General features: G+C 40.1%; 7 protein-coding genes and 1 long non-coding RNA gene across 12 annotated transcripts; 5 read left to right on the top strand and 3 right to left on the bottom strand.

Annotated features, from left to right (window-relative positions):
• Window positions 1-18,578: 18,578 nt before the first annotated feature.
• Window positions 18,579-32,581, bottom strand: tsr1 (TSR1 ribosome maturation factor). Its single transcript, XM_061719594.1, has 15 exons — window positions 32,417-32,581; window positions 30,086-30,189; window positions 29,773-30,001; window positions 29,231-29,365; window positions 28,661-29,115; window positions 27,998-28,142; window positions 25,497-25,681; window positions 20,614-20,831; window positions 20,364-20,523; window positions 20,171-20,281; window positions 19,938-20,070; window positions 19,422-19,538; window positions 19,104-19,244; window positions 18,939-19,013; window positions 18,579-18,853 (listed from the first exon to the last, which is right to left on the bottom strand). Exons 1-15 carry the CDS (start codon window positions 32,541-32,543, stop codon window positions 18,675-18,677), a joined length of 2,514 nt encoding a protein of 837 aa, XP_061575578.1. The 5' UTR covers window positions 32,544-32,581; the 3' UTR covers window positions 18,579-18,674.
• Window positions 32,582-35,701: 3,120 nt separating this feature from the next.
• On the top strand, window positions 35,702-57,629 carry taok1a (TAO kinase 1a). Of its 3 annotated transcripts, none has more exons than XM_061719592.1 (20): window positions 35,702-35,916; window positions 39,240-39,488; window positions 39,626-39,697; window positions 41,353-41,454; window positions 41,559-41,604; window positions 41,731-41,827; window positions 41,931-42,044; window positions 42,146-42,237; window positions 44,381-44,474; window positions 44,577-44,658; window positions 44,805-44,972; window positions 45,082-45,282; window positions 45,486-45,614; window positions 45,965-46,201; window positions 48,936-49,064; window positions 49,185-49,388; window positions 49,513-49,752; window positions 51,872-52,084; window positions 52,230-52,412; window positions 53,690-57,629. In XM_061719592.1, exons 2-20 carry the CDS (start codon window positions 39,357-39,359, stop codon window positions 54,230-54,232), a joined length of 3,078 nt encoding a protein of 1,025 aa, XP_061575576.1. In that variant the 5' UTR covers window positions 35,702-35,916; window positions 39,240-39,356; the 3' UTR covers window positions 54,233-57,629. The 3 variants fall into 3 exon arrangements, with proteins under 3 accessions (XP_061575576.1, XP_061575575.1, XP_061575577.1); XM_061719591.1 differs by having other exon boundaries at window positions 35,702-36,092; XM_061719593.1 differs by lacking the exon at window positions 35,702-35,916 and adding an exon at window positions 38,172-38,771.
• Window positions 57,630-59,193: 1,564 nt separating this feature from the next.
• Window positions 59,194-61,282, bottom strand: LOC133442547 (alpha-N-acetylgalactosaminide alpha-2,6-sialyltransferase 3-like). Its single transcript, XM_061720555.1, has 4 exons — window positions 61,132-61,282; window positions 60,973-61,074; window positions 59,915-59,976; window positions 59,194-59,832 (listed from the first exon to the last, which is right to left on the bottom strand). The coding sequence occupies exons 1-4, from the start codon at window positions 61,280-61,282 to the stop codon at window positions 59,194-59,196; spliced, it is 954 nt and encodes a 317-aa protein (XP_061576539.1).
• Window positions 61,283-65,261: 3,979 nt separating this feature from the next.
• LOC133441864 (uncharacterized) lies at window positions 65,262-70,501 on the top strand. The gene is made up of 4 exons (XR_009782502.1): window positions 65,262-65,365; window positions 69,201-69,337; window positions 69,510-69,554; window positions 69,662-70,501. It is a non-coding gene; the product is annotated as an uncharacterized LOC133441864 (long non-coding RNA).
• A 1,919-nt stretch (window positions 70,502-72,420) lies between these two features.
• paf1 (PAF1 homolog, Paf1/RNA polymerase II complex component) lies at window positions 72,421-79,237 on the top strand. Of its 2 annotated transcripts, none has more exons than XM_061719587.1 (14): window positions 72,421-72,658; window positions 74,369-74,398; window positions 74,529-74,621; window positions 75,752-75,873; window positions 75,991-76,057; window positions 76,137-76,238; window positions 76,323-76,428; window positions 76,691-76,759; window positions 76,998-77,101; window positions 77,185-77,301; window positions 77,412-77,540; window positions 77,715-77,820; window positions 78,193-78,271; window positions 78,408-79,237. In XM_061719587.1, exons 1-14 carry the CDS (start codon window positions 72,612-72,614, stop codon window positions 78,860-78,862), a joined length of 1,626 nt encoding a protein of 541 aa, XP_061575571.1. In that variant the 5' UTR covers window positions 72,421-72,611; the 3' UTR covers window positions 78,863-79,237. The 2 variants fall into 2 exon arrangements, with proteins under 2 accessions (XP_061575571.1, XP_061575570.1); XM_061719586.1 differs by having other exon boundaries at window positions 74,366-74,398.
• Window positions 79,035-82,516, bottom strand: gmfg (glia maturation factor, gamma). The gene is made up of 7 exons (XM_061719589.1): window positions 82,394-82,516; window positions 81,871-81,967; window positions 81,692-81,741; window positions 81,403-81,452; window positions 80,958-81,040; window positions 80,001-80,074; window positions 79,035-79,440 (listed from the first exon to the last, which is right to left on the bottom strand). The coding sequence occupies exons 1-7, from the start codon at window positions 82,394-82,396 to the stop codon at window positions 79,369-79,371; spliced, it is 429 nt and encodes a 142-aa protein (XP_061575573.1). The 5' UTR covers window positions 82,397-82,516; the 3' UTR covers window positions 79,035-79,368.
• Window positions 82,517-93,751: 11,235 nt separating this feature from the next.
• Window positions 93,752-108,205, top strand: LOC133441860 (protein Smaug homolog 2). Of its 2 annotated transcripts, XM_061719585.1 has the most exons (13): window positions 93,752-94,042; window positions 95,579-96,007; window positions 96,113-96,583; window positions 96,780-97,019; window positions 97,100-97,209; window positions 97,538-97,624; window positions 97,958-98,219; window positions 98,393-98,478; window positions 99,165-99,280; window positions 99,537-99,729; window positions 102,121-102,247; window positions 103,521-103,604; window positions 105,014-108,205. In XM_061719585.1, exons 2-13 carry the CDS (start codon window positions 95,812-95,814, stop codon window positions 105,040-105,042), a joined length of 2,001 nt encoding a protein of 666 aa, XP_061575569.1. In that variant the 5' UTR covers window positions 93,752-94,042; window positions 95,579-95,811; the 3' UTR covers window positions 105,043-108,205. The 2 variants fall into 2 exon arrangements, 1 of the variants encoding a protein (XP_061575569.1); XR_009782501.1 differs by lacking the exon at window positions 105,014-108,205 and having other exon boundaries at window positions 99,537-99,721.
• Window positions 108,206-108,908: 703 nt separating this feature from the next.
• socs9 (suppressor of cytokine signaling 9) lies at window positions 108,909-112,444 on the top strand. Its single transcript, XM_061719590.1, has 2 exons — window positions 108,909-109,203; window positions 109,798-112,444. The coding sequence occupies exon 2, from the start codon at window positions 109,960-109,962 to the stop codon at window positions 111,586-111,588; it is 1,629 nt and encodes a 542-aa protein (XP_061575574.1). The 5' UTR covers window positions 108,909-109,203; window positions 109,798-109,959; the 3' UTR covers window positions 111,589-112,444.
• The last annotated feature ends 19,160 nt before the right edge of the window (window positions 112,445-131,604 follow it).

Below are 131,604 nucleotides of genomic sequence, written 5' to 3'. Positions count from 1 at the left end.
TGTTTTTGTAAGCTATCACATCAGGTTTGCTTTTTATATAATTCACAATGTTGAAGTCATTGATACAATATGTCCAGAATAATGTATTGCGCTACTAATCAGTTTCAGTGTCTCTGAAAAAGCTAATTTTATATCTGTCTGTACACTGTGAACACGAGCCATCAGCTCGCTGTAAACATTGCCTCTAACTCATATTTAATCTGTATTTAGATGGATTGTATTAGTCAGGCCTTCAGCTCTAGTTTTTCCATAGCTGGATAGATAGAGGTGCGTTTGAAAGGTCGCGAATTGAGACTGATGAAACTAATTATTTTACCATCACTGTAGGAGACAGACGGCTGATGTGATCCAGAGAAACACTTGCCCCACTGTGGCCTATTCATGTTTGTTTTGAGCACAACAGCAGCTGACAATCTCATAAAGCATGCAGGGTAGCTTCCTCTGCAAATTACGCATGTTCAAGGTGCTGGTGTTTCATTGAAATGATGCGATCCACCCCAAGAGTCTGGTGAAGTCGAGGAAGGTATTGTCTCTCACTTCCATGTTCCCTTGATGAACTGAAGATAACCTCACCGGCAGAGGTAGGCAAAGTTGTGGAGGAAAATAGATCTTCTATCAAGGATGTGACTGTTTCAATTCATGTTCAAAAATAGTTTTCACCTGCAGGAACACATGGTGACGTATTATGCCGCAATCAGGTCTTTGACATACAGTTATGTAAAAAATAAAGTGCACCTTCTTCAATTTTAAGACTTTATTTTTCAAAACATTAAAAATAAATCACCTGGTCCTTGTTGCTCTTAAAATCAGGAAAATAACACCTCGGATAAGCATGACATTGTGTCATTATTTATTCAAAGGAGAACTTAGAAGCAAGAACCAGAGGTAAACATTTTCTGTATGAAGTTATCTTTCACATTACATTTTTTTCAGGGTCTCACAGCATTTTATTCAATTTAAGGACTGGGTGTAAGATTAAACTCTGCTATTACCAAACCTTGAACAGCTTTTCTGTGGCAGATTCCTGTGTCCTTGAGAATATTGTCCAGCAGCATGATCCAGTTTTGACCAAATTATATGTGTTAAACAGATGGCGTCATGATTGACTGTAGTAGAGGAATTTAATTTACTAAACAATTCATGGTCAATTTAATTACTTTAAGGTGCCCAGGAGATGCATCTGTTACATAATAATAATAATAATGATAATAATAATAATAATAATAAATGAATAAAAATAAAAGATTCCACATCATTACCCTTCCACTGCCATGCTTGACAGTTGATATGGGCAATTTTTTGATATGATGAGTATGATTTTCAGCAGATGTGGACCTGTGCATTATGGCCTGACAACATCACTTTGCAACTTGCAAACTTTGCAAACTTTGCAAAATTATAACAAACCTAAACTGTGCTGCCTTATTCTTGTTATAGAAAAGAAGCTTTCTCAAAAGAAAAAAATATATATTATTATTATTTTCTCTGAGCATTGCATGATTTGATGTTGGGGTGAAGTAGCAGGGAATATGTTTTCCCCTTGTAAATCATTTCCCTTACTGCTTTTTTTTTTTGGCCATCTCAGATAGATGGGTTATAATATGTGTTTCTCTAAGAGCGTTGTTGATGTCTTTCCTCACTGGCATTGTGTTAACACACACTAGAAGGTTCTACAACTTACATAGGGATGTTTGCACTTCTCATTGATGAGTATTTGATTAGCAGAACCTGGCCTTATTGCTATGGTAGCAGTAAGGGCTTAGTTACTTAATTGTTCACACACATAGTGCTTCTGCATTTTGTCTTAGTTTTTGTGAAATAATAATAATAATAGCATGATAAAACATGGGATTATGCATTGTTTGTGTTATTTTGAGGTTGCAGCTAAAAAATTCAAAGCACCAGATGTTTTGTATTACGTCCTGATATATGAAAAACCTTTGAAATGCATTTGATTTCGACAGATTGATATGATGCAATTGTTAAATGATCTTCTATTTGTTTTTTATCATTTAATATAAATAGTTGCCTTCAAAATTCAGGATTATACATATTTAGATTAGAGTTCAGTTATAAATTGTAATTTATCTGCATCCTAATGCAACAATGATCAGTAAAGTGCACGTGTAATGGCCTCATACTGGGCTCTGGTGAAATAACAATAGTTTCAGACTGACTAACAGTTCCATAAAAATCTCATACCATTGCAGTGCTAGTGTCACAAGTTATTCTCATGTCAAGATTTAAAGCATGCGATTTGAAGAGTTCACTAAAGTATCATAAACAACAAATTAAGTTGACGTATGACATATGCCGCTGGGAGCTTTATGGCAGCGTATACATGCAAACATCATCTCTTATTTTGCTTGACCACAGGCTCAGTGATAAGATGTCTTATTGCCAGGGCACAGCCATGGGCAAATATGATTAAAGGCAAATAAAATGGTTTAGATGTGATTGACAGTGCACGCACGTTGTTTATTGGATAATTGAAGTGTCGCCACAGACTCATAAAGTTCCTGGTTATATTCCAGCTGGACGGGTGTGTTGCATGTCATGCCCCCCTTTTCGAATCCCCATGTTTCCATCAGCCTCCTCAATGTTCAGTGTTCACTAAAGGCAAACATTTTCCAATAATAATATTATTTTTTTTGTAAGTATAATTCTACAGTCATATCGCTTCATTTGTGTTGTCTTGTGTGTCTCTGGGTACACTCGTTGTCTTCCCAGTCTGACTTTATCTCACTAATCAATCAGCCTCCTGAGACCTGTGCTGGACATTAAATTTCAGTCTGTCAAAACACAGTTTAACATACCATAATCTGGAGCCCAGCAAACCTGAATTGCTGAACTTTTGATGAACCAAAAATGGCTCCAAATTGTTGATTATAAGCATTGATTCAATTAAAGGTCCAAGAGTTGAGTCCCAAATGCAGCACGGGGGGGGCGGGTGGCGTTGCACTGCCTGTGTGTTTCTACACACCTTTCCCACCATATGCGCACATGTGAGAATCGCAGGTTTTACATGTGGCATGTATCTTGCTGAATCTTGCCGGACTTGGAAACACAATGAAAGGCTAAGTAGTGTGAACAACTGTAGCCAACTTTTTCAGACACTTGTGATTAGACATGTAGAATGGTCACCGTGTCTGTAAGGTCCAAATGATCTCATTCCAGGCTTTTAGTGATGAATATTGCAATCACCTTATGTTTTGCTCTATTTCTGTCTGCCAACAGCACGATAGAATAGAACTGTACAATAGAGAGGATATTCTAAAAGTAATTTTATCACCTCAAAACAGACCTTCCACACTTTTCCCAACCTCTAACAACAGGGCTTTTGTGCTCTCTTCTTTCCTGCATTCTCATCAATCATCCCCGTTTTACTTTCTCTCTTTCCAGGGGACAAGGCCACACATATCTCCAGATGATTGCTGCGACCGCACCACAATACCAGGCACACACCCCTCAAGCTTCAGATTCCCTTCACTACCAAAAATTGAACGGTAGGCTTAGCATTTACACACAAACCTCTCTTAATTCATGGTAATGAGCAGTTTTGCGACAGCTTTAGTGCACAGGCGTGCAAGGCATGTCATTTGAACCAGCAGTCTTGTTTTGTGCATTGGGTCACCATCATAGTTTGCCCAGTTGGTGGTGATGGACAATTATCTTGCCATGATTAATGCCAAATAAGAAATGCTTGAACCATTTTGATTCACAAAGGGAAATACGTATAGATACAACAAAAGTTTTTGGTTTTTGGACATTGATGCGTTCCAGAGCCCCTTGTCTTTCCAGTAGGAATGAAAGACAGAACAAAAAGAAGATGAATAACATGTTTTACTTTCCTTAATTGGTCATACCTTCATCACAGTGAAATGTATCGGTATTGCTGCCATCAAATCGAAGTCCCACCAGTAGCTATTCAAATGTACATGATAGAAATAAATTACACATAACAGAAAACATAAAAAATATTGGAACCAGTGTTACAATATTTGTCATTTTGAGAAAAATATTCCTTTTCCATTTTTTAAGGATTGAAAATCAATTTCATGTCTGTAAAAAACACTAAAAGCTACAGCCTGTATCTAGCTCAGCATAATATCTTGTGTGATGGTTGTTTAGGTCCACTTGTCTCCTTTGAGGAAGGTTTTACTGAAAATGAATACGGAATATTTCTGAATTATCACATGTGTTCAATTATTATAGATTTCCAGATGTTAGTCCTGCTTTCATACAGTACCAAGACCCCAGAATGTTCTGATGACAATGATGCGACTCATATGCTCAGACTTTGTGGTCACCAGATCCCCAGCTAACAAAACAATAGTCCCCAGAATCACCAGGGCTTTAAAGCTAGGCTAAGTGATTTCTGGATAGTGTTGTATCTGTTGATATTTGAGCAAAACATCAACAAAACAGGGAGGGGCCTTTTAATGTGCATATCCAAAGCTAAACTGAATGCACAGGGACAGATCCTTCCCCTGGCAATGACTGACTTGCGCAATGATTGATTTTGCTCATTGATTGGGGGGCAGGCTGCCAGGAATGTGTATGGAAGCCTTCTTTTCTACAGTTTACTCACAAGATGGGCAGCTATTCAAAGGTGAGGACATAATAGCTGAATGTAACCAAAATGTGTTCTAGGTTAGAAATCACACAAAATTACATACCCTACCTTTAAATAAGGGACTTTTCCAAAAATGATATTCTATCAATCCAGTAGGATTCAATGTCATTGAGTGCTGAAGCTGCTCTGGTGGGACATGGTCACCTGACACCAAACTAGGACACACAATGCTGGCCTTTTCTCTGGTTTGACACCTGTCAGCACTATTTTGTTAACCAAATTGTTACGAACGTTTCTTTTTTGTACATTTACAGTCTGCAGTCAGTTTACAAGACTTCTGCCTGAAAACAGATGCCCCTGTCATTCAAAATGATACTAATGAGAGACCAATATTGCAGCAAAGCAGTAAATTTGTGGGCACGAAAATCAAAGCTATAAGATGCTGATGCCAAATATATGTATTATTACTAGGGCTGAACATAAAAGCACAATCAAAAGTCAGAAACAGTTGGGATGATGTAGAAAAGAAAAAGAAAAAATATATTTTTTGCTGGTTTTAGAATGTCAACTTCATTTCAACTTCATTAATTCCTGCTTTTTAAAAAAGAAAAACTGAGATTGCTGGGGTTTGTTGAAATGTTGCGCTAGTAGTGAGAAGAAAGTTCAAAGGGGGGATGTTTGTAGATGATTGTTACAATGTGGTACAAAAATCACTTCAATGAAAGGAGCAAAGATGGCTAGAGGATTTCCATGTTGTCAAACAAGTCTTCAATAAAGTCATTAAAAAGTCTCAAGATAATGTAAATTGGCAAATTAGTTTCTCTATAGGGCAACATTTAGACAATAGATTTTTAGATGTATTGTATTTGTCCCGTAGGGAGATTTCTCTTTACTTGCAGTATATTTCATCATCACCAACAATAAATAAATGACATAACAAAGACAATTTAAATGACAGCACAAAAGCAGACGGACAGACCAGCGGGGCCTGCTGTTTAGGGCAGGTATGGCTGCAGGGATCAGGATCTTTCCCCAGCCAAGCCCTCCTACACATAAGAGTTGTGCACCTGTGCCCTGAGGGTAGTGGGGTTATATGTTGGTTCAGTGGGTGAGTGATAGATAGATAGATATACTTTATTTATCCCAAGCTTGGAAATTGATGTCGTGTGCTATGGTGTTGGCTAGGCGTGAGATGGATTTTTTATTTAGTTCTGTGAGGTACTGTGAGGTAATAAAGTCATTCAGTGAATGCGGAAGACTTTTAAGGGCAAGGTTGCACGTCCACGCTGTACACCTGACACATTCGATACCTCAGACAGCATCACTCAGGAACTGTCTTTCATTAATAAATGGTATAACCACATGGATCACTTTAGGAAACCTGTGTCAATCACATTTTTTAGAGTTGGCAACAATGTCTCTGGGCTCAGAGGCATCTGGGATGGACCATCATGTGCTGTGTTCAGATAAACCAGTATTCCAGATCTTTTTTTTTTTTTTAATAAATGGGCACTATGTGCTCCAAACCAAAGATAAAAGACACTGTTCAGTCTGTCATCAATTCCAAAACCAAAGCTATGTGATGGTATGAGGTTGTATCAATGCCCTTGGCAAAAATAGTTTAGATTGCTGTACTGGCAGCATTAATGCAGAATAGCACACCAAGTTGTCAGAATGGCATGTGCTGTCTTCAAGATGACATGGACACGCATGCATTTTTCAACAAGACAATGCAAAACCACATTCTGCACACTGGATCAAGTGTTTTATGTATCAAATCCAAGAATAAATGAGAAAATGAAGTGAAGTTGACAAGACAAAGCATGAAATATCTTGGATTTGTACTTTCTGCAACGAAAAAAGAAGTCAAAGTAAATTTAAAAATGGTTTTCCTCGTTATTTTGCATTTTTCATGCTGAACAAACTTTCCGATTTAAGTTTATCATTCTGTGAGTCAGTGTTTTCACGAAACCATTAGTTATAGCTGCATTAGACACCGATTGCAACTCCATTGCCTCTAATCATGAAAGAGAAGAAAGAGAATTTATTGACACTGAAACAAAGGAACCAACTTTTTCTTGGCAATTTGAGGCTTTTTAGTAGTTTATGAATCTGTAAACATGTTAAAATGTGTATCTCCATGAATGTGTGTTTGTGTGTCTGCCAATCGGAGGGTGTCTGTGCAGCACATGGCTGTCCGATGCATGGACTCTGCTCCCAGGTCTCTCCTCATTAGCCTCACACAGCGCGAGCTCTCCCCTCTCCTCACTTCCTCCTCTTCCACCTCTCTTCTTCCCCCGTGTCTTCCACTTACAGTGGACACAAGGGAAGAACAAGCCTTTTGTGTGTGTGTGTGTGTGTGTGTGTGTGTGTGTGTGTGTGTGTGTGTGTGTGTGTGTGTGTGTGTGTGTGTGTGTGTGTGTGTGTGTGTGTGTGTGTGTGTGTGTGTGTGTGTGTGTGTGTGTGTGTGTGTGTGTGTGTGTGTGTGTGTGTGTGTGTGTGTGTGTGTACCTCATTCCAACCCTCCTCCTTTTCTCCCCTTCTCTCGCTGACTAAATCGCTTTTCCGGCTTGATACTGCTGAAAACCATATGGTGTGTGACATCATCAGGGCAGGAAGCTGGGAGAGGGGAATGATAGAGGAGCAGAGAGATTGCCTTGCCAGGCCTCTGTGAAGTGATGTTAAAAAAAAAAAAATTAAAAAAAGACTCTGGGAGGCCCAGAGCAGGTTGGATTTTTTTTTTTAAAGATTTCACTCCCACCTGAATAATCAGAGAAGGGAAAGTAGAAAGGCAGCTACACCTTGAAGAGAATCTTGATGTAATTTGTTAACATAGCGGGTCATGGACCGTGCGTCCGTAGGGAGGCTGTTACACGTTTCTATGCAGGTGCAGTTTCAGTGCTTTTGTCCAAAACTGTCAAGAGACTCACAAGCCGAAGGGTTTGACATACGTGTTGCAAACACAGTTTAAGCCATCTGAAGACTTCTTGATCTCATTCTGTGATGCTAAAAACGTCTGCAGATCATCTTCCTTCTTGTCGCTGGCAGCTCCAATCTGCTCGCCAGGCTTAAAGTCTGTCATTCTCCATCCCACCCCCTTTTGTTCTCTGGGTGAACTCTCCGGCTTTGTTGTGAGATCCTGGTCTCCATACCATCATACCGACCCATCCAGCTCTCTTTCAACACACACACACACACACACACACAGTTACTCAGTCGTACACTCAGCATCTCCTTCTTTCACTCAAAAACACACATGCTCTAAAATACCCTTTCTCCTCTCAATATTGTTAGAATAGAGGAGAGGTTTGGTTTTACACCAAGCCCCCCCAACAGACCATCTATTCACAAACGCTTCCAGGTCACCCACTATTTTGTAATGAGAGTAGTCCACTCAAAACTTCAAGTAGATCCACACTACTAGAACCTAAAAACCAGTCCTTCCTGGTCAGCCAGTTTAGCTGAACCACACAAAAAATGAATAAGCGTGAGGATAGTCTTTTCTTTTGCGCTGTACTTAGGACCAAAGAGAAACAAATAAAAAGAAAACACTACACCAACACAGCGAAACTGTCTCTACAAGACCAGCAAGACGGGACGCTGGACAAATAAATGTGCCAGTGTCTCAATCCCTGAACAAAATGAGAAGGCCTCCTCCAAACGAGGTTCCAGGTGTGCTCTGTATCTGTTCGTAGCTATACCCCCAAGTACAATCCTCCACTGGAGGTCTGTTCTGCACTCCTCCATGGGCAGCTCGTTCATGGACCACCGACTGCCGCCCGGGGAAATGCCTGGGCCAAAAAACTCAGCCCACCTCGACTCCCAGTTTGACAGATGTGATGATCAAATACTGCCTTAACAACTCCATTGGTGAAGCAGACATCTTCAGCAGATGACCACGGTTTGTGCGTCTGGCCTCCCCGAAGCAAACTGGCAGACTGGAGGACTCCAGCATCGGACAGAGAAGGAAGTTGTTGAAAGGACAATGGCTCCTCAAACAACCACATGCCCTGAGTCTCAACAAGGAACTGTGTCAATGTCCACCATCAATGAAACCATGTCAACGGGCCGATAGAGTCCTGCCGCCCACATCTAGTCCCAACTGGACCAGAACAAGTCAAAGAGAGCCATCTGTACCTCCTCTAACCAGACCTCTGGGCGGTGATAAAGCAATAAGTCTGTGCCAGAAAGTTGAGGCAACCAAGTTATTAGCAACCAAACCCCATCTCATATAAGACGGCTGAGGGACCGGCCGTTTCCACCTAGACACACCTTCTCCTTAATCCCCTAACTCACAGGTGTCAAACTGAATCCCAGAAGGGCCGGTGTCCTGCATGTTTTAGATGTCTCCTTGCATCAACACACCTGATTCTAATTAATCATCGTCACCAGCTTGTCATCAAAGTCTGGATAGATCTGTTGATGACACAGTCACTTGTATCATGGTGCAATGAACCTGGGAAACATCTAAAACCTGCAGGGACACCGGCCCTCGAGGACTGGAGTCCGACACCCCTGCCCTAACTGTTCTCTTTTGAAAACCATCAGAACCCAAAAACAGAACCTCACTTTTGTCCCATGATGTAAAAAAGATGTTTACATCATCTGCATAAGCGGATGCAAATAAACAAGGACAAAAACTGGGCAGTGGAAGATTTTAGCCTACACAGCAAGTGCTCAATAGCAAGGCTGAAAAGTTGCCCTGAAATAGGGCATCCCTGCCTGATCCCCCGCTGCACAGGAATGTGTTCCCAATACCAAAGGCTCTCAGTGTAGAAAACAAATGTGAGTGATCCACTCTACCAAAAGCCTTCTCTTGATCCAAAGTACCGCAATTCAAACCATAAACTTCACACAAATCAAACGCATCCTGCAAGAGAAAAATATTGTCCAGAATTGTTCTTTCAGGCACACACTAATATTGATCCATATGCACAAGTTTATGCAAATACTCTTTAAGTCTGTTTGACAAGGCTCTAGAAAGAATCTTGTAGTTTGTGCAAACAAAGGCCACTGGTCTCCAGTTCTTAAGCAAGACCAGGTCCCCCTTTTTTGGCAGCGAAGATAAAACTCCCCGTTGACAGGGAATGGGAAGACATCCCATCCTATAGCTGTCCAACAGAAATTCATAAAAATTTGAACCAATAATGCTCCAAAAGTGCTTATAAAAGTCAGTCAAGAGACTGTCAATTCCTGGTGCTTGTCCAAGCCATCTGATTGATAGCCAAAGTCAATTCCTCCAGAGTCAGATCACCATCTCAAAGCAGCTCTCTGCTGTGGATGACCATTGAGGAAATCTGTCCCGCTCTCCGTGCAACATGGCTGTTTCCCAAAGAGGGCAGAGTAGAAATCTGCGGCATGGCTCAGCATCTCATTCTGATAGGTAACCTCAAACGAGCACGAGTTCTTTCTGAGCAACAAACTTTTCAAAGTTAAAAAAGAAAGAAGTCAGAGCAGCCGTGTCTTTAAGTTGGAGGAATCGAGATCTAACCAGCTGTCCTTTCATGTGTTCATGCAGAAATAAGCTCAGCGCAGATCTCTTCTCCTGTAATAGACGACCAGCACCAGGATCAGAGTTTCTCAGCAACCCCTCTTCAATAGTTTTAACAGAGTTTTCCAGTTCGCAAACAGTGGTTTTTAATGCAGGAGTGGAATGTGAAGTACTGTATATTGTTGACAAAAAAATACAAATTTGAGCGTTGCCAGCTTCCCACCAGTGTTTTATGGAGCCAAAAGAACTCTTACAGGCCCTCCACTGCTCCCAGAAGCCCTCGAATCTCCTGCAAAAAACATTATCTGGGAGAAGTCTGTTATTGAAATGCCAGAATTACTTAATTCCTGCACCTGGTAAGATTACTAAGCTCACAGTGATGATGGTCCATAAATCCAGTAACATTTGAACCCACCTCGCATCATCCCTAACTTGAACCCATGTACACTGTTTGACCTGTGGAAAATTAACCCTCCACGTGTCCAATAAATCCCACTGCGTAATAACAGTCGTATGGCTCAGAGAAGAATGTGGATGTGGTTCCTGGTGTGTTGCATCCCAGAGTCATGATTTGGAGCATAGATATTTACAAAACAAATCACTGAACCAGCCGTCTCTGCCCTAACGAATACTAGTCTGCCCTCGAACAACCTCAATCGATGAACGGATGCTGACAGCTGGACTCTACCTATAGTAAAGTTTAAGCAAAGGCTGAGAAGAAACTCCCCGTCCCACCACAAGCCCCAGTCTACCTCATCAGCTGGGGTAGGATGAGATTCCTGCAGAAAAAAAAATACAAATTTGTTTTTGGATTGCAATTTCACTAATCAATCCTCTCTTATCCCTGTCCCTCCCACCATTCACGGTCAAGGTCCCCTTGCATATAAGGAGGTCAGAGAAAAGAGAAACAGGAGAAAGCAGCAAAGAAAGAAGCCCGTGTGATGCATCATCATGTAAACGACTTCACTTGTCTAGTCCACGTGCTCATTTCACCTGTTGTGGCTTTTTTCAGTCATCATAAGGTTTTTGAGACAGAACCGTTTCATCCAGACTCTTCAGCACGCTAACAGATCAAATGAATTCATCAGTATCACTGAAGTAATCATTGACTTTAACTGACTTTTTATAAGTCTCATCAAAAAGCTATTAATTTTCTCCAAGGAATACAGATCCTTGGTCCTAGTGCAAGTATCCATAACAGATGCAGCATGTGATTCAGAGTCATAATCCATTTCACCCTCATCCGCGCATGAACTCTCCTCAATATTCAGCACCATCTGCGGAAACCTCTTCATGGGATTGTTCAGGAAGTTCAGCAGAACTCCAGCTGCATGAAATTCCAACCACCTCAGGGTCTTGACATGGAACACCATGAAACGTGGCCACATTAGTAGAAGTATTGGAATCCGACTGTGAAAAGTCATTATTCACTGGTGACACGCTCCTAGACGCTGTGCCAGCATCACAACAGGACCGGCAGCGGGGTTGCCAGCAGAGCCAGCAGCATCGCCAATCCCAGCACCAGCAGAAGCAAAATCATCAGCGGGGCCAGCAGAGGGGGCCTGACAACAGAGCAGGGGCCTCATGTATAAAGGGTGCGTACGCACAAAATAGTGGCGTACGCCCTTTTCCACGCAAACGTTCAGATGAATCAAGAGTGAAATGACCGTGGAAATTTAGTGGTGACGCTGAGAAACTGTTAATAATGTGAAAACAATTAGCCCTCAGAGTGATGTGCACATCAGAGACACACTGATGAACAATTAACACATTCAACTGTCTGCAATTACACGAGTGAATATAAAAGCAAAGTGGTGCAGAAATACCGTTAACAACAATGGCAGCTTTGGCAGTGTTAGAAGATATCGCAAATGGCGCAGTAAGAAGAGAAATAATATTTAGCAGGTTTTCCTAATGTAATCGGAGCTATCGACTGCACACACATTGCTATAAAAGCACCATCACTGGATGAATATGTGTACGTTAACAGGAAGCATTTTCATTCCATTAATGTACAGATTATACGATTAATTTATGTTATTTGTGAAGTTATTTCTTGGAAAAAGGGGCAGATCAGATAAGATTCTTCTTCTTTCTGCTTGCTTTTCATTCACGAGTTAAGAACATTTGTATTGGTATTTAATTATTTTATTTTTTTGAATGAAATAAAGAATATTAAAAAAAAATAAAAAAATATGTCACAGGTGTCAAACTGAATCCCAGAAGGACCGGTGTCCTGCATGTTTTAGATGTTCCACTGCTTTAACACACCTGATTCTAATTAATGATCGTCACCAGCTTGTCATCAAAGTCTGGATAGTTCTGTTGATGACACAGCTCCTTGTATCATGGTGCAATTAAACAGGGAAACCGGCCCTCGGGGGCCTATTTAAATACATTTGCATATTTAAATGGAGGCGTGGACAGGGAGGAGTCTGGTACTCCTACATGTGCGCTCAATTCCACGTTGATTGGGATGTACAAAGGAAATGTGCTTGGATTCATGCCTACGCACAGTTTCATACATCTGGATTTTTTTGTGCGTAGGACGTTTTCTGGATTTAAGCGTACGCCATGTTTCAGTGGGAAATACACGCAAGTCTTTGTACATGAGGCCCCAGGTCTCAACGCCACTGCTGGGACCAGCGACGACATCAACACCCGCCCCACCTGCCCGCAAAACAAAAAGCGTTTGTGTCCCACGTCACAAAACATTTAATCTGACCCAAACTCGCATAGACCATTTAAGAACTGTCCCCATGTTTAAGTCTAAACCACACCTCTGAAGTTTGCTCCAAGGACACGAATACCTGCCTCAAAGACTGCATGTGTTTGAGCTTAGGATCCTTACACCCCAAACTACACTTTTAAACTTGCTGGAAAACTTTCTAAATCTGCAACAGTCTTTCTCAAGCTGCTCTTTAGAAATAAACAGGGGGTTTTTGGAATGAAGTTTTCCACACTCTCTCGAAAATTCGGAAGCGTAAACTGGTTCCAAATCCTATGACTGCTTTGTTCGGTCCTTCTAGTGATGATGACCCCCGGATGACTTCTACTGAGCGTCATATGGTCTCTTTCTCCTTGCTCCTGGCCAGGCGGGCCATTCTGCTTAGATGGAAGGGGGCGGCCTCACCCACACACACTCAGTGGCTACGAGACATTATGCACTGTTTTACTCTAGAGAAAATAAGATTTTCAATTAGAGGCTCGGAGGATAAATTTTATAAGACCTGGCAACCCTTTTTAACTTATTTTCATGATTCTCATACAATATAGATTTTACGATGAGAGAGTGAACACGGTGGACTCTTGACATTTGATAAGCTCAAAGCTTAGATATTAATATGCCTGCCAATTTTGTTTCCCTCCTTGTGTGCCTTTTTAATTAACATTTTTAGGGGTTTGGGTGGGGGGGTGGGCTGGTGGGCTCAATGTACTACCTCAGGATTGCAAGATTTCCTTTTATTTTTATTTTTTCTGTATATGTTTTGTAAGACAACTATTTTGATACTACCTGGACCTGCACCAGCAAGACCTTCAGTGGGGTTTTTTTTTATTTTTTATTTTTTTTTGTTGTTGTTTTTGGTCAGGATATACATTCTCAATGTAACATTGTATTTTTATATTCTTTGTGAAAAATAATAAAAAAGATTTGAAACAGAAATAAACAAGGGGGACACTGGACACGGTTATATGTGTCAAAGGGACAGACTGCGGTGACACCTGCCCAAACTCCCAATAAGTTGTGAACATGAAGTTTATTGTTCATGAATGCAACAGCCTTGTTTGTTCGTGTAGCAAAAGAAATATTATCCTGTCTTACCTGCTCACCTACACAATTTCATCCATGAAAACGCCACTGTCTGACATAGGGCTGGGCGATATATCGAGATTTGAATATATATCGATATATTTTCAAACACGATATGGTACGAGACAATATCGTTTATATCGATTTAAAAAAAAAATCTTTTTTTTTACATTTTTTTTTTAATGATTTTGATATAGCTTATTTTGTAACAAATTGACTTGAATGTTTTATTTGAGATTTGCACAAATGTTTTGTTATTTGCACAACTGTCAACCTCAGTGAAAAAGTCTGCCTGTTACTGTCTACATTGTATTAATTGCACAGTGTATTTTAATTTAATTGTTATGCAGGAAAGGGATATTTGTTTTATTTTATTCAAGAAGCCTTTTTATTCTATATATGCAGGCAGTTTATTTTTATTTCATTTGTTTTATACATTTTGATATTGTGCAGACCTCTGTTAATAAATGTACCTGTGTGACATTTGGCACGAGGCTTTGTATTAAAACTGTTTTTTTAAGGGTTTGCCTCAGAAAAAAATGAAACTAACAGAGATGCTATAATGCTTTGGGGGAAACCACGATTATGGCACAGAAAAAATATCGATATATATTGAGTATCAACATTCAGCTAGAAAATATCGAGATATGACTTTTGGTCCATATCGCCCAGCCCTAGTCTGACGGGACTATCATGACTCCATGTCGGATGGATGGAGCAGAGATGGCAGAGGCCACTAATTAGACCGATACAACAAAGACAACCACAAGTACGCTTACCTGATCAAGCACAGAAAAAAAGAGGAGAAGATGAAAAATCCCCAAAGATACATGAAACCAAATTAAACTCCGCGCCACTCACACGCACTGCACCTACGACTCACACACTCACGCCCACTGGAAACGGAGGAGAGGAGAGGAGAGGAGAGGAGTTGATGCAGCTGTGGTTTTGGAGTCAGTTTCCGCACCCCCTTGCTGCCCTCTCTCCAACTCCTCTGTGGCTCCTCCAGGGACGCAGGCCTTGGCTAAGACCCAGGAACCAGGGAGTCAGGACCAGGGTAAGAGGGAGAAAAGGGGGAACAACAGAGGCAAGGAAGGATATCACAAAGGAAAGAGAAAAACAGAGCTGACCTCATGTGCAAGTATTGTCAGGCACCTACATAAACAGGAGAGCTCATGAGACGTCCCTTAGAGGATTTTTAAGGCAGCAAAGTTTCAAACACACTGATCAAGTATTCGGTGCTTGGTGTCTCTTTTTCTTTAATAGCAATAGTACTTTTTATTCCTATCTTACATACACGTGGAGCATTGTCCTGCAATTTTAATACACAAAACAGGCCACGATCAATTCTTTTAAAAACAGTGACCTTCCATTTTAGTTTTACTCACTCTTAGAACGTTCAATTCCTCTCTGACACTGAATCACTGGCCACGTTTTATAAGACAGGTGAAGACTGTTTCTCCTGCGTTTCACACGTGTTCTGGGCTGCACTTTTTCGAAAGGTATCCTCCTTGTATATTGACAGATTTGTAAAAGTGAATAATTACAAGATTTACTGATGCACCTTGTTCTGAAAGCCCCGTGCTTTGTTGTTCAATGTTACGCAACCAACTCAGCGTTTATTCACTTTTGCTTCATGCTGCTTCTCATCGCTTTAGCCAGCAGTCCATTAGAGATTTATGCCTCCCTATTTTGTGCCAATGTGTCAGTTGATTTCACAACACTGCAGCAGTTTTTTTTCACTTTGAACGCACCGTGGCAGATGTTTAATACTGCATTCCCTACACTCACAATTTAACCCCGAGGATGAAAATATTGTAAACTCTACTTAAGAGGGAAGCGCTTTTCTCTGGGAAAAGAGCGATTGTGTACACGGCTCTAAATGTACAGTAGGTCATGTAAAGATGACCTACTGCACTGCTGTGCCAGATGAACCAGAGCTTTAATGAGCCTGGACATTGACTTTACACATTTCTGAAACCCTACTGGACGAACAGAGCAAACCTTTCCCTAATTTGATATTTTGATAAGCTTAAGTGACCGTGAAACCCCTCGTGCTCGCTGGGAGAGTCCTTCTGCTTGTTGTCATCTTGGAGGAGACGGAAAATATTTCCTTGGATGGTGAATCTAAAAAATGTCTCGTATTGATTTGTGGTGCAGCTTCCTTCTGACATGACACCTGGAACCAGACGTTGCCAGTGGAGGTTAAGGGTTCAGGATTTTCCTAGACATTTTCTCTTGTTTGTGCAGATAAACACAGCAGGTATTTGAACCCATTTGTGCACAGATGTGAGCCCCACTCTTAACTATGTCAACATCCTAATACTCGTGGTGAACTGCTGCCGTGGTTGTATTCATGCTTGGGATACTGTACATGACATAAAGCTATTTTTTTTTCCTATGGTTTGCTCCAGTAACACTGTTCCACCATCCAGGGAAGACAAAAGTAGGTGAACGTCAGCTCGTAAGTGGTGCGCTCCGTGTTCTGCGTTAAAGCGACATTACTGTTGGCCTGACTCAACTCAGGGGAAGTTTAAATCTGTTTGTGCGATCAAACCCAAAGTGTTATCTGCTCACTCCTTCTGTCCTGCGGTGTTGGGTTAAGAGGTCTATTCTCTCTCTCTCTCTCTTTCTCCCCCACCACTCAGGGTTTTATGGGCTGTGTGCTGCGGTGCAGTGACCTCCCTCTCACCCCGGTGCCACCCAGCCGGTGCAGGATTCAGGCACACACGGCCCCTGCCAAAACCCCAATGCGCCACATCTGCAATCCATAAACGCCAGCCACTCTCACTCTCCTACTCCCTCGCCCACACTGCCTCCAACTCTCACACTCTTCCATTTCACTCTCCGCTCTTCTCTTACCCATTAGCGTTTTATTTTTACTTCCCAATTCGATGCATCCCTCTCTTCTTCATGCATTCCTCTGACTCCATCATCCCTCCACTTCTGGTTTTATTCACGCTGAACATCAACGTGCTCTTCCCTTATCTCTCACTCCCTCCCTGCCCTTTTTTTTCCTTCCGTTTCTTCATCCACATCCAACGGAAAAAATTTCTCACCCATAATATCTTCAAGGAGAGCCAAGGAAGTGCGGTGGCAATGAAGCACACTGGTCCAAACAGCACTAAGTCACCAGCATAGATGATAACATGTGCCAAACACACACTTCACTTATGGGCGGTATTCGGTCCCATCATGTTGCTTTTCGTCCCCCAAGAAGTCAAATGTTTATCTGTTTCAAATTAATAGTGTCAAGAGGGGGGAAAAAATGTATAGCTCACATCTAACTTGACCTCCACCATGTTAGTGTTACTGTAAGAGTGTTCTCAATCATTGGGGCACTGAACTTGTCCCTTTCCTACCACATCTTAACAAGATGTGTCCAACACATTAGTTATTGCGGCTTCGCTTTAATACATGAAAAACTAGCAAAGTAGGAAATAAATTGAGCGTTACTGCAAAACTGCCCCGAGCTCCCAGCTTGCACCCCCTATGGGCGATGGAGACATTTGTCTTTCTCATTTCTATTCTTTTTTCTTATTCTTCCCCTTTTTTCCAGTGTAATCGCATTTTTACAAAAAGCCCAGAGTGAACTTCAGCTCCCCTCCATTTTTTTTTTGGATCATGTTCGTTTCTCCATCCCAAAGTCTTCACCTTCTGCTTTCCCAGACATACTGGCATGCCTCTGTGGTGCAGTCCCGCTTCACTCCAGGGATGAATCATGTTGCTGCAAGCATGCAAAGGCTTAACATTTTTTATGATAAATATTACATGTCATAAATCTCTGTTTTCCCAAGCAAGAGTATGAGGCAAGGGAAGGGAAGGATGCAGAACTGGGAAGCATCTCGGCTTGTGGATCATAACAGCAGAAAGATCACGATCCGAGTGTTTGAGTTGAAGGTCAGTACAGGACAACCACAAAGAGTGACAGAGCTGTGCGTGTGTGTTTAAGACTGCTAATATAGGAAGCAACGGATTGTGCTTCTAGGGGATCATACGCATTTCAATAGATAAGGAGTCATGGCAGACTCTGAGCATGTGTTTACGAAACAAACACTTACAGTTTTTATATGTTCTCTAGCCTGCTAACTGATTTAACGTTGCTGCAGTGTGTTTTGAAATAACTATTCCTAGATTAGTATTACATTGTGAAAGCCTCTTATTTTTCCAGTCAAGTCTACTGAAGCATGCTTGTGATAAAAGATAAATAAATTAACCTGACAGCTGCCATTTGTCCAAATTTTTAAAGTAATTAATTGAGATTGCTGACAAAAATTGAGCTCAAAAGTACAACTTGGGAGTTCTTTTTCCGTGATTACACATCCTTGAATATCGCATCATCTAAATAATTACCATGTCCTCATTCCTGCAGCCTAATGCAGCCGCAGGCATTTCGCCACACATGCGTGACTTCAAAGAGTTCCCATCGTAATGATCTTGATACATGAATGAAAGTTAGAATTATTACAAGTTGTTGTGGAAACAATCGTTGGATTTGTTTAATCATCAAATGTTTAACACACCCAGCTATTTGTTCAGTAGTCGCAGTCATTTGTTTTTCTTTACTCTTCTAAAGTGAAGGTGAACTGCTGAAATGGTGAGGAAGTGCTATTAATACTGATTCATGGCCGCCATCTAGTGGCCAAATCAAGTAGCAACAAGTTAAAGAGCTTCAAAGCAAACCAGTGTGAAGAACAACAATTGAAGAGAAAAATGCATGAAAATTGTTTTATTAAACACATAATGCACTTTTTTTTAAAGTGTCATTTGCTGATGTTTATATTAATACCTATCCTCTATTCCATGTCCAAGTCATGCATGTCCACTGTAACTTCGCTCTTGAACCAAGGTAACGGTGCCGGTACGTAGGGATCAAATGTCCAATGAGGATACACCCTTTTGTACAAATTCATCAGGACAGTGTCTTGGGAGCGCATCTGATTATCGAAGACGCACTTCATGTGACCGTGTGTTCCTGAAAAACGTAACAGAGAACATGAGAACTTGCAGGAGATGACGGGCATCAATTAAAGCCGTAGCGAGTTTGGAAATGATCTCACCTAGAGCCTCCTTAATGTGCCCCCTTCGACCCCATTTGGTCCGCAGCTCCACTGGTTTGAACCACATGATGTCATCTGTCAAAGCAACACACAGCGAGCATTAAACTTATACAGAAGCCGGACGCTATTCTGCAGTCATATCAAAGCATGAAGACATCCTCTTACCCCTGTTGAAGAACATGTAACGGACAACGGCTGAGCGCTTGTTGATTTTGAACGGATGTCCGCTCAGTACGATCCTCTTCAGCACAACACGCTGGGGGTCGCAACTGAGCAGGCTGCCCGTAGCCACCAGGTCCTGCACGCCTGCAAACACGCAGGGAGGACGACAATTCAAAGGCCACTGCTGAACCCGTTTTAAGTGGATAATCAAATACAACAAACCAAACGACGGGACAGACGGTCAAAAGTTGAAACTGAAGGCAGCCAATCCAATAACAGAATCTACTTATGTTCGAGTACAAGCGGGACTTGTCGTCTCACCGTCATCCCTTTGTTTGAAGAGCAGGACTCCTGCCGGGGGAAAGGTGATGGGTGCGTACACCGAAACCACAGCGGGGACATCTGGCTTGAGGAAGCGCTCCATCTTATGCTTGTCAGCTGAAAAACAGAGCTCACTGTCCTAAGTGATAGATCTTTGACACAATTCCTGCAGCCCATCAACAAATAAGTGGCTGCGCATGCAGATTTGGAGTCATACCCTAAATTGAATGAAGTTTTAACTCCAAATTTGTGAGAGGCTTCACACTGGATGCAAAAGCAATTACAGTTTATTTTAGTGCCTTTATCGGATCTGTTCCTTGCACAGGCTTTGATCAAACACATGGGCGTTGGTGTGAGGGACTCCTCACTTTGTGGAAGGGGAGTAATTTATAGCTCTTTGGTCCTCTCAGCTGCATTGATTTGGGTGATTTTTAAAATCAGTGTTTGATTTAAAGGTAGATTAGGGTGGAAATAGGGTTGCGCTTCCGACTGTATTTGCCTGAACAGATTTTCTACCTGATGTGTGCTGGGAGAATATAGGGGAGGCGCGGAATCTCCGAAATCCACAGTGGAACACGAGCTCCTCTTTAGATTTGATTGGCTCGGTGTTGCTGGGGTGTCTCCGCACCAACACGTGCATGACTGACATCTGCACACAGACGGAAAGAAAATAACGAGACCAGGAAAAGTCTGGAAAAAGCACCGTGAAAAGTGTGTGAATTAAAACAGAGGCCTTTGGATGGCATTACCTTCTGCTCATGAGGCAGGAGGGACGTCAACACCAGAGGTTTGCCAGACTGGACGCTCTCCATCACAGAGGAGGGAACATCGATGACATGCAGCGTGACATACCAGCCATCCTGAAATAAGATTGGTAACATTAGATAGAAGCCACAATTCAAATAGTTGAGAACTTCAAGGCAACTACTTCTTTGTTTTTACCATGGCTCCCTCTTCCTCGGCTGCAGCTTCAGCCAAAATGCGGCGGCGAGTGCGCTCAAAGCTCTGGAACTGGAAGATGCGTGAATAGTCAAGAGGCAAGTTCTCCATGGGGTCCCAGGGGGACGAGCGGAAACTTTTTAGGCCCCTGTACCGCTGGAACCTGGGAGTACAACACAGCCAAAGGAATGATCTCTTTCAGCATGAGCTCATTTGAAAATGCATCGCACACTCAACATGAAAGAGCACCGACCGCATTCTCGCGGGAGTGTCAAGGGGTGTATCCACTTCGTCAGGAAACATCTCGTGGGACCGGGCCTCTCGGTAGCGTTTCAGGCCTTCTTCCTCTGCTGCTTCATCCATGTGTTCGTCATACCGCTGATCAGCTCCAACTCTCTCTGTAGAGCACACCTCCTCTTCCTCCTCCTCCTCATCTTCTTCCCCTTCTGAAGCACAGCCAGAACCGAGCTCCTAAGCAGGGAGGACACGGGACAGGCCTGGGTCATGCTAATTGAAGGACTAAAGCAAATCTGACCTCAAAAGTAACGGGATGGCACTTAGTTTCACAGAATCCACAAATATTCTCTGGCATGCTGAGAGATACTGTATGGAGTACTATCATGCAACTAGTGTCCGACCGATCAGCCTTTTTTTCGATTATTTCGATCACCGATTAGGGGGAAATCAAAAAGACCGATAGCCGATATCAGCCGATACGATTATTACCCTTTTTTAACTTTTTGGGAGAAAACAAATTTCAATACAAGAATTCATTTAAATGAATGGTGAGCAATTTATTGCTTTAACTAGGAAGGACAGCAATATTCACTTTGCACGGCTCACACATCAATAGTGCAAATTATGGAACATCAAACAAAACAAGCAGCATTTCAGTTATTAAAAATAAAATTAAGTGAATTTCCTCTTTCAAAAATAACAAATTAAGAGGAATAACAGCCTCAATTTTAGAACAGTCAGGCACAATACTCCCAATTCCCAGACCCAAACCACAGCAAGTGCCTACTTGGAGGTAGTAACAGTAAGCTAACTAGTACACATGACAAACAACCAAACAGTACAGGTTGTGAAAATGGCTACACAGGTTGTTTTTTTAAGTGCAAATATTTACTTAAGTTTACTTAAGTTTGAGCATGTTGAACATTCTTAATACAAAAAGAAAATGCAGTATTTCAGTAAATTTCTTAATTTTTCTTTAAAAAAAAAAAAAAAATCGAAATGATTTATTTTCGATTTTTTATTGGGGGGGGCCAATACCGATTATTAATGAAAATTATGAATATCGAATTCGATAATCGGCCACGGCCGATTATCGGTCGCCCACTACATGTAACTGGGTGAAATTCGTTGTATTCCATCATTTTCCACAAACAGGTTACACTAGTATTACCGTAAGTACTGATTTTGCACTTCTACCTTCTAAACTGTAGCCTAAATGTTTGAGAAAGACACAAGTATAAAGAAACTTTAGTTGCATTAGAACCATAAGCAACCAAGACCAACTAGGCAAACCACTTGGATGTGTGAAGGTGATGTGACGCTCCCGTCTTTCAAACTATGGGCATTTTTGCTTTGCATGCATTTGAATTTGGTGCGTTGCCAAGCGTGTATAGCAAGGACGGGTCAGGCCATGCTCTTGTGCCAACATCTAAAATTTCAACTTCAGTGTGCACTACATTTGTAAAAGGAAATTAACCATCAAAGACGACATGCTTCACAGTGGTCGCTCGACGGGCAAATTGCTGGAGAAGCCAGACACTTGAGCGGAAAGCCATCAGCATGGGGTTGATTCACAACCTCTCCGACATCCTCGCCGCAGTAATAATAATCATTATCATTTGAAGTACCCCTTTGCCCATTGTTACGCTCTCCGACATGCGTATTCCTGTGTGCTAACCTCAACATCAAATGCATGCTAATAACAATTACAGATCCTAATGAACCCGTTGCATAAGGAGAGTTTCCCCCCTCTTCTTTTCAAACAGAGCTGGAAATAAATAAATGGTCCACCCCTCCCTCCGTCCAGACAGGAAGTTCTGTTCACAAGACAGGAAGACAGGAGGCTTCTCTCGGGACTCCTGCTCCAAACACTATTGTTGTTGTGTGGTGAGCAGCCTGGCACTGCAGCCCAGAGACAGACGCTGAGAAAACAAACAGTGCCTCTCAGCAACGAGGTGCACAGACGGCGGGTCACGTATGCACCGCTCCGGCCCCGGAACCACCGGCGCGTCGCCGCTTCTCCACACATTAGCATCCTCATCATGCAACATATGATAAAGCTGTCTCCGGCTGCACTGTTGCTATGACAACAAGGTGAAAATGAACAAAGTGGGCCACTCACTCCGTTGTAGGTATAGCTGAGGGTTAAGGGCATTTAATCTGGTTTTAAACGCATATCTCATGTAAAATCTCGTGCAACCTCTTGAATCCTTTTACTGTCGTTAGCTCCTATGGTTTCATCTACGGGCGATTGATCTCAAATAACATGTTTTCAAACAATTATTACATCAGCCCCTATTTATCTTTTTCCCCTCACATTTGCAGCACAAAGCAGCACAAAAGGGTTTCTCAAATACAACGTCTTTATCGATTCTGTCATCACTTTCTTGATCAGTCGCTTCTGCCATGATGTTCACTGTAGCTCTGTCAGCTAGTTTCATCGTTGTTGATAGATGACATAGTACCGTAAGCAATGTGCAGTTGTCCCACCAGGACGGGGGCTGGAACTTCTCTGGTCTGGTTTTTACTAATAGCAGGCATGAAAGATGGCTGCACAGAGACGACGCTTCATTAAACTAAGCCACTATTCTTTCAGGCAAAGTTAAACCTGAAGTTTTAATGTGAATAAAAGTCCTTCGTGCTGCTTTTAACAGAATACATGCAGGTTTGACCAAACATCCTTTGAAAGAGACACGCCTCGCCCTACACACACATTTTGCCAATATTTGCCTAAACGGCCCTTAAAATCTCACTGCATGTCAATATTCCTAATCTAAATACAATCTAAACATAATACTTGATGTAAAATTAGCCACCTTGACACCAGAATTCAATCCCTGTACTTCTTGCAGTAAATAAATTATTCTTTGTGTTGTGAAGTTAGTTTTATATGAAAAACAGCAGTTGTTACAGTTGTTGTTACAACATTGTCATTATATCATACTGATCTCCTGCTTTTAGAGACTCTGCAAATATTGTCAACATCAAGGGCCAATCCCAATACACCCCCTACTTTCTACCACTAACCTTCCCTCTCTACCACTACCCCTAAAAATTAAGCCACAGATTTTAGGGCCCTTGTAATCTTCCCAGGGCCCTGTCCCAATACACCCACTACCCCTACTTTTCAGCACCACCCCTAAATTTTGCTTGCTACGTCACTGCGTGGTTTACGTTCGGGTACGTAAGCGACTGCGTAGTTACGTTTGCACATACGTCACACCATATCAGGAAGCCAGAGCTAGAAGCTGTTTTACTTTCCCCTGTAGCGCTGTTAATATGCCACTTTATTAAGTTTTAATATTTTTTCAGGCGTAAAAGTAACCGTTAAGATCCCCAACCTGGGCTCAGTTTATCCAAATAACGCCTGTTAAGAAATTTCGGGATGAGAACTCGGGAGCTGATTTATGGTTCTGCGTTAAATCGACGCAGAGCTTACGGCATACGGCGCGCGTCGTCGCGTAACCTACGCCGTAGGCTCTGCATTGGTGTAACGCGGAACCATAAATCAGCCTTTATTCTGGCGAGGTTTGAAAAAGACTTTGCAACAACGAGCAAGCGAGTGATTATATGCATTCACTGAGTGAATATTATGAAAGTAAAATATATAATTCTCGCTAGAAATGTAATCAAAACGCATTTTTATGCAGAAACTAACTCAAAATATTGATTTTATTCACTAAAAAATAAGAAATGTCCGCCATGTTTTTTTCTTATTCAGTCTGCAAATGACGACGAAAAGCATTCTGGGAAATTTTTCTGGCCCTCGGTCAGCTAGTGTGCATCTGAAAACCCTCGCTCTGAAGAGCTAGATTGATGCCCCCTAACACTCGTTTTCCCCACTCCCCCTAGGTGAAAAGAGGAATTGGGACACCACTACCACGGGAACGCGTAAAATTTAGGGGTAGGGCTGAAAAGTAGGGGTAGTGGGGGGATTGGGACTGGGCCCAAGTGTAGCTGAAGGTCGAACTACGGGTCTTCCAGTTGGGTGGTATCCCGTAGATGAGTGCAGACAACTTTATCCCCCGGTAACGGACGGCGCACCGCTATAGCTGATCACCATCTCTTTCTGGATCAGTCACAAGGTCCAAACATCTGGCTCTATACGACCTAACCACGGATACGGCCACCAATTAAATTGTGCTGATAGGGATTTGTGCGTGTGATTGTGGTATGCTGAAGAACTCTCGTTCTGCCGTATCCTACATTTGAATGGTTCAGAAAAGTGAGCAACATTAGTAGAGTGAGGATGTTGAAGGTAGAGATGCTGCACAATCTAGTTTTGTTTTTTTTTGGAGTCACAATAAACATTACACACGTAATCTACAGTACTTCACTATTATAAATAGACTTCCAAGAAGTATTACACAGGACAGTTAAAATACATTTAATAAATATGATCACATCACTAGAACCTAAATCAATGATTTTCTTTTACTATAATCAAAAGAAAATAACAATTTGGAGTTCTGAAAACAAGCAAGGATTTGTGTCTAATAAAGCCACAGATGTGCTCCTGAGAGAAGGGCTGAATGATTTGGGGACAATATTTAATTCAGTGTTTGTGACAAGTACTGGAGTTTCAATTTGATTGAGGATAAAACATTTTCAAGTCAAGCTTCAGCTCACTTTTCATCATATAATACTTTTAAACAATGATTTGGAAGCAGTAGTTCTTGGGCAGGACCAGCGCACCTTTGTTTGCTGCATCTTCATTTAACTTTTGCCTGTGCATGCCTTTTGCATGTGCTTTTACAGATATGGGAACATGTTCACTGTGCTGAGCAAAATACTCATAATTGATTTTGAGCTGTTTAAATAACTGTGATTTTAGAGATTTCATATTGCTTCAGTTAAAATTCCAGTTTTAACATTAATGAATTCATCTTTCAGGCCTACCTGAGAGTTGGCCTCATCATCGTCCCCATCCATGGCTTCATCCATCATGTCGTCATTATCGTCGTCGTCACTGCTTTCTTCATCCACGTCATCATTCTCCTCGTCATTTTCATCAACGATCCACGTGGCCTGGTAGTCAGATGTTCCCTTGGGGACCTTCATTAAGCGTTTGTTCTTCCTGGCCGCTACACAGCAAAGAGAAGCATCAAAGAATCAGAGGCTTGTGTTTTAGGGGCATGTAAACCTGGAAACCTCCAGAAACTGTTTACTTCTTTCACGTTGGTGTAGTACTGCATTATATAGCTTCATTTAGCTGAATGTAGGTCAGGGGAAGACATCTGTGTGTGTGTGTTCAATCAAACCTGTTTTTCACATTGCGGTGATGTAGAAAACGGTAATCTGGGGAAATGTGGCAAACCTTTTGTACTTCGGTTCAATTATTTCCAGCCACCACAGAGCTTTGCAAGGCGACATCTCAAATTGATTAAATGATTAAAATTAAACCAGCTGTGACTGCTCTGACTCAAGTCAGGTCCCATTTAGGCTCCCCGTGATCTTTCCTCACATGCATCACATTCAAGGCGGGACTTTTGGACTGCTGGAGGAGGATTGGCTGGGAGTTTTTGTCGTGGCTCTGTTAAACCCATACAAGAAGCTGGAAGAAGACCAGATTTCAGAGTTGGAAGGTACCAACCGTGGCGAAAACGAGGAGAGATGAGATCTGACAAATTCTTCTGATCCCTGGACTCTAAACAAACGTAGAAATCCTGCCAGTGAAACGGGAGTCTAATGACTCAAACTACAAATAAGTACATCTGAGCTTGATAGCTAACAATTATGCAGAGAAGAGAGTGTAACGAAGCCTCATGTCACTGTTTTAAGGAGCTTGTTTAGATGAAGGGATTTAATCCCTTAGTGCCTGATAAATGACAATTTCTCAATATTATTTAATATATTTTCATTTGGGTGTTCATTATATATTGAAAATAAAAATGCCCCCAATTTCAACTTTTAGTTTACTTTAGTTTCCTAATTTATATATTTATTTACATTTATGTGAATATATTGGGGGTCATTTTCAAATTATTGTTTTTTTTTCATGTATTGTTTTGATCTGGGGGTGTGCGGAGCTTTTAGACAGTCAAATATCAAGATGTTGATGTGATTTTGCTTTACTTTTACATGTAAATTTACAGACAGACTACTGTTTTGCAAAAATATCAAAGTTCCCTTTTTTGGTGCGTTCATCCAAGTATAACGCAGTGTGGGAGTGCACAAAAGTGAGGTGGCGAGAAATGACGGGAAGCGCATATGGGTTGAATAATCAGGGCCTGAGTGAGCCCGTGAACTCAGGTACCGACTTGTCAACCCAGATGTGTCATTCATGTGTCTGCAAAGTGTCTGGATGAGCAGGAAGCTGTATGTTTTATATGTGTTGTAATCTACGTGATACATGGAAAATACTGATTCAAACAGTGGCCCAAAGGAACCTTTCCACTAGTGGGATTTCCAGGTGGAAATTTTCGGGCAGGATCGTTGATGCGCGTCTCCATTACCGGGAACGACCCTGAAAAAAGGGGCTTCTGGAACCTGCGCAGGGTGAAAAAGGTTCCCGCACTGGGACAGGTACTCCTGCTGGCCAACAGGAACCTCCTGCTTTTGTTCAGCACTCCCACATGAACATAAATCGTTTGAACCAGAAACATTTTGCTGCGAGTGCTTTTGATGAAGTTGGAGATTACAAGAAAAAAACGATAGATGGGCCGACGAGTTGGTTCAGGCCTTGTTGCCATATTATGCCAATGCGGAGGTTCAGCGGGGGGGTTTCTTTTAATCTCAATCGCTAGTGCCACCGCTGTGTATGTTGAAAAAACACAAGTAGCATCCATTGTTTACATGTTTCTTCTTCTCTTTTGTCTTTTGCTGCATTCTCCTTTTTTGTCTCCTTTTGTGCTGCTGGCCGTTTGAGAACAACAAATAATGTGCATGACCCCCACCTCGTGGTCAGCGGTGTTATTTTGTGGCTCTACAGTGTAATGGAGACGGCCGGCCCCGTTGGAGGTTCCTGTCTGGCGGGTTTACCCGGAACTCCCACGCGTGGAAACGCGCCTTATATCAACTATCTGGACTTTCTACACCCCACTGATGTGAACAGCAGCTCTACAACAGTCGGGTTTTATTTCTTTGAGTTTAGGATTCAGCACCCCAGACAAACCAGGGCTACAGGGACTCACATCTCTGCTGTGTCCAATGGAGACTCTCTGTGGGAGGAACACACCGTTCTTCTTACCAACAAGGTTCCCGTCACTCAAAAGATCACACAGAGCTGGAACGCGTGTGTAATCAAGCACTGATGAGGTGAGGTGCCACCTCCATTCAGTCTGCGTGGTTTTATAAACAAGAATTAAGGTTTTTCTTGTGCTGATATGTCAGACCGGCTGTGTGAAAAAGACTAAAGTATCGTCTCAATAAACTAAGATGACTAGATTCTGTTTCTGCACCTTCAGCTTCCTGCAGTTCAGTTTCTGTTGGCCACGTTTGCTCTCCGTCCATGGGGTCCACCTCTGCCTCCGCCTGCAGGTTCTCCCTGGAGGACGGGTCTGCCTTCATGAGCACCCGCACTGGAGCCTCCGTTTCAGCTCCATCCTGTCAGATATGAAGATGTTAAACGTTTTTTGGTAAGATGTTTAATCATCTGCATTTAAATAAATCCCAAAACAAAGACATTTTACTATTCAAATCTATGGTTTATTAAAGGACAAAAGGAGTTTTCCAGGTTGCAGCTCAGTTACCACTCAGCATGTGATGTGTATTTTGTTGTACAATTCACAAATAAGAAGTGCATCTGTTTATAACAACTTAATCTGCAACATATCCACCACTCCAACTGTGTGAGACATTTGTGTTGGAAGGGGAGATGTTCATCTTTCAACAAGACACCACTTAATGTTTTGAACTGATACTGAAAGAGCAAACTAAGTAGCAACGGACACCAGTTCCAGTTCCTGTTCCCCTTCGCGGGCTGACAATTTAAAAAATAAAATTGACACTTAGGTCGAATGGGTGTTCCTAGCCATAAAATGTAGTCACTTTGTGACCGTTGCACAAAAGGCCACGTGCAGCTCTTTCTGGGCAGTAACTTACATTAAAAAACAAACACCTACCTGCATCTCTTCATCTCCTTCCTTGCCAGGCTTTGTTGGTCTGGCTGCTGTTAGGATGAGGGGAAGGGGATCTGAAGGAGCATCAATCTGACTGAGCTGAAAGTCTCCATGTCCACTGATGTGCACCAGTCTGTTAACGCCCAGGGGACGACCACGGACATACCCTGAGACGCAAAGGGTGCCCAGGCCAGTAGGCCCGTTGTCTGTGCCCTCAGCAGGGCTGTTGGGCGTAAAAGTGACATTCTGTGCTATTAAATGGGAGCGTCTGGAGCGGTAGCCCAACTTTCTTTGTCTCTGAGAGCCCAGGTGTCTGAGGAGGAGCGTGGCATCTTGTTCTGAGTCCAGAGGGAAGAGACGAGCATCTGGGAAACGGACCTCCGCAATCTTTGACAAAGCTCTTCTGGAGTCGACCCTCTTCTTCACTGGAATGTCAGACACACCCTGACACACCAAGGCTGGACAGGAAGGATTTGGGACACAAGGCCTTTAGAAATTGTGCATCAGTAAAAGGAGGAAATAAAAACCTGTGTCAACAGAGGAGTCCTGAACCGTACTTAAAGAAATACTCACCATGACTGGGGAGGCCCTGGGCAAAGAGGCAGGAGAGACAATATTCTCCGTATGTGTCCCAACCTTCGGTGGAGTCCAGCACAAACAAGAGGCTATCTGCAATCTTTGCTATATCCAGCAGGGAGTGCATGTCAGCTGTTCAAAGAAACAGTTATATGAGCTTCAGAATAAAGTCTCATTGCATGCACAAAAAAGGAAAACAACTTCATCCATCACTTTACAACATGTTAAAATGGAAAATTGTACTTAATATCAACACAAATAAAAATGTAATGCTACTCTACATAGTGAGACAGATATCATCTTTCAGAAGATTGTCACAGTATAGTTTCAGTGTAAACATACTCAAAGATATGCATAATGTCCAGAGGAGCTACTGTATTTATTAAACAAATACAGTAATTTTCAATTTAAAATGTTAAAAAACACGTAAATATATAGAAGCATATACAATTGATATTAGTCAAGTCAACATTACTTTTTATCCAAGGTCCAACAGTGTTTTAACTTTATTTTGAAGCTCAACACTCCCCAAATCTTACCTGTGTTTTGGTTTAGAAAGGTGAACCTTTGTTTGAAACGAGGCAGAATTATCCCAAAACTGTCACTGATACCACTGATGCACCGTTCTTGATGTACGATTCCCCCTGCACCTTCCTGCCGCAGCAGTTTGGTAACAGCGCCAGCGTCGGCTCCGGCATGCAGGGAAACCACAGCAACCAAATGAGGAGGACCGTCCCTGCTGCCCAGGCGCCGCTTTTCTGTCAGGACCTAATACAGCAAGAGACATGATACATGCAGCACCAATCACAAAAATCACCCAAATGCTTTTCTTCAAACAACACAAAAAGTTACCATGTCTTTCTTATTCCTGCGTAGCTGGTTAGCTTTGTGCCTTCTGTCCATCTTCTTTATCTCCTTCCTCTGTTTTTTGGTAAGCATCATCACTGACACTCGTCCTGTAAGACAGTGCAAATCAATGATGTATCAATACAGTACGATGGATAAGATCCTCACATGAAGAAGCAAATATCTACACAGTCTGCAGTAATAACTACTCACCTACACACACATTAGGGGTGGGACGATACGGGTAACTCACGATTCAATACTGTGGCGATATGTGGCCCACGATAACGATAATATCACGATATTTTCGATAATCGATATATTTTAAGAAATTTCATCAACGATATATGTGACTGAAAAAGAAAAAAATACCTATAAAAAGGAAAACGTCTATAGTTATGCATTTATTAAATTCCAAAACTTCATACAATGTACAAAGAAAGTGCATTTGTATAGTACCTCACTGCCTCCTAGGCTTGTAAATGTAAACACTGTACAACTGGACAAATTAAAGTGCATGAAATTTACATGTTTTATATAAACCAGGACAGTGCACTGCTTTGTTTCTAATGCTGAAAAGTCAGTAAGCAACTTAATTTTGCATAGTACCTCACTGCCTCCTAGGGCTGGGTATCTATTCAAATGTCAAGAATCGATTAGATTCCGATTCTTAAGATTCAGAATCGATTATCACCATTTGATTCGATTCGATCCGATATTGATGTGGATTAGTGTTATTAAAAATGTTTTTTGAGCTGTTGCCTGAATTATATGACTGTAAAATAACTAGTGAAATAATAATTTCACAATAATTATTGTGAAACAACTAAGAAATAAATAACTCAAATATGCTTTTCAACATCCCTTCTTTTTCAATATCCTTTTAGCTTGTCTAATTTATTCTGTCACCACACACACATATTGCCATGAAGCATCAGGCATTTTTCACTTATGTCATGACAAACTGTATCCGATAACAGAAGAAACCAAACAAGCTAGAAATCTAGATAATATGAACTTCATTGAACTAATATAACATTTTGAAATTTAAGCTGAAATATCCAAAGCACTGAACACTGGTTGTTCACGGGTGGGCGTGTGTATGAGTGTATCCGTGTCCGTGTGTAACGTGTCTGGTGATTCAATGATCTGCAAGTTTTCCCAGCACACGGTTGACTGGACACAGAAGGATCCGTGCGAGGATCACTTAGGGCCCAGTCCCAATACACCCCCTAGCCCTACTTTTCAGCCCTACCCCTAAATTTTGCGCGTTCCCGTGCATATTTTCAGAAGGATGATAGTGCTTTTTTGCACAAACCATCCCATTGATGAGCTACATAAAATAACTATTTTCAATGTTTTATTATAAGTTATTTAAAGTGTGTAAAACTGCACATATCAGTTTTTGTGCACAGGATTCCAACACAATATTTGTGTCAAAGAAATAAAATAAACTGACATATCAGTGCCCAGTTCAGGTTGTAACTGCCTGCAAAAACTGCCCTGCTGCTTAGAAATAAGCATCTATATTAAAACATCTATATTTAGTTTTCTGACCAATGGGATTTAGTAACATGTATCTGTGTTATAGCATGTCAAATTATGCAAATGTAAACTTAATATTTAGGTTATCTTTGTATGTAGAACGCCGTTCTAAGCTGTCAAATATATATAAGAAAACTAAATATATGCAAACAAGGGCTGTAGTCGTTTATGATCATATTCTGGCTGGATAACATATTAAAGCATAATAAAAGTAATTATTTACTCAAGGAAAAGTTTGCTGGTTATATATTATAAGAAAACAGTGATTTCATATCTATACTGAAATATATGAATCAATATCTTGGTTTGTTGTTGCTGAAAATTTTAGTATCACTGCATGAAGAATAAAAAAACGTGAGCCAACGTTTTGTTTGCTTTTTGAGAGTATTTGCAAGGGTCGTTTTGAAACCCGAATCAGCTTTTTGGAAATTACACCACGTTTCTATGTACAATGATGCGGTTGAATCTGTGGTTAAGAACAGTTGACACACACCAAGTATCTGTAATCAATACAAGTGCTCAGTTTTATTGGTGTATTGGTTGTCTGATTGTCTCCCCCAAGTGTTGATGGCTGGAGATCAACTGGACACGCTGCACATTCAACAACAGTGTCCCGTTAGGATCGCCACGCGACCAGACAATTTCACAAAATACCATTTGAAAAAGTGCCTTATAATATTGATTACAAGTAACACACTTTTACCCCCCACGACCGGAGTCACGTGGGTTCACCGGAGCCACGCGAGCTGCAAAAACGACAGAGGTAAAGTTTGGGAAATGAAAGTAACTTACCTTTGTTTTCTCTTTCAATTTCTCCTTTCGTCCGGTGTTTGCCATGCTTGTGTCCTTTATTTTTTTGTTTGTATATGCCAGGTCTGTGGGCCTGTTGTTTTTCCCCGTTCTCAGCCATTTTCGCCATGTGGGAAAGTCAGATCGTCAGATACTTCCGGAGTGTGTCCGGCGTCATGACCGAGAGGCGTGTCTCCCGGAAGTTTTATTTTACTTCAAAATAAAGGCCGGATTATTTTAAAATCCTTTTGCACTTTAAATCTTGATGTACTACTGAATAAAAGGAGAAAGGTCACGAGATTCAGTCTTTACGTAAGAGTAGGGCCAGGCAGGAGAAAAATAAAAATAATATTTTAGAGGAGGAAGATTTTTTTTTCATTATGCACTTGAAATGTTGAGAAAAAAGGCGAAATTTTGACTTTATTCTTGAAATTTTATTTCAACATTAATCTCGACATTTCGACTTTTTTCTCAACATTTCGACTTTTTTCTCCAAATTGTACTTCAACATTAATCTCGACATTTCGACTTTTTTCTCAACATTTCGACTTTTTTCTCCAAGTGCACAATAAAAAAAAATCTTCCCCTCTCAAATATTTTTTCTCCTGCATGGCCCTAATACTCTTCCGTATATCTTAATGTATGTTTGAGTTAGATTAGATTTCATGATCTTACAGAAACCTTTGAGTGGTGAAGGAAGATTAATCAAGCTAATTAAAAGTTCATCAATAAAAGTCTTTACCCATTATACTACACAAAATCTATATAAACATGCTCACAAATTATATTTGACATACAGTATCTATCCTTTTCATATGTTATCATAGCCACAGTTATTAAAACCCACCGTTTGTTCACCAAGATAAGCAATACTCTGACATCATCTTGTATTATTTCATCATCTTTCATCATTCAACCTATTTTTGATCCAGTTATACACTTCATGGGTTCTCCACAAAAGAAACACTTCTCTTTACATAAGAAACTCCTTGTTTTAATTGAAGGGGGTAACAGGAAAATGAGAAGTATAGCTGAGTAATGACAAGTATAGACAAAATGAAAAAAAAAAATTATCGGAAATAACAAGCGTCTAACACAAAAAACCTCAGAAGCATGTTTACCACAGTGGAGCATTACTTCTCTTTTATCAATACTCAGCAATGGTTAAGAAACATAGAGGACAATTTTTTAAGGATTAAGAACCTAAATATTCAACAGTCTTGCTTGACATAGCATCTAGACTCTAAACAAGCAAATTTAGCAAGTCAGTTATTGCTTGCTACTGAGTCATGCTGGTGTAATGTGTAGAATGTGATTTAATGTTCTCTGTCTTAAATTAAAAACCGTCCGCTATTAGACACTTCCTTGATGGGAACACATGTTGGTCTAACATATACCGGTACACTACATATTGTTCAGAATTCAATTTTTTTCTTGTCTTAGTTTGAACTTTAGAGTTTTTCATTAGGACCTGCTTGATTGTCCAACAACCAGAATCATTCAACACAGGTTGACCTTTAACATGAAGTTGATGCATATTCCATCAAATGTTTCATTTAAAATTATACTTTGTTTCCAATTCATCCCTTTTAAATGGGACATGTTTAAAATGAGATTCACTTTTTTTTCTAAATTTGCTTCACCAATGTGCTGATTTGCTGCCTTAGTTTCAGTTTCAGATTTTATATCCATATTACATCATATCTTAATGTAATACCAAAAGGATTTTGTCTAAACATTGTATGCCGCATTAGCTGAAAAGCAATTACTGCATAATGTATTAAGTGGCACATTGATAAAAGTTTCTGTCAAAACATCAGAGATATAAAAAACAAATCTCTGTGTGTTTTTTTTAATTTTGTAACTTTAAATGTAATATGGTTAGTTGGGGAAGCTTGTGGTCTTACTTGTTTAAAATCTTTAGGCAAAATACAGTTTAAGTCCTTTCTTTGACCCTTTATAAACAAGCGTGTTGAGAATCTCAAGGGGCAAAACCATATTGGTAAACACCCAACTCTGTTCCAGTGGATGCCAAAAGCCAGTGTTAAACTATTTGATTCAACATAATATCAGGTCACTTTTCAGAGAAAGTAAGCAAGTTAATTTCCTGTCTAAAGTAGTCCATTGTAATTGAGTCTAATCAAAATCAAGTTGTAAGTAATCCTGGTATTATTGATCAGATAAGGCATCATTAGGAGAAAAAATAATGTCACTTGTAAATTTTCTATATGTCAGAACAGAATCAAGAGTATGATGAAAAAAGTGACAAAGTCTGCAGACTTCTTGAGATAAAGCAGAGTCTTGTAATAAGGAGTTAAGAATCCTATTTAGGCTATCATTTTCAACATTTACATGTATATATATATATATATATATATATATATATATATATATATATATATATATATATATATATATATATATATATATATATATATATATATATATGTTTATGTTAATTATGTTAGTTGATCCAGGCGGATCAAAGGAAGGAGTTGTCTGAGAGTTTCTCATCACATTTTGATGATTGTTTCAAAGACCTTTTTTATTCTGATGAAATTGTACACTGGAGTGAAAGGAAAAAGACAAAAAAGAGATTTGAGAGACAAAACATTAAACTGAACTCACATTAAAGCTTTGGCTGAAAGTTTAAGTTTTTTTTAAGTTTAGTTTTAGCCTTTTCTTTTAATAGTAAACATTTCATATATACGATAAAAAGGTAATATAAAGGTTCCATATAAAATACATAAAAATTACAGGTCACACATTAAAATACATGCAAACATCTGTTCCAATGTTTCCATAGTCCAGATGTGTACCACTCTGTTTGATGTTAGCGCTTTTTTATATATATATATATATATATATATATATATATATATATATATATATATATATATATATATATAGCGCATATTTTATTGTAAATTAATTTTTATTCTCTATTTGTTTATTTTTTTACTCGTTCTGAACACACATAGAAATGTTTTAAATCACTGTTAAATGCCAGAAAAGCTCTTCCTCTGGATGTTTTCAGGGTTTACAGTTTACTCCAAGTGTCTGGGCGGAACTACTGTTTGTAGCATGTCGCAAAGACGGACAAACAGGCAGAGTTGATTTATGGTTCCGCGTTACACCAACGCAAAGCCTACGCCGTAGGTTACGCCGCGACACGCACCGGCACGTTGCGCGTCGCCGCGGTACCCTACGCCGTAAGCTACGCCGTAGGTTCTGCGTCGATTTAACGCGGACCCAAAATTCAGCCTTTAGACACCAATAACTTCCAAAAACTGGAAGGCCAAGGAGACCTAAGCACAAACATCCGACCTGGGTCATCGATTCTACTATTGACGCGGCTTTATTGTGGCGTTTCGGAGGGATTTAAACTTCCCTCACATTTTTTTCCCAGCGTATTTTCGACGAAGGGAGGCGCCGGCGCAGCGGCCGGCGGCCATCTTGGATCAGCCTGATCCGACTGCTGTGGCAGCTCAGCTACTTCAAGGGTGGGGATCTTAACCTTTACATACTCGCTCCTGCGCGGCGCACACTCGACTGACAACTCGAATAACGGCGAGGATTTAACGTGCACGGTAGCATGAGACGGGGAGAGTGTTTTCTGAGCCGAAACCGTGTTGATTTGTTGCGACTTTTGCGCTGCGAGCTGGCCTGTCACAGGAGGGTGAGTTCAGCCAGCTGGCTAAGCTAACGTAGCAACAACACAGCCATTGCCTTTGCGCATGTGGTGCCTTTTCTGTTAAACCCCAGCAAAAAAACAAAAAAGAAGGCGATTCGAGTGTTTATGTAGCTGTTTTTTGGTTTTGAAATCAGCGTGGAGGGTGTTCACTGCAGTAAAAAGTTAACATTAGTCAGCGTCGGTCTGCTGTGGATCCCCAGGAACCAGATTTATTTACGCACGTACGAGTGGTGGATTTAAGATTGATCCTGCTGGCTCTGTAAGTCCTGCAGGGAACGCTCCCAGCGGGGTTTACATGAGCATGACCACAGGTAACTTAGGCAGAAACGCCACAGGTAAGTAAGTAAGGCGAGGGGGGGCTTAAAGTTTCGAGGTGGGTTTAATTCTGACAGGCAAACCCTTACATGAACGGCATACGTTTGGTTTTTCCATTTCTCAGAGCAATAACAGCATCCATTTAACATTTAATACTGAGTCAGAATGTTGCGTTTGTTATGATATGGATTGGAAGGCCAAGATGAAATGGCACGATTGAATAGACCGCCTTTCCTCTTAAGTTATGGTTTTTAAAGGGGAAAAAAGTTCCCTCTTTCCTCCTTAAGTTATGGTTTTTAAAGGGGAAAAAAGTTCCCTCTTTCCTCCTTAAGTTATGGTTTTTAAAAGGAAAAAGTTGCCAATTTGTAAAAGCTGAATCATTTCAAATAGCGTGAAATATTTAAGGAGGGGGGCATTCAAAGCCTAATCAAAAAGTGTCTTGTGCAATATTACACAACACTTTTTCTATCCATATAATTCTTTTTATGGCACTGCACTTTTTATTTTTATTTTTGTTTTCATTTCTATTTTTATCTTTATTTTTAATTGTTTTATCTTTATATGGGTGCTTGATTTGTAAATGACAGTGCTGTGTGTGTGAGATGGAGATGTCAATTTCCCAGAGGGAACCTCCCAAAGGGATTAATAAAGTAATCTGAATCTGAATAATCAAGGAAGCAAAAGAGGTATTGTCTACTTAAATAGATACTCGTTTCCACAGATTTCTCTTTACGCTTTCGCCAGTTCTTATACCCTGGAAGTCTTTAATGTACTGTCTAAACTTTCGGGGTTTGATTGCCATTGCAATTATGTCAAGGAAGTAAGATAATGACTTGTCAAATTGCTCACCAGGGCCCGTTCCTACCTCCCTGTAAGCTGTGTGAACAGGAAGTGCTGGGAAATAGTGCACAGTGAAGACATACATTGGGAATTCCAGCCCTCCAGCTTTGTTGTCCTGTCCGGCTGCATTCTTGTGCATGTGTGTCTGTTGTTGGAACGCGGGTGTGCTTTTATAAAGGTATCAGTTATCATCACTAATTTTTCTCCTCACGTGGCCATGATCAAAAATGTAATTATGAAATATGACAACAAAGCTCATTGATTGGCAACAATGTTCTAAAGAACAATAGCAAAAAAGACCCACAGTCTCACATGGTAATGAGGCTTTATTTCAGGGCCGTGGCCGCATCTGTGTAGAATAGTGGGTTGTTCTGTGTTGTTGTGAGACAAAAGACGTCTGCTTGAACTGGGGGCTGTTTCTTCCAGGCTGGGAAAGAAGTCTTGTGACTCTAGCGTCAGCTCTGCATCTGTTTGCAACTGATCATCTGAGCTGCATGGACTCAGTAAATTTTACTCAGTGATCTTTTACAAGCTACATTGGTAAAGCTGTTCATACAACAGCTTAATTATGGAAATGCTTGATCTGGACAGCACTGTTGTAGATTTGTACAATGCGCTTTCAATTTCTGTAATTTTAAGAGAGTTCACCCAGTTACCTAAAAGTAAAAGACAGAAACCAATTTCCCCTCGTCCTGAGTGTTTGTACAGATAGTTTTGCTTTTATGTGGTTAACTTTTGCGGGCATGTACACCTTGTATGGATATTTTCAATGTTTTTGCATTCAGTTTTCAGTAAGGGTCTCTGCCCAGGACATGACTTTTTGATAGCCATGGTGATTGTTGCATGTGTTTTTCCATATGGGAACCACCATAAACAAAGTATCTACATTGTTTGATGGAAACCTTGTGCTGTGGATTTAAGAAAGCTTCAGCAAATAAACTCAAACAGCTGGATGGTTAGAAAAATGTTTTTCTTTTGGATTTTTATCAAGTAACCATTCATTCTTTTATTGGAAAGCTATATGTATAAAATTTGTGTTTTGTCACTGGACTGCTTTATCTCAGTTCAGGTATCATTCGCACAGTAAAACAGTTTGTTGCAACCTTAAAAAAATGTTAGAGGTAAAGATTGTCATGTGAAAGATATTCTTTGATTTTATCCTCATCTGACAATATGTATATCCCAGTTACTAAAGTTGTGAGGCCATTTAGTCGGGACATACCCCGCTGATATGAGCACTGTAGCTGCTGTTACTGTAGAAACAAGAGACTTATCTAATGATTAAATCAAGATTTCTGACTGGCCATTCTCCTTGGCACCTGACATAGTTCAGCTAAGGTTTTGCATAGCCTTCTTTCCCTTGACTCACTGAGTACTGCTGCTAATACATACACATCAGCCTGTGAGCTTTCTCACTAATCCATCCATCCATCTTGTAAACCTCCTTCATCCTGTTCATGGTTGCAGAAGACAGTTCACACTTTGGACAGCTCACCAATCCACCACAAGGTGACACAGAGACAAACAACCAAGCATTTTCATACTTGCACCTACATATAATGGAGAATCCCCATTAAACTTAGCATGCATATTTTTGGACCGTGGGGAGAAGCCCAAGTTCCTGGAGAGAAGAATTTAACTCAGTGCCTTTCACCTTTTGAAGTGACAGTGCCACAACATTGCACTTTGCTAATACAAACTAATGTTTATATGTAACATTAATACATATGAATACGCATAGTTAAAAAAAGAACTTGGTATACAGTAGTATTATGTATGACTCATTCCACAAAAAAATCCAAAATATTTTCTGTTCTGTGTTGAAAAGTATTGTATGTCACTACGGTCCAGTTTTTAATGGAGAAAAGCCCTCTGGTATATACAGCAGACAAATGAATACATTGAATTATATGACTGATGACTCTGCTGCTGTGTTTTTCATATTTTACTAATTTTTGTTTCTATTGGAATTTTCAGCTCTGAATTCCTATGAAACCGCTGTCCTGTAGATGAGCCAGCAGTGGGGGCTTTCTCGTCGCTGTCGCAGAACCAGATAGTTCCTGGCGACAGCGGCATTGCCCCCCGCTCCCCAATATGCCCAACAACAGCCGGGCGGGGAGCCTGAAGGACCCCGAAATTGCTGACCTGTTTTTCAAGGATGACCCGGAAAAGCTCTTCTCGGATCTGCGTGAAATTGGACATGGCAGCTTTGGTGCTGTTTATTTTGTAAGTATTCTCTTTAAATGTCATCAAATTATACAATTAAATATTATAGATATCTATAAATTGGAGGGAAAAATATATTTCTAGAGCATTCCATTCACCCCAAGTCAATACAAATGCATAATGTGCTTGTCTTTCAGGCACGGGATGTGCGGACAAATGATGTGGTGGCCATCAAGAAGATGTCATATAATGGGAAGCAGTCCACTGAGGTCTGATGGGATTCACTAAACTTTCTTATTTCAAACAAACAAAAAAAAAAATGAAGCTGTTTAGTGTCTACTCACTTGTCCATAGTGCCCCTCCAAAATGTTTTGCTTTACTAGGCTTAGGTCCAAAAGAATCCAGCTGTGCTTTTCCAGAACTTCCCAGTTTTTTTGCCTTTTCATTGTAAATATGTCACTTTGCTTTTACATTTTGTAATCTTGCTGGAGTGAGATTAGTATTTTCCCCAAACTGACATGTCAAGCGCATTGCAGAAGGTTTAAACTCAGTATAGGTCTGTATGTATTTATTTTTTGCATCCATCTTTCCTGACCTTTTGTTCCAGTGTCTCTTAGAAAACCATTCCTCCAATAATAATGCTGTTGTTATAATTCCTTCAGAATGATATTGTCATTGCCATTTTGACTGTAGTGATTGTGTTAATGAGGTGATGCTGAGTGTCTGCTTAATGTCATACACACGAGTTTGGAATAGTTCAGTATTTGTTTTCGAAGATCACAGGACTTGAGTCGTGCTCTGAGAGTTGTGCAGGAGCTTCTGTCTCTTATACTTTTCTGGCTTTGCTGTATGGAGCTGCCGTTCTAGGCTGTGGTCATGTCTCCCCTTGATTGCAGAAATGCCCGTCCAACAGGCCTTCCAACATGCACATTGAAACCCAAACAGATACAAGCATGTCTGGTGTCAAACAGGACATGTCATTCCAGTGCTTGTCAAACACCCCTGGCTACACATGGCTGCCAGAATCAAATTGAAGTCATTAATGTTTGCACCCAGTTACTTAAAAGTCATAGAGACTGATGCTCCTCGCATCTACTGTCTGTTTTCTAGAGATATGTTGTCTGTTACTGTGTTCATTTGTACTTCCTGGATAGTGAAACTACTAGCTACTAAATGCTATCAGAGCATGGATGTTCCTCTGTGTCTTCGCAAACCTCTTAAAAGCTGATCTCTTCCAAGAACACCTCCTCTCCTAACACCCTTACCTGCCTAACCTGGATTTACTTTGCAGTTCTGTCACTGATCCATTTGTACACTGTAATTTAAATAGATTTAGCAATTGATACATACTTGTAAACTGGCTTTAAGTCAGATAAATGACTGGCCTTTTTACCAAAAAAATAGAGGGGAAAAAAACCAACAACTCATTAGTGTCGTATTGTACTTTGAGTTGTCCTAAGGTGCCCTATTGCTCAAAAATAACTCTTGAGACTAATGGGTTCATGGTCACTTGCCTGACAGTTGGGGAGTTTGGAAGGAAGCCAGATATCGAAAGAATATTGGTGGTTCCTAACTTATTTGGTTTTTATAATCATTGAGGCTGTTGTGTATTAGGGCACTGTAAAAGTGACAGAAATGTACTTTTGTCTGTTGCCTCAGATCTGTGTTGTGAAGATATACAGGCAGTCCTTTCTATCTTGTCTTGTTTTCATACTGATAAACATGTATCTAGGAGAAGGGGAAGTATTAAAACACACTTTTAATTATAAAAGGGATGAATAGATTAATTGGAAATTTTAATTGTTTTTCTTTAAGTCTCAAGCATAACAATAATTGGAATCTTCATGAGGTCATAAATGTTTGTTGGAACTGTGGCGTTATGTCTATGGTCTTACGCTCTTTATTTCCCTTTCTTTTAAAACAGAAATGGCAAGACATAATAAAGGAGGTGAAGTTTCTGCAGAGAATACAACACCCAAACAGCATAGAGTACAAAGGATGTTACCTGCGAGAACATACTGCTTGGGTAATATTTAACATTGAATAATCAGGAGTAATTAATATGTAATTGGCCATTGTTTGAGAAAGAGGTACGAAAGGAAATTGACGGACTACTTTGTTTGATTACAGCTGGTAATGGAATATTGTTTAGGCTCGGCTTCAGATTTGTTAGAAGGTGAGTTGAAAACCATCACATTGCTGGAAGCCTGTTTTAGTTAAAGTAGCAAATCTGGTCATCATTTACATGGTCATTTTTGTAGTTTTTGTCCAGTGTAAGTCACCAATGATGCATCCTTTCCAGTTCACAAGAAACCTCTACAAGAAGTTGAAATAGCTGCAATTACTCATGGTGCTCTACAAGGTCTGGCCTATCTTCACTCCCACAACATGATTCACCGGTGAGTGTTTTCAGCATTTTGGAGCATGCTCAGGTATTGTGGCCTCGGGCATTCCTGCCTTCTGTTGTAGAACTTTAATAATTTCCTCATAAATGTTCAACAGTGACATCAAGGCAGGAAACATCTTACTGACAGAGCCAGGACTGGTAAAACTTGCAGACTTTGGCTCTGCCTCCATTGCCTGTCCTGCAAATTCCTTTGTTGGGACCCCCTATTGGTATGGAATCTTATTTGTATATTCATTGTTGATCACCAAGCACTTTTACAGATTTATCATTTGATTTTCACCAATTAAATTGTCTATTTTTGCTTTGTCAGGATGGCCCCTGAAGTAATTTTAGCTATGGATGAGGGTCAGTATGATGGAAAGGTGGATATTTGGTCTATGGGAATAACCTGCGTTGAATTAGGTAAGTTGCTATCACCCTTGGCTTTATTTGCATCAAGCAGTGGGGTCTTATTTGTTGTTATTTTCTTTGCATGTGTGTATCTCTTGTTTTTTGTATTTAAATTTCTTGGAATTCCAGTAGTTCACTGCTGGAACCACCCTATTTTTTTGTAAGATGATTATTATTTTGCTCTTCTTTTGTTGCTTTTGTTTTGTAGTTTTTTGTTTTTTGTTTTGTTCAACAAAAAAGGTTTTTGCTCATATTTTGGAAGTGATGGCTGAAATATTTTCTTACTTCCTCTGATACCAGATGTTTTATCAAAACACATGGCTTTATAATAACATTTCTATTCCATCAGTGTTTGTCACAGTTACAAGTTCATAAAAGGCAGGAAAAAAAAATCTCCATTGCACTTCCTCCAGTTGTCACAGCATTTTCCATGAACCTTCTTCAGACAGCACTGATGAAAAGTTATCTAATTTGTGATTTATGAAACTGTTTCCAAGTTTCAGGCATGTGGCAATTAATAGCCTGTCCATTGAAGCTCTAGGGCCAATATTCAAACTTTCGAGAAACTCGAAATAGTTGTTAAATCAGGCATTATTTTGATATCTGCTATATTTGTTAACGGAGCATTTTCTGAACTGAATTTCTGAGTGAGTTTTCTTCAAACATTTACTGAGCAGTCTGATGCGATTTAGCTACGCTCTATTGCTTGTTAGCTTGGATCACTTGCTGAACAAATTCATAGTGGGTTGGATTAGAACATTTTTTGAACAGTTTGAAGTGATTTTGCGCAATTGCTCAGAAAATTTAATGAAGAATATAAAAGAAGCTTCCTTTATTTCCTGTTTGCTTACCGTTGGATCTCATTGGGCAACTTCAGTAACACCAGTAACGCCTGAGTAACAGATTCCTTCCAAGTATTGCCTGCTCAGCTAGATTCATGAGATTATGGCTTGAGTTTACCCAAAGGTTTCAAGATCCTGTGAAAATGGAGCAGCAATCTGCTTATTTAACAATGATTTCACATAATATCCCGTCCTTTCTGCAATTGTACATTTAAAAAAAAAAAAAAAAGTGGCATCTAATAAAATGTAACTGCTGAAATGAAACTCTCTTCTTCTGGTTGAAATCTCCTTTGAGACCTTCTGAATTGTTCACCCACAGCTTCCCGAGCCCGTTCTTGACTTCTTATTTTGAACATTGACCCGATTGTCTGTCATTCTTCTGACTTCTTACCAGCTCGATCTGATGTTTGTGAATTGACGTGGCTTGGTGCCAAAATGGATTTGGCATGTATTTTTAGCAGAGCTGAGAGGAAGGTTTCTCCGGAATGCTTCTAAACTGCGCAGCAGCATTTCTGACTGGCTGGCCACAATTCAAAGCGGCTGGCATGGCTCCTCCATTCCAAATCAGATGTTAGTCTAGGGTCTGAACAATTTCATATTTTGTTAAATGTTTGCTTGGAACACTTTGACTTGAACAATTTGAAGTGATAGGACTCTATTCACCTGCAGCATTTTGGATCAGCTGGAGCCTATTCAGCGAATTACTTGGACATCCTGCTAATAATACATTACAGTAATCTAGCCTAGAAGATACAAATGTTTGAATTATTTTTTCCGCATCGCTCTGGGTTTCCAATCTTTGCGATATTATGAAGATGGAAAAACGCTGTTTTACAAACCTGATTAATATGCTGTTTAATCAACAAATGCTGATTGAAAATAATACCAAGGTTTCGCACAGTAGCACTGGAGGCCATCCCAACCCCATCTAATCCCTTAATAACAGCATTCATTTTTTTTTTTAAATGTTTTTATTCGTTTAATAACTACAACTTTAAAAACCTTTGGCTCATATCCCAAGTTTAGGGATAAGTTGATCTGGTCCAGTATTGTCGTACCAATAAGAGAGAGGACATTTTTGAGTAGTTGAGCAGGGGTGGGGTCTAACAGACACCTGGATGATTTAGCTCTATTGATGACCGAGGTCAGCTCAGGGAGGTCTGCAGGATCGAAACGGTCTAGAGTCAAGTCAGAGCCTAAGGAAGTTGCTCTTAGTCATTCATTGTTTTTGTGTGCTTGTTTGTTATTTTAACTTTTCACCCTCTTATCTGTGTAATATCTATCTTTAATGTCATCTGCCTCTCGGTTTATAGCTGAAAGGAAGCCTCCACTGTTCAACATGAATGCTATGAGTGCCTTATACCACATAGCACAGAACGAGAGCCCCACACTGCAGTCTAGTGAATGGTGAGTTAAGAATTACATTTGAGAAAAGATATAATATTGTTTTAAACATACTCTGTTCATTTATCATCTACATTCTATCCACATTTCATCACTCATCTGTAGGACGGATTGTTTCCGAAACTTTGTAGATTCTTGCCTTCAGAAAATTCCCCAGGATAGGCCAAACTCCGAGGAGCTCTTAAAGGTGGGAATCAAAAATTGCAGCAATGGATTTATGTGGCGCTCTGTGGACAGTCCTTAAAATATATTAGAAGTTGTGATTTTTCTAATGCTGAAAGATTTCTTTTTCATCCCCCCCCCCCCCCCCCCCCTTTTTTCCTGCCCCTTTAGCATGCATTTGTCCAGCGTGCACGACCAGAATCTGTTCTAACAGACCTGATAAATCGGACCAAGGATGCTGTGCGGGAGCTAGACAATCTGCAGTATCGTAAAATGAAGAAGATCCTGTTTCAGGAGGACCGTAATGGCCCCACAACTGAGGTGCAAGATGAAGAGGAGGTTTGTTGTGTGACTATTTTAACTGCTCCGAGGTTGCCTCACAGCATTTGGTTTTTGTGGAGGGAGCAATGAAGTGATCTTATTGCTGTCTGCTGTGTGTTATTTGTAGGAGCCAGAACACAGTGTGGGTAGGACTGGCACAGTGAACAGCGTGGGGAGCAATCAATCAATCCCCAGTATGTCAATCAGTGCCAGTTCTCAGAGCAGTTCTGTCAATAGTCTAACGGACGCAGGTGATGATAAAAGCGAGGTGGACATGGATGGAGACCACACAGTGATGTCCAACAGCTCTGTCATTCATCTCAAACCTGTAAGAGCTTAACGCTTCAATATGCAGTGGAACCGTGTTCAATATTTGACCTTCCAATGCTTAATGTTGTACCAACATCTTAACTTGCTAGAAATGTAGCAGGAGAATTTACATGGATATCTTCTGATTATAATGCAGTATCTCATTTTGTTTAAAACCTGTTTCTTTTTTCTTTCTTTTTTTTTTTTTGGTGGATATTTTAGGAAAAAGAGACAAGTAATGTGGAGTCAGAGGCTCACAACCGGCCGACAGAACCACAGTCCCCTCCTGCACACACTCCAAGGCCGAAACGAAACCGTGAACACTTTGCTACGATTCGCACAGCTTCAGTGGTAACAACCCAGATATTCTGTTTGTACATCAAATAAGATGATGGATAAAATAACCTCTTGATAACTTGTAACCACTACTTTAACTGCAGGGCATGTTTCACAATCATGACTTGTTATCAGGCAACAGTCTTATCACATATTGTCCTCATGATCAGTGAATGTTTTTGCTTTAGGGCTAGAAAATAATATTTCCATATTAAAATAAAGCATATCCGTGTTTCATCTTTGGGAGAAAAAAAAAATCATGCTTGTTATATATTAGGTATAATATTTAACTTAATACAATATATGTTGTCCCAGAAATGAGTTTCTAGCTAGTATGAATAAGATCTCTGTCCTCTGTATGTCAGCTCACTCGCCAGATAAAGGAGCACGAGCAGGACTCTGAGTTAAGGGAGCAAATACTGGGCTACAAGCGCATGAGGCGGCAGCATCAGAAGCAGCTGATGGCTCTGGAAAACAAGCTGAAGGCTGAAATGGATGAGCACAGGCTTCGCCTGGACAAGGAGCTGGAGAATCAGAGGACCAGTTTTGCCCAGGAAATGGAGAAGCTGATCAAGAAGCACCAGGCATCCATGGAAAAAGATGTATGCTTCCAACACACATGTTCATTTATACTGTGTTTCCACTGCAGTAGTTTTTCTCAGGGACTAGAAATCACTTGGGAAAATTTGCCGCTCTGAACTTTTATGATTGTCCAAGTCCATTTAAATCACCTTACAGTATATATTTGTAGCTTGTAAAATCCATTTAGTTTCTTCAAATCAAAATTGCAGGACTTTTTCGACCAGTGTTTATTTTCTATTTTTTTGATAAAATACAAATAGTCGTCAGAAAAAACAAGTCTTTGTTAGACCCTTTTTAAGAGACGTTGTTATGAATTTTGTGGCAGATTTGCAATGGCAATGCAATTACCTACAATGTAATAGCATCTTTACCCAAGGGAAGTGCTTGTGTTTAAAGCTGGCAGCATCAATGGGATTCATTAGAATCCTACATTATGAAATAATCTATATAGAGATGTCCACACATAAAGGAGCTGCTGATATTAATATCACTATATTAATATTGGTGGTTATTGGTGGTTCACAAATATTTGGCATTGGAGGTAAATGGCAGTTCTTGTTTTTATTATATGCTAGAGCAGTGTTTCTCAATCCTGGTCCTCGAGTACCACTGCCCTGCATGTTTTAGATGCTACCCTGCACCAACACACCTGATTCTAATTAAAGGTCCTAATTAGCTTGTCACCAAGGTCTGCACAGTTCTGTTGATGACACAGGTACTTGTATCACGGTGCGCTGAAGCAGGGTACCATCTAAAACATGCAGGGCAGTGGTACTCGAGGACCAGGATTGAGAAACACTGTGCTAGACTATACAAAAGGACTCCTAGATGTTATAGAAAAGACAATGAAATAATTAGTGAGTACCTACAGTCATAGGGGTTAAACATTATCAAATGAAATTACTGTTAGATCTCTACTCTTCCTGCTTTGGTGTTTTATAATGTGCAGTGTGTCCTAGCAGCCCAGAGGCAGTTGCAAGGTGTGTGGTGTGTGTGGACTGACTTCCATGAGACTTTTCTATCTCTGACACTTCAGCAGACATCCTCTCCCAGATGTTGTCAGGCGCCTAAACTAACAATCTGAGCCTGTCAGTTGTGAAGACTTTGCAGATTATTTCAATGTTAGGTTACCTGACTGCTGTTTAAAGGTTGGTGAGTCTGGGGTCCTGGGCCCTCTATTAAAGACTGTCCGGTCTCTGTATGATCGGAGTAGGAGTTTGGTTCTCATTGCCGGCAGTAGGTCAGACTTGTTCCCGGTGCATGTTGGACTCCGGCAGGGCTGCCCTTTGTCACCGGTCCTGTTCATCATTTTTATGGACAGGATTTCTAGGGGTAGCCAGGGGCCGGTGAGTCCTGTTGGCTTCATCGGACCGGGACCTTCAGCATGTGCTGGGGCGGTTTGAGGCCGAGTGCGACTGGGCAGGGATGAGAATCAGCACCTCCAAGATCGAGGCCATGGTTCTCCACCGGGAAAGGGTGGCGTGCCTTCTCCGGGTGGGTGGAGAAGTCCTGCCTCAGGTGGAGGAGTTCAAGTATCTCGGGATCTTGTTCACGAGTGAGGGAATGATGAAGAGTGAGATTGACAGACGGATCGGTGCAGCGTCCGCAGTTATGCGGTCGATGTACCGGACCGTCGTGGTGAAGAAGGAGCTGAGTCGAAAGGCGACGCTCTCGATTTACCGGTCAATCTACGCCCCTACCCTCACCTATGGTCATGAACTTTGGGTAGTGACCGAAAGGACAAGATCGCGGATACAAGCGGCCGAGATGAGTTTCCTCCGCAGGGTGGCTGGACGCTCCCTTAGAGATAGGGTGAGGAGTTCGGTCACCCGGGAGGAGCTTGGAGTCGAGCCGCTGCTCCTTCACGTTGAGAGGAGTCAGCTGAGGTGGCTTGGGCATCTGTATCGGATCCTCCTGGACGCCTCCCTAGGGAGGTGTTCCAGGCATGTCCCTCCTCCCTAGGGAGGTGTTCCAGGCATGTCCCACCGGGAGGAGACCCCGGGGAAGACCCAGGACACGCTGGAGGGACTATGTCTCTCAGCTGGCCTGGGAACGCCTCGGACTCCCCTCAGAAGAGCTGGAGGAAGAGTCTGGGGTGAAGGAAGTCTGGGCATCTCTGTTGAGACTGCTGCCCCACGACCCGGGAACGGATAGGCGGAGGAAAATGGATGGATGGATGTTTTAAAGGTTGCTTTCAGTGTTTTCTTAAAACAAATCAATTTAATTTTTATGAGCATGAACATCCTAGACTCGCATAAAGGGAAAACAATTGAGTCTTTATTTTTTAAAGTGTAGAATTACGTATGTTTTGAGTCTACTTTGCAACCACTACCTGCCTTTTTTTCCAACATTGGTGCACTGCCACATTTTGGGAACCAGTAGATTACTATACACTACTAAAAGCGGTTTGAATACATTCATGTAGACTTGTTGCAGAATTTCTTGACGATGTTTTTTTTTAAGTTATGCACTCTTTCATTGTGGTCACCTAAATAAATGGAATGTGCACGTTGTACAGTTGCATGCAAACAAGATGTCTGAAAAATCAACCAATGGTTAATACATCACCAAAGTAAATTACCAAGGGATTTTAAGACAATGGGGGAAAAGTGGACAATCAGTTGTAAGAAGAGACCTCTTTGTTTTCTCTCCCTGGGACTAACATTTCTGGATACTTGTGGTTGAAACACATCTGTTAACATTGAATGTTATTTGCATTGATCAAAAGAATAATAATGTGCATTGATTTATCAGGCAAAAACCTTTAATAATGATGAGAAGAAGTTCCAACAACATATCCAGAGTCAGCAGAAGAAGGAGCTTAGCAGCTTCCTAGAATCGCAGAAACGGGAATACAAACTTCGCAAGGAGCAACTGAAAGAGGTTGGAAGAATCATCACAGTCTCTTAAACCTTGTGTTTATTTCCATTTGCTTTCAGTAGGCTAAGAATCATCAGTCAAAACTATGAAATAAGTTCTACCTGCAGTGTTTCTTCTGTTTAGGAGCTTAATGAAAACCAGTCAACACCGAAGAAAGAAAAGCAGGAGTGGTTGTCCAAGCAGAAGGAGAACTTCCAACACTTCCAAGCAGAAGAGGAGGCCAACTTACAGCGTAGACAAAGGCAGTACCTGGAACTGGAGTGTCGCAGGTTCAAAAGGAGGATCTTGATTGCTCGCCACAATATTGAACAGAACCTGGTGCGAGAGGTCAGTATTACTTAGCTTCAGTTTGATAAATCTTGACCAAGTACTTCAAAAGCTTGATCCTTATATTTTATAATTGAGTGACTTTCTCGTCACTCGCTTGTTCATCTCTCCAATATGCCATTAGGAGTTAAACAAGCGTCAGACTCAGAAAGACTTGGAACATGCCATGCTTCTACGGCACCATGAGTCCATGCAAGAGCTGGAGTTTCGCCATCTCAACACCATCCAAAAGACCAGGGCTGAGCTGATCCGCCTGCAGCACCAGACCGAGCTCACCAATCAGCAGGAGTACAACAAGAGGAGGGAGAGGGAACTGAGACGCAAACATGGCATGGAAGTACGCCAGCAGCCCAAGAGCCTCAAGGTTAGTAAGGGCTTTCTGAACATTCATGTATGTGTAATATTCACTGTATCTCCTTTAACTAAAAATCCTCTCATAGCCACTTGTTGGATTTTTTTTACTGTGTTGTTTACTGTTTTTCAGAGCAACATACTTAGGCTGCGTCCCAATTGACCCCCTCACCCTCATTTTCTTCACTACCCCTAACTTTTGCGCGTTCCCGTGAAGGTAGTGGTGTCCCAATTCCTCTTTTCACCTAGGGGGAGGGGGCATATCGAGGGGGAGGGGCTGAGAATAGCCCCTTCACATTGAGGGATTTCACATGCTGACTTCGCGAACGAGGGGGTATGAAAATTTCCCAGAATGCTTTTCGTCGTCATTTGCGGACTGAATCAAAAAAAAAACATGGCGGACATTTCTTAGTGAATAAATCAATATTTTGAGTTAGTTTCTGCATAAAAATGCGTTTTGACTACATTTCTAGCGACAAATCTATATTTTACTTTCATAATATTCACTCAGTGAATGTACATAATCCCTTTTTTGTCCGTTGTTTGCGAAGATCGCGCCGGAGTAAAGGCTGTTAGGTTACGCCGTAGGCTACGTAACCTACGCCGTAGGCTACGTAAGCTACGCCGTAGGCTACGTAACCTACGCCGTAGGCTACGTAAGCTACGCCGTAGGCTACGTAAGCTACGCCGTAGGCTACGTAAGCTACGCCGAAGACTACGTAAGCTACGCCGTAGGCTCTGCGTCAATTTGACTCTCCGACCGAAGGCAAACAGGCAGACTCGTCTCAGACTGTGACCGAGGGAGCAAGCATTTTTTTGTGAGAAATAGAGAGAAATAATCCTGTGACTCGTCAGATTTGTTTTGGATGTTTCTGATATAATAGTTTTCAGAAACCACAAAGTAATCCAGCTGTTATCTGGGTAATTTACACACTTTCAGATAAAGTTGCCGAAGATCACGCCAGAATAAAGGGATTTATGGTTCCGCGTTACACCAACGCAGAGCCTACGGCGTAGGTTACGTAACCTACGGCGTAAGCTCTGCGTCGATGTTACGCGTCGATGTTACGCGGCGACGCGCGCCGTACGCCGTACCCTACGCCGTAGACTCGGCGTCGATTTAACGCGAAACCATCAGCTCCGGAGCCGGCAGACAGAAATCTCGAAATTTCGGAGCAAATTTCTTAACAGGCGTAGCTACAACTGTTAGATTTCATCTATTAAACCAACATTTTCCTAAATTATTTATTTCAGCCAGCGTAATTCTCAACAGAGCTGCAGGTTTCTCTCCCGGGACGACGGACCAGGTTGACCCAGCGATCACGTCTGTTCTCGGGCCGTGAGCTGCTGCTGCTCCCCGGGGCCGGGGGCTCTTCTCATCTCCGAAAACATCGGGTCAAATTTCTTAACAGGCGTTATTTGGATAAACTGAGCCGCGGTTGCGGATCTTAAGGTTACCTTTATGCCTGAAAAAATATTAAAACTTAATACAGTGCCATATTAACAGCGCTACAGCTGAAATTAAAACAGCTTTTGGCTCTCTGCTTCCTGATCAGGGTAGGGAAGAAAACGAGGGGGAGTAGGAGAAATGGGACAGGCACCTGGGCCAAGTGCCCTAGATCTCAAGTGCCCTAAAATCTCCCCCTTCTTTTTTAGGGGGTAGGGAAGAAAAGATGGGGGAGTGAAGGGGAATTGGGATTGGCCCTTAATCTTACACTGACTGTAACACCAATCCAGTCAGCAATGTACAGATTTACATCCACTTTGATTTAGCAAAGTGTCTTTTTCATCATTGCAATGGCTTCCTTTTAGATCTTGTATTGGTTTTAAAACTGGAACGCCCATCTTTGAAGATGAAACTGAATTCAGTCACACTTACTCTGTAACCACCTTTTAAAACCTTTCTTGTGAAAGCGTTTGGTGGTCTCTAATATAGGATATTTTTATTGTTGGATCATTGTGAGCTTCTGTTCAGTCTAATTCAATTTTCTTCTTGTAAATGAATAAATGTATTTCTTGTAAACTGTAACCTTTTTGTAATATCATGCAAGAATAGTTTATTACTTTTCTGAACATGTCTTCGTTAAGTTCTGCATGCATTATTCATTCTATTACCTTTCTCTGCTCCGTAGTCCAAAGAGCTACAGATCAAGAAGCAGTTCCAGGACACATGTAAGATCCAGACCAGGCAGTATAAAGCACTGAGGAACCACCTGCTGGAGACCACACCAAAGTCAGAGCACAAGGCTGTCCTTAAACGGCTGAAGCTGGAGCAGCACCGCAAGCTTGCCATTTTAGCTGAGCAATATGACCACTCCATCAATGAAATGCTTTCCACTCAAGCGGTGAGTCTAGTAACGTCAGGAGTGTTAAAGTTAACTCTTAAAGCAATATTAGTACTACAATTTGTCACCTCTACAGAAATTGGTAATGTTTGTGTATATATCACGTACCTTGGATCTTCATTTGACATTGTCTTTCTGTTGTTAGCTGCGTCTGGATGAGACTCAGGAGGCTCAGTGCCAAGCCTTACGCATGCAACTACAGCAGGAGCTTGAGCTTCTCAATGCCTACCAGAGCAAGATTAAGATGCAGACGGAAGCCCAGCACGAACGTGAGAAGAAGGACATGGAGCAAAGGGTGTCACTCCGACGGGCCCTGCTGGAGCAAAAGGTTCTCCTCTTCTTATTCTTGTGTGGAGACTTTCACTGGTTCTATGCCACAGTTGTCTGCGAGATTAAGATTTTAGTGGAGAAGTTTGAATGTGAAAGCCCAACACAGTTCCACACTGTAGTTGCTAGTGTATGTAGCACGCCTCAGTTAAAGGAGCATGAGGCAAGAATAAGAAATGAGACTCATTAGCGCCACAACGACCGTCGGGGTTCCTGCAGCCAACAGCGAAGCCGGCACGGGAGCGCCGTTCAAATCAAGCTCTAAATATGACTTACAATGTTATCTTACCTGGTCAGTAGGAAATGAGCCATGTCAGCATCTGTTTTCAGTCCCAATTCAAGTTGAAGCTGCCTCCATGACTCCAACGCGTATCCAATGTTTACTCGTGCGCCGCCGAGAAAGCAGATGCAGCGTCATTTGACGTCACATCCGCAGGACAGCGCGGGAAATTCCGGTCACAATCGCAGCAGATTTTGCAGCACACAGCCTGTTCAAGGCAACGGAGAGATACACTAGAGGGCTCTTTCTTTTTGGTTTGGAACGCTTCATCTGACATTATAACTACAAAACTTAAAACGTATACGAATTTTTTTCATAAATCCTGCCTCAATCCTGCCTCATGCTCCTTTTAAGGTTATGTTCAAATTAATATGCTTTCTTCATTATGATTATGCCTCATTTTTGACACTCAAAAATAGATTTTTTTTTTTTCTTTAATCTTTGCCAGATGCTGTTTCAGTTTGTTGCAGTTTAAATAGGATTGTAAAAGATGTAAACATTTGGAAACAGTGATGCAGTTTTACCGCTCTGCTAGGTCACAATATATCCTTCCTTGATTGACCAACCTTGTGACTATCACCAGACAGTAACGGCATATAACCAATAAAACCCATAGAAGTTCACAAAAATTGGCCTTCAAAACAATTTTGCAGAGAGAAAAGCAAGTTCTGCTAATTGTGTTCTGCTTGGTATTAGTTATTGTGCACCCAAAGGCTAGTTAAGAAATGTTGGCCTGTTGGAAAAGGACAGTAACTGTTGCTGCTTATTTAGTCAGACTGTTATATAATTATAGCCAGATGACATGATCACCCCCATAGTCTGATAGAAAGTATAAACTAAATAGGAGAAATCCAAAAATGTTTCCACGGTGATGAAAATATCTTTTTTTTTTTTTTTTTCCTTTTTTATCTTTCTAATTTGATTGCCTTGTATACTTACTAAATGTTCACGTGGCAGTATATGAACATTTTCCTTTGCTTTTTCTCATCTTTCTCTAGATTGAAGAGGAAATGCAGTCTTTGCAGAATGAACACCTTGAGCGAATTCGTAGTCTTCTGGAACGCCAAGCGCGGGAAGTTGAGGCTTTTGATTCGGAGAGTATGCGCCTGGGCTTCAGTAACATGGTGCTGTCCAACATCTCCCCAGAGGCTCTCAACAACAGCTTTCCCGGCGCCCCAGGAGGTTGGAGTCAACAGCAACACCCATCTGGGAGCTCTCAAGGGCCGCACTGGGGGAGCCGTGGATCCAGTTTGGGGTCAAGTCATCAAGGCAGCCATCACCGCTACCACTCCAGTCCAGGAGGGGGGCACTCCAGCCCTATGCAGCAAGGATGGGGGCAGGGCATGCAGGGAGGAGGGGGCCCATCACCATGGGGCTATTCGCCAGCTGGAGGCCTGGTCTCTCGGAGCAGTGGAGGTCTACAGAACAGCCCCCAGGCAATGGGGAGGACACCCTCAGGAGGGCGGAGTGAGCAGGGTATGAGCAGGAGTACCAGTGTCACCTCTCAAATTTCCAATGGGTCACACTTCTCATACACATAAACCCACTGTCAGTATCCAACAGACATAGCAGGATAGAGTATTGGCCGAGCTCTGCCGCTCTATGACACTATCCCACAATTTCTCCCATGTACAGATGTGGATGTATGATGAAATAAATATTGCTCAGGTCAAAAGTGCTGGAAAAGGCACAGCCCGTTCTTACGGCAGTTTATCAGCACGCACACAGATCCTTAATCTTCTGTTACATAAACATTTTGATTGTCAACATTTAATTCTTCTTGTTTAATATACAGTCCTCTCCTGCAGAAGTTTTTTTTTTTTTTTTTTTTTTAAGATACATTTGTGCTATTCACAGCCATTGCTCTTATTTTGCACATAAGATACTCTTAGAAACCTTTTTGACATGTGTTACTTGTCCTTCATAATTGGGTCAGACAGTCACTCCTCTCATTCATATTCAGTAATACACTGACCAATTCTGTGAAGTTGGTTTAAAAAGAAAAAAAAAGAAAAAAAAAAAGAAATCATAGCGGACCTAACTGAAGATGCTTTGCTGTTCTCCTACCAGCCTGCTGTAATGGTCATTGTGAAAGATTAGACACCATCAAAACAAGACTTTACAATGCAAAACCAAATAAATCCACCTTTAATGTTTCAGGTGTATAGTAATACTTATATTGTGCCTTTAAGCCTTGATAGTTTTTGTCAGTCTCAGCTGTTTAGAGTTAAATATTTCAATTTGATCATCCATTTTTGGTCAGTAGTAGTGTATGTTTAAGTTTAGGTTCATTTAAAACATGAGGTTTTATTTACGGACCTCCTGATATTTTTGCAGTTTCATCGTGACAGAGTATGCAGTGATGCTGGTTGCACTCTTACAGATGTTGAGAAATAGAAAATTATTGTGAGAAAATTGGAAATGTATCAACCTATACAAACAATCATAGTGCTCATCTTTTTTTTTTTTCTTTTTTTTATTAGTGCCTTTTAAACTGCTGCCTTTATCAAAGCACTTTAAACATCTAAATGCATGTAAAATGAATATGAGACTTCTTTTTGCAAAGCTCCTTATGGATGAATGTTTCATCGGTACGCATGTACAGAAGTCAAACATATCTTCTTTTTTTTTTGTTTTTTTTGAAAGAAGAGTTACCGAAGTACAGGTGAAGCCAAGTGCATATTAACATGCATTTATCTGAGTGAAAGTGTTTCCCCAGTTTAGCATCTTTTACAGCGTTTGGAGAATGGAGCTCTTAGTTACTCTTTCTGTGTGCGCGTGTGTTTGTGTCTGTGTGTATGTGTGTATGTGTGCGCCCTCACATAAATGCTTAATTTTGAATAAATAGAGTATGGGTGGATGCTTCAGTGTTTTTATACATGTTTTGGCTACAGTTTCCATTAAAGAAGCTAAACTAAATTAAATGTGGAGTCCTTAGTGTGCAGGCTGGTTACGAAAGGTAATCGTTATGACCATAACAGCAGGCTTGGCGCTAATGAACTAAAACACTGTTTAAATATGCTGGGGCCCCAATAAATAACACTTAAAAAAACTAAAAGGTGCTAAGTTTAAACTGTAATAGCATCTCATTAGAACTCAAAAACCAGAGTGACTGAATTAAGCACACACTTGCAAGTTGACATGGTAGAAATGTGTGTGTATGTATGTGTGTGTGTGTATATATATATATATATATATATATACATACACACACACAAATACATACATACATAAAACTGAGTCTGCATACACTCTGTTAAAACAAAACAAAAAATAAAATAAAAAACAGCCATATGCAAGATAAATGTAGCAAATGCACTTGGGTCTTTTGATGGCTCCAGCAGTTCCTGTCTGATGTTTTTTCTTCCTTCCCTCTCTCCACTTTGTGGTGAATTAAATATCCCTGGGCTAGTTTCTGCCCTTTTTTTAGTTGTTTTTTTTTCCCAGCATCCTCTCCTTCCAAGTGAGTTTCCATTTCTCCTCAGCAAAATTAAAACAGTTTAAAAGGCCTTTAAGGACAACTATCTGGAATTGATTGCAGTGTGTGCTTCCCTGAACCGCAAAGCTTGGGTGAAAGGTTCATATTTGTATTGTTTATGTAAGAACCAATTTCAAAAAAGCTTGTCAGTTTTTCAGAAAATAATTTCTATGCTCCATTTAATTTTACTGCCGTTAGGACATATTTTGTTTTTAGTCAATGTGCTGTTTAGTTATGTGGACATGACTAATTCAGAGATATTTCTGGTTGTGTACACAGACTAAATACCCTTGTATTTGTTGTTCTCATTTAAATGTCGCCTAAGGAGTTGAATGGCCATTCTTGAGGACTATTGTTGCAGTTTGTTCTCCCCTGCTTTGCACCTTTTTGAGCATTTGTCATCATTCCAGGCTGATTTAGGGCTACCTTTTCAGATGCTGGCTCTTTCTGAATGTCGTTCTTGGATATATCCCTGTATATTTGAGGACACAAAAATGCTGGCATATGTCTTGTTTTTAAGTCGCTTTTTAATTTTTCACACATACAGATTCCACCAGAGAAAGTATGCATTTTATCGAATTTAGCATTATATGCTCCAAAATCTCTTCTTTTGTGCTAACAGTTCCAGCCACCACAACAAAGCAGATGACATTTATTGTTTGACAAACAAGAATGTGTTTGTCATTTCTGGACTTCTTACCATAAATCAAAAGCCAAGACCAAGTGTTTCAGTGTTGGGCCAATCTAACATCATACGCATGCCAACTTTTTTAGTTTATGTGGACAGTTTTGGTTCATTTCTACGTCACAATTGCGTGTGTAGGAATATATGTAGATGTATTTGTCAATCACAAGACCTTGCCACCTGTCTTTTTTTTTTTCTTCCAAATATGACTGTTTCACTTTATCTCTGATGTCAGATTTGATCCTACTGACTGAAAGCACGTGGGATACTGAATGAGGATTGGCAACTGAAAATGATTCTTTTGATGGTCAAACACTGTGCCATACCGGAGTTGCCAAGTCCAGACACCACTGCATTTGCTTCATCTCCAAGTTTTCATATATTGTTGGGCTGATGATGGAAAAATGTATAGTTGTGGTCTAGAGGCCAAAGTAAATTGGCTTGAAAAGGAAAAAAGAAATGTTGGTGTGAGAGGCAAATGATGAGAAGTTTGCATTTCTTCGAAGATGTTAGCATTCTCTTGGCACATTACCACTACAACACATAACCTGTATTAAAATGTATAGATGATTGAGCTTGTTATTGAATGTCAGAGAGATTATGAACATACTACATAAGAGATGGTAAAGTACTAAAATTGAATTTAAATTGTGTAAAAAAGATAAAACAATAAAAATAGGATTGAATTTACTATATTGTTTGTATTGTATTTACCATTGTGTTGGCAGAGGGATATTGAAAAGAAATCAGTTGTAATAAAGTAATTTTAGAATAATTTTGCTTCTCTTTGCGTTATTTTGCTTGTCTATTCTGGTTAGTTGGTTTATTGAAACATCTGTTTAGGTATTCAGCGTGTGAGGTTTGGGACTGGCGTGTGTTTTCTTGCGTCCCAGGTGAAGTTTGGTTGGACCCTACGCCGGATTATCCATACTGAGCCGGGCGAGCGCCCAGGGGCACCAGCCAATGAGGGGGCACCAAATCAACGTACTATTAAGAGCGCACACGTCACTTCCTGCCGTTGTTATGTCATTTCATCAATGAATGTGGTATTACTGCTATTTCAACATTTAGTCATCACGAGAAAAATAACTGATTTGACAATTTTCACCTGTTTCAAGTAAATTTTCACTTGAAATAAGTAGGAAAAATCTGCCAATGGGACAAGATTTATCTTCTCATTGCAAGCAATAAAATCTTGTTCCACACGCAGATTTTTCCACTTATTTTAAGTGAAAATCTACTTGAAACAGGTGAAAATTGTTGTTTTTTTCCAGTGATGAGTCTTGTTTTAAGTGTAATGAGATTTTTTTAATAAAATGAAACATTTTAACTAGAAATAAGACAAATATTCTTGTTAAGAAAGAAAACTGTTTTTTATTGTTGTGTTTTGATGTATTAGATGTAAGCCCAGTGGATATTTAAAGCTTACAGAAGGCTGCATTTAACTGCTGCCATGTCATTTCTGCAGGTGTTTTGGTCAGTGCTATTATTTGTAATATATTATATTATTTGTAATCAGCACAAATTATCTGTCCCCATATGATAAAATCCACCATCCCCCCTGATTTTCTTTTACAACTTGAGTACTGTATATATATATATATATATATGTATATATATATATATATATATATGTATATGTATATATATATATATATATATATATATATATATATGTATATAGTATATGTATATATATATATATATATATATATATATATATATATATTGTTACAAACCTGGCTCACAGTTTGCAACAAAAGAGTCTCCACACACAATTCAAGGTACAAAAAAGATGATTTATTTAACTAAATATACTCCCAAATGAAAGTAAAGTATGTTGTCATGTTGTGAGTGTATGCAGTGAGTGTGTGTAGGTGTAGATGTGTGTAAAACAGAATACACAACCAAAGCAAACCCAAATTACACCATGTTGGCCATGTGGCTGTCAGCTGCTCAATCAAGGAGAGAGTGAGCAGGCTGACAACTGAGGCCTTTTATAATGGTGAGACAACACCCTCAGGTGTGGCCAATAAGGTTGGACGGCCGCCCTCTTCAGCCACAAGGACAGGAACTGCTGTGAAGATACACAAATTAGTAAGGCCGTCACACCCCCACCCATATAAATGAGGCCCCAAGGTGGTCTCAAAACAAAATAATACAAACAATACACCGGAACATTAATAGTTCTCTCATCTTACAAGAACATCCCAAATCCACTTCCAAACTGCTCACCCAACCCACATTCACTCAGCAACTTTGGTACCTGGAGAAGCAAATTAAGAGCAGGAGGGAGAGAAAAACAGTGCAGAGCAAAAAGGGACAACTGATAAAATGCATTATGCAGGCAACGCACGAGACAATGCATCAGCCACAACATTTTCGGAACCTTTCAATGTGGTGTAGATATGGATCTCCTTGCACATGTCGATAGAGAGAATGAGTGGGAACCAGCCGGTGCTCAGGTAGGAGCCAGATTGGATCCTGTCTTTTCCTATCTCCTTCTTGAAGACCATGTCGCAGTAGTTCATCCGGTCCTCTGTGGTGACGTAGATGCGAGCGTGAAGGTAGTTCTCCGAGGCCTGGCGCAGCATGTTGTAAACGATGCCTTTCCCGTCCTTCCTCATGTTCCGCAGCGGCCCACACACGACGTAGACGGTGTCGTTGGCCTGGCCGAAGAAGTACTGGGGCTTCTGCAGCAGCAGGGGGACGCTGGTGTGGGAGATGACCCTCAGGGTGGTGCGCTGGCCCACGTCGTCCTCGAACCCCCGCGTGGGGGCGTTGTTCATGCGCCAGACGCAGGGCGAGCTGTCCATCTCTGGGACGGCTGCCTGGCCCAACATCTGCCCGGAGCTGGACACGATGCTGCACAGGTCGCAGTGCAACTTCAGGGGCTCCTGTTTGGAGATGCTGACGTAGCCCAGGTGAGGCTTGAAGCCCTTGTACGGCTGCTTGGAGGTCTCTGCACTCAACCTGGTCTACCAAAGGAGAGCAAGTTACCACTGGTGAGGGAGAAGCCCCTGGGAATGGACCATCAACCAGATAGTTACCCAGAATTACCTGCACACCCTGAACTGGCAGGGCAGGACGCACTGCCAAAGCTACTTCCCCCTTAACCTGATCTGAAAAGAGCACCACCTTATGCAATGGTGCAGGGAACACAGACAACCCCATATCCCTGACCAAAACCGAATCACCAGTGTCAGTGGCTGATGTAAAAGACAACACAGATGCCACTATGAAGGAGTCTAAAGCACCAGAGTCTCGCAAAATTTTGACAGGAACTTTTTTATCACTTCCTACCAAAGAGACAAACCCATCACTGACGTGCTTGTGATAACCAGGATCAATTTCATCACCGTTAGCCTGACCAGAGTCTTCTGTAGAAGAAGCAACAGATTCCTCAAGAGGAAACAGAGTCTCAGACAAAGAATGAGCAGCTAATGTTGACGGCTTGGTAAGCTGCTGAACAGCAGCGATAGCCGCAGCCCTCTCCCTCAAAATGTTTTCTGTCAACCGTACTGGAACGGCTAAGGCTGCAGGTTTAACCTGGCGATTTCCTGGCTGGGACTTTTGCTTAGCTTTCAGGACAGGACAGTCAGCTTTCCAATGACCTTTGCCTAAACAGTAGTTACAAGTTTGACCTGAATCCAACTTGCTACCAGCATTTCCCATCTTGAAAGGAAGAGAATCACTCCCGGTACCTTTTTGATGACCACCAACAACATTATCCCTCCGTCCATAGTCCCAACGTACTTTATGAATCAGGGCATATTCATCAGCTATGACAGCAGCTCTAGCCAAAGTCTTAGCCTTCTTCTCACTCAAATAAATAGCCAGGCGCTCAGGAAGCGTTTCTTTAAACTGTTCTAGCAACAGTAGTTCACTCAACTGTTCAAAAGTCTGAGCATCAGAGGCCAGTCTCCAACGACCAAAAAGGGTAGACAATTCACGTGCAAACTCTATATAAGTCTCTCCCTCATGCTTTCTTGCACTCCTAAATTTCTGTCGATAAGCCTCAGGCACCAATTCATATGCTTTTAAGACTGCCATTTTAACCTTGAGATAGTTAACACTGTCTGATAAAGGCAAAGCAGAATAAGCCTCCTGGGCTTTACCAGTCAATACACACTGTAACAGGAGGGTCTGCTCAGAATCACTCCACTTCCTGTTCTTGGCCAACCTCTCAAAGAGCAAGAAGAATGTATCTGGATCCTTCTCTGAAAATTTGGGCACCAACCGCAAAGAACCAGAGACATCAAAGGTCAGAGAGGTACCTGCCACAGGTTCTCCCTTCCCAACTGCTATGGGATCAAGAATCTTCCCCTCCTTGATTAAGTCCAGCTTGTAACGCTCAAACTCCTGACGCTCTCTCGCCTGCTGCAGCTCAGCTTCACGTAACCTCATAGTATATTTGAACTTCTCCATCTCTAGAGCCTGCTCCTGTGCACGAGTAGTTTGTAATTTATTCTGCAAAGTCAACAGTTCTTTTTTCTGTTCAAAAGTTAAAGGCACCTCAATCCCAGCTATAGGCCTCACAAACTTTTGCGACAGCTCTGGCTCAACCTGAGGAGAAATGTCCCCGGCCAACTGGGTGTCACTACCTTCAATTTCAGAAGACAAAACCCCAAACTGAACCAAACCATCCTTTAGTGCACACAAAATGTTAGCTTTACGCCCCTGACTGGGGATTTCAACACCAAAATGCTCTGCCACCTTCAACAAACGATCCTTTGTGTAAGTCTCCAACAGACTTTCACTGGGATTCTGCAAAAAATCCTCAATCGCAGACATAATTGGAACAACAGCTGACCCACAAAAACCAAGTACTTACACCTGACACTCTAGGCTAACCTGACAAACTGACTACAAATGTTTACTACCAACCCGATATGACAGTCAAAATGTGGAACAACCTTCCCCCTGGCTACCTACCTAACCCGAAAACTAACTGTCTCAACCCTAGTCTTCATGCATATAGCGCTGGTGGGAGATTTAAACACTAAGCCCAATGACCCGGCCAGGCAACCATTAAAAATGGCGACCTACCTAGTCAGTCATGGATGTGTACCCGAAGCACAAGGCTGTGGCCAAACTAATGCACAAAAACAACAAACTAAAATAACAAACTAAAACAACGAATCCACGAATGGATATCGTTCTGATACCTATCGGGGAAGTAGTTCCACTGACGAAGCCGTTTTATTCACACCGGATCAGAAGCAAACAACAAAAATGAGGCAGGTTAACTATTATCTACAGGTGTAACCAACTGAGCCTGAAATCCAATTCCAATTCCAATTCCAATCCAATATATGCTTTGTTTTCGTCTGTAGTTTTGTCTGAATATAAAGTGAAGCTTCATGTTTTTTTTTTTTACTAGATAGATGAATACAGTTCTATCTATCTATCTAGTAAAAACATGAAGATTCACTTTATATTCAGACAAACAAACGTGACAGCTACAACTGTTAGATTTCATCTATTAAACCAACATTTATCTTCCTAAATGATTTATTTCATCCAGCGGTAATTCTCCACAGAGCTGAAGGTTTCTCCCCGGGACGACGACGTGGGTTGACCCGGCGATCACGTCTGTCCCCCCGGCCGTGAGCTTCTGCTGCTCCCCGGAGCCGGCGGCTCTTTTGATCCCCGAAACATCGGATCAAATTTCTTAACAGGCGTTATTTGGATAAACTGAGCCCAGGGTCGGGATCTTAACGGTTACTTTTACGCCTGAAAAGATGTTAAAACGTAATAAAGTGGCATATTAACAGCGCTACAGCTGAAATTAAAACAGTTTCTAGTCTGCTTTTAAATCTCGGCTTTCGCTGTCGTTTTGGTGCGAAATGCATTCTGGGATACACTGTAGCACACTGCTGTGTGAACGGTCTGCTGTAGCAGCGTACTGAATCGTTCATTTAGTAGGCAGTATTCAGTGCATACTTTGCAGTATGTAGCATGTAGTGCGGTAGTGTCCGAATCAGTGTTGCCAACTTAGCGACTTTGTCGCTAGATTTAGCGACTTTTCAGACCCCTATAGCGACTTTTTTTCAAAAAAGCGACTAGCGACAAATCTAGCGACTTTTTCTGGTGTTATTGGAGACTTATCTGGTGTTTTGGAGACAATGTTCCAGCGCAAACCCTGCGGCAGGCGGCCTCTCGTCGCCGCTGAGCTCCGCTCTGCGCCGAGCGCACATAAATGAATGGGTAAAGCCTGATTTATGGTTCCGCGTTAAATCGACGCAGAGACAGCGTGTGTGTGTGTGGAGGCCGAGGAACCTGTAAAAAACAATGAACCTGAATTAAGGCCAAACTAGTTATCATTTTCTTTGCCACTGACAGTTTTTTTCTGTTGTCTCTTTTTGGTCCATTTAGATTGTTAATGTTGTCAAGTTAAAACCGTCTATACAAAAAAATGTTATTGTTATTGCAAATTATGTTCATGGTTTACTGTGACTTGTTGTAGGCTCCTACAGGTAAGTGGAGTATTAAGTGGAGTATTAAGTTATAAACCAAAACTACACAAACCCCCCCCTAAAAAAAAAAAACAAATAACAAAAAACTGAAAAAAAAAACCTAAGTATCTCTGCCAGAGTGCGTCTTTTGGGTCACTTTGCCGGTCCCAAGCCCGGATAAAGGAGGAGGGTTGGTTGTAGAGCTAGCAATTTCACCCTACATAACAATCTTTTGATTAAATTTGCTGTTATAACATTTAACAATACAGGACAAAACTGATGTGTGTAATGTGGATCTAGACAAAGCATTAAAATCATTAAATGTTGTTAAGGTTGAAATTATTTTTGTACATTTGTAGTTCTAAACATATTTAGGGTGTTTTTTACTCAATTTTGTCTCTCCCACGACGTTATTCCTCTCTCCTACAGCGTCCATTACAGTTATATGCAAATTGCCAATTATGCAAATTAGGCGATGACGTCATTTAGCGACTTCTAGCGACTTTTGGGACAGCCAATAGCGACTTTCCTTACTGAGGAGTTGGCAACACTGGTCCGAATTCGGAAACAGCCCAGGTCTGACCCATGGATGTATTATAGAACTGGATGGGACACTAAAAATGGCCGCCCATTCATTTCAATGCATTTTGCTCAGCCAGCGCATACGCCGAAAAAATTTCTGACTTCCGGGTTTACTTCCGCTTTATGCGGCCCATAGAGCATGCGCAGTTGAGTCACCTCCCATGATGCTCTGGGGACTCCCATCATGCCCCGGGGCAATGACGCGAATATTAATATAATATGTATTAATATAATATATTAATTAATGTATTTTATTACATGTATAGTATTACATATACTATTAATGTATTAATATAATATAATTACATAATATATATTAATATAATACATCCGTGGAATGCACGGACACGGCTGTGATGTCACGCCCAGAAAGAGACTTTTCTTTGACTTTTCTGGCCGTTATAAAACATTTTTGACGGATATAAAGTCCATGACTTAAAAATGTATAATACAAAGATTAGTAATAGCCGGGGATTACAGCTGGAGGTTCCTGTGAACAGTTTTAGAGGCTTCTCTTTTACTATTGCGGTCTATGGGAAAAAAGCTTTCTGGGCCCCATGGGATTTTTTGGTGCAGTACCGCGGCTGGCCACTGGGAAAAATCGGCGTGCCTTCTGAGCGCGAGATTCGGGGGCTGGTCAGACCATAGACATATGTCTATGGGTCAGACCCATGGATGTATTATAGAAACTGGATTGGAGACTAAAAATGGCCGCCCATTCATTTCAATGCATTCTGCTCAGCCAGCGCATAAACCGAAAAAATTTCTGACTTCCGGGTTTACTTCCGCATACAGCGGCCCATAGAGCATGCGCAGTTGAGTCACCTCCCATGATGCTCTGGGGCCTCCCATCATGCCCCGGGGCAATGACGCAAGTATTAATATAATATGTATTAATATAATATCTTAATTAATGTATATTATTACATGTATAGCATTACATATATTATTAATGTATTAATATAATATAATTATATAATATATATTAATATAAAACATCCGTGGAATGCACGGACACGGCTGTGACGTCAGCCGTGACGTCACGCCCAGAAAGAGACTTTTCTTTTACTTTTCTGGCCGTTATAAAACATTTTTGACGGATATAAAGTCCATGACTTAAAAATATAGAATACAAAGATTAGTAATTGCCGGGGATTACAGCTGGAGGTGTCCTGTGAACAGTTTTAGAGGCTTCTCTTTTATTATTGCGGTCTATGGGAAAAAAGCTTTCTGGGCCGCATGGGATTTTTGGTTGCAGTACCGCGGTTGGCCACTGGAAAAAATCGGCGCGCCTTCTGAGTGCCAGACCCGGGGGCTGGTCAGACCTCTGAAGGTCCGCGGACCACAGGCTGGGAATCACCCAGTGACGTCACTGCTCCCCAAAGCGGAAGTGCCGGGACGTGTGATGAGCTTTGTAAACAAAAGTAAATGTGCTTTCAAAGTGATGCCGTTTACAGAGTGTTTAACCTGAGTAAGTACAAATACTAAAACACACCAATGAAAACGGCCGGGATACGTGTTCGTGTTAAACTCGCGGACGGTGGTTATGTACAGACTAACGTTAAAACTATCTTTTTCGCTCATGTTGATCACCTGACTGGACATTAAGATTGAATTATTTTTCAATGCAAAATGATAACCTGAGCTCAAATACTCTGGACGACATTGTGGAGAATCTACGCAGTTTAAACGCGTTACTGGCGCTAGCTCTGTGGCTAGGCTAGCTAGTCAACAACCTGGACTATTTTCAATAACTTTTTTAACATTTATTTACATGTTTTGCTCGTTATGATGCTTCTTTTTTGTCTCGCCGGCATGACAGTTTTATTTTTATTATTTTTATTTCTTTTATTTGTTTGTTTATTTCGATAATTTCCAAAATAAGAATTCAAATACAAAAGAAATGAAAGAAAATAAAACACCAAATAAACAGGAAGTTAATGCTGATATTGGATTAGACCAAAATATATAAACAAAACCAGACCGAAAAGGCTGAAGCTTAGCCTACCCTTTTATAATCAATATACCGATACAGAGCAGTAAATCAGTTAAAAGAAAAACATTTCATATACTTTTTGTATATTGAAAACATTCAATATACTATTTAAACCTATTATCTATTTAAGTTCTGACACTTACTTAAACACTATATACTATACAATATGACCATACTTAATGAGCATCTTGTTCTTCAATATTTTTTTTTATATTTGGTACTGTACTCTTTAATTTTCATTTCAAAACATTCCACAGATTAACCCCATAAACTGAAACACATCTATGTTTGACATCCGTCCTCTCAGTTCATACACACTTTGTCTTTGCTGAAACAGTTTCTGGATAGTGTGGTAACAGATTATTATAAGCAATAATGTTTTGAACTCCACTGCTGGGATGTTTTATATAAGTCTTATGCCATGATGTTATGTAGTGTGCGCTGTGATTAATAGTTCAAATACAGTAGTTTAGGTCGTATGTAGTATTACTGTGGACTACCATTAACCATTTACATGTTAGCTAAAATTTGATAAAATAGGAATGAGTTTAATCTATGTAAAAGTAAATTATGTACAATTTGATTTGCCACATGTACAGGACTGTCTCAGAAAATTAGAATATTGTGATAAAGTCCTTTATTTTCTGTAATGCAAAAATGTCCTACATTCTGGATCCATTACAAATCAACTGAAATATTGCAAGCCTTTTACTATTTTAATATTGCTGATCATGCCTTACAGCTTAAGAAAACTCAAATATCCTATCTCTAATCTCTAATCTATCTAAAAAACTTTAAACCATAATCAGCAATATTAAAATAAAAGGCTTGCAATATTTCAGTTGATTTGTAATGAATCCAGAAAGTATGACATTTTTGTTTTTTAATTACATTACAGAAACTAAAGAACTTTATCACAATATTCTAATTTTCTGAGACAGTCCTGTACATTGCGTTGTTTGCTGTATTTTCCCCCCAAGAGTTGAGCTATACATTAAATCAGATGGCTGAATGTTGCAAATCATTTATACCTGATATCTGATTTAAAATGGTACCAAAAACAGACATGTGGAATGTTAAATGCAAGAATTATTGTTTTTTTCTTAAATGTTGCTCTGATGAACTCTCGACACTCATAGAGTCTCAGAGTAATCAATCACTGTGCAATAATAATAATAATAATAATAATAACAATAATAATAATAATAACCACAATCATATGCTGTAACAGTGAGTGAGCATGGTTTGTGTGTTTATATGTGGCCCTGCGATGGACTGGTGATCTGTCCAGGGTGAACTCCTGCCTCTCACCTGAAATGAGCTGTGATAGGCTCCAGCAGACCCCCGTGACCCTGCAAAGGATAAAGCGGGTATAGATAATGGATGGATGGATATGCTGTAACAATGCACCTTTCAATAACCATGTCTACCTCATCCTGCTGCACCTTTCACTTTAAAAAAAAAATGGTATGTTAATAAGAGCTGTAATTTGTGTATTTACTGTACAGTGAGCGAAATAACCAGAGTCAAATTCCCTGTCTTGTTTGACCTGACTTGGCCAATGATTCTGATTCTGAAATAATTTTTTTAAATTGCTCCCAACTGCAAGTTTATATAAAGTTTGTTCAGGTACATGTTTGTTGCAGCGTTTCAATACTTCTATTTTGCTCAACACTAACCTTTTGCGAGGGAGAATTAAAAAGCATAATATAAGCATGTGATAATGTTTGTTTTTGCTTGAATTCATTTTCATTTCATTGTTGAAATACATCGATCCAGCTACCGCTTATCTAAGTCAGGGTCACGAGTGCAGTAACCCAAGCAGAGGCCCAGATCTCCCGATCCTTAGTCACCCCCTTGAAGCCCTTTTCGGGGGAATACCAAAGCATTCCCAGTCCAGCCAAGAGATGTAATCTGTCCAGTGTGCCCTGGGGCTTCCTTCCAGTTGGTCATACTCAAAACACATCTCCAGAGACGTGTCCAGGAGGCATCTTAACCAGATGCCCAAATCACCCCAACTGGGTCCTCTGTGTGAAAGAGCAACAATTCTACCCAATTTTCTCTGGATTGCAAGTAACTCCTCATCCTGTTTCTAAGTGAGGGTCTTGCCACCCTTTGGGAGAACTAATTTCAGTTGCTTGCGTCTGCAATCTTGTTTTTTTTTTTGTGCCTGCTCATAGAATGTGATTGATTAAGATATGTTTAGATATATATGTGGATATTTATGTAGTATATATTATATGTTGAGAGGGATAGTTATAATTATGCAATATATGTTATATATTTTTTATGTATGTATGTAGCATATATATATTTATAGGGATATTCATGTAGTTTATATAGTGTATATTTATATAGATTTATATAATATTTGTATTTTCTATATATTGATATATTTATGTAATATTTATATTTCCTATATACTTATATGGATAATTATGTAGTAATAGGCATGTTTACGTAGTATTAATATAGACTATATTTATAGGGATATTGTGTAGATATAATAATAGCAATAATGTAAATTCATAGAGTTATAAAGGGGTAGGAACTAGGGAAAAGTGTATACTTCTTCCTACTAATTTTTTCAAACCTATGTGCATATCAAGATGTTACTGTTTATTTTTATTTTTATTTTTTTATATACATACTCGAAATAAATTCATTCATTCAGAATCAACCTTATTTGCCAGGTTTGTGCAAACAAACAAGGAATTTGATTCCAGCAGGTTTATATAACCTTTATTACAAAACAATGTTTTTCTTAGATGTTTTGTAACAGTTTAGATATTTTACAAAATTATTCTTAATTTTGAGCCCAGATCATGCCTCAGCATCTCATTTAGGTTACAGGACTGACTTGGCCATCCAAAAATTCTTTGGTCCTTTTAACCATTTTGTTTTTGATTTACTCGACTACTGTGGATCAACATCTTGGAAGCATCAGGTTATGGATCACTGCTGTGGCGTTGTCCTATAAGGTTTCTTGACATAATTCTTGAGTCATTCTTCCCTTCATGACTTGCTAGCATACCAAACCAGCCCAAAACCATGATGCTCCCTCCACTGTGCATCACAGTAGCGATGGGAAATTAGGTGCAAAGCCTCTTCCATTAAAGTTAAGTTATTAAGTTAATGTTTTGTCTCATCAGGACAGCACTGTCCAAGATGCAGACTTGAGAGAAGATTCCAGGAAAATGTAGATACATTTATAGGAGTTTACTAGCTGTGGTGATTGATGATTGATTGATGATTGATGATTATACACCAGATGGTGTTGTTTATCTCTTCTTTGTGTTTGTTCTCACAGATCTCCATCATGCTGTGTGAAATTCTTCTGTCATCACTATGGTTCCTATTTGTTATCTTCTGGATTGAGACGATCGGTGTGTGGCTCTTTCTGTCCATGTTTTACCAGGACCGAGCATTTTACCACTGGGGAGATGGGTAAGAAATTATTTCTTTATGTTTGTTATAAATAAACAGGAAATAGAGAGAACAGAAGTAAAATTAGAATGCGCTGTAAGATATATAGTCGCTGTGAAAAAAAAGGGTTTGTCTGGAGCACCCATTTCATGCACTGAGAGAGAATCATTCAAGTATTAATTTGATGTTGCAGGGCATTTGCAGATGATCCAGGACAGATGGTATACATGCTGAGCAGGTATGAACCTTCAACTCGAAATACTTGAATTTATCACTTTTCTTTCAGAAGAATCTCATATACATGCTTTTGTGCAAGACAAGCTCACTGTTTTTGTATTTTTCCAGAGTTGAAAACCCAGTGGAGCCAGAGGTTCAGACCTGAGAGGAAATATATAAGGAAATCCACTGGAACGACTTCCAATACAGGGTTGCTACAATCATGTGACTGGAGACCAACCAATGAGAGGCAGTTGCTGTTCTTCCTTTGCACTGCCTCTCACTCAGATGCGCATAGTCCACTTTCCATAATAGCAAGTCCAGAGGTACAGCTTGATTCAAGACGCAATGAGGATTCGGAGGATGTTCCTCAATGATTTGCGTATCACTTCCACCTCTGCATGCATCTTTTTGTTTTTTCTAGATTTTGGGGGTGTGGACTTAATGTAAGAGAAAATGTTAGCTCAAGAAAGATGAGCTTGGTGCATCTGTATCTTATTTCTTTACTTCATCCTACACTCAGTTTTGCACAGATATAATGTTTTTGTCATTCTATGCAACTCCAGCTGTTCTTATTTACAGCTATATTTGTTGTTCATCCAAGTCCTTGCCCACGAGGCATGTGAATGTTCATAATGTTTATCAGATTTATGTTTGATGTAAAAACATGTTTTTCCCCACTACAATTAACTTTTTATTTTAATTGAGCAATTTATTGGATACAATGGAGCAGTTTGTTAGGTTTTAGAATAGATGTTTTATAATTTGAATAAGGATTTCTTAATTATTATTTTTTCTCACATAACATTCTCATTAGTTCAGTTCATACAATAAATGTTATTTGAGCTTGAAGCCTTGTTGGTGATCATGGAAATATTTCTTTCCTGGTACAACATTGTGTGTGGATGTGTATGTGTGTGTTGGGGGGGGTGATTTGTGCTTCCTCCTTGCTCCGCTTTGTCTTCCTCCCTCTGAACCGGAAACAATCTCAGGAGGATTTATTTTGAAGGATGTCCACAGTCTCAGTCCTTCATACACCTGGATGTGAAAACAAGAGTAGGCGGAAGCCTTCCAAAGGACCTTTCTTGAAGGAGGCATGACATTAAAAAAAATACATTATCCCCATTTCTGGGACACAAGATCAGACTTTGCATGAATGCTTTTGGACTAGCGGGGCACCTGTAGGCAACTAGGTAAAAAGACCCCTGTCGGGATTAGAACCAGTGACCTTCTTGCCATGCTGTAACAAAATGACCACTGTACAGTCAATCTATTTGTATTACTAGCCCACATAATTAAAGTGACCTACACAAATATGTACACAATTGTGTAAATGTTTTAGGGAAGTGTGAAGTGTAGAAGACATTCTGTAAAGTAGGAATTAGATTAGATTAGATAGTCCTTTATTCATCCCTCAGTGGGGAAATTTGCTTTGTACAGCAGCGGTACACACAACACACACATGCAGCGAAAGAAGGATGAAAAAAGTAGAAAATATATAATTTCAAAATATAAACAGTGGAATACAAATAAAAGTAGTGCAGTACGAGAAGAAAAAAAACAGTAGGATGTGTATGAGGTATAATACGGAAGAGTATTAGGGCCATGGAGTAGAAAAAATATTTGAGAGGGGAAGATTTTTTTTTTATTGTGCACTTCGAGAAAAAAGTCGAAATGTCGAGATTAATGTTGAAATACAATTTCAAGAATAAAGTCAAAATTTCGTGTATAAAGTCGAAATTTAGCCTTTTTTTCTCAACATTTCAACTTTATTCACAAAATTTCGACTTTTTTCTCGAAATTGTACTTCAACTTTTTTCTCAACATTTCGACTTTTTTCTCAATTGTACTTCAACATTAATCTCGACATTTCGACTTTTTTCTCAAAATTGTACTTCAACATTAATCTCGACATTTCGACTTTTTTCTCAACATTTCGACTTTTTTTTCGAAATTATACTTCAACATTAATCTCGACATTTCGACTTTTTTCTCAACATTTCGACCTTTTTTTTCTCGACATTTCAACTTTTTTCTCGAAGTGCACAATGAAAAGAAAAATCTTCCTCCTCTAAAATATGATTTTTCTCCTGCTTGGCCCTAATACTCTTCCGTAGTACAAAGATATTGCACATCTTGTTGTTATTGTCCGTTTGCTACTGTGTATTTATTTACTTGTGTGTTTATTTCCCAATTCACTAAATGCAAACTGAAGAAAATTCCAAATCAGATCGGGGCATAGCTCAATTTCGTGAGTTTTGCAACATTTCTACCGTTTAAGGCTGATTTACGGTTCCGCGTTACACCTTAAACCAGTGGTTCTCAAATGGGGGTACGTGTACCCCTGGGGGTACGTGAGATTTTAAAATATACATATATTTAAAAAGTAGCATCCATGCAAAAATCCGTTAAAAATAAATATTTCATAAATAATTGAGGAAAATATAAGTCTAAATTCATAAAATGAATTTTATCTTCAGGAGTAGGCTATTCAACTTATTATCCTAAAACCCCAGAGTTTCCCCCACATCAGGATGGTTCCACCTAACCTGTCAAATGCGTTTTATAATTGATCCATGGTCAAATGCCACCTGGCTTCACCTGTCAATCACTTGGACCAACGATGGAGTCGTGGTTGAAGCATAGCAGCAATATTTTTATGTTTAATAAATCAGTTACTGATGGCACAGTGCTGTTTTAGGTCTTTTTTTTACAACTAAAAGTATGCGCTGGTTAGGGGGTAATTGGCTGAAGAAATATTTCACAGCGGTAGGGTCTGCGTCGATTTAACGCGGAACCATAATTCAGGTTTGACGCCACTAAACATTCCGCCCCGAGCCGCCAGGGGGCGCTCGTCTCGAAGCAGAGGGTTTCCAGAGCCAAGCATGAGCCGCCGGGTCAGCATCCCGTCCTGCTGTGCGAAAATAAAAATGTGTAGTTCGTAGTTCTGCTCGGAGTTTACTCGAATTGTTATATTTTGTGTTAATTCAAGAGTTGTGATCGTCGACAGACGGATCTGCGTTGATTGTTCGTGTAAACACAGAAGCTTTGTTTTCGTTGTGGGCAGTTCTTCATAAACATGGCTCCAACGATCCAGACCCAGTCTCAGCGGGAGGACGGACACAGGTACAACTCACACTGTCTGCACGGCCAAATGGTTATGTTACAGAGTCTTTAGGGTATTTAATGCTTAGGAAAACTGCAGATGCGACTCGTTAATGTCCAAAGTCTGTTCAGCTCCTTGTTGTGTCTTCAGCGTCAGCCAACATGCAGTCTAGCTAATGTACTAATTTAGTTTTTTTTAATTTTCTTCTTTCTTAGAAAAGCCATGTATAGTGTACAAAACAAGTCAGGGAAGTAAGTTTGACAAATGTACAGTTTTCAGAAAAGACCGTGAAGTGAGAATCTTTTGTAAACAATAATAATAATAGTAATAATACAAAAATAAATTAAAGAAACCATAACTAAAAACAATGTGGCAAAGGCTAGTTATATTTAAAACAGCATGGACGTAGCAGTGTTTTGAAATATACGGAAGTTTAGAAAGACAGTCAACAATGGAGGGGTATTTTTAATGAATAAAGTATTTACTCAAAATGATCACAAGATTAATGACATAAGAAATATCAGAGTCCAAATTGCCCATGAATTAAAGAACATCCTTAAATGTGAAAGAAGGAATATTAGAGATTTTAAGTGATGCTCAACTATGAATATCAGACCAAAAAACATTAACATGTTGGCAAGTGTAGAACAGATGAACTGTTGTTTCAATTTCACAGGAACAAAAGACATGGATCAGAATGAAATGTAAATCTTCTATGCAGAAAATCTCCCACAGGGTGTATATCAGAAATAATTTTGAAGTGGGTTTCTTTTACTTTAGGTGAAATTAGGTATTTCACATAGAAAGAAAATTATTTCTTTTTAAAGGCATTATCTAGATCTTGTCTTTTAATTATGCCATTCAAATTACAAAATATTTTTGTTTGAAGGCTAGAGTGACCAATTTATTATTACATTTTCCAACTGATTGTGATACATTATCAATTGTCAGCGAGAGCAAGCAAAGGGTTAATGGATAATGAATATTGCATAGTGTTTTGGACAAGTTTAAGTAAAGGTATGGGAATGGCTTTACAGACCTTGTTATAACCATTACATGAAACCTTTAACTTATACTTTTTCATAAAGTCGTCCTATGATAACGTCATTCCATTTATATGTAACAAATCATGAATAAAACGTATACCATTATCATGCCATTCAGATTTAAACAAAGATTTCTTGTTCATAGTTATAACCCTGTTATTCCATAAGACAGAATTGTGGGGAGAAAAATTATGGGTGAAAAGTAGCTTCGGAAATCTAATGCTTGCTTATAAAAACTTGACAACTTTAAAAGTATCTTGGAAACTCTGAAATCACATTTGAGTAAAAATTCTAACCCTCAACCTTATTGAAAATTTTATTCTGGGATATGATACCACATAGATTGAGGTAGCTAATATAAATATATTACTGTTTAAATGAGGAACTTGCATTAACGTTCTGGAAGCTTAAAAGTTGAGGGGGGAGCTTCTCAGAGAACCGTTTAGTGGAAATTAAATGTGTTTTGATGCTGAAAAGTTAACCCAGATATTACGAGCCAACAACTCACTTAACGGGGTTGGTTAGATTACAATAATTGCCTGTCTTATTGAGCAAGTGGAGAGGCTTCAAAAGGAATAATCTAAAAGTTGTGTAGTCATTCCTTTACCATTTATAAAAAAAAAAAAAAAAAAAAAAATCACACACACTTGACCAATGGCTTTTTTCTCCCCCCTTTCCCAGTAGACCGTCCTCTCACAGAACTGTACCAGAGAGGTGAGCTATACTTAATATCATTATTTCATTTTTGCTTGCCTTACATCTGCATAAATTGCTACCAACTATATGTGGCATTTGTATGCAAATGTGATGTGTGTGAATATTTATTCTTTCATGGCTTTGACAGGTCAGGAATTGTCTGTCGAGTGAAGTATTGCAACAGCCTGCCCGACATCCCCTTCGATCCCAAGTTCATCACATACCCATTCGATCAACACAGGTAATTTTACTCACTCGACTGTGAAAAGTGCGATATGAATAAACTTTACTTACTTTTTTTACTGTCTCTGCACTGAATTGAAATACATGTATTTTTTAATGATACATTTTATATATATATATATATATATATATAATATATATTAAGGTCTGTGTGAATACTCGATTCTGATTGGCTGGCAGGTGTAGGTTATAAGTGATAACCTACACCTGGAAAACAAGTTCAGTCAAATTGCCTGATAACTTTAATATCATTGCGCTGGATCAACTGCCAGGTGGTAACCACGGCAACGGAGATTCAGAGAAGAAGAGCCGGCTAGGACGGTAAAGAGCAGAAGTCCAGCAAATCTTAATATATATATATATATATATATATATATATGTATCATATATGTATCATATATGTATCATATATGTAGCTTAATAAAACCCATTGATTCTTTGAAACAAATATATTTATTACTGTTTGTTACTGTACCATAGCTGAGCGGACTAGAATATCCCCCGTTGCTAAGTCGTATCTCTGGTCCGTCCTAGTTACTGGAGAAGTCAACACTGTGTCCATTGCATAAGGACCTTAGGGGACGGTAGTGATTATTCCAGGTATTAGTCGGACCCTCAGGTGTTACCAAGGAAACTGAGTTATGGCTGGTTAAAAAACTTTGTAACTTACCAGGTTGCAACGGATTAAATAGTCCGCTCAGCTGTGGCTTGTTATAAAACTAATGATTTCAACTGAAAACACATTAAAGCATGAATAACTGATTTAATATTTATGTTTTTTGGTAAGTGACCGTGGTATAAGCAGAATAATGCCCTTCAAGGAGTACATTATCATAAATATATGGACTTCGCTGAGGCAAACCTTCCTCCGCTTCGCGTCGGACGTTTCACGCCCCCACGTCGTCCACATATTTATGATAATGTACACGTCGTTGGGCATTATCTCTATATATATCTCAATCTCTATTATCTCTCTCTCTCTCTCTCTCTCTCTCTATATATATATATATATATATATATATATATATATATATATATATCCCGAAAAGACGTTAAAACATTTGCAGCGGGGAAAAGGAAAAATACATCATTTGCATAGGTGTGACATATGTAATTTTGTTGTGGCAGGTTTGTTCAGTATAAAGCCACATCTCTAGAAAAGCAACACAAACACGAGCTACTGACTGAACCGGACCTCGGGGTAACCATCGACCTTATCAATCCAGACACCTACCGCATAGACCCCAACGGTAAGTCACAAGCTGGTAGCACATCCTGTTCTTGACACACTAACATCTGATGAAAGACCATTTAGATATCAAATGCATGTGTATCCTGAACCATTATTTTATCATTTCTACTTTCAGTACTGTTGGACCCTGCTGATGAAAAACTGTTGGAAGAGGATATTCAGGCTCCATCAAGTTCAAAGAGGTAAAATTCTAAATAAATGGCTTTGTGTTTTACATTTGTCTTTAATTCAAAATAAATTCATTATTTTTCTCATCCTAAGGTCACAACAGCATGCCAAAGTGGTGCCGTGGATGAGGAAAACAGAATACATCTCCACAGAGTTTAACAGATACGGTGTTTCTAATGAGAAGGTGGAAGTCAAGTAAGTCTGAAATATGAACTTAAATTGAAATTGTGCTATCCAAAGTTATCATGCTTTTGTAAGCCGAGCCCATTTTGTTTTTAGGATTGGTGTGTCCGTCAAGCAGCAGTTTACAGAGGAGGAGATCTACAAGGACAGAGACAGTCAGATTTCTGCGATTGAGAAGACATTTGAAGATGCACAGAAACCGGTGAGTGAACATTGGTGAACTCGACCCGGACCCTGAGTATTACAACTCCTTACATGCACAACTCCAGTTTTGAGAAATCCTTGAATATTTCCGTACACTTTGCAAAACTGATGTGATAAATCATTCTCTTTATCTACAACTATAATTGAGGAACTGCTATGTGTTTTGAAATTGCCTTCTTCAGAGGTTTAATTAGCAGTCTATTGCGAGTGTGCATGGTTTGGTAATAGCTTTTAAACACGAGGTTGTTCTTCATTTACAGATCGCACAGCACTACAGCAAACCCAGAGTCACTCCTGTGGAGATACTGCCAGTGTTCCCTGACTTTAAGGTGAGTTTATCACATAAAAGAAATAGTTCATGCTAATTTTTAATTATCTTTAAGATTCTGTGTAGATTACCACAAATTGCATTCTGCAGAATTCTGAGAGGAATTTGGGAAAAACGTCACAGTAGAGTACAGAAATAGTCTCTTGGTGTGATTGTGTCATATATAGGTACTTTTCATTCCAAACATGTAGGTTTACAGATTTTAATTATGATGCTTCATACACTTTGTTTTTCCTCAGATGTGGATCAACCCATGCGCTCAGGTCATATTTGATTCTGATCCTGCACCCAAAGACATATCAGGACCAGCAGGAGTGGACATGATGTCTCAGGCCATGATCAGGTACCTACAAGAATGCCTGCCTGGGATTTCTTCCAGTAATATTATTTCTCCATTAACACTGTTTTTTTGTTTGTTTAATACAGAGGAATGATGGATGAGGAAGGAAATCAGTTCGTGGCTTACTTCCTGCCCAATGAGGAGACAATTCGCAAACGCAAGAGAGACTGTGAGGAGGAGGTGGATTACATGCCAGAGGATGTGTGAGTGAAAGAGTCACACCAGCATGGACAGCTTCTCAGAACACAAATGACACTTTACTCAGTCGCGTATAGGCACTTCATGCATTGTGATTTTTGTGTGTGTGTTTCAGGTACGATTACAAGATTGCAAGAGAGTACAACTGGAATGTTAAGAACAAAGCCAGCAAGGGTTATGAAGAGAACTACTTCTTCATCTTCAGAGATTCAGATGGTGTTTACTACAATGAGCTGGAGACAAGGCAAGTACACATTTGCTTTGTACCTTGATATGCTCAGAGAAGATTACATTTGAATGGGAATATTTTAACCCCTTTGTTAATTTAAAAAGTCTTAGTTTCTTTTGTTTGATCATTTTTCGTTTTCTTTTTTTTTTTTTTTTTTTTTTCAACAATCATTTTTTCTTTGACCTGTAGGGTGCGTTTGAGCAAGAGAAGAGCCAAGGCTGGAGCACAGTCCACCACCAACGCTGTGCTGGTGTGTAAGCACAGGGACATGAATGAGAAGGAGCTGGAAGCCCAGGTGAGGACACTGCTTTCTTGTTTGTTGCTGTGGTCACTATATCATGTGCCTGAAGGGAAATTTGAAACAAATCTGTAAAACGTTACACTTTTGAGTCTTGACTGCCGAATAATTATGTTTTCTTTTGAAACTGAGAACAAGGGTTAATGTAAAAAATCGTGCTATTTTCAATCATGCTATTAATCAAATACCAGTGGTTCCTTTTAAAGCATGTGTCCAGTCAATGTTAGGAGTTTGCATGGGGGATGTATTCTACATGATATGCATTTTCAATGATTAGAATTCTGTTACATGTGCTGTATATTTGGATTTGTATCACCCTCCTGTAGCTTTGTATTGATTATTGATGGTTTCTTTCATTGCGTTTATCAGGAGGCGCGTAAAGCTCAGTTGGAGAACCATGAGCCGGAAGATGAGGAGGAAGACATGGACAAAGACTTGCAAGATTCTGGTTGGTTTTTTTTCTCATCACTGCAGTTCTTGATATTTAATTGAATTAATTGCCTGCTACATTTAACTGATAGTGACCATAGACTATTAGTGATTTAGTATTTTATGTAATATTTTTGCTTATTGTTTTTGTCCAGGTGATGATAAAGATAAGGGCAGCGGCAGTGAGGTGGAGAACTCTGGCAGTGAATCCGAGAGAGAAGGTGAAGACCGCGAGCAAAGCGGAGAAGACAACGAAGAGGATGAGGACAGAGAGAAAAGGCGGAGGAAGGCCAGCGGTAGTGGCAGCGAGAGCGGAGGGGAGAGGACCAGAGAAATGCGGGATGAGGAAGAGATCTTCGGGAGTGACGATGACAGCGAAGACAACGAGCCCAAGAATTCAGCCAGGAGCAGCGGGGCCGAGGGCAGTGACAGTGAGGATGAAGGGCAGAACAGAAGAGGCAGTCGCAGCCGCAGTCGCAGCCGCAGCCACAGTCGCAGCGCTTCTCCGGCACACAGCAACCACAGCAGCGACCATTCAGAGACGCACGCTCAAAGCGGAAGTGGAAGTGAGAGGGCTTCAGACTCCAGTGATGCCAGTGACAGTGAATAATCTCTGCAGTCTGCAGAGCAGGGTGATGACTGTCTTACCTGTGTATTCTGCTCCAAACATGGCACTCTCAACCTGTCATTGAGACTAAGAATAGAATCTGGGGGGGTAACTTTTTGATGATGGGATATACGTGTGTCACACTTTGCATTTAAACCCGGAGACTTTTTTTTTTTTTTTTAAATTCACTTTTTATTTTTAGATTCAAATAACACACCAATACTGGTTGTACACCATTCCTTTGTGTTGTCTGTGATCAGAACATTGTGTAAAAATATCCTGTTCTCCCTGCTTTTAACCATACCATTGTGGTACACTTTTGAAACTGATAATAAATTGCAGGTGACATTTTGGTCAAAAAAGTGTTTTTCTCTGTAATTCAAATGTTTATGTAAGATCAACTCTTAATGATCCCACTTTTATTTTATTCACAGTTAATCATGGATGGCAATGTCATGGTGATTTTTCCACTGAGACAAAAGTTGGTTGTAGAAGATGAAGATGCAGAATCAGCGAAAAAATGCCAGCTGTTTCTTCAGCCATTCCTCTGTCAGGTCATCAGCGTTTCTTGTTTCAAACACCTTCCAGAGGAAAGCAGAAAATGACACAGTTTAAACTCTGCGTACTTTAACATCCAAACATAGAAACAATTTCAAAATTATCAACCAAGCAAAACTCCAAATTACTGTATCAGTTCGTATTGGCGACATATCATTTGATGTTACAAATAAACTGAGATATTTATGTTTCACTTCAGGGATTTAGAAACAAGCCCTTCAATTAGTACATGAGAAAATTGCTACTAATTTATTTTATTTTTTCCCCCCAACAAAATGAATCAAAAGTTTGAAATTAGAAATAAATTGTTGAGGGATAGAAATAAAATTGAGTGTAATAAGTGTCTGAGTATTCACTTATGAGGTTATAAATAAATCAAATGGTTTATATACAACTGTTTGGACAATAAAATGAAAGACGTTGACTGGTAAAGTTACTCCCACCAACACTAATCATAAAGCCAGTAGTGAGATGGAGAGTCTGCTTGAGCTACCGCTGTAGTAAATCAGAGAAGGCCCACATTCGATCACATTCAGTTTAACATGTTGCTGTGTAAAAGTGTAGCTCATGATGTCAACATTACCTTAGTCAGCTCTGCTGCTTGGACCAGTCGGTTCTTGCTGCCAGCATACATCATCTGCTGCTCGGGTTTACACCCTGTTAGACAAAGTGCACGTACCAGAAATTATTAGATGAATATTTCTCAAGATTTCTTAATCATAATGATCGCCAATACAGTTAATGAACAAAGCGGATCTTACAGTTATACATCACAACAAAAGGGCTTTGATTTAGTGAAATAAAGATGACGTTTTAAATGTCATGTCACATGTAATAACAATACACTAGATTTGTGTGATAAAGATGAACAATTAGTGTAACACAACGAAGATGCAGTCAGAGCAAACTCATCCCAACTATAAAGATGCCTACAACAACTGCCAACTGACTTCAACTCATTCAGGTTTTTCCAACATAGAGCTTGACGTGCTGCCACTAAGAGGAAACTCACTGAAAGAGTGTTGTTTAGGTGAGTGCTTATTGGGGAAAAAATACCATGCAAGATATTTCAAGAGCTTAAAGTTGTGGTTTCGGCCTATACCAGAAGCTGTCGGCTAAGAAGTCAGATTCTGTGAGAAAATGCTCAATAAAAGCTTGTTTCTGTAGCTTACAGTAAAACGTGGTGTAAGCTATCACTCCCTGTCATGCCGTGGAGCTTTACTGACTGGTATTAGCAGGCATTAAATGTATCTAAGGATCAATCAAATCAAGATTAGTAAGGCAATGACTGTGTTATATAGTTAACTCTAGATTTAAGGCAAAGACTCGGCTTTTTCCTCTTTGGCAAAGCTGTTTTATCACTGCATTTCAATAATTGGTCATTTTATTAATGAACTCTTTACTTACCAGGGTTCTGCTCTCAAATCTCATCTGCCCCCTGTACAGGGGGCTCTGCTAATCAACGGGTTTTAAAATATGATCATAGACCAAAGTGGCAACAAAGTTCAGCTCCAGATTTAAAAAAACTACAATCACTTACCCATTGGACTGGAGAATATGAAACAGAGGGGATAAGACACCCTTCCATCCTCATGGATATATTTGTAGCTGTAGACAATGAATGTAAGCTGTTGTCAAGGAACTTTACCTTCTTGTGGTAATGATTTTTCAAATGTAGTACAGGGTCAACGTTTAACGTTTAAATACTATGCAGCAGGTATTTCTGGTGCAGTTTTTAGCCGTATCAACAAACAGTGAACAGGTTCTGGATTTGAGCCTCAGCTGGCATATGCAATTTGATTGTTTTCGTACTCCCTCTGGGTGTTTTCTTTGGGTGGTTCAGTTTCCTTCTATGGTCATTCTCAGCTTAAACGGTGGATCTGAACTGGTCCCACTGTAAATCAGCTAGAATGTTAACTTTGTCAAACAAATATAAAGGATGGCTGGGTGGATGTTGCTCTTCATGGGGCATTTAATAAGGATATCTGGGCTGGCGCTCTGGAAGCTCCTCCTTTAAGTCATCCAGTGAAATGTCCTGAAAGACAATGTTAAGTGTAAGTTAAAAAAAAAATGTGTTGTATTTTTTAATGCCACAAACCCACAACAATTCTTAACCTTCATGAATGATTATAAGCACTGGAGCAATAAAATGATACAGCAGGTTCCCATCGGGTGGTGTCTTATCAGGTATTTCAGGCTATAGTACCCTTAATGATACAAAAACAAAATTACACACATATCCACACTCACAGAAATGCATCAAATGTAACTTACCTCATATTCCTCCTCGAGGATAACAAGTTGTTTTTCCATGTCTATTTTCACTGAAAAATAAGAATTATTTTGGCACATCTTTCTTTCTTATATTTTCTTGATTTATTTAGATTAGCTGTGGATCTTAACAAAATATGGCAATATGCAAATAATGTTAATTTTCCATATGTGATACTTACTGAGAATGGCAGCATTGTTGGTCTCTTTACGAAATCTAAACTTTTTCAGTTTTTCTTTCAGACTTTCATCCACTTCACACACAACCAAAGAGCTTGACTGTAAACATATGAAAAAGAAAAAAGTCACACAGCGTCACTCTGAATTGCTTGTTTACGTTTTTCAAAGGAATGAGTCTTAAGGCTATAGAATTTTTTAAAAAGAAAGGAAAAAAGATAGTTCAGAGGAATCTACTCCGTGTGCTCTGATGTAAGGGTCTCTCTCCACCTTGCATGGATGCATTAACATTTTGTATCAATATTCTGACATTTTGAGGGCAGGAAATGTTTTGCAGCTATCTGCAAAAAAGTAGTTTCCTGTTTGAAAGAGCAAGTGGGATGGCTGCCTTGGTTGTCGAGATGAGTGAGTAAAAATACATATCTGATATAAACTATCATTAAAACGTATTATATGTATATAAATATATAAATATATATATCCAGAAGATGTCAAGATAAAGGAAAATCTTTCATCTGTGTTACCTACCATTCTGAAAGGTTCCTCTTCTGCTTTCTGTCTTCAGTGTGATGGCGCGGCGCTGAAACAGTTTGCGACAGACTACTTTCAAGCTGTGACAAGCTCCTCCACATGACAGGGCGAGGGCGCACACACTGCTAGAGAGTGTTGTCACGGCTATTTCCTCTTTTTACCAACTCAAGACGACTCCACTATGCAAACTCAGATGTGTGTTGCATGAAACTGTCTGACAGTCTTTTAAGGTATATTTAAAACATACAGAAGAGGATATACATACAGAACGGATATATTGTAGTCAAGAAAAGTTGATATAGTTAAACTTATATCAGCAAATCAAGTATTAAACTCTAAGTAGTGAAATACTCCATGTGCTCTACATCTGCAAAATGAGATGAGACATGTTTAATTCAAATGCAGTCATAATTAGAGAGTTTCTAATGTAAATCACATTGTGCATCTTTTTTTTTTAATGTATTATTATTTGGTAGGGGGAAAAGGGGTGTTCTCTACTTTTTCCCCCAGTTGTGTACTGTATGTTTGTGTTTGAGAAGACCGTGGGCTAGGTGATGTGAGACTCTGATGATGCTGTTGGCTTTCTTCTTACAGTCTAGTCTGTAAAAAATGAGTACCATTAAATATTGGTGCACATTTAACAGACATAAACAGACATTTTGACACATTTTATGGCTTTTAAAGCATACAGAGGAAAAAGTAATCGTCTCATTGACAAAAAAGATTTCATTTTTTATTGAACAAAGACAGAAATTGTTGATTTCATATTATTATATTTTGTCGATACACAAAAGCAGTCTCCCCAGAATCATCATGAACTGAATATACCATGAATTAGCCATTTAATCCTTCATATCCGTGACAGCTTTTACTATTACAGATGCACATTTCCAAGTGGCCCACAGACGCAAAACATGTCTCTGACCCTCGGACCCTCAGCCCCGGATCCTCTCAAGGCTGCGTTCTCTCTCTGCTCTTCTCCCTGTACACAAATACAACCTGATCTCACAAAAATCCGTGAAATGCCCACGACCTCTCACCACTATTTTCCGTGGTACCAACACGGAAACTGGTAAAATTACGTGTGGGCACCACGGATATTGTACCATGCAAAGTCAATGGGATCCGTGGTCGTGATATATACACGAATTATGACATTATTATTATTTATATATTATTCTTATTTATAGTGGCTAAATTATGCGTTTTTGTCGCGCAAGGTACGGTTTTTTACTGTCAGTTTGTAAAAACATGTTTTTAACGCTGTTTTAGCAGTGTTTTAATGAGGTTTTAATCTGACCACCACGGATATAGTACTATGCAAAGTCAATGGGGTCCGTGGTCGTGATATATACACGAATTATGACATTATTATTATTTATATATTATTCTTTGTTATAGTGGCTAAATTATGCGTTTTTGGCGCGCAAGGTACTGATTTTTAATGTCAGTTTGTAAAAGCCCGTTTTTAACGCTGTTTTAGCAGTGTTTTTATGAGGTTTTAATCTGACCACCACGGATATAGTACTATGCAAAGTCAATGGGGTCCGTGGTCGTGATATATACACGAATTATGACATTATTATTATTTATATATTATTCTTTGTTATAGTGGCTAAATTATGCGTTTTTGGCGCGCAAGGTACTGATCTTTAATGTCAGTTTGTAAAAGCCCGTTTTTAACGATGTTTTAGCAGTGTTTTAATGAGGTTTTAATCTGAGCACCACGGATATAGTACTATGCAAAGTCAATGGGGTCCGTGATATATACACGAATTATGACATTATTATTATTTATATATTATTCTTTGTTATAGTGGCTAAATTATGCGTTTTTGGCGCGCAAGGTACTGATCTTTAATGTCAGTTTGTAAAAGCCCGTTTTTAACGATGTTTTAGCAGTGTTTTAATGAGGTTTTAATCTGAGCACCACGGATATAGTACTATGCAAAGTCAATGGGGTCCGTGATATATACACGAATTATGACATTATTATTATTTATATATTATTCTTTGTTATAGTGGCTAAATTATGCGTTTTTGTCGCGCAACATACTGTTTTTTACTGTCAGTTTGTAAAAGCCCGTTTTTAACGCTGTTTTAGCAATGTTTTTATGAGGTTTTAATCTGACCACCACGGATATAGTACTATGCAAAGTCAATGGGGTCTGTGGTCGTGATATATACACGTTTTATGACATTATTATTATTTATATATTATTCTTTGTTATAGTGGCTAAATTATGCGTTTTTGTCGCGCAACGTACTGTTTTTTACTGTCAGTTTGTAAAAGCCCGTTTTTAACGCTGTTTTAGCAGTGTTTTTATGAGGTTTTAATCTGACCACCACAGATATAGTAGCCTACTATGCAAAGCAACCTGATCTCACAAAAGTCTGTGAAATGCCCACGACCTATTTCCGTGGTACCAACACGGAAAGTGGTATAATTCTGTGTGACCACCACGATATAGTACAATGTCTTCAAAGTCAATGGGATCCATGGTCGTGATATACACACGGATAATGCCCACGACCTATTTTCCGTGGTACCAACACGGAAAGTGCTATAATTCCGTGTGACCAACACGGATATAGTACTGTGCAAAGTCAATGGGATCCGTGGTCGTGATATATACACGTTTTTTGACATTATTATTATTTATATATTATTCTTTGTTAAAGTGGCTAAATTATGCGTTTTTGTTGCGCAAGGTACGGTTTTTTACTGTCAGTTTGTAAAAACATGTTTTTAACGCTGTTTTAGCAGTGTTTTAATGATGTTTTAATCTGACCACCACGGATATAGTACTATGCAAAGTCAATGGGAGGCGTGGTCGTGATATATACACGAATTATGACATTATTATTATTTATATATTATTCTTTGTTATAGTGGCTAAATTATGCGTTTTTGGCGCGCAAGGTACGGTTTTTACTGCCAGTTTGTAAAAACATGTTTTTAACGCTGTTTTAAGAAGAGACAGGCGATATTTAAAGTTTCTCCCATTTCGTCAACCACAGGGGATTCCCTGGGCGTCCCCTCTACGTCATAGAGTGACGAGGGGGGATCCTGATCACGTGACGGATGCCCCCGAATGAATTTTTAATGAATGGTTCCGCGTTACACCAACGCAGAGCCTACGGCGTAGGGTACGCTCGAGTTTTTGTTTTTTTTTTGACACTGTGTACAGGTGGATGATCCGTGATCATGGGAATGACTACATGGGGGCCCTTGAGGGAGGTTTCTTACTGGCTACTGAGATGTCATTGATAAATGCCCTATGTTTGTTTAAGGAGGGAGGTGTGGTCATTGCGGTTACCACATTTTGAGATCTGTGGAGTAAAAACAGCCTTCAAAATACTTTTTTATTTCTCAATACCCCTGACAGGAAACACCTTTGTTTATAGTAATAATTAAAAAAAAAAAAAAAAAAATCTTTTTTTTTTTTTTTTTTTTTTTTTGGGGGGGGGGCCTTATGGGCCCCCCAACAACTCGGGGCCCCAAGCAGTTGCCTGCCTTGCCTGTTCACATCATCACAAAATTCAGATTTCTATGACTTCTGCAACAGTGTTTCCTCTAAAACTTTCTGGCTGGTTAGGAGGGTGTAGAAACCTCTAGCTCTGAGAGCCTCCTGACTAATGGAACAGGGCCTATTTTGTGTCTTTTTTTGCATAGTTCACTAACACCTTTAGCTAGGAGTCTGAATTTTTTATATGTTGTTTGGGGGCATCCCCTGAACAGGCAGACATTAGTTTGGTGCAGATCGGACCTGTACTTTTCGATGGGCGGGGCTTTGAAACGTCACCTTTTCCAACATTCGAACGGACAACGTTGCCACAATATTTGACCAAACCAAGTAAAACTCGACCTGTGGCCTCCATATGGGGCTTAGATTGGGCTTGCCAAGTGTCAACTCTGTGAACCCTCTGCAATGCCAACTAGCTCTGTGGAAGTCGTACAGCCACAGGACAAAAAGATCCTAGCAAAGGGCCTTCTGCATTGCAACATAGTCAAAAATCAGTCTCCCAGCTCAAAGCGTTAGTGAATTATTCAAAAAACATTTCAAAGGCCCGAAAAAGGCACCACACACGGTGACCTTTGGCACGTCCGAAGGTCGCACGGGTCTGGACCTCGGAACAGGGGATGAGAGTCACCTCCTGATACAGAGTCTAGAATTTCAGTCTCGTAGCTCAAAGCGTTAGTGAACTATGCAAAAAAAGACACGAAATAGTGTTTTCAGGCCGAAAAGCAACAGACACGGTGACCTTTGACACTTCCGAAGGTCACACAGATCTGAAAATCCGCACAGTGGATGAAAGTCACCTCCTGATACATAATCTAAAATTTCAGTGTCTTAGCTCAAAGCGTTAGGGAACTATGCAAAAAAAGACACGAAATAGTCTTTTCAGGCCGAAAAGCAACAGACGCGGTGACCTTTGACACTTCCGAAGGTCACATGATGATGATGAAGATGATCATGATGATGATGAAGATGATCATGAAGATGATGATGATGAAGATGAAGATGATGATGATGATGATGAAGCTGATCATGATGATGATGATGATGATGAAGATGAAGATGATCATAATGATGATGAAGATGAAGATGATCATGATGATGAAGATGAAGATGATCATGATGATGATGATGAAGATGATGATGATGAAGATGATCATAATGATGATGATGAAGATGATGATGATGAAGATGATCATGATATTGATGATGATGAAGATGAAGAAGATGATGATGATGATGATGATGATGATCATGATGATGATGATGATCATGATGATGAAGATGATGATCATGATGATGATGATGAAGATGATCATGATGATGAAGATGATCATGATGATGATGATGAAGATGATGATGATGAAGATGATGAAGATGATCATAATGATGATGATGAAGATGAAGATGATCATGATATTGATGATGATGAAGATGAAGAAGAAGATGATGATGATGATGAGGAAGATGATCATGATGATGATGATGATGATGATGATGATGAAGATGATGATGATGATGAAGATGATGAAGATGATCATAATGATGATGATGAAGATGAAGATGATCATGATATTGATGATGATGATGATGAAGATGATGATGATGAAGATGATGATGATGAAGATGATGAAGATGATCATAATGATGATGATGAAGATGAAGATGATCATGATATTGATGATGATGATGAAGATGATCATGATGATGATGATGAAGATGAAGATGATCATGAAGATGAAGATGATCATGATGATGAAGATGATCATGATGATGATGATGAAGATGATGATGATGATGATGATGATGATGAAGATGATCATAATGATGATGAAGATGAAGATGATCATGATGATGAAGATGAAGATGATCATGATGATGATGATGAAGATGATCATAATGATGATGATGAAGATGATGATGATCATAATGATGATGATGAAGATGATGATGATGAAGATGATGATGATGAAGATGATCATGATATTGATGATGATGAAGATGAAGAAGAAGATGATGATGATGATGATGATGATGATGAAGATGATCATGATGATGATGATGAAGATGATCATGATGATGAAGATGATCATGATGATGATGATGAAGATGATGATGATGAAGATGATGAAGATGATCATAATGATGATGATGATGAAGATGATCATGATATTGATGATGATGAAGATGAAGAAGATGATGATGATGATGATGAAGATGATCATGAAGATGAAGATGATCATGATGATGATGAAGATGATCATGATGATGATGATGAAGATGATCATGATGATGATGAAGATGATCATGATGATGATGAAGATGATCATGAAGATGAAGATGAAGATGATCATGATGATGATGAAGATGATGATGATGATGATGATGATGATGATGATGATGATGATGATGATGATGATGATGAGTCGGCCAGGAACTGCGCGGCTCTGTCGGACACACGCACCGGCAGGGGCGCAGCTTGTGAACAGGCAAGGCAGGCAACTGCTTGGGGCCCCGAGTTGTTGGGGGGCCCATAAGGCCCCCCCCCCCAAAAAAAAAAAAAAAAAAGAAATGAATTTTTTTTTTTTTTTTTAATTATTACTATAAACAAAGGTGTTTCCTGTCAGGGGTATTGAGAAATAAAAAAGTATTTTGAAGGCTGTTTTTACTCCACAGATCTCAAAATGTGGTAACCGCAATGACCACACCTCCCTCCTTAAACAAACATAGGGCATTTATCAATGACATCTCAGTAGCCAGTAAGAAACCTCCCTCAAGGGCCCCCATGTAGTCATTCCCATGATCACGGATCATCCACCTGTACACAGTGTCAAAAAAAAAAAAAAAAACTCGAGCGTACCCTACGCCGTAGGCTCTGCGTTGGTGTAACGCGGAACCATTCATTAAAAATTCATTCGGGGGCATCCGTCACGTGATCAGGATCCCCCCTCGTCACTCTATGACGTAGAGGGGACGCCCAGGGAATCCCCTGTGGTTGACGAAATGGGAGAAACTTTAAATATCGCCTGTCTCTTCTTAAAACAGCGTTAAAAACATGTTTTTACAAACTGGCAGTAAAAACCGTACCTTGCACGCCAAAAACGCATAATTTAGCCACTATAACAAAGAATAATATATAAATAATAATAATGTCATAATTCGTGTATATATCACGACCACGCCTCCCATTGACTTTGCATAGTACTATATCCGTGGTGGTCAGATTAAAACCTCATTAAAACACTGCTAAAACAGCGTTAAAAACATGTTTTTACAAACTGACAGTAAAAAACCGTACCTTGCGCAACAAAAACGCATAATTTAGCCACTTTAACAAAGAATAATATATAAATAATAATAATGTCAAAAAACGTGTATATATCACGACCACGGATCCCATTGACTTTGCACAGTACTATATCCGTGTTGGTCACACGGAATTATAGCACTTTCCGTGTTGGTACCACGGAAAATAGGTCGTGGGCATTATCCGTGTGTATATCACGACCATGGATCCCATTGACTTTGCATAGTACTATATCGTGGTGGTCACACGGAATTATACCACTTTCCGTGTTGGTACCACGGAAATAGGTCGTGGGCATTTCACAGACTTTTGTGAGATCAGGTTGCTTTGCATAGTAGGCTACTATATCTGTGGTGGTCAGATTAAAACCTCATAAAAACACTGCTAAAACAGCGTTAAAAACGGGCTTTTACAAACTGACAGTAAAAAACAGTACGTTGCGCGACAAAAACGCATAATTTAGCCACTATAACAAAGAATAATATATAAATAATAATAATGTCATAAAACGTGTATATATCACGACCACGGACCCCATTGACTTTGCATAGTACTATATCCGTGGTGGTCAGATTAAAACCTCATAAAAACATTGCTAAAACAGCGTTAAAAACGGGCTTTTACAAACTGACAGTAAAAAACAGTATGTTGCGCGACAAAAACGCATAATTTAGCCACTATAACAAAGAATAATATATAAATAATAATAATGTCATAATTCGTGTATATATCACGGACCCCATTGACTTTGCATAGTACTATATCCGTGGTGCTCAGATTAAAACCTCATTAAAACACTGCTAAAACATCGTTAAAAACGGGCTTTTACAAACTGACATTAAAGATCAGTACCTTGCGCGCCAAAAACGCATAATTTAGCCACTATAACAAAGAATAATATATAAATAATAATAATGTCATAATTCGTGTATATATCACGGACCCCATTGACTTTGCATAGTACTATATCCGTGGTGCTCAGATTAAAACCTCATTAAAACACTGCTAAAACATCGTTAAAAACGGGCTTTTACAAACTGACATTAAAGATCAGTACCTTGCGCGCCAAAAACGCATAATTTAGCCACTATAACAAAGAATAATATATAAATAATAATAATGTCATAATTCGTGTATATATCACGACCACGGACCCCATTGACTTTGCATAGTACTATATCCGTGGTGGTCAGATTAAAACCTCATAAAAACACTGCTAAAACAGCGTTAAAAACGGGCTTTTACAAACTGACATTAAAAATCAGTACCTTGCGCGCCAAAAACGCATAATTTAGCCACTATAACAAAGAATAATATATAAATAATAATAATGTCATAATTCGTGTATATATCACGACCACGGACCCCATTGACTTTGCATAGTACTATATCCGTGGTGCTCAGATTAAAACCTCATTAAAACACTGCTAAAACATCGTTAAAAACGGGCTTTTACAAACTGACATTAAAAATCAGTACCTTGCGCGCCAAAAACGCATAATTTAGCCACTATAACAAAGAATAATATATAAATAATAATAATGTCATAATTCGTGTATATATCACGACCACGGACCCCATTGACTTTGCATAGTACTATATCCGTGGTGGTCAGATTAAAACCTCATAAAAACACTGCTAAAACAGCGTTAAAAACATGTTTTTACAAACTGACAGTAAAAAACCGTACCTTGCGCGACAAAAACGCATAATTTAGCCACTATAAATAAGAATAATATATAAATAATAATAATGTCATAATTCGTGTATATATCACGACCACGGATCCCATTGACTTTGCATGGTACAATATCCGTGGTGCCCACACGTAATTTTACCAGTTTCCGTGTTGGTACCACGGAAAATAGTGGTGAGAGGTCGTGGGCATTTCACGGATTTTTGTGAGATCAGGTTGCACAAATAGCTGCACCTCCAGTCATCAGTCTGTCAAGCTCCTGAAGTTTGCGGATGACACCACCCTCATTGGACTCATCTCTGATGGTGATGAGTCCGCCTACAGGTGGGAGGTGGACCAGCTGGTGACCTGGTGTGGTCATAACAATCTAGAGCTCAACGCTCTAAAGACAGTGGAGATGATAGTGGACTACAGGAGGAACGCAGCCCCACCTGCCCCCCTCACCCTGTGTGACTCCCCAGCAGACACTGTGGAGTCTTACCGCTTCCTGGGGACCATCATATCCCAGGACCTCAAGTGGGAGCTGAACATCACCTCCCTCACCAAAAAAGCACAGCAGAGGATGTACTTCCTGCGGCAGCTGAAGAAGTTCAACCGGCCAAATAAAATGATGGTGCAGTTCTACACGGCCATCATTGAGTCCATCCTCACCTCCTCCATCACCGTCTGGTACGCTGCTGCCACTGTAAAGGACAGGAGCTGCAGCGTATCATCCGCTCTGCAGAGAAGGTGATTCGCTGCAACCTCCCATCTCTCCAGGACCTGCACGCCTCCAGGACCCTCCAGGACCCTGGAGCGTGCAGGAAAGATTGCAGCAGACCCCTCCCACCCCGGACACAAACTGTTCCAGACTCTTCCCTCTTCCTGCGGTCCATCAGGACCAAAACATCACGCCATAAAAACAGTTTTTTCCCGACTGTAGCTGTCCTCGAGAACAAGGCCCCGAACCCCCCTCTCCTCCGTCTACCACAGACTGTCCCCCCACCCCACTCTACGTTACATTAACGTAAAGACTCCACTCCTGACCTTATGCATCACATTAACACTTATCCTAGGTCACCTATGTACAAACTCATTACTCTGGCACTTTAAAACCAACATGTTGTACATTTGTTCTTTTAATATTATTTGTTCTTTTGTATTGCACCAATCACCACAACAAATTCCTTGTGTGTGTTAAACTACTTGGCAATAAACTTCTTACTGATTCTGATAAACCTGATTCTGATTCTGATTTTTTATTTAACAAAGACAGAAATTGTTGATTTGATATCATTATATTTTGTCGATACACAAAAGCAGTCTCCCCAGAATCATCATGAACTGAATATACCATGAATTAGCCATTTAATCCTTCATATTCGTGCCAGCTTTTACTATTACAGATGCACATTTCCAAGCGGCCCGCAGTCGCATCAATGTAACGTACGTGGACATTTTACAGACATGAACAGAAATTTTGATATGTTTTATGGCTTTTAAAGCATACAGAGGAAAAAGTAATTGTCTCATTGACAAAAAAGATTTCATTTTTTATTGAACAAAGACAGAAATTGGTGATATGATATTATTATATTTTGTCGATAAGCAAAAGCAGTCCATGAATTAGCCATTTAATCACACATAAAGACTCCACTTCTGACCTTATGCGTCACATTAACACACGTACTGGGTCACCTCTTTACAGACTCATTACTCTGGCACTTTAAAACCATGTTTTACATTTTTTCTTTTAATATTATTTGATCTTCATGAAATGTACTTGGACATTTTACAGACATAAACAGAAATTTGTATACGTTTTATGGCTTTTAAAGTAAACAGAGGAAAAAGTAATTGTCTCATTGACAAAAAATATTTAATTTCAAAGACAGAAATTGTTGATATGATATTATTATATTATATTATTATATTTATATTACGCAAAAGCAGTCTCCCCAGAATCATCATGAACTGAATATACCATGAATTATCCATTTAATCACACATATTTTCAGAGGTATCAAGTAACGAAGTACAAATACTTCGTTACCTTACTTAAGTAGAAATTTTGGTTATCTATACTTCACTGGAGTTCAGACGACTTTTTACTTTTACTCCTTACATTTTCACGCAATTATCTGTACTGTTTACTCCTTACATTTTAAAAACAGCCTCGTTACTCTATTTCATTTCTGCCTTTAAATAAAAACTATCCAGTTAAATTGCTCCATCCGGATAGAGTGAATTTGGTTGCGGTTGTTTCAGATGTTCTTGTCCAGTTTTGTTCTTACATCCGTTGCCCTCAGATTCCTGCAACTAAACTTGGATGTACATTCCAATAAAGGTTAGGATAAATGATAACATGCCTCTGAAGTTTGACTTTTTGCACCATTACAATACTTCAACTAGTCATCATATCTTCTGCTCTCTGAAACACATGTTAATGCTCAATAGTACACATATATGGTTCTTTAATATATTTGCATTATACTAAGATGCATTCATTTTCAATGGCTTTTGTCCTTAATGGCTTTTTCCCCCCTTACATTACTTTTACTTTTATACTTTAAGTAGTTTTGAAACCAGTACCAGTACTTTTATACTTTTACTTGAGTAAAAAACTTGAGTTGATACTTCAACTTCTCCAGGAGTATTTTTAAATTCTAGTATCTATACTTCTACCTGAGTAATGCATGTGAATACTTTTGACACCTCTGTTAATCACACATATTTTGTGCCAGCTTTTTACTATACATTTCCAAGCGGCCCACATAACAGACGCATCAATGAAACCAATGGGCGGGACCAAACATCGCCTACGTCATGACGTACGACGACGTGCCTACGTCTTTACGTCAACTCAAAATCGAAGTGGATTTCCACAGGCGTACACTCCTTATTTTCTGTATTTCCAATTCACATTTTGTACAGACCTTCCTGAACACAGTATTTTTTTGAAACAACAGAGACACACCACTGTAAAAGAATATCGTGAAAGAACACCGCCCACGGGATGGACATCTCCGCTTGTTTGAGCTGAGCAGCGGTAGCTGCATCTGTTAGCGCTAGCGCCGAGCTCTCTGTCCCGTCGAGCTAGCTATGCGTTAGCACGGCTGGCTAACAGGTGACACCCGACCAAGGTAAACACAAACCTCCTCACCCCCATGTGTGGTACACTGCGATTCACGAATATTGCTGATATGTTAAACCTTAACGCGTTGTCGATGCCCCCGTTTGGCCCCGCAGAGTGTGGATTAGGCTCGGGGGAGGGGGTTAGTAGCAACAGCGTCAACGGGAAAAACAATACAAATGTTGAATCCTCAGCAGAGAGCAGGCCGGCTCAGCTAACCCTGCTAACTGCTGCCCAGGGCTCAGACACTGTAATGTCCCCCCCCTTTCATGCAGAAATCCTCCTGAGTATTAGCAGACCAAGCAAAGTTTGTTGCCCCAAAACTTTGGGAAAGGCACACGCCTATTGCCTGGCAGGCTGTAAAGTGAGCCGTCCTGGCCGGGATGGGTTTGACATGTAACTGTAGCCAGCCTGGCCCTGCTGGGCTTTAAAAATAGTCTGTTCTTCTCCTGCTCGGTGGCAGATACACTTGGTTTTTATTGCCTGTTGTAAACACGGGATATAGGACTTCCTAAAACAGCTTCATTAAGTGTTTTGTTTTCCTTTCACAGTTTTTAATGAGACCTCTTATCTTTTGCATTGCAGCATTTGCACATCTTGTCAGAATACATGCCCTATTATTAGTTTAAATTAATCAAGATTAGTAAGATTAATCAAGCTTATTAAGACTAGACTGACTGTGTGTGTGTGTCTGTGTGTATAATATATATATATATATATATATATATATATATATATATATATATATATATTCAGTACTCGAGTTGTAAAAAAAAAAAATCAGGGGGGATGGTGGATTTTATCATATGGGGACAGATAATTTGTGCTGATTACAAATGATTTAATATATTACAAATAATAGCAGTGACCAAAACACCTGCAGAAATACTGCAGGAATGACATAGCAGCAGTTAAATGCAGCCTTCTGTAAGCTTTAAATATCCACTGGGCTTACATCAAATCAGTTTTCTGAACTTATCAATATGACTCTGTCCTTCACAGGATAAGTAAAATGGATCACTGCAAAAACTCAAAATCTTGTAATAAGAAAATAAATCTTGTTCCACTGGCAGATTTTCCTACTTATTTCAAGTGAAAATTTACCTGAAACAGGTGAAAATTGTCACATTTTTCTGGTGTTATTTTTCTGGTGATGACTCTAAATGTTGAAATAGCAGTAAAACCACATTCATTGATGAAATGACATAAGGGATAGAAAGGGGGGATGGCAATTTTACAGGGGGGATGATTTTGACCGTTTTTATTTCAGGGGGGATGCCATCCCCCCTCATCCCCCCTCAACTCGAGTACTGTATATATTGCTTACATCTCAGCTAGCAATGTGCATCATCATTGTTCCTTTCTTTCCAATTATTGGTATAATTCTTCATCTTTGTATTAGTGAAACTTTGCAAAGCTCACCAGAGGCCCACAATACACTTTCAAGTCCTTAGAATTAATGTAAATGTAATTTGTTGAGGTGTTAATGAAAAAAGATACCAGAGGACGATTCGATTTATTTTTTGTTTTTGATTACCCACTACAGTTCCCGGATATTTGAACCTCAAGACATTTTCCCAAATATCCACACAACGATAACTGCCTGTAGTTCCTCCAACACCTGAACCATGTGAGGGCCCCTCGGTCCAGTCTGAGGGGATCCCAGGACTGTTGAAAAGATAACCCTGCTGTGCAGGGCTGGACTTATCCTCTCTCTGTCTGAGAGAGCAGCCTAGCCACATCAACACATTCCTGATCTCCTTGCAAAGGAGACACGCCATGATGTTCCGAGACCAGGTAGGTATCCTCACAGATTGGTTCAAAGGCTGGAATGAGTGTGAACAGACGGTGGCACTCTTGTCCCTGCTGAAGAGGGTCTCCCGCACCCAAGCTCGCTTCCTACACATCTGCCTTGAACACTGGCTGGCAGACTGTACAGAGATTCACATCCTTGAAGCTGAGGCTAACAATGCAGGTAGCTTATGGTTTAAATTTCATCCCATCAGATTATGAAGAAAGCTATGATAAAAATACTATAGTATTTATCTCTGGTAAAATGCTGTTTGTCTTTTGTCTTTAGCAATTGTCAGCCAGTGGCATCAGGAGCCGAAAGAAAAAGTGGTGTCCCTCCTGTTGTCCCATTTGCCACTGCTTCAGCCACGTAATAGTGAGGCCAAATGTGAATATATGAAGCTGCTGCAAAAAGTGTTGAGCCACACTATTGAAAGTAGCCTCTTTGTAGAAGAAAGCAGACAACTGCTTTCCTACGCACTCATCCACCCTGCCACCACACTGGATGACCGCACCTCCCTGGCTATGTGGCTAAACCACCTGGAGGAGCACCTTTCCAGTGGCTATGCACCTCGGGCACCTTCCAGCCCATACCACCCACGCCAGGGCTCAGATGAATGGCCAAGCTCTGCTGAGGCTTTGGATCCTGGGAATGCGTGGCAAGACAAGTCTCCTTCATCTAGCACATCTCCAGCAGGGCAGAACGGACATGTGCCTTTCCCAGGCGGGATGTCCTCACCCATCAACAGCAATAGTACAGGTAATTTATATTATTCTTCTATTACTATTTTAATTGAGTGAAAAACAAGAGGATGACGTTTTATGTTGTAACATTTACATTAATTGTGGACATGCTATATATATATTTTCAGTTAAATTTCATTGTTCATTTTTCACACTAAGGTGTGTTTTTTTACTTATTTTATTTTTGTCATTCCTCTTGATACTCTTGCCAGGTTTGGTTGGGCAGATGCAACCTAGCCCTCTAAAGAAGTCCATGTCCATTACATCAAGCCCCCAGGCTTTTGGCTCTGAGTGGATATGCCAGGATGACACTGGGGGGCGACAGAACTTCCTTCCACCAGACCACGCACCCCTTTCACCCCAGAGCAGTGTAGCTTCTTCAGGCAGCGAGCAGACAGAAGAGCAGGGCTCCGCTCGCAACACCTTCCAAGAGGATGGCAGTGGCATGAAAGGTCCTACTTCATAACTTGACCAAGTCAAGGAAACTCATAACATTTCGTTTTGATAAGTCTTTTTTTTTTTTTTCCCCTAGATGTTCCAACATGGTTGAAGAGTCTCCGCCTTCACAAATATGCATCACTATTCTCACAGATGACTTATGAGGAGATGATGATTCTCACAGAACATCATCTGGAGTCTCAGGTTTTTAGTCCTCTTTGTTTACTTCATAGAGTTTTTTAAGTTCTCTACAGTTTTTCCCTTGCTGTACAACATGATAATACATCAAATGTTAATGAGGCATGACATTAAACAAAGCACCCTGCAGTTATATTGAACCTGTCACACATAATCCAAACAATTTTTATTTTTAATTTTCTGTTTTTTGTTTCTTTTTTTGACTGTGCCCCTTGGCCTATCGAAATCAGATGGGGATTAGTTTTGTTATTTAGTAATGGTATAAATTGCTTTGTGTTCCCACAAGAAATGACTTTGTCATATCATCTTATGATTTCCTCTCTCTCCATTTTAGAATGTCACGAAAGGAGCGCGACATAAGATTGCTTTGAGTATCCAGAAACTTCGAGAAAGGCAAAGCGTACTCAAGTCTTTAGAAAAGGTAGTGTGAATGGTGACCTTTAACTGAAAAACTTTCGCTTTTCCTAATGAATTTTCCTTGGTGCTGATGAGAAAGGGACTCAGATTGATTTAGCTCTTTTGGGAAATTCCCGTTCCGCTGGCTGGCAATAAAACAGACAGAGCACTGCTGGTAGGGATTCAGAGTATTCACGTTAGACGTTTCAGTGTTACAAATATTTGCTTTGCTAATGCTTTGATATAAATTTCCAAATTGGAAATCTTTCCCTGTACTCACAACATTTACATCAAACTCAATATGCTTTCATGAATAACTTGGAATATATGTTTTGCTGATTTTGTGCTCACTTGTCAGGATATTTTGGAGGGGGGAAACATGCGCAATGCCCTCCAGGAGCTTCAACAGATCATCATCACACCCATTAAGGCAAATGCAGCACAGTCTGCCATGGACAAGGCCACGTCTCCATCAGACGTCACAAAAACAGGAACAGATAAAGAGCCGGGTTCAGAAAGCTTCCCGTCTCAGAACCCACCCCCTTGTGATGGAGACTCCTCCACCACACCCATTTCAGAGGGCGACATTGCTGGACAGTTCACCCGTGTCATGGGTAAAGGTAAGTTTGGTGTTTTTTTTCCTCCCTGGATTTTATGACACATCGAATATTAAAATTGTTGGTTCTATAATCTGATTTGATTTGGCACATTGATATAATTTGAACACCTACCTAAGAAACAGTCACCAGAACAATAAAATAATAAGCAGCCTTTTTTTGTTTTATCATTTCAGTGTGCACCCAGCTGCTGGTGTCAAGGCCTGATGAGGAAAATATCAGCTGTTACCTTCAGCTCATCGAGAAAGGTCTCTCACATGAGGTAAGAAGGAACATTTTTTATCTTCAGTTTGCTAAATATATTCTATTCCTATTGGCATGCCCCTCCCCCCCCCAAAAAAAAATAGAAAATAGGTTTCTAGCTTGCGATACAATTACCTAACTTCATTCACCTCTAGTTTTGTTAGACTATCTTAGATAATAGACCTATTGAGAACTAGATGCAAAGTTATAACTTTGGCAGCATGTTAGCAACAGGAGCTAAGCGGAGTGTTTTGTGGACAATAGTATTCATGCATCTGGTCAGAGTTGAATGACACCTAGATAATTTGTTCCCAAATGTTTTGCTTGAATTCTCCCTCATTTCTAAAAGATTAAAACATTTTGAGCAATTTTTCCTTAGCAAATCAGTTAGCTGTTTGCACAGTCGTATTTTGCTATTGGCAGACTTTCTAAAATTATTGTAAAAGCTGAGGTGTTATTCAATATGTAACTATTCTTGACAATCTCCGTGAGGTCAAAGACCTCACACACCCCCCTGTGATCTGTGACACCCCGCTTAGAGGATCTTGAATCCCATTTCAGGAGCCATCCGCATAGACGTTTCTCCTGGAATGATGAATAAATAATGGAATAAAAAAATCACAAAATTCTAAAAGCATCTTCTGAAACTGAACATTAAATTTTTTTTGCCTTTTTTCCCCATCTCTTTTGTCTTGTTTCTGACAGGCTTTCACAGAAACACAGAAGAAAAGGTTGGTCTCCTGGAAGCAGCAGGTCCTCAAACTGCTGCGCCTTTTCCCTCGGAAAGCTATGTTAGACATGCCTGCATACCGACAGAAAGGGTGAGACCGCTGTCTTCAACTTACCTTTGATCTCCCTGTTAAGCAGCGTAGATGTCACATTAGCTTAAATTAGCATTCTTCTGCAGTCATCCCTACTGGCTGTGACTTTGATTCTCCTTCCCTTTTTTCGCTCGCTCTCTCTTTCTCATTAAATGTATTAATATTGTTTCATATGAAATAGCTTTAGCCGCTGACAGATAATTTCTGCTTTTGCTTTTTTAATTTCTGTTCCTTTTTTGTTATTTTGCTTTTCCAGCTGGAATTATGGGTCAAACTCCCTCCCCACAGCAGGCTCTGTGAGTGGAGGGGTCGGGCGGCGGGGCCAAAGGCAGTTCCAACTGACCCCTCGTGGACTTCCAGCCGGACGCATGTGTCTTCCTGGAGGGATCGGGGGAGCATCTCCACGCCACACACTCACTAGTCCTGCACTTGCAGCCCAGGGTAGACAAGTCAGTATTTCTGTCCATGATGTTGAAATACCACTTAATGTCATGTATGTGTAGCTTTAAACAAGCCAACAAGCCAAACTACTGCATCTACTGACACTTTGTGTACAGAGTTCTTTTTGATTTGATAATGACATCACATGGCCACCCTCGGCTCTCAGCGCTTGAATAATATTACAACTTTTGTTAGCCAGCATTTAGAGTATTAATTCAGTGCTACATGATGCTGTATTTGGTGGATGCTACAATCAAAGGAGAAAAGGGGATCTTAAGAAGGTTTTCAGACCTTTCCGCAATAACAGAAGACTTGAGGACAGTTTCCTAAAGACCAGCAGGTGTGTCCTTGCCATGTCTTCCCCGATTCTTTGTCAAGATCAACTAATAAGAAGAGCTCATGGGTGTTGTTTGCTTTGATAGGAGCCTATAACAAATTGTCATGCCTATTTCTACGTTTCACTTCATTTTTAGGTACTGTTGGATAACAAGTGCCGCTGTTTTCACACATCCGCAACACATGCATCAACACCAAACAACCTAATGCAGTGCGATTGTTTCTGTAATTCTGCTCATGGCAATATGAAGAGGAAAACATGCCAAGTGTTTTTTCTTTCACCCTCTTTTCCTTGGACATCAGTGTCATCAACCTCTGACATAATTTCTTTTTCAGTCATCAAAACTGCATGCTGTTTGTTAGAGCTTTATTTATTTCTTTATTTTTTATTTAAGTTTGGTCCATACAAACAGGAGAGGTTGCTGTTCAGTCAGTGGTTGCCTCCAAAAAGCTAATAGCATGTAGAGCTCAGAGGTGTTGCTGTATGTAGGTTGAGTGCTGATTGGCTGAAAGTGAAGCCACACACTCCAAGATAATCAAGCTGATTTAAAGTCCAGGTCGTCTTAATTATTCTACAGATTGTCTTATCAGATGTCCCCATGGAGGTGTGTTGAAAGTGAAAGAATCGAGTTTGACGAATGGTAGCTAAAATCAGAAATCCTGTTGTGTGGACGGGACCTTGAAAAAGAAAATCCTATATGAATCCTGTATAACATAATATGTAACATTCATGCCAAATTTGACTCTCCTCCCACTGTAAGGTTCTGTAACACGTTCCTGGATACGCTGCCTCCAGGATTTCATACAAGCACTTTTTTCCGGGAATTTTTAGATCAAAATCAGTCTTAACCTTTTTTGCAGTTATTTCCTCTTGCTTTAAAAAAAAACATGTTTATGTTGTTTAATTTCTTTTCTTTTGAAACAAAGTCATCTTTATAAGAGATAGTGTTAGATTTCCCATGTTTGTAGTTTGGGCCACTGGTTGGTTGTGAATGAAATCCTTTACTGTGTAGTATTCTGACTGGATAATATTGTGAAACTCACACACTATAAAAACAAAATGGTTAAATCTATTATTTTAACACTTACTTTCACTCCATCCCAAAGCAAATCTTTGTCTACTATGACAACCAAGAGTAGTCCACGCCTCAGATTGTTCCTCATTTCTGAGACTGCCTCCAAGTGGCAGCAAAACGCTTTAACATAGAAGTGCATTGGCGAGACGCCATGTTCAAGGCCTTAGACCAAATGGTATTTTAAGCCAATTAAACTTGACACTTGTGAAAAATTGAAGTGCAAACACAGAAAAAAAAACTATAATCTTATCACAAACAATTTAGTCTTAAATTTGATAGGTGTTTGCACTGAACAGCATGAAACTATGCTCAGTAAATTCCTTTTAAAATGATTTAAAAAAGAAAGGGAAAAAAAGTAATCTGGAGTCTTTTTTAAATATTTATATAGGCAACAATTTATTGGGATTCCTGTGAAAGGTTAATTCATACAAGAGCTAAATTTACATTTCCAACATACTTATAACTTGCTCAGATGTTTCTATGGCTCGGGTTGTCTTAAAAGTATTGCTGTACACAAAAACAAAAATGCTTCATATATGTGGTGTGTGCATATCTGGGTTTTGTATCATGACGTTTTCTATTATTTGAAGAGTTTTCTCTGTAGTAACTCTAGAGGAGTCATGTGCAGTTGCATGGGCCTGTTGTTGAAATCAAAGAAAATCACTGTTATCACAGCAACTATGGTCTCCCAAATGAGATCTGCTAAATGTTCTGGTTATATTTTGCTGATTAAAGCTTTACCTTGCATTAAAAATGGATGAACTGGTTCCATCTATAGTGCACTGAAACTAAAGATGGTACCCTGGTTTGAAGCCAGCCAAGGAGACAAGGGGTTAATTGAAGTACAGCTGACAATAAAAGGGGAAATTCTTCTCTTTTTTTCTTTTAAATGGCATAATTTGTATTTAGTGACTGAAAGATGTTCACCACGTCAACCTCCTGTATAAGTTGCATTCATGTAAAGAGATCTTGTCTCCTCTGTTACAGAACTTGTGGTTTGCCAACCCCGGGGGCAGTAACAGCATGCCAAGTCAGAGTCGCAGCTCAGTGCAGCGGACGCACTCACTCCCTGTCCACACATCCCCACAAACCATGCTCATGTTCCAGCAGCAAGGTATCGTACAAGGTCAAGCGTATTCCCCATTAGCATGGGTTCCTGCACTCGCCCACAGGCTATCTCCGTCCTTGTTTAGATGTGGATATATCATGTCCTTTACCGACATACAATAACATCTGTCTTGTTGGCCTTTTTTATTTTGACCATGTTTAACATTGTCCATATATGCTTATGTTGAGCCTGTATTTTAAATCTCTTATAGTTCAGTAAAAGTAAAATGGGCAATTTTTTTCTTGATAAAACTGCAGATGCTATAAAGATAATTTCAAAGAGGTGGATTTGATTCTGATGATTTCCAGGCGGTTCGTGCTGCACAACTGTTGGTAAAGAAGCTAAACTGTTCAGATGGCAGAACAGAGAGCTGCTTCATCTTTGTTCAACGTATAAAAAAAAACCTAAAAACATCCCAAGACATGACAGCAGCATTTTGCACTCAGTCCTTTCACACAATCAACATTGCCATTTACTTGGTTGGTCTTGGAGCCACACAGACAAGCAATCCAATTTTACCTTCAATTATTTCTTTCATCAGTTTTATATTGAGTATTTTCATGACTGAAAATTGTGAGAAAAAATATTTTAAAGCATGTCTCGATTCCTAAAATGCTTGTGGAGGAGTGAAGGGCGAGGAGTATTGCTGGAGGATCTAAAAGTAAGAATCCTCCACTGAATCCTTTGCAAAAGAAAATGTTATTACCCGTGAAGTTATACATTTATATTGTAAATGTAATTAGAAATCAACACCAACGCAAGTTTTATGGCTTGTTTCTGTATCGTTTAAGTTTCATTTGTGTTTTTGATGATAAGCAGTTGACTGCAACCTCTTTAAGGGGAATATCGACTATTAATTAGAAAATTACTTACCGGTAGTCTGTTTTATTTAATTGACAGTGTTTCTATATGGGATAGTAGTTGAAGAGAAGGACATTTAATGTAATTGTTTGAAGTTTGATCCTATTTTATTAGGAATTTAAAATTGTTGCATCCCTGATTGATCACAACATACTTAGATTGTTGGGCCACCAGATTTGTTTACATATCAATTCTCAACACTTACTAAGTCCTAATAAGCCATATTTGTATTGTTATACTGAAAATTGTACATCTAAAAGTTATAAAAGTGCACATGTCTTCTTTGGAAAGAGCTGTTTGCAGAATGTTGATCCAGATTCTTTGTTATATTTTTTTTGTGGGAAGACGAATGAGGTGGTGCTGGATGATGATAATCCTTTATATTCCTGATGATTCACACTGTTCTTCTTTTCTCTAGAATGCCAAGTTCCAGGTGCTGACCTGGAGATCAACCCCACGCTGGAGTCATTGTGCCTCAGTATGACGGAGCATGCCTTAGGGGGTGAGTGTGGCCTCCAGCTCGGTTATATACAGGACTCTGGTTTGCAAACTTCACACACTTCTCCATGTTGAAAACACAAACAAAGATGTTTTTCAAGAATGTACCACACCCAGTTTCCCCTGTGCATTTCAATGTAGCCCATAGAATTATATGGATCATGTTGTACTTTGTAGTCAACCCATGGATTCCACAAATTTCAATTTGAACAGCTTTGTAATATTTTAGTATGTAAATTTTACGAATATGTAACCCACGTTTCTGTGGTACTGACATATGAAGGAATCATTTTTGCTCAAATTGGGGTATTTTGCTTGGAGGTGGGTAAGGTTATCAATGCTCTTTTATTTTTATACAATCAAAACACTTGAGAACAATGAGTTTTTTTGTTTTTTTTAAGTTTTGTCATTCTCTAAGAACGACTTGTCTACCACAGAAAGCAAATGTTATGTCACTAACACAGATTTTTCTTTACTGATGTGAATGAGCTCAAATTAAAGTTGATACTTTGTATTTAGTAGGGTTGTCAAAAATGACGTTCAAATATTTCCTCTCAAAAAAACACCTGGTTGTGGATTTTGTCAATGACATGCATTACGGCAATAATAGGACAAAGTAATAGATTAGATTATCCTTTATTTCTCCCTCAATGGGAAAACTTTTTCAGTAGCAGTACACAAAGACAATACAATAAAAAGACATAACTACTTGTATAGGTTGTTTACTTAAATTTAAACATATTTGACAATGTATTACCTACATAAAAACAAATAAATCAACTAATGACCAAGACCGCAGACCACACTCCCTGCGCCTAAAACAAACAACAATAAACAAACGTTGAGCACTGATAAAGAGTTTTGTGCAGGCAATTTAAGGACGTGATTCTTGTCCCAAATACAGCAGGCTTCATTTGGTGAAACTCGCAGAGCAGGCAGCCGCGTCTCTGCTACAGCGGGCAGCGGGTTTTTCCATCTTTGAATATTAATTTTCATCTTTGAAATTCTTCTTTTGTAAAACTATTCTAATATATATTGTAATTTAAAAATAATCGTTGGCAGCCCTAGTATTTAGCACAGTATTCTTTATTCTATTTCAGATTAAGGAGGAACAAGAACAAAAACAAAAAGGAAAATGTACAAGGCAATATGTCATTTTTTTCTGTTTGTGGGATGAGTCATTAGTATCCACAAGTGTGGAAAATAAATGCAACAAATACAATGTTCAAAAGCTTTAATAGTAGAAAATACATGCAAATCATGCAGGGAATTGTAAAATGAATGGACAATAAATTCTGTTTTCTCTTCAAGAAAGAGCAAAAATGTAATATACATCTTCTTCAGAAGTTCCTTGTAACATTGAAATGTGTATTACGCAGTACATTGTCTGAGCGTGTTTTGTTTTCCTCTCAGATGGAACAGACCGGACATCAACAATATGAAAAGGACAGAGGGGAAACTACACTTGGGTCGAGGCCTGTTTGGTTCAGCACAAAGATAAATGAATGCTTCAGAAAACCAGGCAAAGCAGTCACTACAATATGACAGAAAAAAAAACTGTGTATATGTTCTCTAATATTTTTGTACTCTATTATATACAACTAAGTTTATTATAAATGGAATACAGATGATTATTATATTGTAGAACAGAAAAAAGGTGAACTGTTTCAGCTGCACCGTGTCACCTGCAGGACTGTGGCATGATGTGCAGAGACTCAGTTTACCATGATGAGAGAAAAACAGTGGATTGGTGCTGTCTTTATGGGATCTTACCCTGAATTGCTCTTCTTTTTTCCCGCTGCCTTGGAATAAGGCATTCTATCCCCATCACACTGACAGCCACAGCCCCTGCACCATGAAATTCGTAAATTCAAAAGACACCCAGCCAGAAATAAGGCACTTTTTTATTAAATTATCTCGGATATCAGGGACTAAACTATAATTGGGCTTATGGTACACTCTGAAATTCTACAGGTGTTGACTTCCCTGACCATGCTAATGTTATATGCAGTGCTAGTCAGGGCTTGTGTTGGTTTAAACCTGTATGGTTTTCCTTGGTTCATTTTGTCCTCTTGAGAATTTTCTTTTTTTTTTTTATTAGTTTTTTTTTTTTTTAGTTTTTGTGACAAAAGCAGGTCAGGGAGTTCCAAAAGAATCAACGAAAAGTTTGTTATTCAATTTCAGGCATAACTTTAGTCTTAGTTATTTTCCCCGAACACATAGTCAAAGTAGGAGTGACTGTCCTCTTCTGAACTTCTACAAAGCCAAAGACGAGGGTTGTGCGATTGTTAACTTGAGAAATATATTTCTTGTGAAATGCAGCAAGATGGTATAATTTGTAAAAAAAAAAAAAAAAAAAAGCAGTTTGAAGAATTAATGCCAGCTGCAATTTGTCTCTCTTTATTTTAATGCCCTGCTACATAAATGATGATGAATCTCATTTTGTGCCGGGGAAATCCCAGAGGGACAAGAAAGGGCTGGTGAGGTTTGTACTGTATGAGCGCTGGCTGGATGTGGAATTGATAAAAGCGAGGAGACCAGAATTTTCTCAATTTACAATCCCATTCTGGGTGAGAAAGCTAAATGAAACCCATCTCAGCACTCTGGCTCCCTTAAGATTGGCTTTGCAATGTAAAGCTCGATCATGTAATAAATGAACGCTTGCAGCGCAACGCTTCACCCTCGCGGCACCCTCTTCCTCAAATGGCCAATGTGATGATTTGATGAATCATGAATCTTTTCAAGGTGCTTGACAGTGTCCATGTTTTTTTTCTGTTTGTGTCTTGGTGTGTTTCAGTCTCAGCCCTAACATTATCATGTGGTATCAGTGTTGAATCAAAAGCTGTCTTATACTGCCTCTGTCTTTGAATGTGGCAGAGCCGGAGGTGCATGTATGTGTAATGTGGTCTTACTTTTGGATCACTTTTGGTTGCTTCATAAGGCAGGGAAACCCATTCACATATTATTTCAGCAGAGCCATAGGAGGTCTGTCTAGTAAAGGTGGTTATTTGCAGATATCTTTTCCAATTGTATTTTTTACTCTCCCTTGATATTGATAACTTATGCTTATTTTCTATATTTGCATGTTTTGACACACTAATACAGCACTGTTGTAGATGGAGAACATGATGGTTGATGGTGCCCGGTGTCGCCAACAGCTGAGAGCAGAGATACTGCAACTAATGTTGTATGTTTATATCGCCTAAATGTCACTGTTTACATCTCTCTGGGATAATGCCCAATTCATATTATGTGATGAATAATCCATTGTCTCACTATGTAACACATGAAAGAACTGAAGCCTTCTCACACATGAGGTGGCGTGGTAGAGCCTGAAAATAAGTCTGCTACAGCCCCTCCTTCACCCAAATCTGTGGACTCCATATGAGTCTCACTAGATTTTTCAAGTTGCACCTACAGTATGAGGCTTGCAACATCTGCTTTTTGGTCATGTGGTTATGAGAAAGAAAAGCTTCTTTTACCTGGTGATTAAACTGTTAGCCATCATGTCCTGATAAATCGTTCATGTGGTGCCTGAAATTCTCAGCTCCAGCATCCTCAAAATGTTTTATTTTAATAGTGGTTGTATTCTAGTCATGGATTTCTTCAGAGCAGGCTCTTGGATAGATCTGACTTAGTAAAAGCATTATACTCAAGTCCACAAAGGACTCCACATGAGTTAACGATGCTGGCTTTAAGACACGCTGTCTGGTTTTTAACTATTCACTATACTGTTGATCAACTATGTTGTTACAGATGACTCAGATCATCCTTTTCATAACGTCTGCTGCTTTGAACAACCTACCTATTGCTTCGAATAGATACAGAGGTACAATACAGAGTTCTGCCAGTGAATGTTCATAATGATGCAGCAGGGGATGAAAATGCTTATCTGTGTCACAAATTATGTGATAATGAGTAAACTGAACACTAATAACAGGCCAAGGAATATGTTTACTCCATGTTTACATTCCAGTGATGCGTGAAATGAGTTGGGAAATGCACTTCATAAATTCAGACTGATGTATTTAACATACCAAGCATCCACAATGAGGTACAAAGCTTGTGTCATATGGGGATGTCTATCACGTGGTCCTGAGGGCATGTTAATGTACCTGCCAGGCTTCTAATTGTTGAATTAATGCAGCCAGCTGTAGGTTACACTGCACATACTGTAGTTTATCTTGTACAATTTCTATCGAATTCTAATAACTCCCCTGGACATTTTCTAATATTTTATGAAATTTTTTGCATCACATGCTTACACTCTACTTTTTTACTGTCACTCATATGTGTGAATGGTCTGAAGTGCAACATCCGTCGGATCATTGACAGTCCAAATAAAGAGGTTCAGTTCTTTTGCAACTTCACTTGTGCTTTGTCCCCGTGTCTGTTTGCGGCTTAGATTTTCTTTTTAGAAAGCTGATTTTTAAGAAAGGAAAACATCTGTTTCACGGTTGCACGTGGTTACGGTTCATAGACATAAATACGTAGACACCACATCGAGTGGTTTTGCCCGCTGCTGCGATACATCAACGTCGCCGCCATGTTGGATGTGGCAAGACTGCGCTGTAAACTAATACAAGTAAATTGACTTATTTTCATAAAGCGCCTTTCTACAAAGAAATTTACGTTTTACGTCTCATTTATTCATTCACACACGCACTAATATACTTGGGAAACAGTAAGGCACCAAATATATTTTTAATTTTCTCAGATGGCAAAAATAAGAACTTTATTGATCCCACATAGGAGTAATCAGTGCCAAAAAACAATATATATCCCCCCTCACAAAATTAAGAAAAATAGAGAAACATTTTCTCATCAACTAAACAAATTTAAAATTTTTCAAATAACAAAATAACATATTTGAACCACTTTTCAGACAATAAAATAAAAATGGTTCAAATATGTTATTCAGTTACTTGAAAAATTACAAATATGTTTATGTAAAATATGCTTTGTTGATGAGAAAATATGTTTCTCTATTTTTCTTATTTTTGTGAGGGGGGGTATATATTGTTTTTCGGCACTACCTTGTTCTCTATAGCTGATATAACATGAATTACCTATATGTGGGATCAATAAAGTTCTTATTTTTGCCATCTGAGAAAATTAAATATATTATATTTGGTGCCTAACTGTTTCCCAAGTATATTAGTGATACATGAGACGTAAAACGTAAATTTCTTTGTAGAAAAGCGCTTTAGGAAAATAAGTCAATTCACTTGTATTAGTTTACAGCGCAGTCTTGCCACATCCAACATGGCGGCGACGTTGACGCATCGCAGCAGCGGGAAAGACCACTCGATGCGGCGTCTACGTATATATGTCTATGGTTGAGCACATAGACATATGTATATATGTTTACATGTCTATGGTTGAGCGAGCCATTATCTGTTTTTACTTCCGGGTCACGTGATTCCCCCTCTCTCTCTCTACCTCTCTCTCTATGTCTCTCTACCTCTCCCTCTCTCGCTCCCTACAACTCATCAGGCTAACGGGAGCTAACCCAGCTCGTCGTTCACTTCTTCACGTCTTTAGTTTATCAAAGAACAAACCAAAAGCCATTTCGTCTAGAAAGTGCCCTACAACTACTTACGGTATGTTTTCAGTTTGTGTCATGGCTGTGGAATGTGAATGTGTTTGCTTTAGACACACAACCAAACCTCTCTCTCAAGTTAGCAGAGAGCTAGCAGCCTCTAGCAGCTGCACAGCTGCTGCTGCTAGGATGATAAAACATGTTGACTGAGAAAGTTTACACTTTATTAGGGATTATCGCTATTTGGGATCGACTTCAGAGTGATCCGAGGTTAGGTTTTCCTTTTCTGATGAAAAGTTTGTGGATTTTAAGAGACTCCACAGACAAGTCTGGTGACACTATTATAAATGTTGCTGCTCCTTCACTCTTAACCAGTTTAATGGCTGGTTAAGCCACCGAAACACCATAAATGGTCAAGAGAGGTATGTTAGGAATTAGTCATTTTCCTTGTGAGATGAAAGATATGTGGATGTTGAGAAAAGACATTATTTAGATATGAAAACATCAGATACTGTAGACTTCAACAAAGTGCAATCATGTGTTGAGTTGTTATTGCATCGGTAGTACAAGGAGACATGCAATAAGTTAGCACAACTAAGTTTTACATAATCATTTAAAAAAAGTTTAGGCAGTAAACTTTTGTTTTATTTTGCAGGTAATTTAAAGTGTGCTTGATCATCATGCTCGGAGAATGATGATTTCTTTCAAGTAAAGGATGTGGATGGAAAACTTACTAAAGGAGAACTGCAGTCGTAAGTCATTCCATTGCAACTTCCTGGAGTGGAACAGCTGTTGCTGTTTCTTGGCATAATCCATTATGTCATTGCCGAAGGAGTCGGGAAACAGAGGGAAAGACAGAGAGCGGGGTGCCCGTCCAAAGGTGAGACAAAGTCGATCAGAAGAGAGACGAGACGCAAGTGGAGGCTGGAAAGGTGGCAAGGGGAAGAAAAAAGGCCTTTCTTCCCACGACAAAGCAGCGGAGCGACCGGTGAGCGATGGTTTTGAGTACGGCGAGCTGCTGGGTGAGCTGGAGGAGAGGAACCAGACGACCTCCTCCCCTCAGAAGGGTGATAGTTGGAAGTTGCAGAGCTTGGACATTGCAACGTCCTTACTCGGGGAAGAACGGGTTACAGCCAGGCCGGGCCTGGGAACCGTCAACTCTGCCGAGGAATTGCCTGCTCTCTGTGAAGCGGAGGGTAGAGGGTCGAGCAGCAGTCGCACTCTCAGGCAAAAAATCCAAGATGCAATGGGACAGTGTTTTCCTATAAAGACGCACAGTGCAGCGACGCCGCCTGCACAATCCTTTTCATCTTCTGCTACCTGTGCCTCCTCCAGACGGAAGATCCATCTCAGTGAGCTGATGCTGGATGACTGCCCTTTTCCTGTCGGATCAGAGCTGGCTCAGAAGTGGTATCTCATTAAGCAACACACTGCTCCTGTTACCCAGCCTCCTCTGCTGGACGCCGCAGTCGTGTGTAGTGCTCCGACTTCAGCCGTTGCCACGGTGGTGGAGGATGTGGATGACAGATTACGAGAGCGGAGGCGCATCAGCATAGAACAAGGTGTCGAGCCGCCGCCCAATGCGGAGATCCATACATTTGAAGTAACGGCTCAAATTAATCCTCTCTACAAACACGGCCCTAAACTGGCTCACGGTATGAATGAATTAGCCGGGACTGACAGGGCCTCTGTTCAGCAGCAACAGCAGCTTCTTCTCCAAAGTCAACAGCAACATCAACTCCTTCTCCAGAGCTGTTTGGACACACTTGACGAGGTGGTGGCCTCGGCGTCTGCCTCTGCCAACATCTGTGACCCGGCCCCTGACTCTTTGGTTGAGCCTGAGGTTGCTGTGACCAATCCAACGCCTAGAGCCACACTTCCTCAGACTGACACTCCAAAATCTCACGATGGCTATCGTATTCACACTCAGATTGATTACATTCACTGTTTAGTTCCAGACCTGCTGCAGATCACCAATCTCCCGTGTTACTGGGGAGTCATGGACCGCTATGAGGCAGAGACACTGCTGGAGGGAAAGCCTGAGGGCACCTTCCTGCTGCGGGATTCTGCACAGGAAGACTACCTCTTTTCTGTTAGCTTCCGCCGCTATGGCCGCTCGCTACACGCGCGGATCGAACAGTGGAACCACAATTTTAGCTTCGATGTCCACGACCCCAGTGTTTTCCATGCTCCCACAGTGACAGGCTTGTTGGAGCACTACAAGGACCCCAACTCCTGCATGTTCTTCGAGCCCCTTCTGTCCAACCCCATCCACCGCTCGCATCCCTTTAGCTTGCAGCGCATCTGCATCGCAGTGATAAGTAGCTCCACCACCTATGATGGCATCAACATTCTTCCCATTCCAAATGCTTTGAAAAAGAACCTGAAAGAATACCACTATAAGCAGAGGGTGCGTGTGCGCCGAATGGATATGTGGTGGGAATGACAAAAAAAAATAGCAAAATGACAAAAAAAAAACTTAACCAAATACATCTTTAAGCCTCTCTTAAATAGACAAAATAATAAGTCTTGTTCATCACTCTGTTAGGCTGTATCAACATACATTACACTGTACTTATTTATTTTATTCCTGCTGTATGTCTTAATATTTGTACTAAACCACACTGATGAGAGCAATATGTAATCTCACTGATCTTGCACACTCAGAGTTCCGTGTGCTCAAATTAAACAAACTTGGTTTAGATCTGTCGTTTTCAGAGGGCTGCATCGCGTCTGTGTTTTCAAGTGTGACTAAATCAACTTCATTATCTCATGATGGAGTTATGAATCTAGAGGACTATAATAGACTTGTTCATCAGTCACATGCTGAGAAGGTGAAACGCGTACTGGCAAGATGATGATCTTGTCACTGAGGTGTTGAAGTGCAGCATGTTTGCAGTATTACTCATTGCTTGCCACATTGAGCTCAAACCCAATAACCTTTTGAAAGTTGGCCCATGTGCTTGCTAGTCTTATTTAAGATAAGAAGGTGTGCCACATTGATGCATTGTATTCTCTCTTCTTTTTTTAAGGGTAACTGTTTAGTTATAGGGAAATATGCAAATTGAAGAACAATTAATCATCCCAAAAATGCTTGTTTTTGCTGACATCCAGTGGTTTTAATGCCTCAATTTGCTCAGCGATGTATAGTTTTACTCAAGGACCTTATGATGTCGATACCATTGTGGTTACTGGTGCAACAAAGCACACCTCTGGCCTCATCCAGTTGTAACTCGTGATGAGACGAGAGGTGAAACAGACTTGAACACATAAATTTGAGTGCAATAAAATGTTCCTTTCTAGCCCTGTGTTGTTGTTTTATTTGGTTATTTATTTTTCTATGTGTTCCACAATTACTATCCTAAATGGCTCAGATTCTACATCAGTCGCCTGCTTTGCTTTCAGCCCACGTCACACAACCATCTGTGGGTTCCCCTCTGAGGTTAAGTTGCATGCACCCTCTGCCAACTGGCTTCATTAATTTTGAAATAGAGGAACTAGTGTGGCCTGTATAAAGTTGTCGCCACTGATGCAGCTGTATCTGAAATCTGACTTTTGAACTACCCAGTTGCATTGCTTTGGCTTTTTTTTTTCTCATCTAATCACCAGTGAGAACCCTGATCCAAGAGGACGACAGCAGGATTGTTATACCTCCTGCTGTTAGGAAGAAGTGTCTTCATATTAATCTTCCATTCATGCTTAATGACAAAATTACAATATTTGAGTTTGCTCGGGTGAATCTAAGTGAAAAATGAACACATTTTGAGCTTTTTTTAGGGGATGGACACTTGAGTTGTCATGGAGACAAAAATAGTTGAGCTTTGGAAAGCTCTTCAAAAACAAACTGATGCTGCTGAAAAAAAAAACCTTCACACACTAAGCTCAAAATAGTGAAAGTAAGTTCAAGGGCAAAGTTTTATATTTGAGATATGGTGAGGAATGGTCAAAAAACTCCAAAGCCATCACCTAGAAACACACCATCTCACCTTCGGGTCATCTATTGGGAGGATAAACTCAGATTATTTCTAGATTGTTTATCTTTAGATGTATGTTCAGAGGTCTGTGTATTTATTCATTGCCATAACACAAAGAGCGATGCTTTTCATGCAGGGTGGACTTTGATTCGCCTTATGTATGGCTCGGTCGATGATTTATGTAGCTTCAGTTGGGCCAGCGTGCCTTGGGGGGGAACTGTGTACAAAAAAGCGATTGCTAATTGTTGTGTGCACTAAGACATGATCACAAGTGACAACAATCCCATTGTTATTGGTAAAGCATGGAGAATGGGTCCTCAATCATGTTCTGAACCACTGATGATGTTTTCTCCTTGAAGTGGCCAATTTGATATGCAGGATGTAAATCATCTGTGACAAGCGCTCATGCAAAAAAGGAAGCAGCTATAATTTGAACAACTCTTCCAAGCCACCGATTAAGTCTGTTCAAAATGTCAAGCCAGGACCTTTAGCCTCTGTCTTCTGAATTAAGTCACTATAAAAGCTCAACTATAAAATGAAATGTACAGTGATAAGTGACTTTTGACCTGCTATGTGTACATGTGTGGAGTATGACGTTAACCCTGCACACAAGCAATGTCTGCCCCTGGACACCTCAAGGCTTCTGGCCTTCACCACCACGATGCGTTTCTCTGCAGCCTAGTATTCCTACCAGAGATCATCTAATGAGAAGATGTTTTTGGTGTGTCTGTGTGGATCACTTTTTGTCTGTAATCTGTAACACTGTGACAGGAGTGGATAATATTTATAGAAAAGAATTTACCTGATCCCCACTCCTAAACTGAAGTATTATCCAGCCCATTTACAATTACAGAGCTCAGAGAATAACTAGCAATTTCAGCACAACGGCATATGCAAATTGCTTTTGTATGTAATTTGTGATTTATTTTAGTACAAGAAAAAAACCGACCTGTTGTATTATCAAAGCAACCCAGCAGGGGGCTCTGTAGAGCTTCAGTGTTGGAGACTGGCACCTCTCAGACCTGTGTGTTCTCTGTGTGTGGGGCATGGAGATGCTGGGATTGAGCTTGGTTGCTTCAGCTGACAGCACTGGGGCGCTCATCAGTCAGGTATTACAGGTCCTTGGGGATAAAGAGGGCCTTTTTTCTTTTCCTGGATCAAAATGACCCAAAGGAACAGGATGCTCAGGCAATGCAGAAAGCCGATTGGCTGCACATAGCGTACTCGTGCCTCTTTGGACCTTTTTTCTCTCACCCCTCTCCACTTTCTTCTATCAAAGGAGAATAATTTCCTCTGAGGCTAATCTCAACTGTTGAGATTTACGGGGGTGGAGAATACGCTTTGGATGTTCATAACACCTGGGGACAATTACTTTCCCAAATGCTGTAATCTGCCACTCTTAAGCTAACAAATGCCTTAAAAGGGGTTGACGTTGAATAGATTTGGATTATTTGTGAATAAAATCATACACAGCCAGTCAAGCTATTTTTTTTTGTTGTAGGTCTGTGCTTTTGGGGGATGGCAGTAGACCCATATAGATTTGGAGCTCAACTATTATTGCATGCAGTGCGTAACTGGGCCATTAATTCTTCAGAGGGTGTATCAAACTGATTCCTAATATCTAGAGATGCATCCAGCCAGACAGGCACTCAGACAGGAAGAATCCTTCCTGCAAAAGAAGAAACCCTGCAGATGGGAAAGTGATCATTAAATGAATGCAGCCAATTTACAACTTTATACGCAAATCAGATCATTTTTTGCATATTCTGAGACACTTTTTGATAGGAAGCCGGTTTTATCAAAACCAAGTAAGCAGCCAAAATCCTGAGCTATATCAGTTCTTGAAAGTCTCATGTTTCCACCTCCAGGAGGTACACTGTCACCGAGTGACATTGCAACGATTGATGTTTGTTTCCCTGGAAGCAAACCTTTGACAGTGCAATATTTCTATTCCCTTCCTTTTTACATCCATAGTCTTGTTTCTCTCAGGCATGAAGGGACTCGTTTGAGGCCCCCGGAACATCAGTATCCCAATTTGGAGCTGTTTTTGTTCTTAATCCCCAGTCTTTTGCAGAGTCAATTTTCACTCTCCTCTACATTGACGGATGTAGATGCTGACAGATGCTGGAATGAAAGAAAAGGCTGCTATGCTACAACTCAATCAGTTGAAAAAACTGTGTTTCCTTAGACAATTACCTATATACCTATAATCTTAGCAGAAAATAAGGAAATCTGATTATTTGTGTAAATTAGTAGATTCTGTCATTTGTCAATGACGTTCCATCATATTGTGCACAATAAAGTGCTCGTGCAAACAGACTGTAATACGAAGACATATCCTACCACAGATATAATTATGGATAAACACTGTTTGTTCTGAGAAGGCTGGTTGATCATTATAAGGCATCATAATTACTGCAAAAGAGTCCCATGAATCACTGACGAAAGGTAGGGACATTTTTTTAATTGCACAGATGATACATTGCTTTTCGTAACACCTGCTCGGTGACTAATTAGGCCCTTGCATAACCATTTCAGTGACCAGGAATGTGTAGACCTCGCCAGCATATATTACAGGAATGGCTATCAATGAGCACCTTTCAGTAAAATTTCCATGTGTTCATTTTCCATCCTTTAAACATCGTCAGAGAGTGGAGTTTAATTAACGGGGGAAAGTGTTGGAAATGGCTGCACGCTGAAACGATCTTGACTCAAGGCCAAACCAGCGCGTTGTGATCTATATGGTAAACGATAAATGCACGGCAGTTTTCTACTCTTTGTCGAGCACTTAAAGCACACATTTACCAGTCAGGCATCTGTGAGACCAGCGAAGTCGTATGGCTTAGAGACAGTGCCACTGAGGAACGGACAGGAGGCAGAGAGGCAGCAGAAATGAAAATGTTGGGGATTTCTTTGGGAGTGACACGGATGGTTAGGACCAGGAAGGAGGTCATCAGAGGGACAGCACATGTTAGATGTGTGGGGGATAAAGTCAGAGAGGCCAGACTGAGATGGTTTGGACATGTACAGAAGAGGGATAGTGATCTTATTTGGAAAAGGATGCTAAGGTGGGAACTGCCAGGCAGGAGGCCTCGAGGAAGACCAAAGAGGAGATTTATGGATGTTGTAAAGGAGGACATGAGGTTGGTTGGTGTCCGAGAAGAGGATGGAGAAGATAGAGGTAGAAAGGAAAAGAAGAAAAAGAAGAAGACAGATTCACACGCACGCACGCACGCACGCACGCACGCACGCACGCACGCACGCACGCACGCACGCACGCACGCACACACACACACACACACACACACACACACACACCTGTTTTCTCTCTGTGTCAGTAGAGATCAGCTGTATTGAGTCGCACACACCGGTGAATGGGGTAATGATAGGTTCAGTGCCTTGCTTAAAGACTCTTCATATGTGGATTGCGAGTCCAGGAATTGATCCACAGCTATAATATTCACTGAAAGGATGAAATTAATATAAAACAAGCACAATGCATAAAGCTTGACTGGTTATTGATGAGTTTATTCTTCACAAATACATTGATGATTTCATTTATACATAAATTATAGTTATCATTAACAAAAATGGCTTCTTTAGGAATTAACAGACAACTCCTGCTACCAGATCAAGCAACTAGTTTGTGGCAATTAAGCCTGTTTTCCTTTGGAGAGATGAACCATGACAAAACACATTTTTTCATGAGTAGGCAATCACATCGTTCATTTCCAGTTCTAATCATGTTTTTCAATTTCCAGATCAAATCTAAAGGAAGGTGAAGATGTGCGATATCCCTACAGGCCCAGGTTAATCACCCGGATTTGTTGAAGGAACTTGGAGTCCCAGATCCCGATGACTTTGGAGAAACTGACTCCTTGCACTGCGGCCTGGGTAGGGAAACAGAAATCATCAACACCAGCTGTTTCAACACCTACATTCTTCTCTGTTCTTGTGTTTACTGTAATTGGGCTGCTAAATTATCAGTAGCAGCTAAACCGATAAAAAAATCCCTGGATGTGTTTTGGCTTCGCCAATTTTAGTGAGGACATCCAGTGGAGACTCGTATTAGAGGACAAATTTACCAGAATGCATTTCAAATCAACAAGTGGTGGTATGGGTTGAGGGGAAAGCTCACATTTAATTAGAAAAGCTATGTTTTGTAGGTTTCATATGTTTTCATGTGATAATCTACATTTAATATATATATTTTATGGCTAATTCATCAAGCTACAGCATATATGTAAACCCCCCCCCACGGGCCCTTGCACGTACAATTTTCACCAATAAAGGTCAAGGGCCCAAAACTAAGTCAGATGAAACCACCCACGACTCTTTATGTCAAACCATTCAAAAGTTATGGCAGAAAATAGGATCTATCAAATATCGATCAATCAGAAGAAGGGGCGGGGCTAATTTGAACCAATTATGTTCAAGGACTCAAAACCGAGTCCGATGACACCACCCACGACTCTTTATGTCAAACCATTGAAAAGTTATTGCAGAAAATAGGAACTATCAAATATGGACCAATCAGGTGAAGGGGGGGGGCGCGCTTTTTGGCGTCTAGCGTCGCCACGTGGGTGCACGTTACGGTTCGGGCCGCATTAACGGCCGAAGAAATGGCATAAATTGTCTCACAACCTTCCACGTATCCAGTACAACGGCTGCCGGCTGTCACCACCTACCACTCAAAGTGATGGTATGTTATGGCCCTTTTGCACTAGTCCCACCTCAGCTCGGTTCTACCCGCCACGGCCCCGTCTTGCGCTTTTGCACTAGGGGCTGAGACGGGTAGAGCCGCTCCAAGCCGATACTATTTCTGTAACCATTCTGGCGAGGTTCTAACCGGGCTGAGCCGGGACTATTTCTGACGTCACCACCCTCAACGCCACTGATTGGTCGGGGGGCGGGGCCGGCAGACGTTTGAATCAGGAAGCGGGAGTCAGCGCGAGAGCGGCTCGCAGCGATTTTATTATAAAGCGCAAAACGTCTGTTTGGTGATCCAACTCTGAGGTGCAGATGTTCATAAACCTGGTGCTGAGGAGAGAATTAAAAAAGGGATGTAGACGGGCTGTTTTCTTCTCAGCCGCTCGCAGCTCCAGCTGATTTCTGATCAGCGCCGACATGAACAAAGCGGTTGCGCAATCGAGTACGTCACAGCAGCTTCACCCAAACCTGCCCACTTCTCCCCTGGCTGTGGAAAAACAAACGGGGACAAAACGGGTAGAGGCGTGACGAGCCGAGTCGGGCTCAGTAAGTACTAGTGCAAAAGGGCCAATAATGCGTTGTTGCACTGTGCAGATACAGGAATCAAAGCTGAACGTTTGCTTCATCTACAGAGTCGTAAAGAATCAGTCAGATTAGTTATTCCACCAAATCTGGAGGCAGGAGCATGTGAGACAGATAATTCTGGATCTTCAGCATTTTCACTATGGAGCATGTAGATCTAAATCCTCTGAAACATGATGGTACAAACCATAAGCTAACTTTGGCGTCAGCAATTTGACTTCCCAAAATGAAAGATCTGTTTATATTGTGTCTCTGCATATGTTTAGGGCAAGGATGAATCAACGACCCTCTGTGTGAAATTGCATCATTATATCGGTTTAGTTTATATTCAGTCAGAACAGATTTGATATAATAAAAACTCAGGCAGGCCTAGTCACCCTTCGTAAGAACCTGAACCACTTCCAGTCCAGTGTGGACTGCATGAATAAGACTGCCAGAAATGCCAATAATAAAAATCATTAAGGATTTATTAGGACTGGTTTGACAATTGGAATTTGGTAGCTGTAATCATGTAACCATTGAAAAGCTCATGGTGTTTTGCTTTGATGCAAATATTAAAAGCAATATGCAATATTTTCTCAAAGTAATGTATAAATAAAGATAATTTGAAACAAATTAAATGATACTGTATAGCATATTTAGGCTGTTAAAGCAACCTTTATTTGATTTTTTCGTTACTTTATAGTTTAAAAATGTTTTACAGTTTAAAAAAAAAGATGAATTTATTTAATCATCTTTTAAATTAGCTTGAAGATTAGATCAATATATTTAAACTTTTAAAATGTTCAGGCTCTTGCTTATCTGCAACACCAACCCTATAACCTGCTCAAGATCTGGAGATTTGATTTTGTTGTAGTTAATTATCTTTGTGAAAATGGGTGCTTAGCACATTAGTGTCAGGCACCACGTCAAGTGAGAGACTTGTCAAATACGATCAGACCAGTGGACCGTGAGGCTAGAAACAATATTTTTAAGGAATAGGGAAGTGAAGAGAAACAAGACTAGCACCTGTCGCTAGCCATAAGACGGATAATGACACCAGATAGTTAATATTGCAGTGTTATTAACTCCGAAAACTATGACCCAACTGTGGCAAAGAATGAAGGAAAAAAATATTTTATCCTGCAAGTTAGTTCATCCTTGAGATATAATGGACTGAACTCCAAGATAAAGCTCATACTTTTAGAGATATGAATAATGGGAACGACCAGGCGGCACCATTAATGCCTTTCAGGGAGAAACATTCAGCAAAGAGAGATGCAGACAATGCTGCACAGCTCATAATGGTCCATTTAAATAATGATGGAAGGTGTGCTACATGATGAGGCAGGCAGAAGCCCACTCAGATCATCTCCACTCTCCGTGGCAATATCGGTCTAGGACTCCCAGGAGAATGTTAGTCATTCTTTTGAAATCACACATTGCACTGCGGCTCTTGGCAGAACGCTGCTGGCCTTGGTTTGTTGATCAGCTCTAACAACTGTGTTTATTGATTGTTGAAGCATGATTACAGTTTTGCTGGGCTTGGTTTGATTATTGTTTGCGATCAGTCCTATTATGCTGAGTTACGTTGCGTGTGCCTTGTGCCTGTGTTAATGTGTTGAGCTTTTGTTACGTGTAAAGTCGCACTGCAATTCAAGTACACACAAATGCTATATGTATGTGTATATATATATATATATATATATATATATATATATATATATATATATATTTATATAAATAGCATTTGTGTGTTTATTAAATCCATTAATCTAAATCCATTAATCTATTACAAATATATTAAAAACAGCTTGACTTCAAGAATGGAATTTGGAAGATAGTCTTGCAGCACACTCCTTAGCCAAAAGAAAAGAAAAAACCCCACTGCCTCAATTTAACAAAGTCAGTAAGAACCTCCTATTGGAAGTCCTGCGGTGCTTAATATGTTTCAGCTATATAAATAAGTTATTTAACTAACTAAAGCAGTGAGTAGGTTCTTTTTTCCACAAACAGCCGTGTTGGAGGACACATCCTGCGACTGTGGAAAAGATCCGTCCCTATTTCAGAAAAGTCAACAGGTCTGCAGGCAAACAAAACAACTAAGGAGATTGTGTAACCTTCCAAAACGGGGTAAAAGCTGTCCAAATCTCGAATGATTATTATCAGATATCACTTGAACAAATTGAGTTATGATCTGGGGTTTCTTTTGTTGGTCAGGTCCGGGTTTAGCAACACCATGTTCCCAAAAATTGAGGTCAGGAGATTACAAGCATATAGTGAATGACGTTTTTCTGTCAAAAGATTGTATTTCCTCCCTGATACGAGGGGCATATTCGAGATGATAATATCAGGATTCATTGGGCTCAGACTGTGTAAAAATGTTCACACATGGATTGACACCACAGAGGTTAGACCGTAAACCCATCTTTGTGACGGGCTAGAGAATACTGAACACACCGGTCCAACTCTCGTTGTGTTTTTGGCCAAAACATTCATGCACTTTTGGGTGGAACTGAAGTTTATTATGTTTCATAAGCTTATAAAACAATACCAAAGTTAATGTATGCCATAATCGACGCTAAAGCCTGTCCAGCAAACATAATGTGTGACTTGTTTTTGGCATAGGGGTTTGAAATTCTCCTGTGCCAGTAATTTTGACCATTTCAAATCTCCATAAAAAGCCCATCTGTATCAGAACCCTACTAACATTACCAAGTAAAACAAAGGAAGCTGCCTTGGTGACAATAGTCCTGTGATACATATCTCCTTTGCAGTGAGCCTTGAAATCCTTCATACATGAATAACATCATCATCCCAGTCAGTTTTGAACCATTGTAGCCAGTACTGATAACATCGTATCCTACACGATTCAGCTTACTGGAGTCCATGTTGACTGTAAAATTGCTATGTCAGGCTGCTATTTGTGTATTACAGTATGGCATTTAACTCTGTTGCTCCCATTCAAGCTGACTGAATAATCATAATATCAGTAACAAGGAGACGGCCTACAGAGAGGAGGTTGAGCTCCTGTCACAATCGTGACTTCAACCTTTCTCTTTATGACAGTGAAACTATGGTTCTGTTTATTGGCTTCTTACACTCATCGGCCAATAGGTACTGACCTAGTGGTGAGTATAAATACACATTTACAACACACGCTGCATCAGAAAGACTGTATCACCTCTCTGGGAATGCTGCAGCAGGGGTGTCGGACTCCAGTCCTCAGGGGCCACGGTCCTGCATGTTTTAGATGTTTCTAAGTCAATGGCTCACCAGGGCCTTCACTTATTCAAGAAACTGTAAAGTGTTCCCTTGGGTAGCTAATGGGAGCTACCCTCACAAAAACACGCACACAGTCCTGGGTTATACATGCCCCCTCTGGCCAACCGGGGCGCCATATTGGGGTGGGGAGGATCCGGCCGGAATAACGTGATCCTTCCACGCGCTACGTCCGGCCGGAGAAGCCCCACCCTGTCTGGTGAAAAGATGCGGCCTGCTCACTCCTCAGGATAAGGAGGAGACCTGAGCTCAGTGCAGGGCCCTCCCGGGGTTGGTAGAGGATGGCAATGCCCAGGACTGTTACTTAGGTAAGAGCACTGGTTGATAAAAATGGGAAAAAACCGGGATAAAAATATTTAAAAAAAAAAAGAAACTGTAAAGCATCACTTCACCAGTTTCTGTAAATGGAACTTGAAGTCCATCCTTGCATGGTTGTCAAATGCAGGTATGGGGGCCCCATAGCACAGGGGAAGAAAGTCCTCCAAAAGATGGTTCAAATGGCACATAAGATCACCACCAAACCACTCCCAGCAATGCAGGATATTTATAACAAAGGCTGCTTCAGAAAAACTTAGGACATACTACACCATAACAGACTACCATCCTGGAATGGCTGCTTTTCTCTTTCCTTGATTTTGTTTTTTGTTTTGTTTCTACCATCTGTTAAATGGGTATCCAAGATGTACATTGTAATTCAGGGATGTTTTTATCCTAATGTTAACACTCTTAAGCAAATGATGTATTCAAAATTTACATACTCATTTACAAACTATCCGTAAACGAGAATGCCTGCTGGTAAACTTGGTTCAAGTTCAAGTATTCTCTTTCTTTTATTTCAGCAACACTAGATTGTGTTTTTCCGCTGGCATGCAACACTGCCAACTATCCAACACTTTTAAGCTGATATTTATCAGCTTAAAAGTTTCTCTTTTTCTTAAGTAATTAAAACGTGATCATTTCCCAACCATCCATCCCTCATCTGTGCTCGCATTGGCACAGTTCAGGGTCGTCCTGGAGCCCAGCTGGATCCAGTTAGCATTGGACATAAAAGCCAGAGTATTCAAAAAGAAACGCAGAGGACTCAACATGAAAACACTTGTGTGCAATGTAGGATAGGAGCAATTTTGAGTGCAATTAAGGTTTTTTTCTGTTTTCTTGTTTTTTTAAATCTCAAACTTTACTCGTAATTTAACAGATAGAATTTTATGTTTTTCTTTAACCGGAATGGTTGAGGGTCATATTTAAACAGATTAAATAAAGAAACCCAGCAGGTAAAACAAACAGCCGACTAGAAGAAAAAAAACCATCCCATGACTTACCGGGTAGGTTAGATAGTCTCATCTTTAATACTAAATGATTAAAAATGCAGAAATATAAACCAAGCAATAAACCAATTTCCATGAAGGGTCAGACTATATCCTTTGTGAGTTAATCCTTAATAAATATGGTCCAAATTTGCAACCCACAAAACCCATATGATTAACCCCCCAACCCAAGATGAACGATTGCCAGGTCTATAAGATCAATACAATTAGGTGCCAGGTCAACAATTAAGTATGAAGTAAATGATGGAGAGTCAACAAATTAAATCTGATCTGGATACATAAATCTACATTGAACAATTATGCATAATAAGTTATTAATTAAAAAACCAAGCATTTTCCACAAAATGTTTTAGATCCAAATTGTGGCAGTGAGCTAAGCGTTGCTTGAGCTTTGATTATCTCGGCAAGAGTGTGAACACAGAGGAGAGATGTCCCCACACAGCTGATGTGGCCTCATGCATGGAGGTGTTGGGAGCGACGACTCAAGAGTTTACAACGTTGTGGTGAGCATAAATTTGGTGCAATTGCACGTGAAATGAGGCCACATGTCTCATCATGAGACCTCTTGTACAGCACAGGTTCTGGGTTTTGAGAGACGTTACGATGGCGACTGAGTGGTAATAGTTTTTGTGTCACTCATCTGAGGGCATTGAGTGTCCACACAAACCTGATTTGAAACACACTGGCTGACTAATCCTAGATCCCATGACAGGAAACACATATTTATTGCAATTATGCATTATAAAGCAAGCGCGTTGACTGAAAACTGTAAGTTGGATGGGTTTCTCTGTATTTTTACCGGTAGCGTGTATTTCATAAAACCTGGTATCACAGAATGATGAAGCCCGCCACATATGTAATTTGCGCAACACAACAGGGTGAGAAAAAGACAGGGCTCCCGTACTGTGCTCGTGATTGTAGGCAATCGAGTGGTGGCTTCGTGTCGCAGATAACAGATTTATTTTCCCCCTAAAGGTAAGGAGGTGCACTTGAAGAAGTTGTTTCCTGTTACTATAGCAACAGTATCTCAGCATTATCTAAGTTCTGAAGGGGAGAAATCATCATCCAGCTATAGTTCTGCTTGTAAAACAGGCACACAGTTTGTAAAAACAAGCATTTTACAAGGTGTGCCTTTGGGATTATCACAGTGTAAGATAGACTTTATCTCAAATTGGGGACATCTGTTTCAGCAAATGAATAAATGCAATTAAGATAAATGGCTCACACTTAAAATGATAAAGTTTGAAGGGCCCAGAGTACAAAGCTAAGCAAACAAAAAAAAAACAACCAAAAAACAGCTATTTTGTTGATCTATCACAACAGACATCCTTATAAATAAAACTTATTTTAATGCCCAGCTGTTAGAGGTACATCTGTTAAGTCTGAGAACATTTAACAGGATAAAGAACACATATTGTCAGGATTTAGATTAATTAGCAGCTAAAAAAAAAACAAAACAAGAAAAGTAATTACATTTTAGTTGTCCTATGAGCATGACAGTAGGATCAGAGGATATGGAAAGTGAAACCGACACCTGTGAAACCGTAAGAGCTGGGGAGTTAAAGAAGGAGTGTGTGAGATGAGAGACAAATTAACAGTTTGTCACGGTTCACACAGAATGGAAGCTGGTGTATTTTAAAAGCTAAGTGTTAACAACATGCAAATTAGCATATGATTGCTGTTCGAGTATAGGCTCTTTACTTTTGGTGATTTACTCTCTCTGCTAATAATTAAAAGGATTAAGTGGAGTGATAACTGATTAAAAACATATTCTTTTGATACTTTTTTGATTTCATGATTTCAGGTCCTAAAAACCAGCCGATGGAAATTACTAGTAGCACGACATTCATCTTAATTCTTAAAGGACTAGGGGTTGGTAGAGGGGAGCAATGCCCAGGACTGTAGCTTAGGTAGAGCACTGGGTGATGTAAATGGGAAAAAAATCGAGGATAAAAAAATATTAAAAAAAAAAAAAAAATTCTTAAATGACTTGAAAATAAGAGCAAAATGTCAAATGAAAATTCATAGAGCTCAAGGCCAGGTGAAGCCCTCAATGTTTTAAAAACTTAAAAAAAAAACAAACAAAAGTAGAAAAAAAAGAAAACTATTATCCACTAGGAATGTGTATGCTGTAATAGAAAAATAAATCCTTGTTGAATATGTGATGCACAATAGGTCCAAGAAGAGCTACGCCTATGCAGTGATTGCAGGTTTCAAGATGAAGCAGTAGCTGAAAAGCATTTTGTGGTGGTCCAATGTATTCGGAGACTATGTAATATCATTACAGTTAAGCAGGCTGCTAAAACGCCACTCTTCCTGTTTCATACCATAGTTCATACCCTAAGATTTTTAATCAAAACCACCAAAGAAACATCCAAACAAAAAGAAAAAAAATCACAAAGGGTGAGAATTAGGACAGTTCTAATGTAGTGGATTATTTATACTGTCCCCATGATGAAAGGTTGTTTTTAGCTTATCGGAAGAGCTGGATAATGAAGATTGTTTTTTTTCCCAACAGTTCTGCAAACAACTCCCATGCATCTCTGAATTAGTTATATACTGCTCATGAAGTTTATTTCTAGTTGCTGAATACAAGAAAGTTGTTTTTCTTCTTTAAAAAAAAAAGCAAAAAAAAAGAAAATTTTATTACAGCTCACACTCGATGTGGGATTGCTTTGGTAAAACGTATACAATTTCACAGCATTTCTATTCTATTTCCAAATCTCAATACCTTGTGTTTTCTGCTCATTGTTTTCATGGAAATACTCTTACCTCCACGACTGCACATTGTTGTGAGTTCTGCTGTTGATTTTCATCCATTGGATTTCAACAAAAGTCTGATCTCCATGATCACAAATGATCTTTTTCTCCCCAACTCCATTTCTTCCTCAAAGATGAAGCTTCACTGCCAAACTGTCCAACACTTTATTAAAATAAAGTGTTGAACAGGTTTTTTTTTTATTAAGAGAAACACAGGAAAACATGCAACGGGCACACAAGCCTTTGGAATCTGCAAGACAGAAAACAAACAAATAGAAACAGGCAAGTGTGTATGTCTGTGTAATTGTGTGTGCAAAGTGAAAACAGTTGGACAGTTCTTAAATGAACTGTAGGAGTTTTAGGGATGTCCTTAGTAGTTTTGTATGGATCTGTTGGGAAGTCTCCGTGGACATCAGCTTGGACAACCAATAAAAGCATGCTGACTATGCAAAAGAGAAAGTTGTAGTTATTGACATAACTTCAGTTCTGTGAACGGGTGAGAGATTTACCATTATTCAGTGTAAAATTGTCAGCAGACTCTGTACACCACCATCACCCCCCAGCCGCATATTCACACCTCACCACAGCCAACCCCCACTACCTCTGCCCCCCCCCACCTGACACCCTGCCAGCACTTCAGATCTGTGAGGAGGAGGTGTGTCGGCTGTTCCAGAGGCAGAAGGTCAGGAAGGCTCCAGGCCCAGACGGCGTGTCCCCCTCCTGCCTGAGAGCCTGCACCGAGCAGCTGGCACCCACCTTTACACGGATCTTCAACCGGTCCCTGGAGCTGTGTGAGGTGCCCTCATACTTCAAACGCTCCACCATAATCCCAGTCCCCAAGAAACCCACCATCACAGGACTAAATGACTACAGGCCTGTCGCCCTGACATTTGTGGTCATGAAATCCTTTGAGCGGCTGGTGTTGAGCCACCTGAAGGACATCACAGGCTCCCTGCTCGACCCCCTGCAGTTTGCCTACCGGGCAAACAGGTTGGTGGATGACGTAGTCAACATCGGACTGCACCACATCCTGCGTCACCTCGACTCCCCAGGGACGTGTGCGAGGATCCTGTTCGTGGACTTCAGCTCGGCGTTCAACACCATCGCTCCTGAAATCCTCCACCAGAAGCTCACCCAGCTCACAGTGCCTGCCTCCACCTGCTTCCTGAGTGACAGGAGGCAGCAGGTGAGGCTGGGGAGCATCACATCCAGCACCCGGACCATCTGCACTGGCGCCCCCCAGGGGTGCGTCCTCTCGCCACTGCTCTTCTCCCTCTACACCAACGACTGCACCTCAGGGGACTCTTCTGTGAAGCTCCTGAAGTACGCGGACGACACCACCGTCTTCGGCCTGATCCGGGAGGGTGACGAGTCCGCGTACAGATGGGAGGTGGAACAGCTGGTCCACTGGTGCAGTCAGAACCACCTGGAGCTGAACCCACGACTCTCTATGTCAAACCATTCAAAAGTTATGCCAGAAAATAGGGACTATCAAATATTGACCAATCAGAAGAAGGGGCTAATTCATGACAATAAAGGTCAAGTACTCAATACCGAGTCCAATGACACCACCCACGAGTCTTTAAGTCAAACCATTCAAAAGTTATTGCAGAAAATTGGAAGTATCACATATCGACCAATCAGAAGAAGGGGCGGGGCTAATTCATGCAAATGAAGGTCAAGTACTCAAAACCGAGTCAGATGACACCACCCACGACTCTCTATGTCAAACCATTCAAAAGTTATGCCAGAAAATAGGGACTATCAAATATTGACCAATCAGAAGAAGGGGCGGGGCTAATTTGCACCAATTATGTTCAAGGACTCAAAACCGAGTCCGATGACACCACCCATGATTCTTTATGTCAAACCATTCAAAAGTTATGCCAGAAAATAGGGACTATCAAATATTGACCAATCAGAAGAAGGGGCGGGGCTAATTTGCACCAATTATGTTCAAGGACTCAAAACCGAGTCAGATGACACCACCCATGATTCTTTATGTCAAACCATTCAAAAGTTATGCCAGAAAATAGGGACTATCAAATATTGACCAATCAGAAGAAGGGGCTAATTCATGACAACAAAGGTCAAGTACTCAATACCGAGTCCAATGACACCACCCACGAGTCTTTAAGTCAAACCATTCAAAAGTTATTGCAGAAAATTGGAAGTATCACATATCGACCAATCAGAAGAAGGGGCTAATTCAGGCCAATGAAGGTCAAGTACTCAATACCGAGTCCGATGACACCTTATTCTGCCATAAACCACACAAACAAAAAGGACTTTTGTCGGTCAAGTCACAGTTTTCCTTCCGATTGTGTGGAAAAAGTTGCTGAAACGGCAGCTGGAATGGCTTATAAAAATATTCTTTAACGCCATAAAGATCACAACCTAATCTTTTTATTATCTCTAGATAACAAAGCTCATTATTCTGTGGGATTAGGTTAATGTGTGCTGTTATACCTGGATTTATTTAAGCAGCTGTTGTCTGAAGCCGAGCCCTGGAGATCCATAAGCCTCTCACCTCTCCCTTAGACAGCAATGCCTGCTCCAAAATCATAACTGCAGCAAGTATTACAAGGATCTTCACGCACAGGACAGTTATGGATCCTCCAAAAAGGTCATAAACCAGTGAAGTTGAAAGCTACAATCAGCTGGGATCAAATGAACCTGACAGTCATTTCCATTTCTTTTAGTAGTTTCTCACAGAATCTCCTTTTGTAAAAGAAGTAGCATTGGATTCTTCGCTGCCCACTGTCAAGTGTACAAGCATTTGTTATATATCATTTCAAATTATATGTGCTTGGTATTGAAGATACCGGCTCAAGATACTACAGCCCAGTTGGTGAGACATTGTTTTTCAGTTTTTTTTCAAATCTTTTTTTTAAAGTATCTTCATTTTCCCGGCTGTAAAATACAGAATAGGTCATCCTTAAATTTGCTTGAAGTGCATTGATGTGGTTTCCGCATTAAAATGCGGTCTGCTTCAGGCAGAATGAAACATTGCAGAGGGATTGTTTGTTGGGGGGTCAGAGCTGTATTGCAGTGTTATGTGATCCCTCGGCTCTAGATATGGGAACTGCACCAGCTTAATGCCAAGATTGATGGAAGCAAATTACACCATGTTGACAAAGAGTAGGTGTGGCAAGACAATAAAAGGGAAATCTGATTACATTACTGTTTGGCACAATGCCGTGTCTGGCACATGTTGCAGTTCATTCCAGCTGCCAATTTCTTGTTCATCTGGACCCGTCTAAGCAGTGGGAACAAAAAGGCAGGAGGCAATTTTTGTGTTCGACCAAACTGTGTAATGGTGCATGCTATTTTGGGTTTTACTCCTGTAGTGGTGATGTAGCATAAGTGGCACAGCTCTCCTCTTTATCTTCATGTGATCAGAAAAAGTTGAACAGATTTATTGCTTCTCTTTTGTTATGGCCCTTTCTTCTCTTTTATAGGGACTTCAAGTACCCTTGGTATAGCTCTGGCTCAGACCTGCACAACATCTATTTATTAATATTTTGTAAGCTATCTGAAGAGCTGTCTCGTTTGTGTATTTTGCAGCATAAACACCTTGTGTTTCTCTAAGCGCGAGTGCTGACAGGAGTCAACAAGAGAGATCACGTCTCTCCTGTGTTGGCCTCCCTCCACTGGCTCCCCATAAAATTTAGAATCCAATTCCAGATTTTATTACTTGTGTATAAAGTCCAAAACAGCCTAGCTCTGCCGAACAGTCTATGCTATCTGATAGTGCCTTGTGTTCCTAATAGAGCTCTCCGTTCTCAGAATACAGGTGTAGTTCCTAGAGTATGGAGTATTTCACAATAAATTTGAAGGCGCACTTAAATATCCTTAATTTCTCTCAAAATCGGCAGTGCGCCCTATAATCAGACAGCTTATGTAGGAATTTTGTTGTGCTTACTGATCTCCCTTTTCCTCATCTACACCAGGCCTTCAGTGGGAGGGTCCCCCCTTATGAGCCTGGTCCTGCTCAAGGTTTCTTCTCTCTTAAACGGGAGTTTTTCCTTGCCACTGTTTGGATTTAGGTTTTTCTCCCACTAGAGGAGTTTATACCTGCCATTGTTTATGTAATAAATAAGACAACTTGTATTGTAATAGTTGCTATAAATACAATTGATTTAAATTGAAATATTAAGACTTAGATGAGAGTCAGACCACTTAATGGCCAATAGATGCAGAAAACCAGTTAATTCCAACAGTTTCACAAACCTTTTCTTGACACCGTGTTTTGTTTAATCTTCCGTCTTTCTCTTAATTTGTTCTTGCCCTTCACCGAGGACATCTTTGATTTGAGGTTTACTCTGAGCATTACTTGGTCTTTGTGAAGCTCAGTTGGCGGCTCCCACATGTAAGCACCTTTTCCTTTGTCATGGTTACACATCATTAGTGGATAATTGAAAAAAGAAAACGTGCTACAATTGGCCTGCAGATATAAACAATACAGTATCCAGGTCAGCATAGACTTAGATTATTTTAGTGTTATTATTAGGGCCCGAGCACTAACAGTGCGAAGGCCCTATTGTATCTCTAGGAATTTTTTTTTCCTCGTTTTTATTTTTCTGACGAAATGAGGGCCTTTTTGCCCCCCTAAACGTGCCCCAAAAGTCACCAAATTTTGCACGCAAGCCAGGCCTGGTGAAAAATGTGATATTTAATGGTTTGCATTAATGGGCGTGGCCTAATGGCTCAACAGCGCCCCTTAGAAAACTTTGTGCCTCAAGCCCCACAATACGGTTCGACGTACATGCACGAAAATCGGTACACACCTGTATCATGTCGCAACTTAAAGAAAAGTCTCTTGGCGCCATGGCCGAAACCGAACAGGAAGTCGGCCATTTTGAATTAATCCTGTAATGTTGGCGCAATTTATGCAATTCCTTCGGCCGCTTCTTCGCCCGAACCGTAACGTGCACCCAGGTATGTTATACATCAAAATGTGCATCTCGATCCTGCGACAATGCGCATTACTTTTCTCAGTCAAAAGTGTTACCGTGGCGACGATAGATGCCAAAAAGCGAACCCCCCCTTCATCTGATCTTTCTGCCATGACTTTTGAATGGTGTGATATAAAGAGTCATGGGTGGTGTCATCTGACTCGGTATTGAGTACTTGACCTTCATTGACATGAATTAGCCCCGCCCCTTCTTCTGATTGGTCGATATGTGATAGTTCCTATTTTCTGCAATAACTTTTGAATGGTATGACATAGCCTACAGAGTTGTGGGTGGTGTCATCGGACTCAGTTTTGACTCCTTCACATTAATTGGTGCAAATTAGCAGAGGTGGAAAAAGTACAAAAATATTGTACGTAATTACCATTATTGTATGTAAGTACTTTCTGCTTGAAAATTACTTAAGTAAAAGTAAAAAGTACCCATTAAGAACATTACTTAAGTAAAAGTATAAGTACCTCAACTTAAATATAATAAAGTACCAAAAGTACATGGTGTAAAATGTACTTAAGTACAAAAGTAAAAATTACAAAGTACAAAGTACAAAATTCAAAGTACAAAATTATTTTCAAAAGGATTGCAAAGAAATGAAGAATCCAAGAATTTGCTTACAACTCTAAATAATGGTGATATTATTCTGACCCCTTTAGCGTTTGTTTCCATTACCCCTTTTTAATTTCTCCCTTTGCTCATCACTGCTGCTGTACCCCATTGGCCCCGCTGACAGGTCCACCCCCAGCCTGTAGTATGCAGTGACAACATTAAGCAACCCCAGCTGATAAAGGATGAGACTTTTGAACTTTTAAATGCCAAAACCACCTTAGAAGGGGTGGAATCAAAGAATGGTGCGCATGGACACGCGTCGGCTGCCGCT

Source organism: Cololabis saira, chromosome 4, assembly GCF_033807715.1.
Source record: "Cololabis saira isolate AMF1-May2022 chromosome 4, fColSai1.1, whole genome shotgun sequence".
Taxonomy (NCBI): domain Eukaryota; kingdom Metazoa; phylum Chordata; class Actinopteri; order Beloniformes; family Belonidae; genus Cololabis; species Cololabis saira.
Note: the sequence above shows the minus strand (reverse complement) of the source record. Positions and strands in the feature narration are given on the sequence as shown.

Excerpts from the sequence above, each read along its gene's own strand:
- tsr1 (XM_061719594.1), bottom strand. The coding sequence starts at position 32,543 with ATGGCGAAAATGGCTGAGAACGGGGAAAAACAACAGGCCCACAGACCT. Across the intron at positions 20,524-20,613 it reads GACACTCCCGCGAGAATGCG|GTTCCAGCGGTACAGGGGCC; the intron begins GTCGGTGCTCTT and ends TTGTACTCCCAG. Across the intron at positions 20,282-20,363 it reads CCGAGGAAGAGGGAGCCATG|GATGGCTGGTATGTCACGCT; the intron begins GTAAAAACAAAG and ends ATCTTATTTCAG.
- taok1a (XM_061719592.1), top strand. The coding sequence starts at position 39,357 with ATGCCCAACAACAGCCGGGCGGGGAGCCTGAAGGACCCCGAAATTGCT. Across the intron at positions 39,698-41,352 it reads ATGGGAAGCAGTCCACTGAG|AAATGGCAAGACATAATAAA; the intron begins GTCTGATGGGAT and ends CTTTTAAAACAG. Across the intron at positions 52,085-52,229 it reads AAATGCTTTCCACTCAAGCG|CTGCGTCTGGATGAGACTCA; the intron begins GTGAGTCTAGTA and ends TTCTGTTGTTAG.
- LOC133442547 (XM_061720555.1), bottom strand. The coding sequence starts at position 61,282 with ATGGAGAAGTTCAAATATACTATGAGGTTACGTGAAGCTGAGCTGCAG. Across the intron at positions 61,075-61,131 it reads GAAGGGAGAACCTGTGGCAG|AGAAGGATCCAGATACATTC; the intron begins GTACCTCTCTGA and ends CCAAATTTTCAG. Across the intron at positions 59,977-60,972 it reads GTTACAGTGTGTATTGACTG|ATCAGGTTAAGGGGGAAGTA; the intron begins GTAAAGCCCAGG and ends TGCTCTTTTCAG.
- paf1 (XM_061719586.1), top strand. The coding sequence starts at position 72,612 with ATGGCTCCAACGATCCAGACCCAGTCTCAGCGGGAGGACGGACACAG. Across the intron at positions 74,399-74,528 it reads CACAGAACTGTACCAGAGAG|GTCAGGAATTGTCTGTCGAG; the intron begins GTGAGCTATACT and ends TGGCTTTGACAG. Across the intron at positions 77,541-77,714 it reads TACAATGAGCTGGAGACAAG|GGTGCGTTTGAGCAAGAGAA; the intron begins GCAAGTACACAT and ends TTTGACCTGTAG.
- gmfg (XM_061719589.1), bottom strand. Across the intron at positions 81,453-81,691 it reads TCCTCGAGGAGGAATATGAG|GACATTTCACTGGATGACTT; the intron begins GTAAGTTACATT and ends ATTGTCTTTCAG. Across the intron at positions 79,441-80,000 it reads AAGCAGCAGAGCTGACTAAG|GTGTTTGAAACAAGAAACGC; the intron begins GTAATGTTGACA and ends TTCCTCTGGAAG.
- LOC133441860 (XM_061719585.1), top strand. The coding sequence starts at position 95,812 with ATGATGTTCCGAGACCAGGTAGGTATCCTCACAGATTGGTTCAAAGGC. Across the intron at positions 99,730-102,120 it reads TTGCAGCCCAGGGTAGACAA|AACTTGTGGTTTGCCAACCC; the intron begins GTCAGTATTTCT and ends CCTCTGTTACAG. Across the intron at positions 102,248-103,520 it reads GCTCATGTTCCAGCAGCAAG|AATGCCAAGTTCCAGGTGCT; the intron begins GTATCGTACAAG and ends TCTTTTCTCTAG.
- socs9 (XM_061719590.1), top strand. The coding sequence starts at position 109,960 with ATGTCATTGCCGAAGGAGTCGGGAAACAGAGGGAAAGACAGAGAGCGG.